Source organism: Rhinopithecus roxellana, chromosome 18, assembly GCF_007565055.1.
Source record: "Rhinopithecus roxellana isolate Shanxi Qingling chromosome 18, ASM756505v1, whole genome shotgun sequence".
Taxonomy (NCBI): Eukaryota; Metazoa; Chordata; class Mammalia; order Primates; family Cercopithecidae; genus Rhinopithecus; species Rhinopithecus roxellana.
This window is the reverse complement of record NC_044566.1, coordinates 17,505,593-17,649,771: the sequence shown is the minus strand read 5'-3', so window position 1 is coordinate 17,649,771 and position 144,179 is coordinate 17,505,593. Positions and strand designations below refer to the sequence as shown.

General features: G+C 35.2%; 1 pseudogene; it reads right to left on the bottom strand.

Annotated features, from left to right (window-relative positions):
• Nucleotides 1–91,127: 91,127 nt before the first annotated feature.
• LOC104653834 lies at nucleotides 91,128–92,901 on the bottom strand (annotated as a pseudogene).
• Between the last annotated feature and the right edge of the window lie 51,278 nt (nucleotides 92,902–144,179).

The following is a 144,179-nucleotide window of genomic DNA, read 5'->3' as shown; positions in this document are numbered from 1 at the left end:
TGAGCCTACCTCTGTCCACGCATCAGGTAAGCTGCCTCAGTCTCTTCTCATCTCTCTCTCTCTCTCTTTCTCTTTTCAAAATTGAGACAAGGAACTTTCCTCTTATCCATGTTTCAGAAATCCAATGTTGGTCACAGACTCTTCTTGGGAAGACAATCTTCCCTCAGTGTTTGGTCAATGCCCGGCATGCCTGCCTTGGCCATTCACCAGCCGCACAACCCAGGACCTCCACTGGGGATGCCCACTGAGGATCCTAGTGGTTGCTCTTTTCCTCATCTCTCTTTGCTCTGTAACTTTCCCTGTTCTATCATGAGCATCCTCCTGCCCTCCATCCCTCCTTCTTCCCCTCTGGCTCGTGTCCTCAGAAACCTCAAACCTCTTCAGCTTTCACCCAATCTAAGCCTAAATGTCTAATTTTTTTTCTGTCACATGTCCTGGCCCCAATATAAATTAGACAATGGCTCTCAGTGGTCAGAAAATGGCACTTTTGATTTCTCTATCTTACAGGACTTAGACAACTTCTATCACAAAATGGGCAAATGGTCGATGTATCCTGTGTCCAGTCGTTTTTTACACTACGATCTCTCCCTGGCCTCTGATCCCAATGTGATCCGTCCGTAGTTTTCCTTATCTCCCTTCCATCTGCCCCTTCTTCTACCAGGAATGTTGACTCCGCCTTCTCTGTTGACTGCTTCGATCTTTCCCCCCTGCCACATATCTGAACCCAATCCTAATCCCCCTCTGAACCTAGTCCCTCTTCTACCCACAGCCCACCTCCTTATGCCCCTCACACCACCACCCCTCCTCACACCCGGTCTGGCTTGCAATTTGGCCCCACGACTGGGCCCCCTGCCCCTGCCCAGCAATTTCCCCTTCAAGAGGTGGTGGTGGTGGGGGGGGGGGGGTCGAAGGAATAGTACAAGTTCATGTCCCTTTCTCTCTGTCTGACCTATCCCAAATTAGTCAACGTCTAGGCTCTTTTCTGTCAGACCCCACCAAATATATACAAGAATTCCAATACTTAACCCAGTTCTATAATCTTACCTGGAATGATTTAAATGGCATCCTCACCTCTACTCTCGCTCCTCAGGAGTGAAAACAAGTTCGGACTCTAGCTCAGTCTTATGCTGATGACTGCTGGCACTTTGAGCCTGGCCTCCAAGAAGGTGCTAAGGCAGTACCCCATGAAGACCACCATTGGAGCTACCAGTCAGGGGCCCAAGGCATAGCAAGGCAGGACTGCATGATCTCCTGACTAGTCCAAGGGCTCCAGAAGGCTGCATATAAAGTTGTCAATTATGACAAACTAAAGGAGACCACTCAGAACAGAGATGAAAATCCAGTCCAGTTTATGGCCCACCTAGCCGCCACCCTCAGGTGATATAGGGCACTAGACCCTGAAGGGCCAGAAGGATGCCTTATTCTTAACATGCATTTTATTAAACAGTCAGCTCCTGACATTATAAAGGAACTTCAAAAAATAGAGTCTGGCCTTCAAACCCCACAACAGAATTAATCAACCTCACCTTCAAGGTGTTCTGTAATAGGAAAGAGGCTGCCTGGTGGCAGCACGTTTAACAATTACAAATGCTCGCCTCCTCCGTAAGGCAAACCCCAGCTGCACCACCTACCTGCAAAATCTTCAAGATGTCCAAACAGCAGCATTTAACCACCCCTCCCAGACCTTGCTTGAAGTGTCAGAAACATGGCCACTGGGCTAAGGAATGCCAGCAGCCCGGGATTCCTTCCAAGCCATGCCCCGTCTGTGTGGGCCCTCACTGGAAGTTGGACTGTCCAACTCTCATCATCATTTCTGGAGCTCCTGGAGCTCCAACCTAAACCTTTCCAACCAACTCCTTCCCAGATCTCCTCGGCTTGGTGGCTGAAGACTGAGGCTGCCCAAGCAACTTGGGGGCCCCTGGACCATCACGGATGCCAAGCTTCGGGTAACTCTTATGGTGGAGGGTAAGTCCGTCCCCTTCTTAATTGATTCGGAGGCTACCCACTCCACATTACCTTCTTTTCAAGGGCCTGTTTCCCTTGCCCCCATAAGTGTTGTGGGTATTGATGGCCAAGTTTCTAAACCCCTTAAAACTCCCCAACTCTGGTGTCAAATCGGGCAACATTCCTTTACGCAGTCCTTCCTAGTTATCCCCACCTGCCCAGTCCCCTTATTAGGCCAAGATATTTTAACTAAAGTATCTGCCTCCCTGACTATTCCTGCACCACACAGCTACCCTTTTACCCTTTTATCCAATTCCAACTCTCCCTCACAACCTCCCCTTTCATCTCCCCACCTCAACCCTAAAGTATGGCATACCTCCGCGCCTTTCCTTGCAACTGATCTTCACCCCTTGTCATCCCATTAATACATAACCACCCTTATCCTGCTCAACGCCAACACCCCATCCCATAACAGGCTTTAAGGGGCCTAAAGCCTGTTATTATTACTCATCTACTACAGCATGGCCTCTTAGTTCCTACCAACTCCCCTTACAACTCTCCCATCCTACCTGTTCAAAAACCAGATAAATCCTACAGGCTAGTCCAAGATCTTCGCCTCATTAATCAGATTGTCCTCCCTGTCCACCCTGTTCCTTCGTTGGCCAGAAATTGTTGGCTATGCATTTCCCTCTCTTCCTTCTACTACACAGCTGTCCTTGCCCTACCAACCAACTGGACAACTTCCCCCATCTCCCTACATCTTCAAACCTCTTTCAATGACCCCCAACTTTACTCTCCAGGACAACTTCTTTACTTTCTAGACAAATTCATTAAGAACTCCCCTGACATGTCTTACCAAGAAGCTGCTGCTCTCCTCCTTACCTACCTAAAAAACCTGTCCCTCTGTATCAATTCCATACCCCCTGTTCTTGGACCCCTCACTACACAAACAACTATCCCCATTGCCGCTCCCTGATGTGTCTCCTGGCAGTTACCTACTGGCATTCCTTTAGGAAATCTCCCATCTTCTTTATGTTCCTCTACTCTTTATCTCCAAGTTCCTAACACTCATATTACTGAAAAAATTGGAACATTCCTGCTCTATATTACAGAAAAGCCTTCCCTTCTCACCACTAACCTTAAAAACATCAATAACAATTTTTGTTGAGGAAAACACTTAGCCTGCCTTTCACTTCATCCCTGGATACCTGCCCCCTGCTCTATGGATTCCCAGCCCCTCCCGCCTCCCAAGGCTTTTTCTTGCCTGTCCATATCTAGTTTTATAAACAATAGCGAATGGCTACTTGTAGATACAAATCGCTTCCTTATATACCATGAAAACAAAACCTCTCCTTCTAAACAATTACCACATCAAACTCCGCTACAGCCCTTAACGGCTGCTGCTCTTGCAGGATCTCTAGGGTTCTGGGTACAAGACCTCACTTCCAAACACTTTCACAGTTTTTTATTCCGCACTTTCAGTTCTGCCTGCCTCAAGGACTCTTTCCTTTGTGGCTCTTCCACCTACATGTGCCTCCTTGCCAGCTGGACAGGCACCTGCACTTCAGTCTTCCTTACTCCCCAAATCCATTTTGCAAATGGGAGTGAACAACTCCGCATTCCCCTTACAACTGCAACACGACCAAAAAGAGTCATCCCATTAATCCCCTTGCTTGTAGGATTAGGAGTCTCCACCACTGCAATCGAAACAGGAAGAGCAGGCCTTACAACTTCCATCACCACATTTCCCAGCCTGTCCAGTGACTTTTCTGCTAGACTTGCTGATAAAACTCAGACACTTTCTGTCCTACAAGCCCAGGTCAATTCCCTAGCCGCACTTGTCCTCCAAAGTCGCGGAAGCCTCAATCTACTTACTGCTGAAAAAAGGAGGTTTCTGCCTATTCCTAAATGAAGAATGCTGTTTTTCCTTAAACCAATCAGGCTGGCATATGACAGCATCAAAAAACGTAAAGACAGGGCTCAAAAACTAGCTAATCAAGCAGTTACACTAGACCAACCTGGTCATTCTCTGGCTTAGCCTCATGGCTTCTCCCACTAACAGGCCCCTTTGTGCTCATCCTTCTTATTCTCCTATTCAGACCTTGTCTTTTCCGGTGTGTCTCTCAGTTCATACAAAATTGCATCCAAACACTTACTAATCAGTCTATACGACAAATACTCCTTCTAACAAAACCCAAAATATCACCCCTTACCCCAAGATCTTCCTTCAATTTAATCTCTCCAACTTTAGGTTCCCATGCCACCCCTAACCCCGCTCAAAGTAACCCTGAGAAACATCGCCCATCACCCCAAAACATCATCCATCACCCCTCCATATGACCCCAACATTTTCACCACAGCATTACACTACTCTTTCTCTTTTTATTTCTTTCTCGTTTTATTTTTCATTATTAAACATAAAAAGACAGGAATGTAAGTTCCTCTGAATGGACTGCACCATGGTCGAGCCATTGTGAGCCCTGTGACCCACAGGTACAGGCCTCATGGAATCACAAAGCCTGGAGCAACAGGAGAACCACTAAAGAAGAAACAGCTAGTTCCTGCCTTAACTGATTAATCTACCTTACAACATTCCACCATTGTGATATGTTCCTACCCTACCCTAACTAATCAATCAACCTCGTGATATAGTGCCTTGTGACCTCCCCCCACCTCATGACTATGCACCTTGTGGCATTCATCCCCTGCCTCAAAAAAACTGCCCCTAACTGTAACTTTCCACTACCTACCCCAAACCTATAAAACCAGCTCCACTCCCACCACCTTCCGCTGACTCCCTTTTTAGACTCAGCGCGCTCGCACCTGAGTGAATAAACAGCCTTGTTGCTCACACTAAGCCTGCTCAAGTGGTCTCTTATGTGGACGCGCATAACAGTAATGACATACTAACATCATATAAAAAGGTTTTATTCTTTACTTAACTTCATGTATAGCTTTTAAAGTTAGATATTTCCATTTATCAACTCATTAATATTTTAAAATCTAATTTTATATTTTATTTTCATTATTTTTAAGTTTTTACTTCACTTTACTTCTAGACCAATTCAATTCTACATTGGAATATTATTACTTACTTTGTCAAAACCATATTTTTCCAGTCAAGTCCCTCTTTATGTATAACCCCCAACTAGTAGACGGAGCTAAGAAATAAGGTGCCTCTTTCCCCACACTCTCAGAAATATATTTAATAATTAAACATAAACTTTACTCCACTTATGAACATGGTTGCCAAATATTTTGGGTTATCAAACCATCCTGGCTTAATTTATCAACACAGAATAATTCTTGTAGTATCCTCTTTTACTCTCAAAATAATCTGTGATTGAGTAACATATTTATAGTCACATTTATGGGACTTCAGATGGCTTGTGAGTTTTTAAGAACTAGAGTATGGTGATCATGGACTGCCTGTGTTTGCCAATTTGGGTTTTTTTTTTTTTTTTTGAGTTGGAGTCTCACTCTGTCACCCAGGATGGAGTGCAATTGTGTGGTCTTGGCTCACTGCAACCTCCGCCCCCCGGGTTCAAGTGATTTCTCCTGCCTCAGCCTTCCGAGTAGCTGAGACTGCAGGCGCGTCTCATCACACTCGGCTAATTTTCATATTTTTAGTGGAGACGGGGTTTCACTATGTTGGTCTGGCTGGTCTCAAACTCCTGACCTCGTGATCTGCCCGCCTCAGCCTCCTAAAGTGGTGGAATTACAGGCGTGAGCCACTGTGCCCGGCCTGCCAATTGGTTTTATAACAAAAAAAAAGTAAACTCTCATCTTCATAAGAGGAAGTAGCTTTACAACTTGGGGCAAGTTAGATGCCTATACTTCCACAGAGACTGCAAGATAGGGCTGCTATTTTAATAATAATGACATTTCAAAGGTATGGCTCCCAAGGCTTTGAGAAAGAGAGTCCTGGGTTGTTAAACTGGGAAGAGACTTTTTTTTTAAAAAATGACATCTCCAGCAAATAAATAATCTGTAATTATACATTTTCTAATGTAAATGCTCTAAGTAAAAGGAAGAGAGAATTCTGTGGTTAGGCTATGAGGGTTTTGTAAGGGTAAAGGTGAAAGGGTGGCAATAGAACTAGAGAAGAGAAGTCTGCTTAAAGTTTAATCAAGCTGAGGGGAACATTAAGGCCATCTTTGTCAGTACATGTATGTCTTCTCAATAAATATTTTACACAGTACAAATGTAACAACAACAGACACAGCTTGTATCTTTTGGATTGCATGTTTAATTGCATTAAGGAGATCCCCGTTTGTGTAAATAAAATTTTTATTAGATTTCTTAGTTTTTTTTGGCCAGGCATGGTGGCTCACGCCTGTAATCCCAGCACTTTGGGAGGCAGAGGCTGGCGGATTGTCTAAACTCCGGAGTTTGCAACCAGCCTAGGCAAAATAGTGAAACCGTGTCTCTACTAAAAAAAAAATAAAATAAAATAACAATAAATTAGCCTGGCATGGTGGCATGCGCCATAGTCTCAGCTACTCAGGAGGCTGAGGCAGGAGAATCGCTTGAACATGGGAGGCAGAAGTTGTGGTGAGCTGAGATTTTGCCACTGCACTCCAGCCTGGGCGATAGAGCAAGACCCTGTCTCAAAATTAAACAAACAAATAAATAAAATAAAAATAAATAAATACATATTTTACACAGTACAAATTTAACAACACAATACTCCTCCGGTGAAAACACTAATTATATTAGCCAGTTTGAATACATTATAGTCAGCTTCTTTGTTTGGGTTTATAAAGCAGTAAAGTCTAGCTATTATTTATGTAAAACAACTTTCCAAGAAATTTACTGTGGATAATTATTGTCAATAACACATCTAAATTTGAATAACAATGCATATAAATAAATTTTTAGACATTTTGTAAACTTCTATATGCAACATTAGCTATCTAAATAAAATGATGGAAACTCCTTAAAATCAAACAGACTCTTTAGAAGTAATTATTTCAGTGATTTGAAAGTTATCTGATTGGATATATACAACTATAGGTTTTCTGGTTTTTTTTTAATGTATATCACATTATAGTCTTACTAATATTTAAAAAGACTTTCAGGGTGCAAATACTGACCGTTTTTTTTTTTTCCAATTAGCTCATTAAAAAGTAAAGTAAATTTCATTAACATTCTAGTGTGATTTCTGAATACATTATACACCGTCAGCATTAAATAAATCAACAAATGGGAATAATATCAAAATATCAGAGCATAAGCACAAAACACAAATAATGATAAATAATTTGTGCTTTTCACAGACTGAAATATAAACATCTATTCACAGCTTCTCTCAGCATGATTGAAATATCTTCTTAGCACTCTCTCTTCCAAAGCCTTTTTCACCTCAGGAGAGCATAAATGCCTTCACAACACTGTGAACTGTTGGAGTTGTGAATCTCCTTGGTCAGTTAATCATAAGGTTGCCTACAGAATGTGATGGGTCAGCTGAAGTTCAGAAGAAAGGTGGCAATAAACTATTGGTAAAATTTCAGATTGTAAAGTTTGAAAGAGGTCAACTCCACAGGATAATCTAGAAGTGTATTATCCCTCTTACCCAATATTTAGTCAGAGTCCAGCATCAAATCTTAAGTCTAAATGTCTCAGTTTCAGTGTTCTTAGGGTTGCAGCATGGCCCTTTTTTGTTGGTTGGATTAAATGCATCATAGCTTAAACATACTCAATGTGATCTTCTATTGCTAAGTGACCTCTTGTGATAACTAATTTTCGGATTAAAAAAAGAAATTTTCAGAATCCTTTGTTATGCAATCATATTTGCAACTCCAAATTAGAATTCTTAGAATTTATGCTTTTTTAAAAATGAGAATGGTACATCCAGGGCTTCAGTGGACAGACATAAACAGCCAAGTGAGTCCTCATGTACGACACAGGATTTTCAAAGTAGAATATTCAACTGTTTGCTTCCCGGGTAACAAGTCATAGACATGGTGGTGTTCACTCCTTTGGAACTACTGCTTGGCTCTTGCTAAGTGACTAAAAAAAAAATCTTGTATTGATCAATGTTAACTAGTAGAGTATAAGTTCATCCTGTGAACAAGCATGGCAGCTAGAACATGAGATAGGTGTTCAGTTGTTGTTGTTGTTGTTTCAGTTATTTTCATTGTTCTTTGTTTTCCCTCCTTTTATTAAAGGCCCTACTCTTTTCTTTTCCCCAGCCACTAAATTCTCTCTCCAAAGTGCATCTTTATGAACTGGAACTTAGTCTTTTTGATCACTTATCTCAAGAGAAATTGGGACTAACTTCTTATAGGATCAATTGATTTTTTTTTCTAGTGAGTTTAATTTAGCAGCACACTAAGCTATTGTGATTAGGTGATAAATAAGAGGTTACTACTGTTTATATAACATACCAATGGAACAGACTATAGTGTCCAAAAGTAGGCCCTCACTTATGTAATTTGTTGAAGTTCAAAAAGTCTTTGAAGTAATTCCATGAAGAAAAGCAACAATAGAAATGTTTTTTATAAATATATGAGTTCCTGCAGTCTAGCCCCTAAGGATTCTCTATATGTAAGTCCAAGTCAGGCTTCTTAAATCAATTTTTCTTTTACTTCCCTGTGGATACTGATAAGAAATATTTGTGTGGGTGCCTATAAACTGAAGCTTAGTTAAAGCAATACTTTTTGGTGGGTAATGTTAGACAGGGGTGGCAAAAAATGGCATGTGGATTCTCAATCCGGTGGTGGCGGACAAAGGGGACTCTCTTATCCAATATCCTAAGGACAGTGTGTGAGATATTTCATGGGTTATACCTACTATTAGCTATCTATCACTCCACTCTACCTCAAATACAACAAAAACATTCACAAACATTCTCCCACCGGATGTGTCCTGGAGAGTTCTACACTTATTAATAGCATGATTGCAGAAACTGAGTTTCAACTTGTTTTCTATTCTACCATTTTATCTTCCTTAGACCACTGCAGTTGCTGCTCTGCCTGTTTTCATGTTTTTCCCATTACACTTTAAATATGAACTTTTTATTGATTAATGAAATGATCACGATATACATCTAAGCAAATACTTATAAAAATGTCAGATCATATTACTCTCCTCAAAAGCTTCCAAAGACTTCTACCTCACTCAGAGTTTAATAGCAAGTCTTTGTATTGAACTAAAAAGTCTTACATGATCTGCCCCTACTCCCTGCTTCTAATATGCTACCACATTACTCTCTCTCCTTCATAAATACTAACCTTCCTATTATGCCTCTAATTTTTACTGGGTGTTTCACTTGTTATTTCCTCTACAGTGTTCTTCCTATAAGTGTTGAGGAAGATATTGCTTTGTGCCTTCCCTGAGTCACAGTGTCTAAAATAGTCTCACCCAGTACTGGCTATATAATTTTTAGGATCCAGCAAAAAATAAAATAAAATAAACATGACCTTTGGCTAAAAAATAGTCAAAAAACAGCAGATGCTGGTGAGATTGTGGAGAAAAAGGAATGCTTATACACTGTTGGTGGAAGTGTAAATCATTTCAATCACTGTCACTGAAGACAATGTGACGATTCCTCAAAGACCTAAAGATGGAAATACTATTCAACCCAGCAATCCCATTACTGGGTGTATACCTACAGGAATATAAATCATTCTTTTAAAAAGACACATGCACACATATGTTCACTGCAGCACTACTCACAATAGCAAAGACATGGAATCAACCTAAATACCCATCAATGATAGGCTGGATAAAGAAAATCTGATACACATACACCATGGAATACTTTGCAGCCATAAAAAGAACAAGATCATGTCCTTTGCAGGGACATGGATGGAGCTGGAGGCCATTATCCTTAAAAAACCAACACAAGAACAGAAAACTGAATACCACATGTTCTCACTTGTAAGTGAAAATTAAATGATGAGAACACGTGGACACACAGAGGGGAACAACACACACTGTAGCCTATCAGAGGGTAGAGGGCTGGGGAGGGAAAGAGTCAGGAAAAGTAACTAATGGGTAGTAGGCTTATTACCTGGATGAAATAATCTGTGCAATAAACCTCCATGACACATGTTTACCTATGTAATAATCCTGCATATGTACCCTTGAACTTCAGATAAAACTTTAAAATAAATAAATTGATAAATAAACATTTATATTCTTACAAAAAACCCAAAACCAACCAACGAACAAACAAATAACAGAACAAGTAATGCTGAATGGTGACTCATGCCTGTAATCTCAGCACTTTAGGAGGCTGAGGTGGGAAGATGGCTTGAGCCCAAGAGATTGAGGCTGCAGTAAGCCATGACTGCACCACTGCACTCCAGCCTGGGTGACAGAGTGAGATCCTATTTCAAAGAAAAAATAAATCCCCCAAAACAAGTACTATTAAGACAGTGTGCAATGGACTGAATATGAATGTTTATTTTCCCACAAAATTTGTTGAAACTTAATCACCAATGTGATGTTATTAGGAGATGGATTTGGGGGAGGGATTAGATCATGAGGTCAGATCCCTCAGGAGTACAATTAGTGTCCGTATAAAAGAGAACCAAAGAGCTCGGCTGTCCCTTTCCACATGTAAGGACACAGCTAGAAGGCACCCTCTGTGAACTAGAGAGCTGTTCCTCACTTGGCACTGAATCTGCTGGCACACTGATCTTGGACTTCCTAGCTTACAGAACTGGGAGAAACAAATTTCTGTTGTTTATGGGCATTTTAGTTTATAAAATTTTGTTGCAGTAGGCCAGAATAACTAGGCGGCTGTGAAGGTAGAACAATAAACCAAGGATGACCTCCTGATTGTGAGGCCTTGTGTGACTGCAAATGGCAAACATCTATGAAGTTAGCCATGGTCTCACCCTCACTCTATCCCTTTTATTTTCCAGCCTTTTAACTTGCATCATTCATATTTATATTACTTAATGATAGATGGCGTATAATTGTGAGTTTTTCCCCAGCAGTTTTCACATCCCAAAGAAATACAATCTTTCCCCAACTAGAGACATCATCACGTCAGTTGGAGTCCTGTCCATATTTAATGAACAATCAGAATATACTTAAGATTGGATAATAGAACTTAACTTTTTTTTTTTTTAGTTCCTCCTAAATTACGTGTTTGCATTTTCAAGACTCCCTACAACGTTATGACTGGAAAAGTTCATGATAGAAAGACATAAGTTTTAAGTAGTAATGGCAATTTAACATTAAATGTAGTGGTGTTGTAGGAGTTATTAAGAAATTATTTTAGGCAGATACAGAGGAAAAGGGGTCCTTGGGAAGTTTTCATTTTTTAAACCATCTCTGGAAAAGTTTCTTGTAAAGCCTCTGCTCTTAGAGTCAGGCCGGGAACCTTCGATATGCAAGTGAAGGCCATTAGAAACTGGGTCCACCCAAAATGGGGATACCTGCAGCCTTCTTGCCCTTCTGGCAACATGATGGCCCTCACATATCCCCATGTGTGTAGAACATCATGGTGGCCTGCATTTGCATATTAAAAGGCCAGAGTGGGAAGGCCAGCTTTTTCCAGGGCTATGTGAATGACATGCCTGGTCAAACCAATCCCCTAAGCCTTATGCAAATCAGACACCGCTTCCTCCAGCCTCTATATATACACGTGGCTGGTTTCCACCCCACTTGGGGTTCCCTCTCTCGACTTTGGAGCGCCCCTCCCTCTATCTCTATGCAGGGGAGCTTCTTCCTTCTCCTTCCCTTCTTGCCCCTTCTTGCCTGTTAAACTCTCTTCTCCTTAAAACCATTCCACATGTGTCTGTGTCATTTTATTTAAACCTGCATGAGGACCAAGAATCCTGGTGTTCCTACACTCATCAGAGCCGTATCAGTGGTTTGTGTTTCTTGGTAACTCTGATGAAAACAACAGCTTAATAATAAATTAGCTGAAAGTTACTGTATTTAAAAGCTTTGACTCTGTACAGAAATCAAAAATTACGTATTGTTTATAAAAGATTTAAAATGTCTTCCACTGACATTCAAATGTAAAGTTTTAGGCTAGGTTTTGTTTTAACTTTAAAAATTCAAAGGATATGTGTACTGCATTAGAGTGTAAAGTGACATATTTCATTCCCATCAGACCCCATGTTACAGATCATAGCTGTAGGGCATTTTTATTAACTTAGCTTGAATATATCTCTTCTGTTGGTTTTAGTCTTTGTGAGAGTTTCTAATTTCATAAGAAATTAAACCTTTTAGTATTAAAGTGACTAGACTATATGATATCTATCAATTCCTTAGGTAATACATTTCTTAATTTTCAGAATAAGTATGACCTTGCAGGAGAGGAGAAAACTAATAAAATCTATGGGGATTTAAAACTTTCAGAGTCTTGTACTTTTTGTCTGATCATGTGTTTCCATGGCGAACTTGCATGTGGTGCTAATGAAGATTAAACATGTCCTACATTACAGAATGATGTCATGACTATTGTCATCCCAGTAACAATGAAATAGTAGAATAATGAACAGTATTTGTGACTGTATTTTCACAGACATTTTAATATAGTAAATTCATAAATAATATAAAATATTAAATTCAGGCTTCTAGACAGTAAAATTATGCATGTAATACAATTTAATATATTAATTAGAATTTCTATTATTATATATCCTTATGTCAGTAATAAACTTTTATAGAGCAGACCGACAGAAAAAAAGATTAACTGGCTAGGTGCTGGGGCTCATGTCTGTAATCCCAGCACTTTGGGAGGCTGAGGTGGGCGGATCACTCAAAGTCAGGAGTTCAAGACCAGCCTGGCCAACATGATGAAACTCCATCTCTGCTAAAAATACAAAAATAGCCAGGTGTGGTAGTGAGAGCATGTAATCTCAGCTAGTCCAGAGGCTAAGGCAGGAAAATCGCTTGAGCCCAGGAGGTGGAGGTTGCAGTGAGCTGAGATTCCACCATTGCACTCCAGCCTGGGCAAAAGAGTAAGATTTTCTTTCAAAAAAAAAAAAGAAAGAAAGAAAGGCCGGGCGCGGTGGCTCAAGCCTGTAATCCCAGCACTTTGGGAGGCCGAGGCGGGCGGATCACGAGGTCAGGAGATCGAGACCATCCTGGCTAACACGGTGAAACCCCGTCTCTACTAAAAAATACAAAAAAAAAAAAAAAAAAACTAGCCGGGCGAGGTGGCGGGCGCCTGTAGTCCCAGCTACTCGGGAGGCTAAGGCAGGAGAATGGCATAAACCCGGGAGGCAGAGCTTGCAGTGAGCCGAGATCCGGCCACCGCACTTCAGTTTAGGCGACAGAGCAAGACTCCGTCTCAAAAAAAAAAAAAAGAAAAGGAAAAAGAAAAAAAGGTTAACTTACACACAACTACATACATACATATCCATAAAGCTAATAAACCTAAAAATAAATTTGTTCCAAAAAATCAACTTGATATCAATATGATTTGGTCTTATTTTTGCAGTAACAGTTATCAATTATGCTGTGTCAAATCACTCTTTTTCTGATTAAAAAAGGTTTTTTTAATTACTTAGTCTGATTCCAATAATTGTTTATATAATTTTGATTAGTAAGAGATTTTAGTTTATGGTAATAAGGGTTAATACTATCTATGTAAATGTAAACCCATTACCTTAACTTTTTTCACTCTTCCTTTATGGGAAGACCAGAATTCTGGTCCCAAAAGCTATGGGTGAAATAAAAGAAACATATTATGCGTTGTCATCACTGTCTTTGTCTTCTGTTCCTCTTTTGCTCTGAAAAGAAAAATGTTTTGCTGGGTTTGTTTTCTTAACACAAGAATACACGGTCATCTGTTGATTTGCTGATTCTATGTTGCTATGGTTTGAGTGTGTCTGCTCTGAAATTCAGGTGTTGCCAAAGTGGTAGATTTAGGAGGTGTGGCCTCTAAGAGGTGATCAGGTCAAGAGAGCTCCTTCCTCTTAAATGGGATTACAGTTGCTAAAGAAAAGGCTTCATGTAACTTGTGTTCTCCTGCTCTTCGGCCTTTCCCACACACAAGTTTTTCCTGTCTGTAGAAGGCAACTGAAACTTCCGGTGCCTTGACCTTCTAAACCTCCAGAAGTAGGATAAATAAATTTCTATCCTTTATGAATTACCCAGCCCCAGATATTTTGTTATAGCAGCATAAATGAAATGAGACATATGTATAACATTTGTCAAGAATTAGTTTTCTCCATATGACAGGCTTACAAAGTCTGGCCCTTTCATAAGGATGCACTTCTAATTTCTGGAGGGCCTGAGGAAGTTCTCTACGCACATGTGCTTGTGTAGGAGGTGTGCCCAGGGCTCGGCTTCTTACTGACATGCGTGGTCATTTTCATTGCCTTTGGCATTGGGATCTCCTTATTCAGTGTGCGTCCTTCTCAATGGCTAGAGACATACATGACTATGATACCTCAGGCAAGACCATTGAAAATCCAATGGCCTACACTAGTGTCCATGACTACGCTCAGGAAAAAAAAAAAAAAAAAAAAAGCCACTCTCACCTATCAAACATTCACAGTGCAGATGACTTCTTGACAACTTTCTTAGTTCAGTTCCTCTGTCCTGCATATTTTTCCAGACTTCAGCATGCTGATCAGTGATTATCACCAAGATCTTGCTTAGTTGTAGGGCTGTTTGGTACACGGCATCATATACAACTGAGAATGTAGGAAACTAAATAAATGAAGCCATTCTTAATAGAAAGAATAAAGGGATAGGATAATTTCTACTGCACAAAATTCATATGACTCTAGGAGAAGATATTTGTATGGCCTGAAATGGTCCTGTGCTCTGGATAGCTTACTAATATTTCTTTACACTCTGTCATGTAGAATTTAATAATTTGTTCTCAACACAGTGTTATCACCATTATAATTCCTTTACCTTTAAATTACCTCAGGCAATGAAAAATTTCAAATGCTATCTGAATTATGTTTCAATAATAAAAGCAAAATTGTCTGTCTGAAAAATAAATGAATTAATAAAAACATGGGAATATTCTACATCAGAATGTTCACCCTATGATTTAGTAAACTCTATGGCTATCAGCCTGTTCATACTGCTTTTTAATAATACATTCCACAAAATGAAATCTTGCTATGTATAAAATATTGGCTTAAATTATGTATAACAACCATATGAAAATACTTACATTATTTTTCTAATACTATTTTAAAATTGAATTAATTTAAATGGCCAAATTCTTGTTAGAACAATGCTTTTCCAGTGTCATGACCATTTAGATAATTAATTGGAATAGACAGGAAATTAAAAAATCAGATGAGATCTGAGAGAAGGTCAAGAAAGCATGGCATGGATGATGCAGTGTAGCTGAGAAAAGCAACAACTAGAGTTTCGTGATTGGTTACAAAACTATTTTAACATTTACCCTAATTTTTCAATATAATTCTTCTTACTATTTTATCTTAGTGTGTTATTGGTTGTTAATATTACAATTGAATGTGAGAGAATATCCAATTAGGGTTATGAAAAACCTCATGAAAAAATAGACATCAAGCAAACATGGACTTATAAATGAGTGCAATAACAGAAGATATTTTGAATTGTCTCCTTCTGAGTATAATCTAAGAATAGCTTTTTTCCCCCCTGAAAGGCTGTTATTAGATGTTAGAATCTAACATTGATGAATTGAATGTATAAATACAAAACGGTGGTGTATATTGATGTTGGATATCCATGGTGTGAGCTGGGCCTAAGTAGAAATCTGATACATTTATGACTTTCTGAAATAACCTGAAACATACTGCTACACTTGGGGGAAATTTATGCACAATTCTAACTTAGAGGTCAGAACTAAGACAGGCAGATACAGTTCCAGCCTTAACACAACCCCCAGATTTAGTCTAGAAATGAAAATACTAAGATAAGGATTCAGCATAGAGGTGCCTTTTTACTGTTTCCAGTGGTGATGGAAGTGTCTCTGTTTCAGTGGTTAAGGAAATAGGAGAAATTTACCAATGGGTGCAATATTGATATCTCATGAGGAAGTCACCTTGGTGCTAGCAGTGGTATGTTAGGGATCTGCCTTTGGTATGCCCAATAATTCTATGTCAAATCTAGTAGGATTAAATAAATGCTTTTTATTAAACCAGTCAGAGTGAACCGTGTAGTTTTTAACTAAGAATCCACCAATTTATTATATTTTCATATGTTTAAATGGGTAAGAAAAAATAATGCAGAGAAATGTATTCTACACCCTCTCTGTACTGTGAAATGATGGAATTGGGAGTGACACAATTGTTACCCCAAGTAAACTACTAGCAGAACGTTTGCTTGCTGTACCCATAAGCTTATGCTTTGCTGGCTCAGAAGTCTTATTTCCAAAGGGAGAAACATTTACAGCAGGAGATACAGCAACAATGCCATTAAACTGGAACTTAAGCCTATTACCTGACAACTTCTGACTCTTCATGACTCTGAATCATAGGCAAAAAAGGTATTATTTTGCTACCTGGGGCTTTCTGATTACCCAAGGGAAATTGGACTACTACTCTATAAGGGAGGCAAGAAAGAGAATGTCTGGAATGTTGGAGATCCCTTAGTGTATCTCTTAGCATTACCATGTCCTATGAATGAAGTTAATGGAGAATTACAAAAGCCCAATTCAGGTCATACTATGAATGGCACAGAACTTCCAGGAATGAAAGACTGGATCACCCCATCAAGTAAAGAACCATGACTAGTTTAGTTGATTGCCAAGGGCAAAGGGAATATGAAGTGACTAGCAGAAGGAGGTAGTTGTAAGTACCAGACGACCAGTTGCAGAAACAAGGACTATAATGGTCATGAGTATTTCTTCTTTATTTTATTATGAATATGTGTATTTGTGTGTGTGTGTGGCAAACATCTTTTGTTTTCTTTCCTCTTTTATGGCCTAATAATGTAACAAAAGATGCACTGAATTTATGTTTCAGGATATATAAGTATTGTTAACTTTACATCATAGTGTTGAACAAACTGTGATGGTTAATTTTATGTCTACTTGAATGGGTTAAGGGATACCCAGATAGCTAATAAAGCGTAATTTTTGAGTTTGTCTGTGAGAGTGTTTCCAAAAGGGATTGGCATTTGAATCAGTGAACTGAGTAATAAAGCTCTACCCTCATCCAATATGAGGGGTCACCATCTAATGAGCTGAGGGTCAAGATAGAGCCAAAAGGCAGAAGATAGGTGAATTATCTTTCTCTCTTTTCTGGAGTTGGAACATCTTCCTTCTCCTGCCCATGGACACTGGAGCTCCAGGTTCTCTAGCCTTCAGATTCCAGAACTTGCACCAGCATCCTGAGCCCCAGGTTCTCAAGTCTTTGGCCTTGGAGGGAGAGTTTCACAATTATCTGCCATGGTTCTCAGGCCTTCAAACGTGGACTGAGTCATGGCTTTTTCTGTTTCTCCAGCTAGCAAACTGTCATGGGAATTTTCAACCTCCATAAATGTATGAGCCAATTCCCCCAATAAATCCCCACTCACATATCAATATGTATTTATAGCTGAAGAACCTTGTTTAATACACATATAAACACAGTATTTACATTGTGGTATTTAGCAATTTTACACCATAGTATTCAATAGCATTTAAGCTATGAACAAAATATTAATGAGAAGACTGAACATCTCCCAAAGACTTTGCATCCTTTTTAGAGGAAATAGTTAGTGTGTTTTTGGTTGGATAATTATATTATTTCAGGCAGAAGTATGATCATGTAATTGTCTTTATTTTGAGATTTAGAATAATTAAAGGAGATGCATACGGGTGTCAAGTTGATAAGGAGTAGTCTTTTGATAGTTAATTTTATTTGTCAACATGATTAGGCCATTAAGACCCAGATATTTAGTCCAACATTATTCTAGATGCTTCTGCAAAGGTACTTGTTAGATGAGATTAACATTTAAATCAGTAGACTTTGAAGAAAACAGATTACCTTCCATAGTGTGGGTAGGTCTCATCTAATTATTTGAAGGCCTTAATACTAAAAGGTGAGCTTCCCTGGAAGAAGAGCAAATTCTGCCAGCAGAAGGTCTTTGGATTCAAACTGTGAAAGAGAAAGAGAGAGAGAGAGAGAGAGAGAGAGAGAAGAGATAATTACTACAAGAAATTGGCTTACCTGATTGATGATCGTGGGAGATGGCCAGGCAAATCTGAAACACATAGAGAAGACCACTAAGACAGGCAGGCTAGAAACTTTTAGGCTGGTGGAATTTCTCCTCTGCTTTTGAAAACTCAGTACTGATCCTGAGGAATTTAAACTGATTGAAATTGGCCCATCTATTCAGATCATCCAGTATAATCTCCCATCCTTTACAGTCAAATGGTGTAGATGTTAAGCACATCTACAAAATACCTTTACAGAACACCTACATTACTGCTTGATGGAATAATTGGGTACTATTGCCTAGTCAAGGTGACACATAAAATTGAACATCACAGTATGTGTGCATTATATGCTAATTAATTTCACCTATATTTGGAGAGCACCTATAACTTGTAAAGGGGTCCTCAAGTTTGCTATAAATAAAAAACTATTCTTTAAAGTATACTATAAAAGGGAGTAGCCTATGGATATTCAGAGAAAGGATAAAAAAGAAACAATTTAAGAGACAATAGTAAAGGATGATTTCTAACGATAAAGCTACAGTAGGTGGAAAAAGAATAGGGCAGATAGACTGAACTCCTTTTTCAGATAGACTGAATTGTGCTTGAGCGATGGGTTCGTAGTGTGCCACTTACAAGGATGAGAAACACTGGGAAAGAAATACATCTGGGGACATGAGGACAAGAAGTCAGTTTTTATGATGCCAATTTTGAAATTTTTATTGGATACGTAATTTAAAATGTTATATGCCTAGTTGGACTCTGAAAATAAGTTAGTTGTGTGGTATATTATAAGTTGTTGTCCTATAAATTAGGTCTACTTGATTCATTATAGCCTCCTCCCATGTTAACTCTGCCATTATAATGTGAATTGTTTTACTCAAGTGGACATTGATAAACATGATGCAAACAGAGATTTGGAAAGCTTCTGAGCAAAGGGGCTTATTATCACTTTCTTCAACGAGTCCGCCATCTGGCCAATTGAAGGCTGTATACTACTGGAGGACAAAGATGTGGAGAGATGAGCATCCCAAACTGAATGCTCATCACACGCCCAATTACAAAACACCAGTAACCTATAACTGCATACATTGTCTCAGGTAAGACCTTCAGGAGAACCACTCAACTTAGACAAGTGAAAATATTTCACTCACAGAATCAGGAACATATTCAATACGTTTTGTTATAAGAGAAAAAATAAAACTTCTATGGTGTGTGATGGTTTGGTATGCAGAAATAGATAACTAATACCATGTTAGATATGGTTTTTGGAAAACAAAATTTATATTCTTTGTGAAACACTAATAATTGGATTAAATATCTCTGTGATAAAAAATACATAATAAAAACAAGAGAATTGTGACAATGCCGAATGGCCAAATGCCGATGAGGATGTGGAACAAAAGGAATTATTATTCATTGTTTTTGGGAATGCAAGGTGGTACAACCACTTTCAAAGACAGTTTGGCAGTTTCTTAGAAAGCTAGAGATACTCTTACCATATAATCCAGCACTGTTTGGTAATTACTCAAATCAGCTGAAAGCTTATGTTCATATGAAAATCTGCACACAGATGTTTATAGCAGCTTTATGGAAAACTTCAAAAACTTGGAAGCAACTAAGATGTCTTTCAATAGATGAATGAATAAACAAACATTATCACATCTAGACAATTGCATATGGATCAGTGCTAAAGAGAAATGATCTATGAAACCATGAAAGGCCATGAAGAAAACTTAAATGCGTGTTGCTTAGTGAAAGATGACAATAAAAAATACTGCATGCTGTATTATTTTAACTATATGATATTCTGGAAAATGCAAAACTACCGAGACAGTAAAGATCAGTGGTTTACAGAGGTTAAGGGGAAGGAAAGGATGAATAGGTGGAGCACAGAAGAATTTTAGAGCAGTGAAACAATTCCATAGTTAATATAATGGTGGATGGTAGCTACTATTATGTTAGGTGCATGTCGTTATACATTTGTTGAAACCCATACATTGTATAGCACCAAGAGTGAGGCCTAATGTAAACTGTAAAATTTGGATAATAATAATTTATTAAACTAGGTTTATCAATTGTAACAAAGGTACCACTCTTCTATGGGATCTCTATGGTGGGGAGATTGCATATTTGCAACAAGGCATATGTATATAACAACTCTATTTTCAATTCAGTTCTGCTGCAAAATAAAATTTCTCTGAAAAATGAAGACTATTTTTTTTCAAAAAAGGATTGAACTTCCCTTTTGGAGATTATGTAATAGACAAACATTTTTCTATTTCTCCAATGAGTATAAGTAAAACACTGAACATTAAATATAAAATACACATGCAAAGGGTGTAAAGACAGAATTCTGATTTTATTCATAAGTGAATTAAGGTAGAAAATAAAAGCAAGGATGCATATCGTTTTTGTTGAGAACATTTGCTGTAAATAAATTTAGAAGGAAGAAACGTGATTGACAGAAGTATAAGGTTAAGGAATATTAGATGGTAGATAGGTAGTATAGATAGATAGATAGATAGATAGATAGATAGATAGATAGATAGATAGATAGATACATAGATAGATACATAGATACATAGATAGATAGATAGATACATAGATAGATTCTTATGTTGAAGGCCTAACCGAAAATGAAAGGTATTTAGAGATGAGCCTATAGAAGGTAGTTTAGGTTTATATTAGGTTATACAGGTGCGGTCCAATGATGGAATTAGTTAATGCTCTTAGAAGAAAAGGAAGAAAGACAATAGCTGTCTCTGTCCCTTCGAGCTGCCATGTGTAGACACAGTGAGAAGAGAGCAGTCTTCAAGCCTTGTAGTGCGCTTTCACCAGAAAACAGAATTGCCTGGCACCTTAATCTGGTACTTCCAAGCCTTCAGATCTGTGAGAACATAAATTTCTTTTGTTTAAGACATCCAGTCTGTGTCATATTGTCTACACATAATTTTAATTTATTTATAGTTAGACAAAATCTATTTTCTTGGAAATTTTCAAGTAAAAATACATTGTTATTAACTATAATCACTATGTTTATACAATCATTCTCTTAAGCTTATTGTTTCCAAATGAAATTTTGTATACTTCGACCATTTCCCACTCTTCTTTCCCAACCCCTTGGTAACTATCATTCTATTCTGTTTCTATGAATTTGCTTTTTTTTTTTTAATATTCCACACATAAATGAGATCATGTAGTATTGTGCCTGGCTTATTTCACTTAGCATAATGTCCTTCAGATTCATCTACCTTATTACAGATGACAGAATTTCCTTTATTTTAAAGGCTGAATATTATGTATTGTGTGTATTTACCACATTTTCTTTATTCATTCATGCTATGAATGAATGAATATTAATGACACTTAAGTCAATTCCAGCGGAGCTTGGCTACTGTGACTAATGATACAATGAACATGGGAGTGTGGTTATCTCTTTGATGTACTAATTTTCTTTCCTTTTGATGTGTACCCAATAGTGAGATTGTTAAATTATGTTGTTCTATTTTTACTTTTTAAAATAACATTCACATTGTTTTCCTTTATGGCTCACATAATTTAAATTTCCACGAATAGTGCGCTATTCTATTCTCCACATCTTTGTCAACACTTGCCATCTTTTGTCTTTTTGAAATTGTCATTCTAACAGGCATGATATCTCATTTTGTTATTAATTTGCATTTCTCTGATGATTAATGATGTTGAGAATTTTTTCATATACTTATTAGCTACTTGTATTTCTTCCTTTAAGAAAAGTTTATTCAAGTTCATTGCCTATTTTTTATTAGGATTATTTGTTTTCTTGCTGTTCCGGTGTTTAATTGTCTTGCATGTTTTAGATATTAACTACTTATCCTATGTATGTTTTGCAAATATATTCTCCCATTCCATAGGTTGTCTCTTGACTCTGTTGATTGTTTCCTTTGTTGTGCAGAAGCATTTCAGTTTGATGGGTTTCCATTTGTCATTTTTGCTCTTGTTGTCTGTGCTTTGTGGGTCATATACATATATATATTTTTTTTTAAAAAAGTACCCAGGTCAATGCTTGAAACTTTTGCCTTATGTGATTTTTCTAATAGTTTCACAGTATGAAAACAAGTTTAAGCAGTTATCACATTTTGTTACTGCAGCCTATAAGTCAGGGTTCTCTAGAAGGACAGAACCAATAAAATAAATATACATAAAGGGGAGTTTATTAAGGGGTATTGACTCACATTATCACAAGGTAAAGTCCCACACTAGGCCCTCTGTAAGCCGAGGAGCAAGAAAGCCAGTCAGACTCCCCAAACCTCAAAAGCAGAAAAGCCAAAAGTGCAGCCTTCAGTCTGTAGCTGAAGGCCAGAGAGTTCCTGGCAAACTGCTGGTGTAAGTCCAAGGGTCCAAAAGCTGAAAAACTTGGAGTCCGGTGTTTGAGGGCAGGAGGCATCCAGCACGAGAAAAAGATGAAGGCCATAAGACTCAGTAAGTCACTCTTCCTTCTTCTCCTGCTTGCTTTATTCTAGCCATGCTGGCAACTGATTAGATAGTGCCCACTCAGATTGGGGGTGGGTCTGCCTCTCCCAGTCCACTGACTCAAATGTTAATCTCCTTTGGCAATACCCTCACAGACACACCCATGATCAATACTTTGCATCCTTCAATCCAATGAAGTTGACACTCAATATTAACCATTACACAACTTGAATTAAGGAAGATAGATAGATAGATAGATAGATAGATAGATAGATAGATAGGCAATAGATCAACAGATAGATGTATACATACATAAACACAGACATACATAAATCTAAATACAGGTGAGTGACACTATAGTATGAAATTATGCTTGTGCTAATCATCCAACACAAAGATGGAAATTGAGCATTCAAGAAAAATCTCTTGTTTTATTGCTTTTTATTTTCTCCTGTGGAAAACTGACAGTTTAAAAAATTTATTTACCTTATCATTTTATTCAGAAATAATCATAGCAAATGTATAAAATATTGGCAATTTTAAAAGAGTAACATATATATTTATATGCCTAAATACATTTTCAAAAAAATCGGCAACAGAGTTTAAGTAGCTAAATAATAAATTACACAATCAATTAACTTAGTGGAAATCTAATCCAACATCAAGATGTCACAAATGAGGAACCTGAACATGATGCAATACCAAAAGACATTTATCTATAATCTTAACTTTGGAGGAAAATTCAACAGACACTTACATCAGCTACACAAAAAGATAAACACATATTCCAAGCAAAATAGCTGAATAGAAGCCTCCAGTGACCATTCCCCCTGCAGAAACAATAATTGAACAACTATGCACACAGTGAAAGCATCTTTATAAGAACCAAAAGTCAGTTAAACAATCACAGTACCTGGTTTTTAACATCATAGTAAGGAAGGAGGCACTGAAATATATAGAAGACAGTCTCAAATTGCCAACACGACCCTGCCCCATTCACCAGCAGTGGTTGCATAGTGCAGAGTGAGAATCTGTGCCCTTGGGTGAGGGACAGAGCAGTAATTGTGAGACTTTTCATTGGAATTCAGGACTGCCTTGTCACAGTGGAAAGCAACATGAGGCAGAAATCAGTTGGTGCCCATAAACGAAGCATCTAGACCAGCCCTAACTAGAGGTAAATCTCTCATTCCAGCAGTCAGAGACCCTGACCACCATGGTAAGCTAAATGGCTCTAGGGTTCTAAATAATCTTGAAATACAGTCTAGGCCACAAGGATTGCAATTTCTGGGCAAGTCCTGGTGCTCTGCTTGACTCAGGGCTAGTGGACTTGCAGTGCCTATGATCTAGTGAGACATCAGCTGGCATGGCCAAAGGAGTGTTTTTGTCACCCCTCTGCCAACCCCGGGAAGCACAACTTGTAGCTGAAAAAGAGACTCCTTCACTCTACTTGAAGAGAGGAGAAGGGAGAGTTACGGGGACTTCGTCTTGCAACTTAGATACCAGCTCAGCCACATTGGAATAAGGCACCAGGCTGAGTGCTAAGGCCACCATTTCAAGACTTAGATTTCACACATTTATAAACACAACCTGGGCCAGAAGGAACCCACTGCCTTGAAAGGAAGAACAAAGTCCTGACAGGATTCATCACCTGCTGACTAAAGAGTATTTGGGCCTTGAGCAATCAGCATTGGAAGCCAGGCAGTACTCTCCGCAGGTCTTGGGAGACACTCAGAGCCATCATGGAATCAAGTGTGACCCAGCACATTCTGTGATGTAGTGGCCATGGGGAGACGTACCTTTTGCTTAAGGAAAGGAGAGGGAAGAGGAAATGGGACTTTGTCTTGCAGCTTGGATGCCAGCTTGGTGTAGAGAACCATAGTGGTGTAGAGAACCAAACAGGTTCCTAGGGTCACCGATCTCAGGCCTTGGTTCCTGAATGGCATTTATGGACCAATCAAACCAAATAAGTCACCAGTGATCAACCCCAGAGTGACAGAGATATGTGAAGTTTCAGACAGAGAATTCAAAATGGCTACTTAAAGAAAGTTCAATGAAATTAAAGATAACACAGAGAAGGAATTCAAAATCCTCAGATAGATTTCACAAAAAGTTTAAAATAATTAAAAAGAATCAAGCAGAAATTCTGGAACTGAAAAAATGCAAATGACATAGTAAAGAATGCATCAGAGTCTCCTAACAGCAAAACTGATCGAGCAGAAGAAAGGATTAGTGAGCTTGAAGACAGCCTACTGGAAAATACACAGTCAGAGGAGACAAAAAGAAAACAATAAAAAAGAATGAAGCATGCCTACAAGACCTAGAAAATAGGGTAGCATGGGGTGGCTCACGCCTCACCCCAGCACTTTGGGAGGCCAAGGCAATTGGATATCTTGAGCCCAGCCTAGGAGTTTGAGAACAACTTGTGCAACATGATGAAACCACATCTCCACAAATAAATACAAAAATTAGCTGGGCATGATGGTGCATGTCTGCAGTCCCAGCTACTCAGGAAGCTAAGGTGGGAGCACTGCTTGAGTCCAATGGGGTGGAGGGTTGTGGTAGTGACAAGGCTGTGGTGAGCCATGATCATGCCACTGTACTCCAGCCTGGGTGGCAAAGTGAAACTCTGTCTGAAAAACAAAACAAAACAAGCCCCAAAACAAGATCTAGAAAATACCCTAAAAAGGGCAAATCTGAGTTATTAGCCATCGAAAGGAGGTAGAGAGAGACATGGGGTAGAATGTTTATTCAAAGGGATAATAACAGAGAACTTCCAAAACTTAAGAAAGATATCAGTATGCAAGTACAAGTAAATTGTAGAGCACCAAAAAGATTTAACCCAAATAAGAGTACCTCAAAACATATAATAATTAAACTCCCAGACATCAAAGATAAAGAAATGATCCTAAAAGCAGTAAGAGAAAAGAAATAAGTAACACATAAAGGAGCTCCAATATGTCTGGAAGAAGACTTCTCAGTGGAAATCTTATGGGCCAGGAGAGAATGACATAATATACTTAAAGTGCTAAAGAATAAAAACTTTTATCCTACAATGGTATACCCAGCAAAAGGTACCCTTCAAACATGAAAGAGAAATAAAATCCTACTCAGACAAAAAAACTGAGGAATCTCATCAACATCAGACCTGTTCTGCTAAAAATGCTAAAGGGAGTTCTTCAATCTGGAAGAAAAGTACATTAAGGAGCAATAAGAAATCACCTGAAGGTATAAAACTCAATGGTAATGGTAAGTTTAGAGAAAAACACAGAATATTATAGTACTCTAATTATAGATCGTAAACTACTTATATCTTGAGTAGAAAAAATAAAAGATGAACCTAATGAGAATAATAACTACAAAAACTTTTCAAGACATAGACAGTATAAACGAGTAAATAAAAACAACAAAAATTTAAAAAGTGGAAAAGGATAAAGTGTAGCAGTTTTATTAGTTTTATTTTTGCTTGTGAGTTTGTTTATGCAATCATTGTTATCATCAGTTTAAAATAACAGGTTGTAAGATATTATCTGCAAGCCTTATGGTAACCTTAAATCAAAATTATACAACAGATATACAAAAAATAAATAACAGGAAATTAAAACATACCACCAGAAAAAATCTTCACTACAAGAAAGACAGGAAGGAAGAAAGGATCACACACACAAAAACAAGAAAACAAAAAACAAATGGCAGCAGTAAGTCCTTACTTATCAAAAATAACCTTGAATATAAACGGATAAACTCTCCAATCAAAAGACACAGAGTGGCTAAATGGATTTTAAAAAAAAGACCTGAAGAACTATTGCTTACAAGAAAAACATTTCATTATAAAGACACACAGATACTGAAAATAAAGAGAGCAAAAGCTACCTCATGAAAAGTGAAAACCAAAAAAAAAAAAAAAAAAAAAAAATAAAAACCAGAAGTTACTGTACTTTTACATCAGACTAAATAGATTTCATAACAAATATTATAAAATCAGATGATGGTCATTATATAATAATAAATGGGGCAATTCAGTAAGAAGATATAACAATCATAAATATATATGCACCCAACACTAGAGCACTCAGATATATAGTGTACATATTATTAGAGTTTAAAAGGAAGATAGATCCCAATACCATAATAGCGAGATACTTTAGCTAGATACACACAACTTTCAGCATTGGAAAAGTCATCCAGAGAGAAAATAAACAAAGAAACTTCAAACTTAACCTGTACCATAGACTAAATGGACTTGATTGATATTGCTAGAACATTTTATTCAACAGCTGCAGAATATACATTATTCTGCTCAACATGTGTATCATTCTCAAAGACAGACTATATGTTAGGCCACAAAACAAGTCTTAAAAAATTCAAAGAAATTGTAACTTTATCAAGTATCTTCTCTGATCATATTGAACAGAACTAGAAATCAACAACAAGAGAAATTTTGGGAACTATAAAGCACATGGAAATTAAACAATATGCTTCTGAATGACCACTGGATCAATGAGGAAATTAAGAAGAAAAAATTTTAAATTTCTTAATACAAATGAAAATGGAAACATAGCACACCAAATCCTATGGGATACAGTGAAAATGATACTAAGAAAAAAATTTATAGCAATAAGTGCTTACATCAAAAAAGTAGACAAACTTCAGATAAACAACCTAATAATTCGTCTTAAAGAATTAGAGAAGTAAAAGAAAACTAAACCCAAAATCAGTAGAAAAAATAAATAATAAAGATTAGAGCAGGGATAAATTGAAAAGTAAAAACAATTCCAAGATCAATTCCAAAGCTGCTTTCTTGAGAAGATAAACTAAATTGATAAACCTTTAACCAGATGAAGAATAAAAGAGAGAAGATCCAAGTAAAGTCAGAGATGAACAAAAAAAAAATTACAACTGATACTTCAGAATTTCAAAGAGTCATTAGAAGCAACTACTATGAGAATTGAATGCCAGTTAATTGGAAAGCTTACAATAAAATTATAAATTCCTAGACACATACAATCTATCAAGTTTGAGTCATGAATCCAAAACTTATACAGACCAATAATATATAATAAAATCAAAGTTATAATAAAAAGTCTTCCAGCAAAGAAAAGCCTGGATTCACTGCTGAATTTTACCAAAACTTTAAAGAATGATGACTACTAATCCTAGTCAAAATATTCCATAAAATAAAGGAGGATGAGATACTTTTAATCTCCTACAAGCCCAGTATTACTTGGATACTAAAACCAGACAAAGACACCTCAGAAAAAGAAAATGCAGACCAGTATTCTTGAGAAACATTGATGCAAAAATCCTCAACAAAATACCAATGAAAAAATTCAACAACTCATTAAGAGATCATTCATCATGACCAAATTGTATTTATCCCAGGAATGCAAAGATGGTTCAAAATATGCAATCAATGTGATACATCATATCAATAACATAAAAGACAAAATATGCAATCACTTCAATAGATGCTGAATATGCATTTGATAAAATTCAGTATCCTTTCATGATAAAAAGAAACCCTCCAAACACTGGTTATAGAAGGAATATGCCTCAACACAATAAACGTCATGTATGATGGACCCACAGCTAGTATCATGCTGAATGGGAAAAAAACTGAAAGACTTTTCTGTAAAATCTGGAATAATACAACTATGCCCACTTTCATCATTGTTATTCAAAACAGTACTAGAAGTCATAGCAGGAGCAATCAGGCAAGAGAAAGATATAAAGGGCAACCAAATTGGAAAGGAAGAAGACAAATTATCCTTGTTTGCATATGATATGATCTTATGTTTGGAAACAATTAAAGGTTCCATCAAAAAAAACTGTTAAAACAGGTCAACGAGTCCTGTAAAGTCCCAGGTCACAAAATCAGCATATAAAAATTAGTAGCATTTCTATATGCCAACAGTTAACAATCTAAAAAAACCAAAAGAACCTAAGAAAGTAATTCCATTAGCAACAGCTACAAATAAAATAAAATATCTAGGAATAAACTTAACCAACAGCTCTGGTTGCTATAATAAAATACAATAGACTGCTTACATGTAAGACATGAAATTGTGTAAGTATTAGAGGAAAATACAGAGGAAAACTTCTGCATTAGGCCGTTCTTATTCTTGTATTGCTATAAAGAAATTCCAGACCCAAGAAGCTGAGGCTGCAGTGAGCCAAGATTGTGCTACTGCACTTTGGCCTGGGTGACAGAGAGACCCCATCTCTAAAAAAGTAAAAAGAAATACTAGAGACTGGGTAATTTATAAAGAAAAGCGGTTTAATTGGTTCTGGGTTGTGCAAACTTTAAAGTGTGGCATCAGCATCTTCTTCTGGTGTGGGCCTCAAAAACTTACAGTCATGGTAGAAGACAAAGAGGGAATAGGTATCTCACATGAGGGTGGGAGTAAGAGAGAGTGGAGGGGAAGATGCTACATACTTTTAAATAGCCAGATCTCATGATAACTTACTATTGCAAAGACAGTACCCAGGGGATAGCACTAAACCTTTTATGAGAAATGCACCCCCATGATCCAATCACCTCCTACTAGGTCCCACTTCCAACACTGTGGATTACAATTCAACATGAGGTTTAGAGGGGACAACATCTGAATTATGTCAGCTTCCATAACACTGGTCTGGGCAATAATTTTTTGGTTGTGACCCCAAAGCACAGGCAACATACCCGTCAATCTCATACAGTTTACCTTATTCATGTGTATATGGAAAGAGTACCTAAAATGTACTCTCTTGGCAAATTACCAGTATACAATACAATAATATTAGTTATTTTATACATTGATTTCTTGACTTTTTTATCCTACATATACTGCAACTTTTTACACTTCAACCTATAGCTTCCCATTTCCTGCCATTCTCTCTTCTCTCTCCTTCTTACCCTGGTAACCACTGTTTTACCCTCTGTTTCTATGCATTGGATTATTTTTTTAATTTTTAGATTTCACATACACGTGAACAAAGCAAAGTGTTTTGTTAATCTGCTTTTAACCATAAATCCAAATTGACTAGAATAACACCATGCTTTGAATTTTGGAAATAAGTATCGGCTTATTTAGGTACCATTTATGTACGGTGAATTCCTTCTTCCTATTGTAGAGTTCTATTAATTTTGAAAAATGAAAATAAATTATGTAACCATCACCAATGTCAAGATAGTCAGTATCAAAATAGAAGAGTTTCATCCTACTTCAAAATTTTCTCTGGACACTTTGTAGACAACCACTTCTCACCCACATACTTTCCTAGTCGCTTTATGCTTTTATATTGTAGGGAAAAATAGTCTGGACATGTGAATTAAGAAGATCCTCAGTCTTTCATGCAATGGAGCCACTTTCCTCCTTCAAGACTGCACCAATGAGAAAAGCTTTCTCTGGTTTTCCTCCTTGTTTCCGACCTTTCTTGTTAGTGCCTCATGGCAGCTCATGTGTCAGTAGATTGCCAGTGGATTCAACTATTTCTTCTCAGTGACTTCCGAGGTTTTCTATGCTAGCTCATATTCTAGTATCAGCAATTTGTTAAAATGTTTAACTGCATTCTTCCTACCTGCTTCTTTGGTTGGTTCCCAGCATCCATTTGTCTCATGCTATGGCACAGGTGATCGAGTGTCCCAGTTCCATGTTTTCTTGGTAGTACTTGATGTTCCATAGAATTCAGACTGCTTGGCTGCAGTGTGATTTCAATTATCTGATGAGTTCAAAAATTGTATCTTTCTCTTGTGGTAAAACAAGACCAATTTTGTTCTCAGCTTCCTACATTCTAGGGGAAAAGAAACTCCCTTCTTGATTTGGATTCTAACATACCAGTGCAATTTTCTGGAATTTTCAAGAATCATGTACTTGTTTCAATGATTTATAAAATTATCTTGCCTTTGGCTTCTAAATATAATGCATAAATATTTTATTTAGATGAAACCTATAAATTTTAATAGCAAACTTAATATTGCACGCTTATCTTCAAATATGCAGTTATCACCAAACACTCCTGGAGAAAAATTAAATATGCAGTTATCACCAAACGCTCTTAGAAAAAAAATACACAATATCCATAAGCATAATGTAATCCATGGTATCACTTTTAATGCAGAAAGCTTGTTGAGCATTCAGCATGAGTGGTTAAGAACATAATCTTTGGTAGAGAGTAATGTTAAAAAAAAAAAAAGCTTTTCTATTTTTCTTGGTATTTGACTTTTGACTAGTTTATTAACCTTATCAATTTTCTAAAATTGGTATAAAAATAAACATAAATTTCAGATTTTTGTACAGATTGGATTAGTTAATCTATATGGATTTTTTTTGCATTTAACTTCTGTGTAAAATTCTTATTACATATTTGTTGTTATTTTAATTATCTTCATATAATTAGTGGCATCATCATGAGATCAGTTCTCTAATGTCAAGTAATTTAAAATAACTGGTAAAATACCACTAGATTTATTTTTGGAGGATAATACGGACCATTTTTATTTGCTATTATTTAAGAAAGATATAATAGATTTTAAGTCTACAGAATTATCTAACAATGATTCTAGTTTTGCAGAATCCTGTACGATGTGCATATCTCAAGTGAATTGTAACCCTTTTTTAAAAACACTTGAATTTAATGTATACATAATACAAACCTAATGAAAAGGAAATTACAAAACTAGAAAATAAAGAATAACCAGGGATAAATTCATTTTTATTTGTCTAGAGCCTAGATTAGTTTTGGTACATGCTATGAACTGAATTGTGCCCCCACCCCATTCATATGCTAAGACTTTAGTCACTAATGTGACTGTATTTGGAAATAGGGCCTGTGAAGAGATATTAAAGGTTAAATGAATTCATATGGGAGAAGATCTAATTTGACAGGGCTTGTGGCCTTATAAAAAGAAGAGATACCAGAGCTTGTCTTTGCTGCCATGTGGGAGCAGAGGGAAAAGGAGGCCATCTATAAGCCAGGAAGAGTTCCCTCACCAGAAACCAACCCAGCTGGCACATTGGTCTTGAACTGCCCAGCCTCTAGGACAGTGAGAAGTAAATTTCTGTTGTTTAAACCACCCACTATATCGTATTTTGTTATGACAGACTACACAGACTAACATGGTACCCAAAAAGGGAAATTTAAGTCAAAGGGGTTAATATTTAATGTCATATATGCAATATGCATTTTCTACTGTGAAGAAAAATTACATATACAATAAAAATTAAAAACATTAAAACCTCTGACAGATGACTATTGCATAATTTGAAGAGAAATCAAACATTTTATAACAAACTTTCTTTCACATAAGAGGTTCTATAGTGACTTTCAGTAACATTCCCAGATACATTGCAATGTAATAGATGCTTTTTGGCATTTTTATGTACAGACATTTAAAATGATTTCAGGAGATCAACAGATATTTTAAAATTAAAATTTAAAGGCTTATCTTTCATTGAGTGCAATTATGTACCTGAAATTATAACAGGCATTAAAACAATTATTTAAAAAGGAGAAAATTCCAATCAAATATTTACCTAAGTGACAATATTAATTAACTAGGCTATTTATTCAAAGACTATTTTAAGGTAAAAAAAAAAAAAAAGAAATAAAACCTCTGCTATTATAATCAAATGGCATTTGTTAATTATTAATAAAATCATTATATGCTTTAGTATTTGCAAAGTTTAAATTCTTTTATTCTACAAAAGTAATGTTCTGAATGATCACAGAAAGAAAATATAACAATCAATTATTATAAATAATTAATAAATTATACTCTTCTTAGTCATTAAAATATTCTCTGTTTTAGACTTTTTCCCCTAGAGCATTGGAACAAAAAGGAATTTCTAATTAGTCTTTAAATAATCAGAATTTTAATGAAATTTTCACATTATTCCCTGAAAGTTCTGATCAATTAGGTCTTGTTCTCTAAGGGATTATTCCTATAATGCAGGAAAAAAGGCAAATAGAAATAAAAGTATGAAACTTTACTAAACACAGGATAATTGAAAAGAATTCAATCACCCATTTCAAATTAAATTGAGAGCCTAATTGAATCAAAGCTTAAATAATACACTATAGTCTACGATCATGGTAAAACTTATTCAGGTTTTCTCTGGAGGCATTTCTGGAAGTGCTTTTCTTATTATAAGGTACAAACACAGGAGATATCTAAATATTAAAACTGGAAGCTATTTATTTTAAAACTTATCATGTATGTAGAAAAAATGTAAAAGTTCAGTGAAATATGCCATTTAAGTATTTGGATAGGTTAATACATGCAGATTGAAAAATGTTATCTATTTAAATTCTGTCATTTTTTCATAAACAAAAAAATCGATGGCCAAAGAATCACATAACTATTGTTATTGTAAAGTGTTTTTCCTTTAGGTTTTTAATTTGATTGTAATGATTATATGTATCTTGATGAACAAGACAAAAAAACATAACAGTTGAAGTCAATGACCTACTGTACGTGAAATAATCAACGAGTCTAATGAAATGAAATACCACTTTAAAATTTAAATGTTTTTATTTTGTTCTCTGAAAATAATGTCACTAGAGAATGAGAGAAAACATGAAATAAAATGATTGTGAACTGGTATGAATACTGTGATTGTATGCATCAAACTGTAAATGGGCTTTTCTATAATTGCAACAATATTAATCACAGATTCAACTTACACACAAATTTATTAATGAATCATGAGGGAGATTAAAAACTAACTGATGATAAATAAACACAAAAACACAACATACAAAAACTTATGAGTGGTAGCAAAATCAGGGCTCAGAGGGAAATTTATAGCCGTAAATGCCATATTTAAAAAAAAAAAAAAGAAAAGGTCTTAAGTCAGTGACCAAGCCTTCTAACTTAGGAAACTGGAGAAAAAAGAGAAAACTAAGCCAATGTAAGCATATGGAAAAAAAATTAACATAAATTAAAATAGAAGTAAATGAAAAACATCATAAACAATAATGAAAATTAATCAAGCCAAAAGTTGGTATTTTGTGATCAACAGAATGTCAATATTTTACCTTGATTGACAAAGAAAAAAGAACAGAGACTCAAATAACCAGAATCAGTAATGAAAGAGGGAGCATTACTTCTCAGCTTACAAATAAAAATAATTCTTATCGCTGTAGTCTCAGCACTTTGGAAGGCTGAGGTTGGTGGATCACCTGAGGTCAGGAGTTCGAGACCAGCCTGGCCAATGTGGTGAAACCTTGTCTCCACTAAAAAAAAAAAAAAAAAAAAAAAAAAAAAAAAAAAAAAAAAAAAAAATTAACTGGACGTGGTTGTGGGCACTTGTAATCTCAGTAACTTGGTAGGCTGAGGTGGGAGAATCACTTGAACCTGGGAGGTGGAGGTTGCAGCGAACTAAGATCATGCCATTGCACTCCAGCCTGGGCGACAAGAGCAAAACTCTGTCTCAAAAAAAATAAAAAATAAATTTTTAAAAAAAGAGAATACCATGGACAACCAGATATCAAAAAAATTAATATCCTAGATGAAATGAAAAAGTTCCAAGTGGCCGGGCGCGGTGGCTCAAGCCTGTAATCCCAGCACTTTGAGAGGCCGAGACGGGCGGATCACGAGGTCAGGAGATCGAGACCATCCTGGCTAACACGGTGAAACTCCGTCTCTACTAAAAATAATACAAAAAACTAGCCGGGCGAGGTGGCGGCGCCTGTAGTCCCAGCTACTCGGGAGGCTGAGGCAGGAGAATGGCGTGAACCCGGGAGGCGGAGCTTGCAGTGAGCTGAGATCCGGCCACTGCACTCCAGCCTGGGCGACAGAGTGAGACTCCGTCTCAAAAAAAAAAAAATAAATAAATAAAAAAAAATAAAAAATAAAAAAAAAAGGAATTGAATTAATGGATGTATTTCTCAATGTTTTAAGATATTTAGTTAAACTCAATATTTAGATAGGACTAAATACTATTTAAAGGCCTTTTAAACTTAATGATGAAATAACGTTTAGGTTTTTAAAAAATAAATAATGTTAGTGAGTTTAATTTTGAAAGAAAACTTCAGTTTTTCAATGCCTTATGATGTCCACAGCTTAGCAAAGGAATGTTTTGTGCCATCTCCTGATTATGATTTCTCCTTTCTTCATTACAGCATTGAAAATCAAAGGTTAATTATTGCACTGTTTACCACAAAATAATTCTAAGAGGTTATTGAGCAACGCAAATATTAATAAATTGCAAAGCTTTGCTCTAAACTGTGTGGTTTCATTTTTTTTTTTTTTTTTTTTTTTTTTGAGATGGAGTCTCGCTCTGTCACCAAGCTGGAGTACAGTGGCGCGATCTTGAACCTCTCTCTCCCGGGTTCAAGCAATTCTCTGTCTCAGCCTCTCAAGAAGCTGGGATCACAGGCGCCCACCACCACGCCTGGCTAATTTTTTTGTGTTTTTAGTAGAGACGGGGTTTCACCATCTTGGCCAGGCTGGTCTTGAACTCCTGGTCTTGTGATTCACCCACCTTGGCCTCCCAGTGTGCGGGTATTACAGGCATGAGCCACCAAGCCCAGCTGTTTATCATCAACATTCAAAATATTTTAAAACTGTTTATTTACCTGGGAAGTAAGGACCCTAGAAGCCTAAAAACATAACTAAATGCTGTGCAAAATAACCTACAAAAATAGAAGAGAGAGAATGGCAAGGTATACCTAAGGACAAGAGAGAAAATATTCAAAAAAGAAATAAAACAAATCAAATGAATGAAAGTACAACAATTTTTTCAGATCCTTTCAAAATGTCATTGATTGTAGGAAGAAGGACCCTGGAAAATTTCACATTTCAAAATCCTTAAAAAGGACCTTTCTGAAAATTTATCAATGATCTTGTAGGAAAGCCCACAGGAATCAAATTTATCTTTAGTTGTGTTTATATCTCCAAATCCAAATGATTCCTTTTGGTCCAGTGCAGGTCACAAAATTCAGCTTTTGATGGTTACTGTGTCAAGTAAATCTATGTTGAATAAGAAGAAAGAAGAGATCTCTGACATTTCTTTCCTCTGTGGTGCAGGCTGGAGTGCAGTAGCATGATTGATTATGGTTCAAATCCCTGGTCTCAAGAGATCCTCCCACTTCAGCCTCGGAGTAGCTAGGACTGTACTGGTGCATGCCACCATGCCAAGCTAATATTTTTAATGTTTACTTTTGTAGAGACAGGGTTTTATCAACAGTTTTTTGAGTCCTTTTTGCCAGTAGATGGCCTTGGTTATGATATTTTGTGGTTTTGGTCTTTACCATCATTTGACGCCAAGTCTGTAACATTTCCCTCCCATTTGAAAGAGTAGCTGATATTTTTTTTAAAAAATGTGAATATCCCTCTTTGTACCAAATCATAGTCTCATTGCTTCATCAAGAAACCTATAAAAATATATAATAGGTCTTCCAGATTGTTATCACTTACACTGTCTTCATCTTTACCAGAGTGCTGGAGTAATAGAAAGAGAAGATGGGTTCTAAAAATCAGTCAACCAAAATATATCATAACAAATCTTAAGTGGCTTAAAGAATTATTTTACTCTATTGATCCTGCGATGGCCTCAAACAGAAATAAACAAACCAATAAATTTCCAGCACACATACAAATTTGTGATGGAAAGCAGCAAGAGATTAGTCTCTTGCAATCTTTCAAGCCAAATCATTAGCAATGCATTTTACTAACAGCAATGTTTCCCACTATTGCAAAACAATACTATCAACAAGGAAATGTGAGTTATGAGTCAAGCCCCTATGAGCCCCTTATGAGTCAAGCCCCTATGAGCTAAGCTCTTATAAATCAGTATGTAAACCATTCTCAGACCCAAACAGCAACCTTTGTCATTAGATATTTGCAGTTGCTTTGTTCAGAGAGACTGTTTTCCAGATCAAGACATTTTTCTTGATATTGTGAGGATCCTACTGGGTTCTCCTGACCATCTACATCACAGCGAAATCCCAAGACCTTAATAACTAAGAAAAGACATCATACTACATAAAGTTCCCTGAACCAAACAATGACTCAAAGGACTAATCAATTTTGTCTGGTCATGAGGCAAACATATAAATGTAAACATGGTAAAAAAAAAAAAAAAAAGAAATAGTGTTTGAGTAGGTCCATCTATTCAAGGGTGAGTTTAAAGATGATCTTCAGTGTTTGTAAATATTTTTGAAGTCTACATTAAAACTCAATAAAGTATATAATAAATTATATCAACATGTAAACCAAGTTTTAACTTAAAACCTTTGTAATAATGTAAGAAGAATGAACAAAAAGAAAGAGATTAGAAATAAAATAATAAACAACCAAATGATAATTTTGTAATTACTTTTTTTTTTTTTTTTTTTTTTGAGACGGAGTCTCACTCTGTCACCAGGCTGGAGTGCAGTGGTGAGATCTCTGCTCACTGCAACCTCCATCTCCCAGGTTCAAGCAATTCTCCTGCCTCAGCCTCCCAAGTAGCTGGGACTATAGGCATGTACCACCATGCCCAGCTAATTTTTTTGTATTTTTAGTAGAGACGGTTTCACCATGTTGGCCAGGATGGTCTCTATCTCTTGATTTCATGATCCACCTGCTTCGGCCTCCCAAAGTGCTGGGATTACAGGCATGAGCCACCAAACCCGGCCAATTTTGTAATTACTTTCTATTTAAGAATGTCTTATAGACACTGAAAACTCCAGAGTAAAACAATTCTTTTTATTAGATGAAATAATAAACACCTAAATCAAATATGCATTTACATACATATTTATACAAATATATATATACATTTATGCATGGATAGAGTACATACATAGTTTTGTGTGTATATATATAGATTACTTGTACATGTGTTTATATTTTCTTCTTGCCCTTTCTTGTTCATTAGCATGTTCTCTCTCAATGTAGAAGTTCCTACACAACTGCTATTGTCCTGATTTCAGTTTCTTTCTCAAATGCTCTATGAGACCTCTGATTTGCCGAGAGTAAGCTTGCCTCATACAAATTTCAAGTATTTCCTTAAAAATGTGTATACATTAGATTTTCAGAATTCATAAAGCCCTGAGTTTTAGCCTCATTCTGCTTTATTCCTTTTCATTTTGATGAAATCATCCAAATGCTATTAAGTAGAATGTGAGAAAGTATATTATAATGAATATTTTTTCAAATTTAAAAAACAATGTTCTGCTCTAGATTATGTTTAACATTACTTATTACACTTAATATTTGAATTTTGTTTTAGATTAAACAACTTACACCTGAAAAAAGTTCAATGTCACCAATAACAAGTAGACAGCTAATACTAAGGTTAAAGTCCTGTACTGGACATGAAACATTACTTCAGGTTTGTGGAAAGACAATCTTGTTGTATTTTACTTTATGCCAATTGGTATATTTGATAGGGCATTATGGTTGAGACAAAAGTCTTTTAGATTCCTTTTCCTACGTATTGACTTATCATAGTAAGAGTTTTCTCATATCTAGCAAGGTGCTTATACTTCAGAAATGCTTTCAATGCAATAACTACACCAGTAATAATTGCATGTTTCCAGGAAAATCAATTTCAGTAAGTATTTACCTAGCAAAACCATTTAATATGCATAAATATTATAATTCCAGATTCACTTTTACATCCTTGTGATAATTACAATAAATGGCTCTGGGACACGGGTTTGACTTGGCTCTGTGGCAAAGCCGTTGGCTGAAACTCCAGAAGGACCTACAATGTAAGATATATCATAGGAAGCACCAGCATGACTCCATATAGAGTAAGTGCTGTATAAAAAGCTTTTGCTCAAATAGAAGGTACTTACTGGCTAAAGACAGTGGAAACATGCGCTTTCCTGTGATTATGAGAATTCTGATAAATTTTTGAGATAGATAAATTCCAAAAAACCTTTCCATCTCATCACAATGGTTTTTGAACAATTTGCAAATTCTGCTGCAATTAACACAGAGACCTTTCAGATGAAATAGAAAGCCTGACTCCATTGCCCACACAGAATTGACATGTGCTGTTCTAGCTGCTCTAAAAGGAATATGTGCTTTGATCAGTTAAAACAGTTGATTCAGTCTTTTAGATCAAGAACAAGCACATTAAAACCGAGAGAGAGAGAAAAAAAGAAAAACCCAGGCAGTTGTAAGACCTTTGAAAGTTGCAACAATCAGCTTCACAGAATGGGATGCCAGGATGACAAATCTTTAATAGAAAAATAATGTCTATTCTTTTGGTTTTATGTCTGTATTTCTCTTTAACAAATGTAAAGTTTTCTTCAATGATCTTATAGCAGAAAGAAATCTATCAAAGCAGAAAATGATATAAAAACATGCACAATATGAATATGATTTTTGTACTTTGTTGATAATACTACTATAATGTTACTTTTAATTATAAAGATAATAAGAATGTGAATCATTCCTGTGAATAGGAGTGATTGTGAATATTATTGTAAATAGCAATTACTATTACTGTAAACATTGTGATTTTTTATATTTATTAAAATATATATGCATATATATACACATATATATATTTTTCCCAAAATTTCTAACCAAACTGATATCAAAAACAAATTAAATACACAATTTTTAATTAATTATTCAACTAATTGCTTTCAACATTTTCATCATGAAATCTTTGCCTGTGCCTATGTTATGAATAGCATTGCTTAGGTTTTCTTCTATAGTTTTTACAGTTTGGGGTTTTACATTTAGTATTGAATTTATCTTGAGTTGATTTTTGTATATGGTGTAAGAAAGGTGTTCAGTTTTAATTTTCCACATACGGGTCTCCAGCTATCCCAGCAACATTTATTAAATAGGAAATCTTTTCCCCATTGCTTGTTTTTGTCAGGTTTGTTGAAGATCAGATAATTGGAGGTGTGCAGTCTTATTTCTGGGTTCTCTATAATGTTCCACTGATCTGTGGGTCTGTCCTTGTGCCAGTACCATGCTGTTTTGTTTACTGTATCCCTGTAGTATAGTTTAAAGCCTGATAGCATGATGCCTCAAGCTTTGTTCTTTTGGCCTAGGATTGCCTTGGCTATTTGGGCTCTTTTTTTGGTTCCATACGAATTTTTAAACAGTTTTTTCTAATTCTTTGAAGAATGTCAATAGTAGTTTATGAAAACAGCATTGAATCTATAAATTGCTTTGGGCTATATGGCCATTTTAATGATATTGATTCTTCCTATTCATAAGCATAGAATTACCCTTTCTTGTTCATTAGCATGTTCTCTCTCAATGTAGAAGTTCCTACACAACTGCTATTGTCCTGATTTATCCACTTGTTTGTGTCATCTCTCTTTTGTTTGAGCAGGGGTTTTTAGTTCTCCTTGTAGAGATCCTGCACTTTTCCTATTAGCTCTGTTTCTAGGTATTCTTTTCATGGCAATCGTGAATGGGAATTCATTCATGATTTTGCTCTCGGCTTGACTATCGTTGGTGTACAGAAACCTTACCAATTTCTGCACATTGACTTTGACAGATTGAATCTAATTAAACTGAAAAGTTCCCACATAGAAAAAGAAACTGTCAACAGAGTTAACAGACAACCTACAGAATGGGAGAAAATTATTGCAACCTATGCATCTGAGAAAGGTCTAATATCCAGCATCTATAAGAAACTTAAATGAAATAAAAAAAAAAAAACCTCCTTTATAAAGTGCACAAAAGACATAAGCAGACACTTCTCAAAAGAAGACTTATATGCAGCCAACAAGCATATGAAAAAAAAAAAAAAACTCGATATAACTGATCATGAGAGAAATGCAAATTAAAGCCACAATGAGGTACCATCTCACACCAGGGAGAATGGTTATTATTAAATGTCAAAAAAAAAAAAAAGAAACAGATACTGGCAAAGTTGTGGAGAAAAAGGAACACTTATACACTGTTGGTGGAAATGTAAATTAGTTCAACCATTATGGAAGACAGTGTGGTAATTCCTCAAAAACCTAAAGACAGAAATACTATTTGACTCAGTAATCCTATTGCCGGGTATATTTCCAAGGAATATAAATCATTCTATTATAAAGACACATGCACCACTATATTCATTGCAGCATGATTCACAAAGCCAAAGACTTGGAATCAACCTAAGTGCCCAACAATGATAGACTGGATCAAGAAAATGTGGTACATATACACCATGGAATACTATGCAGCCATAAAAAAGAATGAGATCATGTCCTTTGCAGGGACATGGATGGAGCTGGAGGCCATTATCCTTAACAAACTAGTACAGGAAGAGAAAAACTAATACAGCATGTTCTCATTTATAAGTGGGAGCTAAACTGTGAGAACACATGAATACATGCAGGGGAACAACACACACGAGCCCACCAGAGAGCAGAAGGTAGAATAAGGGAGAGGATCAGGAACAATAATTAAGAGATAGTAGGCTTAATACCTGGGTAATAACATAACCTGTACAACAAGTCCCCATGACACACATTTATCTATGCATAAAACCCGGCACATCCTGCCCATGTACTCTGAACTTAAAATAAAAGTTAAAAATATTATTCGGCTAAATTAGTTACTATTTGAAATTTAATCAAGTAACATTCTTTGGGTTTCAGAATGATTGTAACCTTCCACTATATTATATGTTATATTTGTTAGTGAGAAACTTGAAGTGCTTTGATTATTAACAGAAGACGGCTTGATTCGAGTTTTAAGTTAATGCCTGGCCTCCTCCTGATCTATTTCTGTAAAGAATGCTGTGCTTGGTTGCAAATTGTTTTGCTAACTTTAAGAATTCAAATGCAGTCTTCCAAATCCTTTAAGGTTAGTTGTTATATTTTTCTCTTAGAGCATCATGTTTCTTCTTTCTAGCACCTACCAGAAGTGCGATATTATATTCTATGTGCATTATGACTGGATTAATGTATTCTCTCACATCTAGTCAACATTAGGATGATAAGTATCATATTTCTAATGCTTACCCTTATAGATAGCACAATGTCTGCAACATAGGAGGGAAACAATAAATATTTGTTGAATGAACAAAATGCAAATGAGAAAATTGGAGAGGCTTGACATATTAGGTAATGCAAGTGTATATATTTTGTTTTATTATTACTGGAGAGGCTTGAACATGATTAATTATTAATTGACTTATTCAGAGTTCTTTTTTTTTTTTTTTTTTTTTTTTTTTTGAGACAGAGTCTTGCTCCGTCGCCCAGGCTGGAGTACAGTGGCCAGATCTCTGCTCACTGCAAGCTCTGCCTCCCGGGTTTACCCCATTCTCCTGCCTCAGCCTCCCGAGTAGCTGGGACTACAGGCGCCCGCCACCTCGCCCGGCTACCTTTTTTGTTTTTTTTTTAATAAGAGATGGGGTTTCACCGTGTTAGCCAGGATGGTCTCGATCTCCTGACCTCGTGATCCGCCCGCCTCGGCCTCCCAAAGTGCTGGGGTTACAGGCTTGAGCCACCGCGCCCGGCCGACTTATTGAGAGTTCTTAATAACAGAATGGAAAACAATTGTAATTTAAGATGATTTCAGTAAATCTCTCTCTCTTTTTCTTTTGTATTTCTAAAAATAGAGGTCTTCAAATATTAATATAGTAAATTATTTTCTTCCTTAAATTACAAGTGTTTTCCATTCTGTTATTAATGTGTTTGAAGACCTCTATTTTTAGAAATACAAAAAACAAGATTTACTGAAACCATCTCTCCCAACTACACTACAAATCTGCAAATGTTAGATAAAATGTTAGTGTAAATGGAGAGCTGCTGTGACTAAGACATGTGGAAAACTTAGGGACCAGATATATAAGTAACAGGACAAAATAATTTCCTTCCTTGAAATAATAAAGCTTTAAATTGATTGTTATCTAATTCTGTATTTAGCTTAAACCTAACAGATTGTTTTAAAAATATTCTAACTCAGGAAAACTTACTAATTTCTCAAATTCTCTCAAATAAAGTATATGCCAAAAATTTTAAACAATATTGTATTGTTATGCTATGAAGTGAAATAACAGAAACATACTCAAGTAATGGTGTTACTCCAAAATAAATATCTACACTTTTCTCCCTGAAAATACAAAAAAACAAAAACAAAAACAAAAACCTCACAATAAACAACCTTGTAAATGCCTTTGTAATGCAAAATGTTTTTAATTCCTTTAAAATATATAAATAAAATATACAAAATAATATTGACTTTCCCAGCATAGAATCCTCAGGAATACACATACCTTTAGCATGTAATCTTTCAGCTATGACAAAATAACAAGAAAAGGACAATACAGGCACCAGCTCTGAAGACTGCTGTAAAGACTCACTGTTAATTCACATAAATACGATTGCTATTTTATATATTTTATCACAAACAACTTTAGTGTGAAAGTCCAATTACTAACAAATCTTTAGGCAAATGCTAGTATTCACATATCACAGGATTCCAATGGTTCAACTTTTCAATAGTCAATGAATTATGCCAATAATTAGAATAAAATGTATGCCTAGCATCTTTATAATAATTTTTTACCAAAATAATTCAAATATAACATGTTCTGAAGGTAAATCTTTTGAAATAATATGATACATTATTTTTCTGTTTTTCTCCTTCTGGAAACCTCAATTTTCTTTGTCATTATAGATAGAACCAATAAAATTAACCAGAGAAGTAAAGTTTGCCAAATTCACATTGTGTCATGTAGCCCAGAAACAACCAGTGACTATATCCCAGAGAAAAGTGTTCCAGTAAAAAATCCGTCTTACATTACCAGGCACAAAATTTTGAAAACACAACAAAAAAAGTTTGCCTGTCTTCTCATACTCTATTATTTCTCCTAAATTTTATACACCTTCCTAAATCTATTTGATTATAAGTTTCTAAAATTTATTTCACTTGTAATTGTTAATTTTATCTTCATGCTTGTTACAACAGGAGTTTGACAGATGCCAATAGATGCAGTTGAAAGAATTCAACTTCTAAATTCAATTTTCTCAGGACTAGTCAGATTTTCATGGTGACAATTTTATATACAGACCTATGGGTTTCTTGGTTTTCTCAAGTTCCTCATAGGTATCTACCAGAGTAACAATTTTGCCAAGTGGAAGCTCCCTTCAAATTTCAGGAACAGTTTTTTTATTCTGCTTGGAATCCCTTCTTTCTGACAGTTTTGGATATACTAACTATGCGTCAGTGTACTCATTAGTAAAAGCTACTTACAAACATTAGCTGAGTGTTTGGTGCAATACTGCCTGGATAAGGCAAAGATCATACCGTAAGCATATTTTTCAAAAGACGCAGATTTCAAACCTGTCTTTTGTTCACTCCTACAACTATGAAAACATTTTCTTGTTTTATTTACAACTGAAGACTACTTTCTTCAGATTTTCCTTTTACTTCATTGATTAAAATGTATTACTCAGTTCTATCTTCAGAAGTTATTACCCCATGGCCTGTGATTAGAATTTACAGAGCAGCTGATTTCTAGATCTGATTACTAAATGTGCTCTTATGTTTAAATTGTTACATTGAAACATCTCATTTTTTGCAACCTTTTCTGTTACCTAGTTTAGCACTTCATCTTTGGACTTGTTTTTCAAGGATGTTCTGTTAGTTTTTATGGCTGTCCATTTATTTGGTTAGGAGTTTACTATCTAAAGAAATTTATTTATTTATTTATTTATTTATTTATTTATTTATTTATTGAGATGGAGTCTCGCTCTGTCACCCAGGCTGGAGTGCAGTGGCGTAATCTCGGCTCGCTGCAACCACTTCCTCTTGGGTTCAGGTCATTCTCCTGCCTCAGTCTTCTAAGTAGCTGGGACTATAGGCATGCACCACCATGCACAGTTAATTTTTGTGTTTTTACTAGAGATGGGGTTTTCACCATGTTGGCCAGGCTGGTCTCAAACTCCTGACCTCAAATGATCCCGCCCACCTTAGCCTCCCAAAGTGCTGGGGTTACAGGCATGAGCCACCGCGCCAGGTCAGAAACATTATTTTTAATATGAAGGTGCCAAGTATTTTCCAGTAGATCCTGTAAGTTTTAAAGTAACTGTAGAAATGAGAAAAAGTATGAGCATATATAGTTATATCCATCAAAACAGAAGATTTTTTAGCAATTATCTATCAAAGGCCAATAATTAAAGTCAGGTCAAAATGGTAAATCTATTCATTTATTTTAGATAAATGTACCAGACTGACAGCATTCTATAACCAACTTTTTTCTTATGTTTTGCTTACCAAGAAATCTTATGATCATAATATAATTTACCCAGTTATTTGCCTCAGAGAAACCATGGTTGGTTGGTAGATATGCATATATGATCTCCATTGAAGTTATATTACTTATTTTTAAAATATTGAGAAGTCACATATTGCTATTGACTTCATATAAATGGAAGCAAACCTGGGCCTTTGAGAAAATAAATGACTAACCTAAGCTTATGCAAATACTAGTTCTAGAACTTGAACTAAAGTCTTTGGGGCAGCTGGGCACAGAAGCTCATGCCTGTGAGTCTAGCACTTTGGGAGGCTGGGCGGGCAGCTCACATGATGCCAGGAGTTAGAGACCAGCATGGCCAACCTGAGACACGGCATAACCCTGTCTCTACTAAAAATACAAAAATATAAAATAAAAAAAAGTTTTACTTCCAATAATGAGAATTTAATACTTCAAAAACCATTATTTTCATTACATACAGAAAAAAGTATTTTCATTCCAGAGGTATTCTCATTACTTTAAAAGAATCTAGGATTTCAGTACTTGCTCTTGCTTTATTAGCTAGGTAACATTGGACAAGTTCATTATCATCCCCTTATTTGGTTATAGCACACATGATTTCTCAATCCCCTTATTTGGTTATAGCACACATTATTTATCTCATCTATAAGGTGGAATTATGAGCATACAAATAAATTAACTGAAAATCTTTAAATATACAAATTTTAAAAATAATTCCTAATGGCTAAGAAGACCAATTCTGATACAAACTAAGCACATTTATGTAAAAGACAAAATGTAAGGTAATTTGAAAGAGTAATAGTCAGAAAATTCTGTAAGATGTGGAAAAATTTAGAATTTAGTCATATATTATGATGTAGAAATCTTTCAGTTTTTCACCTCCTATAATGAGACAGAGTTATGCCATGTCTCAGGTTGGCCAGGCTGGTCTCTCACTCCTGGCCTCATGTGATCTGCCCACCTCAACCTCCCAAAGTACTAGAATTACAGGCATAAGCTGCTGTGCCCAGCTGCCCCATAATGTGCTAATTAGTGGAAATTCCAAAAAATAAGTGTGAAATACCAGGGCATAATCATGACACATACATTACTTTCCACACTTAAATTCCATTAATGTAATCATCCTTCCATGCAGTACTTAGGTCCTATTTTCTCTGTGACATTTTTGTGACTATAATAAATCTTCCTCTGATATCCTATAGTCTTTATTATGCTAACAAATCATTTGCCATTTACTTTATTTACACTGATTGATGAAAGCTCCTCAACCCTGTCTGCCGGGATTTACTACCCATTCTTACTGACCTCCATTGCTCCTTTCTCTCTTTCAATAATCCTGTCCTTTGGACTAAAATGTCTTCCCTTATCTGCTTAGCTGGTCAGGTTTTTTTTGTTTTGTTTTGTTTTGTTTTGAAACGAAGTCTCACTCTGTTGCTCACTGCAATCTTCACCTCCTGGTGGAGATTCAAGCAATTCTGCCTCAGCCTCCTGAGTAGCTGGGACTACAGGCGAACACCACCACGCCCAGTTAATTTTTGATAATTTAGTAGAGACAGGGTTTCACTGTGTTGCCCAGGCTAGTCTCAAACTCTTGAACTCAGGCAATCTGCCCACCTGGGTCTCCCAAAGTGCTGGGATTACAGGCCTGAGCCACCGCTCCTGGCCTCTGGTTAGTTTCTTAAAAAGCTAGATACTTGCTGACACTTTTTGTACAGTTTCTTCCTGTCTACTTCTTATTTTTATCTTTAATTTTCTAATGAAAGGGAATATGTCAGAAATTTTATGGGTAAAAGACTGAAGAATAGCAAGAGAGGCCTGCAGTCCAAATTATGTCCTGTAGTTCTTCCTAACAGGTCAGCCTCCTCTGTGAATATGCTTTAATAACAATATTTTAAATTAGCTACTAGGGGCAAAAGAGGAATCCAAGCAAGATAAAAAGTGTCTTGTTATCTTAGATACTTAAATGCACATATTTCACTATATAAAATGCATTTTTTCGATGGAGCCAGGGAAAGATTTTGAATGAACATTCAGAATGAGAATGAAGGAAGGATAATACAGAAAACATCATATAATAAAAAACAACTGTATAAATTGAATTGTATTTTTGAACCAGTAAGAGGATATAGATGGCAACATATTTCATGCCGGACATTGAACAAATATCCATCTGACTTTTTATTTTCATGTGTTCTGTTTGTTTGTTTTGGTTAGGGTTTTTTTAATTACTATTATATCCAAGGACCCTCATTTCAATCCCATTCCTTGATCACAAAATAGGATTTTGTTTTAGCTATTTATTTATTTATTTAGGATTTTGTTTTATTCTGAGACAGCTCTGTCGCCCAGGCTGGAGTGCAGTGGCGCAACCTCAGCTCACTGCAAGCTCCGCCTCCTGGGTTTGCGCCATTCTCCTGCCTCAGCCTCCTGAGTAGCTGGGACGACAGGCATCCACCACCAAGCCCGGCTAATTTTTTGTATTTTAAGTAGAGACGGGTTTTCACCATGTTAGCCAGAATGGTCTCAGTCTCTGACCTCGTGATCCGCCTGTCTCGGCCTCCCAAAGTGCTGGGATTACAGGCATGAGCCACTGGGCAAAATAGAATGTTTAACTTGACAATGTCCCAACTTTGATACAAGTTGAAGACTTGTCTTCTTTAAGGACAGCCTCGTATTGTTTCTAATTATTTGGTGAGTTACTTCTAATACAAATGGTCATGAGTTTCACTGGAACTCATGTACTGCTCTTGCTACTTTTTTTTGTCTCCTTAAAATCTTCTGTCCTCCCTTCCTTGAGCTCAGCTAAGTCCTCAGAGGCTATTTACTTCAACCACGTTTATGCACACATTTTATTTTTCTTTGCAAAATTATTATTTTTGTCATATCTGCCTGGAAATATCTGATGCTATGCTGAAACCTAAGCTGCTAGGTACCGTTACCACTAGGGAAAGTCTCCAAGGCATGCAGCACCAAAGTGTTTTAGCAATAGCAAATCTGTGTGGGTCTGCAGCAACCTCAATTTTTGCCTCCTCAATAGAAAGAATTTGACTGAGGGGCATAACATAGAGAGACTGAGGTAAGGTTTACAGCAGCAGTGAAAATTTATTAAAAAGTTTTAGATTAGGAACACAAGGAAGTGAAGTACATTTGGAAGAGTGCCAGGCAGGCGACGAGAGATTCAAGTGCACGGTTTGAGCTTTGACTTAGGGTTTTAGATGTTGGCATGATCCAGGCTCTTGCATTACTTCTCCCAGTTGTTCCCTTGGAGTGGATTTTCCACTGTGCGGGTAACCTGCCAGCACTTTGCAGGGGCTGTATGTGCAGTGTGTACACTGAAGTTGTACACATACTCATTTGCGTTTTTCCCTTACTAGTCGAATTTTTCTAGAAGGTCATATACCAGTTAAACTCCTGCATATACTGCAGCCCACTTGCCCACCTCCTGAGACCCTATCAGGAACCTATTGATGACTAGTTTCAGGTGTTTTCTGTCTACTGGAGTCTGCCTTTCCCTGGAGCTTGCTGTGACAAATTATTATTTTAGAGAGACAGTTTAGTCACTGCCTCATCATCACCTGGTGGTGGCCTGACATTCCTGCGGGTAGGTTGGTTCTCCTGCCCTGCTCACCTGCCCCCTGTCTGACTAAGTACCTAGTGTAACAGTACCACTGAAGAAAGCCTAGTAACATGTGCTACCATAAAGTCTGGGTTATTCCATATCTGATCCTTGATATTATCTGATAGCTCTTTTGTAATATGTGTGTTTGTTTGCAATCTTACATCCCAAAACGAGTATTTCAAGCAGCTTCCACTCCTAAAAGTCCTTGAATTTTACTTTTCTTGATCATCTCACTGAGAGCAAGTTTGGTCATATTATAGTCAAAGCTTGCATATACAAATACAACAATCTTTAACCGGTGTAGCAATATTAGCTCCATTATGTGGCTACTCTTCAAAGAACTTAAATATCCACTCCAAAGTTCATAAATTGCCCTGGAGATAAAATACTTTTTAAAATCAAATGATTTAAATAACCATTCAAGATCTGAAGTTTTCCTGCATCTGAACATGTATGCCATGTATATTATCTTCATTTCTATTACCCAAGTTGAAATATAATTCTCAAAAACATGTCGGCTGGGCATGGTGGCTCACGCCTGTAATCCCAGGACTTTGGGAGGCCAAGGCAGGTGGATCACCTGAGGTCAGGAGTTCGAGACTAATATGACCAACATGGTGAAACCCCATCTCTACTAAAAATACAAAGTCAGCTGGGCACGGTGGTGCATGCCTGTAATCCCATCTATTTGGGAGGCTGAGGCAGGAGAATCGCTTGAACCCTGGAGGTGGAGGTTGCAGTGAGCTGAGATGGCGCCATTGCACTCCAGCCTGGGCAACAAGAGTGAAACTCCATCTTAAAAAAAAAAAAAAAAAGATATGTCTTCCTTGCTTTATCTCTGTTTGTATTTTGTTATTCTCTTTTAGTTGTAAACACATTTTCAATATTTTTCTTTTCCTCTGGCCTTCAAATTCTGAAACAACACGGTTGACATCACTTTAACTTTTGATTACATACCATGCATCTTTTATAGTAGATGTGGTAAACAATATAATGCTTCTCCAAACATATCCACATCCTAATCTTCAAAATCTGTCAATATTATCTTACATGGCCAAGGAATTACACAGAATTCTGAATGTAGTTATTATCCTGGATTATGTAGATGGACCCAACGTAATCAGAAGGGTACTTTTCTTTTCTTTTTTTTTTTTTTTTTTGAGACGGAGTCTCGCTCTGTCGCCCAGGCTGGAGTGCAGTGCCGCGATCTCGGCTCACTGCAAGCTCCGCCTCCCGGGTTCACGCCATTCTCCTGCCTCAGCCTCCCGAGTAGCTGGGACTACAGGCACCCGCCACCTCGCCCTGCTAATTTTTTGTAATTTTAGTAGAGACGGGGTTTCACTGTATTAGCCAGGATGGTCTCGATCTCCTGACCTCGTGATCCGCCCGCCTCGGCCTCCCAAAGTGCTGGGATTACAAGCGTGAGCCACCGCGCCCGGCCCAGAAGGGTACTTTTCAAAACGACAAAGTTATTAAATCAGAGTCAGAGAAGAAAATTTGAAAATGGAAACAGTGGTCATTTGCTAATGCAGTAAGGGAACCACTCTCTACTGGAAGAGGCAACGACTGGATTCCCTCTAACAGACTCCAGAAAGAAACACAGCCCTCTCCACTCCTTGATTTTAGCCTTTATACTAAAACCCATTCTGAGCATTTCATGTCCAAGATTTTGTTTTAATACCATATAACTGTGCTGCTTTCAGCCATTAATTTTCTAGTTATTTTTAATAACAACTATAGAAAACGAATACAATAGGTGGTCAATTAATAGCTGTTAAATGAAAGATTGACTCTGTACATCTAGTTTAGCATATCTGAAGACAAACAGCTATTAATCACAAGGCTAAGAAATTCCAAAGAGGAAAAACCATTGATTATACAAAGTAATTTCAATTCAAATTTTTTTAGTATTTCAATCTGTTTTAAGAATATTTTTCTGGCCGAGAGCAGTGGCTCACGCCTATGACGCCAGCACTTTGGGAGGCTAAGGCGGGTAGATCACTTGAGGTCAGGAGTTCGAGACCAGCCAGGCCAACAAGGCAAAACCTTGTCTCTACTAAAAATACAAAACTTAGCTGGGCATAGTGGTGCATACCTGCAATCCCAGCCACAGGGGAGGCTGAGGCAGGAGAATCACTTAAAACCCGGAAGGCAGAAGTTGCAGTGAGCTGAGATTGTGATACTGCACTTCAGCCTGGGTGAAAGAGCGAGATTCCATCTCAAAATATATATGTGTGTGTGTGTGTGTATATATAGATAGATATGTATATGTGTATATATATACACACACACACACATATATATTTTTTCATTTCACACAATTGTTTTTGACAGTGCACATAAACCAATATTTCAGAGCAGTTGTTATTTAATACACATACTTGAAGCATTTGGACATTTTTTATAAAAACTGATAAAACATTAAATCATCATTTTTCTTAATAATTTATTAGATCCTAAGTTTACTCCAATTTTTCTTATAATAAACACAATACCTATAACAGCATTAATTTACTTTAAAATTTAGAAATGTATTATATAGTTACTATAATTACAAATACCTAAAATTATTGAGTTTTGATTCTTTTACCATGAAAAGCTGACAACATTGCTAAAACTTAAACATTAGAATCATAAAAAGAAGCATAATTCAGGAAAGAAGAAATATAAATTAATATATATGGTTTATAAACATGGACTAATTTAATTTGCTGGGTTGGGAAATGCATATTTAGTCTACTCTAAACAAGTATTTTCTAAAGTAAAACATTATAACATTAGTTGTAAATCCTGCATCACTGAAAAATATGTTTTCCTTTGACTTCATTTTTTTAGCTCATGTAATAAATGTTGCTCCTAAGAAAATGCCTCCATTTTGGAGAAAAACCCACATTATCATTATTGATTTTAATTCAATAAAATTATGTAATGAATTTTAAGCTTTCATACTAAAAAAGCTGCTTTTCTTCATGTTGAATGAATTTTGAGCTCTCCCTTTAATATCTTGCAGTTCTTTCCTAGTTTAATGTAAGTTTTCAAGGGAGAGAGATAGCATGATGTATTTTCATTTAATTAGTCATATGCCTATCTTGAGAATAGTTATGTTCAATCTGTTTCAGAATATATTTAGGTTATATGTCTGTAAGAAGAACTATGTAGCAGATGTCATCATAGTTCAGATCTTGGATTTAAACTGTATGCTTTCTGGTTGTCACTGGTGTCTAAAAAGCGTGAATGTGTCACAAGATAGACCTAAAAGAATAAGACTATATGGTTTTGCAAGTCTAATCTATAGGCAGCACATTTGCAATAATGAATGGTGTCTAATTGTGTCTTCTATTACCATAAGTTGAAAGCAGTAAGGACAATTTGTTTACTCGGCAATCAATCAATACAGTAACCTGCCCAAATTAGGCTCACCAATATTCACTGTTGTCACATGAATTCAAATATTAATAGGAATTATAAAAATGAAATGATAAATATGCAATCACGCTAAGTTGAGTTATATCTATTCAATCTTCATTTTTCATACTGAAATGGAACTGTTAAAATGTCCTAGTGATAAACAAATAATAGTGCTCTAATATTATAAAAGTGCTCCTAATCTAAGTGTGAAAAATACATGTGATTTCTTTAAATAGCTGTTGAGAACAATGACAGGTTTTAAAGAATATTGTTAACAGAACTTCAAGATCCTTGCATATATTCTTCGATATAAATAAAAATGGTGATGACAAGTTATCTGGGAAGGGCAAAATAAAATATGTACGCATTATGCTCTCTGATGTAAACCCACAGGAATCTTGAAAAACAGAAATGAAATCAAAACATTTCATTCAAATGATCATTGTTATTTTAGAGATTACATTTTTTTAGCCTCCATAATATCTCATTTTCAAATGGGGCTAAAATATTCTTATAAACCTGTCTAAACTCTGTATAATCAGGAATCGTGAAAAAGATTAAGAGAGATATAGCTTATGATTAATCCTGGTTCCTCTCTTTTGTCAAACAAAGCATTTTAGTATAAAGACATTATTATGAAGGAAACCATTTTCATCTTTTTGTAAGTTATGAAAACTGCTATTTGTGGAGAATGAATAGTAAAGCATGTAATTGCCTATTACCTGATAATTGTGGTAATAAATATAGAAAGAAAATATCTTAAGTTTCTTATTTAAGAAGGTTAAAAGTAGAGTAATGAATCATGTTGAGATCCATGAGAATTTTCTGAATCATTCAATCACAAGGGAGATACAGAAACACTTGGCAGATAACTCAAAATGAAAAATTGTGAGAAGTTACTATGAATTTCAAAAGGACAAATCAATGAACAAAGAGTAAATCTCCCCCACTCCAGCCATATTATCTCTATGCTTTAAGAATAGTGCCATAAATTAGTAAAAGTTTTATTGATTTGTATTATTTACCTGAATAATTAGAAATTTCACGAATAAAACCTTTTATGTTTGCCACAGAAATAATGTAGTATAAATTTATAGCTATATTTTATTTACAGTCTCTTCAGTGTAGAATAGAAATGAAACCAAGTAGCCCCTTAAGCCAGTTAGCTTCCAGTATAACAAAGTGAATAGAAGACTAGTAGTGTGTGTGCCTGTGTGTGTGTAACTGAGATATCTCAACTTTCAGAGTATAAACAAGACATCTACTATAAAAATAAATAAATATATGTATAATATGTGTATATATTCAATTGAGATATCTCAAGTTTGAAACTATAAACAAGAAACAAATCTTTATTCATTTTTCAAAAATTGCCTATCAATCACATTATGATGCATATATTTAGTTTGGCCCTGAATAGAGAGTCTGTTAACTACCTTTTTTCTAGATTCCACATTTTTTCTATTGTTTTATGCAATTCACATACTGTTATTTGGGTTTTTAAATTTCAAGGTTTATATCTGATTCAACTCTTGTTCCACTTCTTAGTGAAGAGTAGAGGTACAAATAGGAGTCTAAGAAAAAGATGCAGCTATGGTCTGGCTCTCAAAAAAAAAAAAAAAATTGGACTTTTATAAAGTGATAGGGTTAGGGGAGGAGATGGGAAAATATAAAAGTCCTCTTTACAAGGCTAGAAGAGGTTTGCAGTCTGAGTTGAGACTGTATCTCTGACTAGTGATATGGTAGTACAATGACCTGACTTATAGGAAACCCAAAGACTGCCTCTCTGTGGGGTGCATAGAACACACATTTTAACACTCTGTTGGACCATCACATTGCTCATTTCTATAATGCGCTCTTACTCTACCTTGCCCAGGTCCAGTCCTCTTCTGCTACAGGTACTCTATATCTTTTACAGAACATGAAGACTTCTGGGAAACAGGAGTTCAATTACTGCATTCCAATACATCTGTTTTTCTATGCATGACGCGTCATCTGGTAAGAAAACAGGCTTCAATCCCTTGGTTGTCTTTTTATTTATTTATTTGTTACATTCCAGCAGCATTAAAGCTTCTGAGGGGTGACAGATTTCCCAAATTTCTCTAATGAAATGCCACTGGTTTCTATGTAAAGGACAGACAGTATATGGTTCTCAAAGGCCTTTTTCCTTCATAAACATAACTTTACAAATACCTGCTGTGGCATCTAAGCAATATTACGCTATGGTAGTCAGATATCTATCCCTTAGATTATCTATTTCATATAAATGGCAGGGGACCAATAGGGTCGCTGGAGAGATGTTATAAAATGGCCGCCTTTAAATAAACCCGACAGGTATTAGACAGACATTAAAGTTGGTATTTGTATGAATTTAGAAGGTAGTATATTTATTTAGGGATTTTCATAATCTGATTTATTGGACTGTTCACAACAGTTTCAACTCAAAAGAGAAAGTGTTGCTTAATAACTTATATTTGACAAAGAATGTTAACGGATGGAATAAGATAAATTTGGTAAGTTAATGTATTAATTTTGGCACGGAAGATTTCTTTGCCATAGCTCAGAAATGTTAATATTGCAATTAGAGTTGTAACTTTGGAAAATCATGAGGTATGCCCTTTATAAAAGGAGATTTATTTTTGCTATATCAGCTTTACACATTATCTTTACTCTAAGAAGCTTAAATGCGTATCTTCTGTCTTATTTCAAAATTCAGTTCTAGATCTGTTATGGGAAATTTTGAAATATTTAACAATGTGAACATTGACATCTTAAGAATTTCAGTTTATAGATAACGAGATCCTTTCTCTTCCATTTCTGCCTAGAGTGTTATCTCAGGATACATTTCTAGAGACTTTTATTTAGAACATTTCATCTTTCTTTTTTTTTTTTTTTTTTTTTTTTTTTTACTTTTACCCCAATACGAAAATATAATAAACATTAGGATTCCTTTTGGCCACCAGTTGTATTCCTGATGAGCTAAAAGTAGTATATCTGCAGCCATATATACCTGCTGCAACAGACTATAATTAAGAGCCTTTCTTCCCTCAAGTTTACCATTTCTGCTCCACTCACTCACAATTCAGGTTCAGGTGTGAAAAAAAAAAAAAAGATGTTAGGATGTGATGATTCATTGTTATCAATTTATATCATAACTATATCAGTGTAAAACTGCCCTTTTTGCTGTAGGCTATTTGTTAATTTCATATCTAAGAGATAAATTTGTCTAAGAAGTAAAGGCAATAAAGAGCTGTAGTTAGTCTCACAAGATTAATATATCTGTCACAGCATATTTCAAGTTCAACTGGGTAGGGAAGCAATTAAAAGCATTAATTTGTATATGATCAGATTTCATAGTGATAAATCAAAAGATGGCAGATTTAGAGCATCTTTCATTTTGGTTCTATGTATGATTTCATTTAGAGACCTACTACTATAAATAATACTTATGGAAATATTCAGTATTTTCTTTAAGCTAGAGATTTATTTTCTAGATTCACATAAATGCACTGCAATATTTGCTTTCAAGTAATACATTTTAGTCTTCTAATACACACTAAATTGGTATCACCTTCCCTTTTTTTTCTTTTGTGGTTGTACTTTTTCAAAATATACAAAATAGATTTATTTTATGCAGTTTATTTTTACATAAACATAAATTCAAATTATTTCTGCCTATCAATGTGAATTAATTTCTGATGGAAGAATTAATGGGAAGTCAATTTAAAAAATCTATACAGTTCACTCCATATCTGTCAGTCAATTTTAGCATTAATATTTCTTTATATTTCAATGTATAATTGGTATCTTTTACTTTTTGTTGTACTTGGTTTGTTTATCTTCATTTCTCATTCAATGTCACTTCATAATTCTTTTATAATCTCTCCAATCTCACCACATTATTTTACCCCCTGTTTAAATTAACTATACATTTATATTTATTTGTTTATTTATTTTTAAGAATTAATTTTTTTTCTTGCTCTGTCACCAAGGCTGGAGTGCAATGGTGCGATCTTGGCTCACTGCAAGCTCCACCTCCCGGGTTCATGCCATTCTCCTGCCTCAGCCTCCCGAGTAACTGGGACTACAGGTGCCTGCCACCACACTCAGCTAATATATTTTTTTTTGTATTTTTAGTAGAGATGGGGTTTCACCATGTTAGCCAGGATGGCCTCGATCTCCTGACCTCGTGATCCTCCCACCTTGGCCTCCCAAAGTGCTGGGATTACCAGTGTGAGCCACCGCGCCCGGCCTACATTTATATTTATAATTTCACTACATTAATGAAATATCAGTATGATTTATTACATATTTATTGCACTTAACAAAATATAGTTATCTAATGGTTCTTAAAATGTTATATATTAATAAAATGAATTACATTTCAGTCTAATGGCCATTACCTCCTTTCAAAATAGTAATAACTTCATAGCTTGAGCCCTTCATTTGTTCACACCCATTTGAAGCAGAATTCAAGAAGGAGGAAATGGGCTCAGGGCCTAGGCTGAAATTGATTTATTTTAGCCTTGACCTATGATCTTCGTAACCCTTTACTGAAGAGTTAACTATAAAAATTAAGCTAAAAGCACTCTAAACTCAAGTAAGAAATTAATACATTTTATAAAATATTTGCTATCTACAGCTTGTTTTTTTCTTTTCTTTTCTTTCTTTTTTTTTTTCCAGACAGCGTTATCACTCTGTCACCCAGGCTTGAGTGCAATGGCTCCACCTTGGCCCACTGCAACCTTCACCTCCCGGGTTCAAGCCATTCTCCTGCCTCAGCCTCCCGAGTAGCTGGGATCACAGTCATGCACCACCACAGCTGGCTAATTTTGTATTTTTAATAGAGATGAGGTTTCACCATATTGGCCAGGCTGGTCTTAAACTCCTGACCTCAGGTGATCCACCCACCTCTGTCTCCCAAAATGCTGGGATTACAGATGTGAGCCACCAAACCCAGCCACATTTTTTTTTAAGGCAAACAAAAACAAAAACAAAACAAAACAAACAAACAAACAAACAAAAAAAAACCAAGAGGCAGGCAAACCAACTAGGAACTATAAAATGGGGGCACCACTGGAAATTTCAGTTTACGTAATTTGTTACAGATTTTGAATCTATATGAAAATTGGCCATTGCATGTTAAATTATGTAAGGGTACATAATTTGAAAATGGTGTGTTTTCTTCATAAGAAGTAGGTCTGTGAAAGATTGTCATTTATTTATTTTATAAATGTACTCTATATTACTCAGGATTATTCAGAGAATCATTGCTGTTAAGGAACTGGTCCACAAAATGAAGGTGGCTGGCAAATCCAAAATCTTTATGGCAAGTTGGCAGACTGGTAATTCAGGTAAGGGTTGATGTCACAGTCCTGATCCATAATCTACAGCAGAGGGCAGGCCAGCTGTAAATTCAAGTATGGATTTCATGGTTCAGTCTTGAGACCAAAGTCGTTCTTCGGAAAATCTGTCTTTGCTCTTCAGGACTTCAGTTGATTGGATGAGGCCCACCCACATTATGAAGGGTAATCTGCTTTATGCAAAGTCTGCTGAGTTCAGTATTAACTGCATTTAAAAATATCTTCATAGTAACATAGAGACTACTGTTTGACCAACTGGGTACTATGGATTGCCAAATTAACACATAAAATGAACAACCACAAGTCCTTGTCATTATTTTTGGTGATTCCTCTATGCATCTGTTGAGCAGTTTAGTTTTGATCATGTCATATATTTCTTAAAATTATCATTACAACTCTGGATCTTGTTTTAAATGTGTCTACGCTCTCATAGTATCAATTTCAGAAGAAAAGCAAGGTCCTCCCACCAAAGTCTCTAAGATCCCATTCAGGCACTCCTGCATTGCTTTCCTGTTTGACATTCTTATATCCCTAGCAGGGCTTTTTGGTAGGCCTTTTCCAAATTCGAGAATCTAAAGTCTCATCCATAGATTGGACTCCTTTATCATGTTGTTGGACATTTTGATTTTATAGTCTCTTACACTGACCCACTAAAATACACACATTTATTAACACCCAAGCCATTGATTGAACATTTTATCAGAGGCTCTCTAGATGTAAGAATTTCTGCTTCAGTAATATTAATTTTATGTTACAGTTCTCTTGCCATGGAAGCCAGCAGAATTCATCTACGTGGAAAAAACTGATGAATTCTTTAAATTATATTTTTTAATATGCAAATCAAAACCACAATGAGATACCATCTCATGCCAGTTAGAATGACGATTATTTAAAAAGTCAGGAAACAACAGATGCTGGCGAGGCTGTGGAGAAATAGGAACACTTTTACACTTTTGGTGGGAGTGTAAATTAGTTCAACCATTGTGGAAGACAGTGTGGACATTCCTCAAGGACCTAGAATCAGAAATACCATGTGACCCAGCAATCCCATTACTGGGTATATACCCAAAAGGCTTATAAATCATTCTACTGTAAAGACACATGCACACGTATGTTTATTGCAGCGCTATTTACAATAGCAGAGACTTGGAACCAACCCAAAAGCCCATCAATGATAGACTGCATAAAGAAAATGTGACACATATACACCATGGAATACTATGCAGCCATAAAAAAGATTGAGTTCATGTCCTTTGCAGGTACATGGATGAAGCTGGAAGCCATCATTTTCAACAAACTAACACAGGAACAGAAAACTAAACACTGTGTTCTCACTCGTAAGTGGGAGTTGAACAATGAGAACACATGGACACAGGGAGGGAAAAAACATATACCAGGGCCTGTCAGGGGTGGGGGACAAGGGGAAGGAGAGCATTAGGACAAATACCTAATGCATGTGGGGCTTAACACCTAGATGACAGGTTGATGGGTGCCGCAAACCACTGTGACACATGTATACCTATGTAACATACCTTCGCGTTCTGCACATGTATCCCAAAACTTAAAGTAAAATAAAAAACAAAAATAAAACAAAAAATAAAAAATAATATTTTATATTAATCATAATTTCAAGTAAATAACTACATTTTAATCGGTAATGTAATTTAAGAGGTATAATATTAGGTTAATCACACACCTGACTTGGGGCCCAAGGGAATAAATTCAAATATAGAACATTATGTGGTGTACACTGGTTGTTATTGACTATGCTTCACAAGATATAATGAAAAAGGCATGTTCTCAAAAAATAACAAACCGGTTTGGGAAAAAGAAGAGAATGGTAATAGAAAAGTTCCAGAAATTCATGTTCTTGCTATATTTAAAAAGCTGACAGCTTTTAAAGTTGAAAAAAATCTTAAAGTGCAAATTTTAATTTCAATTTAGTCTGCAACAGTTATCAGATTAAGAACATGTCTTTGACAACTATTGTTAACACCTCTCTATTAACCAGAGGGCCACATATCAAATAACAGATAAAAAGTGAGTATCTCCCAACAAGGCATTTCAGTCCCCAAATACACACCCTTTTACTTGAAAAAGGCAAAGATGCAAAAATGTAGCTGACCTGGGAAATGTCTCAAGGCAAAATATGGTTGTGATTACTGTCCTGAAGAGTTGACAGCAATCAAATTAAATAAAAAATCCTACTAAAGTTTTGAGATTAAAAAAAAAAGGAAGCCTGAACTGAAAAAGCCTGGGCAGTCACATGATTCTTGTACTCCTAGCTTTCTCTGGATTCGAAAGGAAAAGACAAAATCCACATTACACAGTAGAACACCAATTCACCAGGATTATATGGATTTCTAAACATGCTCAAATATACCTGTGTGGCTACATTTCTGTAAATCTACTCCTGTATTTTTTCCCTTTAATTCTTTCTCTCTAGCAACACAACCACTACTTTTTTTTGAAGCCTAACTATTATGTTTCCTTTCCTATGAATTTGTCTATGATCTTTCAAACAGACTTAATTCCTCTCTCCACATTACTATTTCAGACCGTTTTTTTGTTTGTTTGTTTTTTGTTTTTTTGAGAGAGGATTTTGCTTTGTCACCCAGGCTGGAGTGCAGTGCTGCCATCATAGCTCACTACAACCTTGACCTCACCAGGTTCAAGCGATTCTCCCACCTCAGCCTCCCAAGTAGCTGGGACTACAAATGTGTGCCAACACACCAGGCTAACTTTTTTTTTTTTTGGTAGAGACAGGGTTTTGCCATGTTGACCAGGATGGTTTCCAACTTGTGTGCTCAAGCAATCTGCCCACTTCAGCCCCCCAAAGTGCTGAAATTACAGGCATGAGCTACCTCTCCTGGCACAGAACTCTTCTTAAACCTCTATCAAAATGCTTAGCACATTGCCTCATCATTTTTCTTTTAATAATTTTCTGCCTGATTATGATGTGAACACTTTTGCATCCTTAGTACCTGGTAACTAATAAGTGTCTTTCCAATAAATAAATGAAAGAAATAACTATGCATCGAAAATCAACAACTAGTATTTTTTTTTTTTTTATTTCTCTAAACTCAGAACTACTCTTTCTATACAATTAATGTTTTACAGATTTTGGAAGCATAATGAAGTGAACTAATTAAACAAATTCTTTGTATTGAATGTAATCTGTGTACATTAAATATTAATTCTATTTTAGAAAATGAATGTTTTTCTTAGAAAAATCAGAAGATAAGAAAACAACTGTCTAGTATAAAAGTATTAGTGTTGGTAAATGGCATGCTGATCTAGTCATGAAGAATTTGATAAGTCAAAGTAAAGACAATATGATTAGTGATAAGTTAAATATAACAATTCTTTCTTAACTTTACCAAAACTTAAAATAATACAACATCTACAGATAGAAAGTGTGCTAAAATTAATTAGCAAGTAGTGACATAAACTCATGCACACTTTTTTTTTTGAGCCCAATGATTGAGCTATCTCACCCTATTACATTTTGTATGAAAAGATCTTTCAGAGTAAATGCATCATTATATCAGGGATATAACCCAGTTAAACTTAGACTGGATCAGATAGTGAGTACTGTAAATTTATTTCGAGCTACCAAAGCCTTTAATATCTGAGTAAGGAGTCACTTTTAAGGAAAGAGAAAACTGAGTTGAATGGATTCTTTCACCTGTTTTCTAAGGGCAGAGAATGTCTCTAAAATATGTTACTCAATAAATATACCTAAAATTGTGGGCACATTGTCTCATGCTGGAATTCCAGGCCAACTACAGGCATCATGAGCCAATGCCTGTAATTTCAGCATGAGACAATGTACTCCATAATTTTAGGTATATTTATTGGGACGCCAAGATGAGAGGATTCCTTGAGGTCATGAGTTCCAGACTAGCCTGGGCAACACAGCAAGACTTCATCTCTACGAAAATAAAAAATACAAAAAATTTTTACCTGGGTGTAATGGTGCAATATTGTAGTCCCAGCTAAGATTGCTTGCACCTAGGAATTTGAGGTTACAGTGAGCTGTGATTGCACCACTGCACTCCAGCCTGGGCAACAGACTGAGACTCTGTCTCAAATAAATTAATATAATATAATATAATATATAAAATCTACCTAACATGCCACTAACTTTTTCAATAAAAAGGTGCTTCTACAATCCATAATTCCAATCAACAGCCACTAACTTTACAAACAAGATTATTCTGACAATTCTAACATTCAATGAGGAAAATAAAGGATTTTTAGTATCCACATTTGGAGATCTGTATTGCAGATTAGAATGCAATTTAACCACCTATGGGGTATAGATTCTAGAGTATGGTAATTAATAAAATCTTAGTATAAATTAAACTGGAAAATACACATCTCACATTGCCAATACTCACCTCATAAAATTAGTGTCCTCCATGCTTGTTGTTAATGGATGGGAGCTTGTTACATTATATAGAAATAAAGAAAGGCTCCTTCACAGTAAAGCCTCATCAAATAACAGACTGTCTTCGTAATAATGACACAACGACAGTTATATATTTCATTCTGAGAGAATGCTGTTATACCAATATTGTTTATATGAAACTGAAAAATTATACACTGAGTTTGTGACTTCTTTTTGAGGAATACAATCTTCAGCATTATTCTGATATAAAAGTTTCCACACTATTTTGTAAAGAAAATATCAATGTAGTCATGTGTAATCTATTAGAATAATATATTTAGTATAATACAGAAACAGAGTGGTGTTCTTACTTACATATTGAAATGTGTATGTTATGTAGGATGCATATATTATTAATAATTTCCTAGTAAATATATATTACAAGGTATACTAAATAATGTATTACGTTAAAACAATAGTCTGTCATTTTCAAAATAAATGTCCTTTAGGATTTTAAAAATTTCTTGGCAAACCTACATTATTTTATTAATTACTGTCCTAGATATTATTAGAAGAGACTTAAAAATTAATGTACTCTGTTGCAAAATCAAGGCTTTAATCAGATTTATAATATTGATAGCAGTCGTGATAAGCGGAATTCAAAGATGTGTTGCCAAGATTCCTGGGCCATGATATTTACACATTTTTTCTTAATTTTTTAAAAGCTAATCTTGGTATAGTTTGGATGGAACTGTGCAAATGTAATTAAAGTATCAGATCTGATTTTAAAATATAAAATTATTTGAGTGATCCTAAGCGAACAACTCTGAATTTTTAAATTGGCTGTAGAGGTCAGAGTCAGAAGTCAGAATTTCAAAGAGGGAAAAAAATTCAATGAGAAGAAAATTCTCTTTCTAGCTTTTAAAATGGAAGGGGTGGCATAAAAAGGAATGCTGGAGTTATTTGGGGTTGACAGCAGCTCCTATCTAATAGCTCGCAAAGAAACGAGGACCTCAGTGCTACAACTGCAAGTAACAGAGTATGACTAACCAACTGAAGGAGCTTGGAATCTGATTCTTCACCAGAGCCTCCAGGTAGAAATGTAATCCAGCTAACAGCCTTGATTTCAGCCTTATGAGAAACAGAGCAGGGAACAAGGCCATGCTATGCTAGAATGCTTATACGTGGAAATTGTTACCTAATATAGTGTTGTATTAATCTGTCAAATCTGTCATAATAATGCCGCACAGCAATAGAAAATAAATACAGATTTTGCCACCTGAAAGTGGAGTGCTTTTGAAAGAAATAGCTAAAATATAGGAGAGGTTTTTGAATGGGGCAGTGGTAGAGGGTAAACAATTTTTGATAAAAATGTAGAATATGGTTATTAAAATCTTCGTTGTCTTTAACAAACTGTTCAACAAATTATGGGAGTGAATACTTATGAAATCCAGGAAAGACATGCAAGTTTCTTGAGAAAATTGTATCAGCAGAAACACTGGTTAGCTTTGAATAAATAGTTACAATACAAAATAGAAGGGGGTTGTTGGAACTCCAAATATTACTGGCATCAAGCAGTCTGATAAAAACTACTCTGCAAATGCATAGAGTACATTTTTATGAAAAAGGACGGGTGACTAAAAACAAGGAACCAGAGCCTAGAGAACTTAAAATAGGAATTAAGATTGACATGATGAATTAACTACAACATACTAAATATATTAATACGGATATGAAATTTGACTCCGTTCTATCATCTTTGGGTGTGACCCTTAGTAAACATTAAAACCCTTATGAGACGTGCTATCCTTACTTGCACATAAAGAAAAATTGTATGCTTGTAAAAATTAAATAAAATAGAATACACACGCACACCCACACACACACACACAAACACACACACACATATATATTAATAGGTCCTAGTCAGAGATGGAATCACATTGGGCATTTAATAACCCCTTATTGATATCATAGTCCTATAGTTATTTTACAGGGACATCATGGAGACTTAATAATTTCCAAATTAAGAAATTAAAACTAAAAAAAGCAATTAAATAACATATGCCATAGAGCACTTATTAACACATCTAATGTGTAACTTTTATCAATATTCCACAAATCTCTAATATTATATTTAGCTTATGTAAGAATTCACATTGTACATTTTAAAAATATCTAGAGCAGCTACATTACTGGTAAAATTCTTAGGGACATATTTAATATATAAGAAATACATTTTTAAATTTAAAAAAATAAAAATAAAGTTTAATCGCATATTTTCATGAAAACTTTAGATTCAATGTAATTTTTTTCCCTTTAACTTGTTTTTAATTCAATAGAATGCTTATTCTTAAAATTTCTCTAAGCCATACGTATTGATACAGAAATATTAACAGTGAAAAGTACAAAAAATAGATAAATAAAAGGAAACAATTCTTTGCTCCATTTGAGACATTCCTTGAACTATATATTTTAGTACTAAAATGTACTCTTATTTTATCTTGTTTTATATGCAGCTTATCAAATATCTAACTTATACCATTAGTTATCCTTTTCGCTATATTCATAAATAAAAACATGTTATATAGCTTCCAAAAAACTATTACTGCCCATAAATCTTTATTTGATTCTGAGTCTAAAATCATTCTATTTATAAAATGTAATTTACAGAGTTTGAATTTATGAATTATATATTTTCAACCTATATTATATAGATAAAATCTTCAAATTGTTATCTTAGTCATTCTTTCAAATGCAAGTTCCCTTATGATGCTAAATTATTTTGTCCAGTTGGAAATATATATATATATGTGTGTGTGTGTATATGTGTGTGTGTATATATATATATAATAAGCAATCAGGAAGTCGATACATATATATATATAATTATGTGATGATTAAGACACAGCTAAGATAGAAATTTGCTGACATTATTGATATCCAACATGTAGAAGATTAAAATTATTAATCCATGTACTCATTCAAATTATATTTACCTAAAACTAAAATATATCATGTGTTAGACATGCATGCACATAGTAATAAACTTGAAACTCCTTGAAAGGAAAAGGATATGCTTTCTATCTTTGTTATTATAACACTATCCTTAAAATTTGTCTTTTCTTTTTTTTTTTTTTTTTTTTTTTTTTTTGAGACGGGGTCTCGCTCTGTCACCCAGGCTGGAGTGCAGTGACCGGATCTCGGCTCACTGCAAGCTCCATCTCCCGGGTTTACGCCATTCTCCTGCCTCAGCCTCCCGAGTAGCTGGGACTACAGACGCCCGCCACCTCGCCCGGCTAATTTTTTATATTTTTTAGTAGAGACGGGATTTCACTGTGTTAGCCGGGATGGTCTCGATCTCCTGACCTCGTGATCCGCCCGCCTCGGCCTCCCAAAGTGCTAGGATTACAGGCTTGAGCCACCGCGCCCGGCCAAAATTTGTCTTTTCAAATTGCTATATATGAAGGGATTATGAGATCATATATAAATAGGTAAATTACATAAATTGAGTTTAGTAGGATAGACATGGAAATATATAATTACAAATATATTGCAAAACAGATCCACTGCTATATATATGTATACCCTAGAATTGTACTCGAGAGGTAAGAGGGTTTAATTCAGAGAAGTACTCACAATAAAGAAAATAGGGGAAGAATTTAAACATGAGTCAAGGTTTATAAAGGGTAGATGGTTCTTTCCACAAAATTGACAGCCTTTGCAAATTTAGGGAGTTCTAAAACACTAAGGTACAATAACAAGTGCATCTGTTTGGATGAGAAGTGAGATGTGAGTGAGAGAGATGGAAGATGAAACAGAAAAATCATTGATGGCCACTTAAATGTTGAACTTAAGTTTTAGGTTTCGGAGAATGAATGTGTTGATGAAAAATTTAAAACAGAATTGTAATATAATTTGCTGTTTTAAAAAGCAACATTTATTGGTAGAGTGTCTATAGCAAAGCTGTAGTCGTAGGAAAATGTAAGAAACATGTTACAAACATTAGGCTACTAGGGATCTGGAGTAGTAAAATGAGGAGAAGGCTGTGGATTCATAACAAAGAAAATTCTTAAAAGATCAGAAAAAGATAAATAGATTGGAAATTGATTACTATTTCAAATGTGCTTACAGTGGTACAAAAATATGAATGTATTTAATAAAGTTGAACTTTGCATATAAAACTGGTTACAATGATAAATTTTATGTTGTGTCTATTGTATCACAATTAAAAAAACATACTTGCGTGAGGTAACTTCTAAACAAGTCTTTTTATAAAAAAAAGTGTGAGTCAGTAAAATGAAAATGATTTTAAAAACACATAGTAAGTTAAACATACTAAAGTGTCTGTATTTGTTTTTTTGGTTTTATTAGCAAAGTATAAAAAAATAATAACCTTCAGGGCTTGCTTGGGCAAACTTACAAGGTTTTGCAATAGGTTTACATAATTTATAATTTTATTTTAAGCAAGTAAGATTAAGAAGAAATATCTTGTATAACTGAATCATTTTCATTTTAACTGCTAGGAGACACTCAGTGTGACGTAGGAAAAGGAAATTAACTAGCAGACTTCAGGATTTAAATGCTAACTAGCATGAGCAAACCTGGATCAAAAAGTATAAATTCTCCAAGTAGCTGTAAAAATACCAAGAAGCGTATGAGGCCAGAGTTTTTCAACCTGGACTGGAGAATATAATAGTTTTGGAAAAACTGAAAGGATCAGTAATCACCATAAAGTATTTATCTTACAAACACTTCTTTTATTTTGAAAGAAATTGATAGACTTTTAATCTTTCTCAATATGTTCTGGGAGGTGATGCTTTGTTTATCTGATTTTTTTTTTTTTTAATAAGTCAACGGTGTTCTAAAATTTCTGAGAGAAAGGCTGCCCTAGCTGAAAATAGCACTATAAAGAGCAGCCAGCCAGGTTGTGTCATCATGAGTTACAGCCACACATCTATATTACTGCTGTTTCCCTACAATCACTGCAATGAATTATAGTAATACATTCAATCCTGATAAATGATCTACTCAGCTTCTGCTTAAATTAAACTGACTGCAATCCAGATGACTGCAGCCACATATTAACGCTGGGTCCACCATTTCTTGTCTCTATCTGGGTGAATTATGGAATGGTAGTGCTAGCTTTATGCATTGATTAACACTGCTGCTACAGCTTTTTCACAGATCAATGTTCAAGTGGAATGAAAAGTAGGCTCAAACATTCTGCTGCCACATTTAATGCTGTCATCATAAAAATAAATGTGTAGTGTTTAAAATCAAATCTTATAAATAACACTAGATGTAGCCATGCCACAAAATATTCATCTCTAACTTCTTCTACAATTAGTATACGAAGATAATATTCACAAATACCAGTACAGATACCTAAGGAGTAATGACTATCTTTTTTAAATAACATTTTACCTGTTTCTTGAGGGTCCAAGGAATACTCTCAAGTTGAATGATTTCATATATTCATAACATACCTTTTGAAGACTCAGTCCATTGTATTTAATTTAATATTTCGTTGGAATGCACGAAACATGCACACATACACATACACACATATACATTTCTCAGTTGAAGAGTATTAGCTCTTGATTAAATAATGTTATATTTTTCATAAAATGAGGCATATTTACTGTATCATATTTTCATTTTGTCATTGGCTTGCAGGGAGCTTAGAATTGAATGAAGTGCTTAAACATTTAACAACAAAAGCATAGACTAATTGTAAAAATTATTCTCCACTGCTCTCTATTTTGATAATACAACTTTAAATATCCACCTCAAAGTCACTTCAAATTCTCTACAGAATATGTGGATATAACAGCATTAAAATTACATGACATATTAAGACAAATAGTAGTTGTAAATATGCACGATTTCTACACAGAAAAAAAGATATTTATAATTAAAGCGATATTAATATAGTGGCAAAATAATAGCATCTTTATGTGGGAAATTGTTATCCTAAAACATGTATTCTTCAACATGTTGCATTTATCCCCAATTATTTTTCTGGGTACTTTCAAAATGTTTGTAGACTAGTGTTAAGTACTAAGAAAAACAAAGTGTAAAGTTTAAAATTACAGGGTTCTGCTCTAAATAGGGTTCAGAACATTTTTCAAAGCTACTTTCTACTTCACTTCTGTTAAGGTAAGTGAAGCAATGCCCAGTTGTTACTGTGGGCCAATTACTTATTTGTATCTATCAGATAAACATCCTGCTCTATACCCAGGATGTAACACTAGCAAGGAGTAGTGTGAGTTCATCCCTGGTGGAGAAAGGGGTTTAAAGTTTCCATCGCCCTGTACAAAGGTTTTTGTAATTTTTATAACAAGGAGGTAATGTTTGCGGGACCTGTGAAAACCTTAAATGTTTTCCTTTTGCCTGACTTAAAGAAACAGAAAATTTGTAGCAGGGAGTGGTTATCATTGCTATTCCTCAAGTGCTCAAATGCATGGAGGTGCTTTTATTAAATCATGAAAAGTAAGAATAATGTTATGATGATGAAAATGTACATTACATTTTATTAGAGCAACAATTAAAATTTATAGTTAAAGGAACTTCATGAAATTTCAACTTGCCTCTCTGGGTTACTGGCTATCTTGGTTTTTTTGTTTGTTTGTTTTTAATTTGTGTTTATTGCCACTAATGATGTTGTGATGAAACGTCTCATTTATTTGTAGAAAACCTAGGCTGGAATTTAGGTTTTTAAACTATTTTCTATAGAAACCTTGAAGTATTCGAAGTTTCAGTATTCTTACTGTATCTCTTCATAGAAACAAATTTATTAAAGAACAATATTTTAAACCTTTTCCTGTTTTAGCTTTTGTTATACTTCCATTTTGTCTATGTGATTTGGCAAACAAAATAACTTTTATGCAATTTGAAAATTATATGCAATTTGTGGAGATTTGGAGAGAAAATATAACCTAAAGCAATTTAATAAAGATCATATATGACTTAGCCAGTTTCACTGTGTATATTTATTACTCAGAATAATATCTTGATTCTGAAATGGCACCAAGACAAAAATAACTCAATTGGATGAGAGTTCCTTATTTGCCACCAGAAAGTAATTTTTCTTCCTTGTAATATTTTTCCATCTTATGAATTTGTGTATATCTTTATCAACTTGCAAGTGATTTGATGCTCATTTCCTTTTTTCTGTGTTTGGTATCTCTTCTAAAATAGAATACATTTTGACTGCATGATAAAGATTTTCCAACAAATCATTGCTTAAATATTACAATAATTTTGGAGCTAGACAGCTGTTGCATTGGTTGCATAGTCTGACAAAGTATCTTGTAATTTACCTCATGCTTCCTACCTCACTTTCATAAAATGGCTGAGCCAGTGCAGCCATCTGTCAGTATTTCACATGGAAAAAGGGAAAAGAGACATGCATGCTTTCTCCAGTGAAAATTTTTCTCCTTACTTGTGAAGAGAAACTTTCCACGAAAATTCAACCTGCATGTCACTGACTGTAACCCTACTACAACTGCCTCTTCAGGTTTTAGATTCCCGGAAGTAAAAAGCAAGGAAAAATTTAGTTGGGAAAGAATTTGACTGGGTGTGTCTTTACACTATCTACCCAAGGACCTACCCAAAACAATTTTTTTTTTTCCTAAATACTAGACCCCTTGTCACCTCTTGAGATTATTCACTCTTCTCCTTAGCTTAGAAATATGAGAGAAAATTTTGAGTTATCCCTTTCCTATATATAAACATATAATTGTAGAAAACATTGGCTTGGTTTTATTTATTTGATTACTCTCAAATGGATTTGGTTTTCTGCATTTCAACTATCCCTATTAGTTCAGATCCATAAATTCATTCAGTATTTTATCAGTCTTTTACATATTTTCCTGCTTTAGTCTTTAAAATACAATTCTAATTATTGATCACAAGGTTTGGAATTACAGTGTTCTTGATTTGCTTCAGCACAATATAGAAATTCCTCAGTGTGGCAAGAAGTACCTTCCTGAATTTTCCTATATTTTATTCTTAATCTCTCAAACCAGAATATTAAATTATTTCTGGTTAAACTGCATTATTTTTAGTTTGTCAAGGATGCCATCATCTCTCCGTTTGTTTTTCTTTTACATTAGAGATTGTACTTCAAAGGAAAAAAATATTTTCATACTTTAAAAACCACTACTAGATACAATGTCTTAAAATACTAGAAAACCAAACAAAATATTGCTCACTCATACTTCTATCCCTGTCCCAAATAAAATGTTGCTTTTGTCACCTACTCCTACTCTGAACCTGCCCTTCTCTGTTTACAAAGATGTTGTAAGCTTTTCAGTTTCATGCTGTTAACATTATTGTAACTTCTTCAAGCTTCCTGAGTTATAACTTTGGAGTTTGGGTTTTAAATTTTTGTGCATATTCCTTATCAAGTTCAGCCTCATTCATCTTTGTCTCTTGAATTCCTTTCTTTCCAACATCCAACACCTTTTTCATAGCTTTTATGGATACCCCTCTACAAGGTTACAAAGCCTTTTTAAAAAACAAACTCATATTGTTGTGGTTCAATAAAGACACATGACTATCCGGAGGCTGAGGCAGGAGAATGGCATAAACCCGGGAGGCGGAGCTTGCAGTGAGCTGAGATCCGGCCACTGCACTCCAGCCCGGGCGACAGAGCAAGACTCCGTCTCAAAAAAAAAAAAAAAAAAAAAAAAAAAAAGACACATGACTATTAATGAAATTCTAAATTTTATTCAGATTTCTTAAGTTTTTCCGGTAATTCCATTCGTCCATGTCAGGATCTAATCTAGTATACCATATTGTGTTTAATCACAGTGCCTCGTGAGTCGGCTGTGGCCTGTGACCATTTATCATTGCCTTTCATGACCTTGAAGATTTTTGGAGAATACCTGCCAGATATTTTGCTGGATGTCTCTATGTATGAATTTGGCTGATATATTCCTAATGATTATAGATGTATGAGATTTTCAAATGAATGTCACAGAGATTAAATAATTTTTTCTTTATATCAGGTCGGGTGATACAGCTATTAAACTTAATTACTTCACTGAGGTAGTATCTGCTAAAGTTCTCTTTTGTCCAGAAACATTTCCCTTTTTATCCACTTCTCTTTGAAACCTAGTCAGTTAGATCAGTGTACACTCAAAAGAGTGGACTCCTAGCAAGGGAGTCGCTGGGTGAATTATAAATTAGTTGCCATTTCCTTGAAAGATTTCTCCCTTCTTCAGCATTTATTTACTGTGCAATATTTTATTTATATCAGTATGGCTAATGGATGTTTATTTTATTATTTGGGTTATAGACTAATATTAAGATATTAATTTTGTTTTTTAAAATGTTCCCGTTTTTCCCATTGGGAACTCTTTCAGTTTGCCTCCTTTTGTTGGTGGTGGTGTTATTTGTTTGTTTTATATGACCCTAACATTTATTTTTGGAGCACTTCCTTACTTTCTGGCACTCTAAGATGTTCCAAGCTTAATTTGTATTTTTCCTTACATTTTTCTAGAGCTGTAGCTCTACAATAAACTGGTTCTCTAGGTATCCCTGAAGATCAGAAAATGGTATTTTTTATCAGAAAGTGGCATGTAGAACATGATATTTGAGCACAGGATGTGATTGTTGTTAGTGCTGTCACTGGGCCTGTATGTATGTATGTGTGTGTTGCCATATGTGTATACACACACACATACATAGAGCCTATATATCTAAACATGAGTTTATAGTAATGTCTCCAACTTTAATCTAGTGCCATATGGTTTATTTTCAATTATTTTTTATTGTTCTACTTTTTTCTCTTCAAGTCTTTTTTTTTTTTTTTTTTTTTTTTGCTGTAAGTTTTTATTGGATAGATTTATAGTTCCTAATACATAAATGAAACATGGCTTTTCTTCCATAGTACTTTTATTTTCACTATTTATTTTCCCAAAGATCTATCAATCCTTCCCTCTGAACAATTTATGCCTATTAAATTATCTAGTGTACGGTTTTAAATGTAAGAACACCCTGAAGCATTATTTTTTTTAGAAGTCTCACAATCATACATCGCCGTAAGTATTATAAACACACAATAAGGGTATGTTATAATGCCACTCCTAGGATCATGTAATGTTACAGGTAAATCGTGAATATGTTTTAGAGTTTGGATTAATAATACCTGAAATAGGAAAGAGCCATATGCTATGGTATTCCATCCATAAGAGCATACTGCTTCCTAGCAGTGTCTGGGATACTGATTTTTCAAAATGTCTGTATCTGCTAATATGCCAAACAATGTATGATATGATATTTAATCTCAGATATATTTTTGAAAGGTTAGACAGGAAAATAAATGTATATATTCAACAAAAGTTCACATGGTGTTTATGACAAGTAAATGTACATTAGTGTTCTTGTTGTTTACAACTTGAAACAGTAGATAGCTAAATGTTTCTTCATTTGAAGACATTTACACAAGTTTTTTTTTTAAAGTGGTCCATCAGCACTAATACCAGAATGAATAAGTTTTGAAAAGTAGGTTACATTCCTTTATACGTAAAATGCAGTCCTAGTTGTTAATTCCTCTGACAGCTCTGGAGATATAGTCAAAGCTTAATAGAGACCTTGGGGCAACTAATTAGTATACAGGAACATATCTGCCCAGGGATGCAGTTAGTTCTGGACAGAGAGAAAAGAACAGAATTAACCCTTTTGAAAAAATAAAATAAAACGTACTTGAATGTGTCAATGTGTCAATTAGTGGTAATTCATCTTACAATTATTACTTCCATATAATGTTAGTTATATATTTTATGTTTTAGTGCAAAACCTTTTACAACTTGAAGAATTTTTAAAACAAAAATGATTACATTCTGGTTAGTGCCTTATTATGGTACAAATCAGAGTTTAAAACTGGGTTTAATTCAATTATTACAAGTATTGAGTTGTTTACATTTCATTTAAGATACACTGTTTAAAATTACCAAGATCTTTTTTATACTTTAGATTTCAAGTAAAATGGAAATGCAGAGAATGACTAGTGATTTAATTCATTATCACCACACTTAAAACACTTAGTGGCATATATTAAAAATTACTTTTGTAGGCCCGGCATGGTGGCTCATGCCTGTAATCCCAGCACTTCGGAAGGCCAAAGTGGGTGGATCACTTGAAGTTAGGAGTTCAAGACCAGTCTGGTCAACATGGTGAAACCCTGTCTCTACTAAAAATACAAAAATTAGCTGGGCATGGTGGTGGGTGCCTGTAATCCAAGGCACTTGGGAGGCTGAGGCAGGAGAATCGCTTACACCCAGGAGGCGGAAGTTGCAGTGAGCAGAGACTGCTCCACTGCACTACAGCCTGGGCAACAAGAGGGAAATTCATTTGAGAAAAAAGAAGAAAAAGACAAATTTCTCTTGTCACTTAAAAAAGTGTTTATATAATAAAGACATTATAAGTGAATTATAAATAAGGAAAACTTGTCATATATTATGGCGTTATAAATTTTACTTATTACAATATATTAAAAATAATTTTAATTAAGCAAGGACATAATCTTGTTGTATGAACGCCAATACTTTTTACATATATTGCTTCCAAATGAATTTAGGTTGCGTAATGTAAGTGTGAATCTACTAAAGATTATTATTGAGACTGGAAAATTAACTCTTGTTCAGAATCAGTAAACAGAGGGAAAGAAATAGAAAAAGGGATCAAATAGTAGCCTAAAAATATAGAGGTTTAAGAGGCTAATTTAAGAATTATTTTTAATTTTCCAGTAGACCATGTATGTGTTTGCCTCTATTTATTATTTGTTTACAGTGCAGTACAGTTAAGTTACAAGTTACAAACTTAATTTGTTGCAAGTTAAAATTCTTACAAGAAAAAGATTACCCAAAATTCAATTACTAGGATTTTTTTTTAAATTGCCTTTTAGGAGATTAACAAGATTTGTATCTAACCTGGAAATCTTACTCAAATATTACTGTATATTAAAAAAGTGTATACAAATATACCTGAATATTTTTCTGGTAAACATTATAGTAACTTTCTTCAATGTTCTTGGAACCAATTTACCATATCAAAATTCCATTCTTAATTTACAAATTAAATAAAATCTTTTATAAGTGTACATTAGATTTTCTTTTTTTGAAAGCAAGAAAACACTTTAGGTATGGAAATGCCAAGATCATAAAAATCTGCATTACTCTAAAAGTGGTGAAAATATTGGCAAAAATTATTGGAATCAACTTTTTCACATTTCTGGAAATTAGTGAAGTTTTGCAAAAATCCAGGGGTGTTTAACCAAGAAAAAAGTCTTAATCTCTGCAAGAGCAGTGATATTTTGACATTTACACTTTTCAGATTACCAATTATTCTTCTCAAATCCAAAATAGTCTTGAAAACCAACAACTTTACCTAACCTAAACAGTTGCTGATAAATAAGCAGCTTTTAAACCACTGAAATGGGAAGAATGAGTTTGAATCTCTCCCAAAGCTTTCTGGCCATAAAAGTGTCACCAATCTACTGTCTGGAAGCTCTAAAACCTTCATTATTGGCGTTTGTCTTTATTTGAACTCATTCAGAGCTTCTAGGGGGCATACAAACAAGCAGAGTAAGTTAGTTGACAAATTCTGGTCTGATAATTTTATAGACCTTAACTATGACAATGATAAATTACTGTGTAATATATGTGTATTAGTCTGTTCTCATGCTGCTATAAAGAAATACTTGAGATGGGGTAGTTTATAAAGAAAAGAGGTTTAATTGGCTTATGGTTCTACAAGCAGTACAGGAAGCACCGTGGCTTCTGCTTGGCTTCTGGGGAAACCTCAGGAAACTTACAATCATGGCATGAGATGGAAAGGGAAGCGGGAACTTTTTACATGGCTGGAGCAGGAATAAGAGGGTGGAGAAGATGCTACACACTTTTAAGATCTCATGAGAACTCATTCACTATCATGAGAACAACACCAAGGAGGAAATCCACCCCCATGATCCAATCACCTTCCACCAGGCCCACTTCCAACACTGGGGATTGCAATTGACACGAGATTTGGGTGGGAACACAAATCCATACTATATCAAGATGGTATGTTAGCATTTAATATACATTAATCAGGTGTTGCAATAGAATAATATAATGATCTAATTAAACAGGGTTTTCAAGCAAGAACCTTTGAGGATAAAACATTTAAAATATAGCCCATTACTAGAACAACCACCAAATCAATAGTGAAAGGAGGAGTGCTTACAGAAAAGGACACAGTTTATGCAAAGTTCTAAGGTGGGAAAGAGCAGAATGTTTGTTTTATGGAAGGTTTGGGTGCCTGAACAGCAGTAAATCAATAATGAAGTATCGCCCAGCAATCCCACTACGGGGTATCTACCCAAAGGAAATAAATTGTTATATCAAAAGACACTACATTGGTATGTTTATTGCAGCACTATTCAAGATAGAAAAGCCATGGAATCAACCTAAGTGTTCATCAACAGATGACTGAATAAAGAAAATATGATGTATATACACCATGGAACACTATGCAGCCATAAAAATGAATTAAATCACGTCCTTTGCCAAAACAAGGATGGAGCTGGAAGCGATTATCGTAAGTGTAATAACTTAGAACCAGGAAATCGAATAATTTATGTTCTCACTTATAAGTGGGAGCTAAATAATGGGCAGACATGGACATACAGAGTGGAGTGATTGACACTGGGAACTTTAAAAAAGGAGAGGATGAGAGAGAGGTGAGGGTTGAAGCGTTATCTATTTGGTGCAATGTTCACTATTCAGATGACAGGTATACTAAAAGCTCAGACCTCACCACTGTGCAATATAGCCACGTAACAAACCTGCTCATATACCCCATGAATCTATACAAATAAAAATTAAAAATAAGCAACATTAAAAAATAATAAAGTATCATAATATATGTCAGGAATTACAAGTAGAGTAACTGGGCAATCAATGTATCAAGTTCTTCAGTAAGTTAGGACACCTGCATTTGCACTAGCATTCTTTTTGATATCATAGTTATATCATCAATCTGGATAAATTCCACCAACAATTTGTGTAGTCCTTTTAATGGAACTGCTTCAAACATCGGTATGCTTCTTGTTGATTAGGTGTTTAACCCTGACAACATCCTATACTGATTAGTCAGTGCCCAGGTGTTCCTGAACTCTTTCCTGCATTTCAGTATCATCATAACCTGCCTCCTCAATACTTCTTTAGTATTATTCATGAGATAACCAATACAAACTTTCAAAGTGCAACTAAATTGCAGAGTGAGTTTAAGTTTTCACCTGCGAACAGGATTATTTCATCACACTAAGCAGTTATCAGTAGTTATTCTTCCTAATAAAGTTTCCAAATGTTGTCTTCTTTTTTGTTTACCTCTGGAAAGTAAAAAATATATATATATACACACACGCACATACACATATATATACACACACACATATATATACACACATATGGGACACCTATGTTTGCACTAGCATTCTTTATTGATATCATAGTTATATCATCAAATATATATATATATTTTATATATATAATACATGTATATATATTTTTAGATGTTTTTAGATGAAGTCTCGCTCTGTAGCCCAGGCTGGAGTGCAGTGGTACGATCTCAGCTTACTGCAATCTCCACCTTTCAGGTTCAAGTGATTCTTCTGCCTCAACCTCCCGAGTAGGTGAGATTATAGGTGTGCGCCACCACGCCCAGCTAATTTTTGTATTTTTAGTAGAGATAGGGTTTCACCACGTTGGCCAGGCTGGTCTCAAACTCCTGACCTCTAATGATCTGCCCGCCTCAGCCTCCCAAAGTGCTGGGATTACAGTTGTGAGCCCCCGTGACCAGCCAGAAGAAAATATTTGAATAGTACTTAAGTAACACTTGTTTTGAAGGCTCCAATTATTGTAAGCATTCATTGAATATGTAGCCTATGTTTTCACTCTTTGGTTTACTTTTCCAGACCAAGTTTCCAAAGTGTGTTTGCTTCCCTTAAGTGTTTTGCAGCATGAGTGTAATGTGGCTATCACGAGGTGAAAGGGATAGTATTTCAGTATCCTTAATATAATCAAACAGCTTTCATGGATATTGCTTACTAAAGACAATAAAAAATCTCACAGAAAACAGTTAAAATTAAATTACTTATAGCTATCGGGAAAGAGCCTTATTTGTTAACTTTTATAGGTAACATTAAATTAATTAATTTTAAGACTTTCATTTAGAAATGTATGCACAGTATTTTTTTTCCAGAAATATGAAAATTTCTGATTATATTTTTCTCAATTTTTTATTTGTTTGCTTCTAGGTGAAGAGATTCAAGTATCCAAAACAGGTGCCATTCACTTATTCATAATGCAAATGAATATTGAGCTCCTACTTTCATCAGGGGACTTTGCCAAATGCTTACTATACTCAAGTTTCCTAAATCTAGGGTGAAGAAGAATAGGGGTTTAAAAATAGGCTTTATCTCTAGCTGCTAAAAATCTACTGAATTTCAATAAGCAATTGATTCGTGACATTCTTCTAGGAAATTCTCTGTCTTGTTATTTAAGCCAAGTGTGAATGCAATTTCCTAAAACATTTTAAGAGAAAAAATATATATATTAAATTCAGCCTCTTCAACTTTACAAACTATACAGACTAAATTTATGTAGTCTGTACTATATCCCAACCACTTTAAATACTTTTGATTATATTGAACTCTTCCCAGATAGAGATGGTGGTTTAATCATTTTTATAGCCCAGTTCACTTAGCAGAATGCTATTTATTGAGTAGGTGAGTAATAAATATAGCAGGTCTTCAAACAACATTTTGTTCATCACCTTTTGTTATAAACTTGACGAGGAAAAAAAAAAGGGTTCCTGGTAGGGGCCCCTGTCGGTGTGAAGTTTGCATGTCCTCCCCATGTCTGTGGGTTTTTTTCTGGGTACTGCAGTTTCCTTCCATATTCCAAAGATTTGCATATTAGGTCCATTGCCATTTCTACCTTGTCCCAGTCTGAGTGTGTGTGTGTGTGTGTGTGTGTATGTGTGTGTGTGCACGCACACCCTGCAATGAGATGGCATCCTGTCCACCGCTGGTTCCCGCCTGTGCCCTGAACTCCCAGTATACCCTCTGGTCGCCCATGATCCTTACTGAAATAACTGAGTTAATAATTGTCTTACTTGTTTTTATTAATCTTTCTCAAGTGCATGCATGAATCACATGTATTTTAATTTTTAATATTAGAATTATTTTGGTCTTCATTTAGACAATTGTTGATGTTTTTGTGACCAGAAACGTGCCATAGGAACTTACCATTTGTTTAAATCAATTAGCTCATGGTAAAACTGATTTCATTACACGTTGTTTGCTTAAAGTCACAGTTTCCAAGAACCTATCAAAGACATGCATGAGAACTTGCCGTATGTGTTTTGTTAAAAATGAATGTACTTGTCTATCTTTCAGATGTTGTATTGAAAATCAGATAAGGCCGGGTGCAGTGGCCCACAGCTGTAATCCCAGTACTTTGGGAGGCCTAGGTGGGTGGATCGCTTGAGGTCAGGAGTTCAAGACCAGCCTGACCAACATGGTGAAACCGCGTCTCTACTAAAAATACAAAAATTAGTTGGGCATGTTGTCGGGTGCCTGTAATCCCAGCTACTCTGGAGGCAGAGGCAGGATAATTGCTTAACCCTGGGAGGTGGAGGTTGCAGTGAGCCGAGATCGCACCACTGTACTCCAGCCTGAGTGACTAAGGCTCCGACTACAAAAAAAAAAAAAAAAAAAATTCAGATAAAATAAATTTTAAATGTAATATATTCTCTTACATAAATTTTCACATGAAAATTCCGTTTTCTCTAAATAAACCAATAGTATAAAAATATCATCAGTATTATCTACGAAGAAGAATTTTTCAAGCAATGTGATTCTTTCATAAAATCAGAGCCAATTAGAGCTCCCGAGTAAATCATTGAATTGGGTTTCAGTAGCATCTAATGGACTCTTAGTAATGATGTTTTACCAAATTGTTAAATATTCTCTGTTTAAAATATTTAGGGAAAAAGTACAAGCAATAAATCTACTTAAATGTCAAGTATATGGACATCACAACTATTAAAAATGACAATAATGCATGGATAGTCTCATATGCAGTTTTCTTCTAGGCTCAGAATATATTAAAATCTTGAAATCAAACTAGCCGGGCGAGGGAGCGGGCGCCTGTAGTCGCAGCTACTCGGGAGGCTGAGGCAGGAGAATGGCGTAAACTCGGGGGGCGGAGCTTGCAGTGAGCTGAGATCCGGCCACTGCACTCCAGCCTGGGCGACAGAGCGAGACTCCGTCTCAAAAAAAAAAAAAAAAAAAAATCTTGAAATCTGACAACATTCAGAATAGACTCTATTATTTTATATATCTATTTTAATAATACTTATGAAAGGATTGTATTTATTTGATTTATTTGCTCTGTGAATATGTGAGTAAGAGTTCCTGAAGAATTATGATCTGAATACTATGAGAGTATATATGTAATTTTAACAACACATCTACATTGTATATGTGTGTAAATTGGTTTGTAAGTTTATGTATATGTGTACAACTCCTTTCTCTTCATGAACATATATCTTTGGAAAATTTAAACATCCATTTCAAAACCTTCTGTATGTATTATATGATTAAAATTTGTAATAACGTATATAGTACACAAAGAGATAGATTGCATTGAAACTATTCTATTACAAAATCTCTACAGTTAAAGTTGGCTGACTTAGTAGGTATGAAATTGTGAGTCATTCAAATAAATATCTTCAAATAAATTGGTGGAAGGGACAATGATGGACATGTTAAAGGATAGAGTCAAGAAACAAACGAACTTTTGAACCATCCTGACCTTCAAATCCCATCAAAACAATAACATAATATGATTTTCTATGTCATCCATTTTTCATGGTCCTGATAAAGAGGCTGCTTCTACTTATATCCTCAAAGATATTTCTCCATGGAATGACATCTCAGAAATCCATGCTATAATAATTAAATCTTTTATTCTGGCAATGGTAATATTTTGTACTTGTTTCTGAATACGTGTTATGATCCTTGTAGATCAGATCTTTTGTGAAATACAAAAGCCATCCTATTATCTCTAAATCTTTAATCAAGGATTTATGCAGAGTATGCTTTAAACAAATGCTATTTGTGATAATATGGGCCCTTAATGAAATAATCCAGCAATAAATAAATACTTTAACTACTTAGAAAATTCAAATAAATGATGTCAAGCTATACCTAGGCTAAATTATATCATGACCATTGCTTGACTATATTATGTCACTTATATTCTGCTACCATTTACTTGTATGCTATTGTCTCAGATTCATATTTTCTACGTTTTAATAGCTCAGGAAGGTGCATACATGTAAGCAGAACATCTAATTAAAAGAATATTATTTCCAAACATGCTTTTGAATTTATATGTGGAATCATGTTAACTGTTCACAAATAGGAAAGACAGAAGTTCATTTCGGGAATAATATCTGATTTCTTTGAAAAATATCTTATGGACCTATTAGAACAGATCAGGTCAAAGTGGTATGTGATAGGTGAATAATATTAGAAACTCAGAGAGTCAAATGTTGAATCAAAGGCAATCCAAACTTGGTTCAGAATAAACCACTGTCAGCAAATCACCATGAAGTGTGATGATAATGAAAGAAAAAATTGGAACACCCAGATTGAATGATAAAATAATTAATCCCTAAAGTGGCTGGCAGAGGAAGGAAATTCAAGCTAAATCAATGTAGTATCTTTCCTCAGCTAATGTATTAACTTATGAGGAGGCTAGCTATTGATTTTTCAGTCCAGATCTTTCACTGTTTTTTCTAGAGAGAAGAATATTGGACAGTTTTCTACTTACATATGACATTTTTATGAAATAGTGGAAGATATATAATGCTGATGCAAATATAATTTTGTTTTTTTTCAAACGTGTATTAAAATTTCCTAAATTAATGTGTAGGATGCTGGCATTTGGCGTACAGGATTCAGCTTTGCAGAATAAGGACAAATGATCTCTCCAATAGTGATAACAAATATTGATATAAAACCACTGTGGAGTGATCATTTAAAAATACGTAGAAAAATTACCTAAAAGTTCTGGGAGAATTTGCAATCATAAATTGCTTAATCAGTGTGCAAATAAGTGAAGTGCTTTTTCTACATTTTAAAATTTAACATTACAATATATGAGTGATTACAAAGTCAAAATAAAATCATACCACATTAATGCCAAGTAACATTGTAAATACAAATGTTAATGCAGCAATAAAAATACTGAATGCTTAAAGTTAATTACAGATTCATTATAGACTAAACATAATTGATACAATGATATTTATTGAACCACACTGTTCCCAACAAGACATAATACCTACGTGTATCTAAATTTCATTTGATAATTGAAAACTTAAAAACAAACAAAATCCACACAATATAACCTCTTTTACGTAGAAGCAATGAGGTTTGACAAGGTTTTCTGAAATTCAATTTTTACCTAGTACAGTCAGCCCTCCTAATCTGCAGTTTTCATATCTGTGGATAAACTAACCATTGATGAAAAATATTTGGAAAGAAGAAATTAAAAAAATAAAAAAATTAAGAATACAGTATAACAACTCTTTACATAGTATTTACATTGTATTAAGTATTATAAGTAATCTAGAAGTTATTTAAGTACAGAGGAAGATGTGCATAGGTTATACGCAAGTATTACATCATTCTACATCAGAGACTTAAGCATGTGAAGATTTTGGTGTCTGCAGCATCCTGAAGTCAATCCCTTTGAGATACCAGGGGCCACCATAGTGTTCAATTTCACTTACTATTAGTGTTTAGTGAGTAGGATGTATTTGTGACTTGTAAGAATATTAGAATGTGATAGTCATCATTTCAAATTGCCCTGGCATACATTAGCATACTATTTTAGTAGTAACAAGTTATTTAATTGTTGTATTGGGTAAAAGAAAGTGTGACTTGAATTATACTACAACATTTCATAGCAATGTAAGATAAAATATTGATTTTATTGATAACAAAATAATGCCTAAACATAGATTTGAAATTCAAAAGATACTAAAAGTCTTGTAATGAAGACTTCCTCACAATTCTATGACTTCAGTAGTTCTCATTTGTAATATTTAAATATTTGCCTAAATAATTTATCCCATATTGCATATATACATAATTGGCAAAAACATTAATAAAAACTTTCCTTGACTGCTTTTAACTTTATGTGTTACTATCATATTCTTTTCATGATATATAAGGCTTATGTCCCTCATAGATATACCATTTTATCCTCTTCCTCTCCATTACCCTTGTATTTCAGTGTAACCAATAATCAGTGTCTATATTATATGGCTTATGAAAATATTGTTCAAGTAGTAGTTACATCCCATTTTATCATTCCTTTCCTTTTTTTTTTTTTTAACTCCAGAGCCCACATAGTTAGAAATAAAAAATGTAATAAGAGTGGAGGAAATGTAACTGAGTGAAAGTGCCAAACAGCAGACAGGAGATGAGGACACTCATACACACTTACACAGAAAGTGAGAGATTGGGGGAAAAAGCACAATAAAGAATAGCAGATGACAAAGAATGTTATATTGAGAGATGAATGGAAAGGAAGCATCACATGAACAAGAAGAATACACATCAATTTATAAATATTTCCTATTTATTGAGGAGACATATTTTAAACTACCAAACACATCTAATTATTATGATTTACACACTCAAAACCTCTTAATTTCACTTTCAAATACACTTTTGCTGCATGTACATCCTTTTTGACAAGTGAAGCTTGTCCTTTGTTTTTATATACAGCTGGATAATGACGGCCCGAGAGACTGCAATGTCAATTACAATATTTCACAAAACATCAGCAACCTGGGGAAACCCTCCACTTGGGTAGCAGATAACACATCCACTGCAGAATCCTCTTGTACTCCAGAAAAAAGACCTTCCAAACTATTTCGGTTTTATGTTCTGCCATAGTGCAGTTTGCTTCTGCCTTCTCAGTATTTGGTAATCAATGGGTGTTTCAGAGTTGGCCATTCCCATAGATTTTCCTTACTTGAAATAGGTAGTAGAATTGCCAAGGAACAAGCATAGCATTGCTTCATGCATTGACCTAGAAACATTGCAAATTATATTTATCTCCTAAACTCAATTACTACTTTTAGAGATGTATAAATAAATATTAATACACAGTAAAGAACAAGGTAACAAAGTTTAACATCTTTACATCATAATAGCAATAGGTAAAATATGTAAATTCTATGGGTATATCTAATCTCATTTGTTCACACAGATTGTGTAACTTGACACCATGATTTACTCTATTAAGAGAAATTTCAGAAGGTGACTCACATGGCCCAATACCTAAAAATTAAGATAATTTATAACTTGCAGTATTGTATAAGTATTTATTGTATACAAACACCTTCAGATTATATGTTGTTTAACTGTCAGGGAGTTGCACTTTTGAAGAAACCAGTTTTATTCTCTCTCTCAGTCTGTCTCTATTTCTCTGTCTCTCCAGTTTTGTTTTGTTTTGTTTTTTGTTTTTGAGACAGAGTCTCACCCTTCTGCCCAGGTTGGAGTATAGTGGCACAATCTCGGCTTACTGCAACCTCCAACTCCCTGGTTCAAGTGATTCTCCTGCCTCAGCCTCCCAAGTAGCTGGGATTACAAGCACGCACCACCACACCTGGATCATTTTCATTGTTTGTAGGAGAGACAGGGTTTCACCATGTTGGCCAGGATAGTCTCGATCTCTTGACCTCGTGATCTGCCCACCTCAGCATCCCAAAGTGCTGGGATTACAAGCCTGAGCCACCTCACCCAGCTATGATAGTGAGTTTTTGTTTGGTTTCTTCTAACTACTATTGGAGGGGGTTAAAATAATAATAATGAACAGTTTGTTGTATATTTTAAGGCAGAGGGCCATTTGTAAAGTTTAATGCCACAGAGTTCTAATTTATAATACCTGACTTCTAAATCAGATACTGACATTTTCTTTAACAAAAATGTTGTCATAACCAATGTGTATAATGTTTAAAGCTTTTAAAACACAAATTGGTTAAAAGATATTATATATATGTACATTTTCATGTACTATATATGTATACACAATTCGTAAAAATCTTGGCTGAAAAAGGCACTTATGTTTGCAAAAAGTTTACTGCAAAGTAGGCATTCCGGCAAATTTTTAGCTGTGTGTATTTTCTTTTCTTTTTTTTTTTTAGAGGGAGGTTTGCTCTTGTTGCCCAGGCTGGAGTGCAGTCGCAGGATCTCGGCTCCGCCTCTAGGATTCAAGCGATTCTCTTGCCTCAGCCTCCGTAGTAGCTGGGACTACAGGTGCCCGCCATCATTCCCAGCTAATTTTTTTTTTTTTTTTTTTTTTTTTTTTTTTTTTTTTTTTTTAACAGAGATGGGGTTTCTCCATGTGGATCAGGCTGGTCTAAAACTCCTGACCTCAGGTGATCCGCCCTCCTCGGCCTCCCAAAATGCTGGGATTACAGGCGTGAGCCACCACACCTGGCCGTATATTTTACTTTTTTAGCATAACCGTCAAGAAGAGATTTGAAATGAATAGATATATTTTATTGTTGATGTATTATATAAATTTTTAATAGCTAGATGATGATTTCTGGAATTATGTGAATGCATCTTGACAAAAAGAAAAGCTTTCTAAAGCTTACTCATAAACGAATGATTGGTCAAAATAACAAAATGAATAAAAAGGAAATTCATTATACTTTCATAACAATTTTTCTTAGTCATGCCTAAAGTATTACTGAAAGAATCAATATATGTCTTGTTTTTTCCAAATGTAATTATTCATGGCTTTAAATCACTATGGCTACATCACAGTATTGTAATTGACTGTAGTAAATTCCTTTTTAGAGGAAATAATCTATTTAAAAGTGGTTTGTTATTAACATTTAAAATAATAAACAGAAAATTGTATTATCCAATTAGTTGTATATTCCCACTGAAATAAATCTTGCTCTCAATTTCCAATACAGCAGATAATTTCAAGGTTGTATTAAATACGTAGCAGCTGGAGGTTGCCAAATGAATGTGTTGAATGAGTACATTTTAGTGAGGTATGTACTATCTTTTTTGACATGCATGTAATCACAACACATTTTCTGGCAGCTGGGTTCCCTAGGGCAAAATGAAGCTGCAATAGAAGATAAAACACCTGCTTATGTAATGACCATAAAATAGTACGTATATATTTCTGAAAAGTGTCTCAATTGGAGGACCGACTCTAGCTGAGGTCTTCTTTCACAATTCGCATCACTGAAACATTTTCAAAATCCTGGGTATCTAGCTCTTGTAAACTAAATCCGAAATTTTATTTAACACATTAACAATCTTTCTTAAAATATTTTCTAAATAAAAAGATAAAATGATTCTAGTAATTTTAACTTTTCCTGCCACAAGCATGTGGAACCAAAGTCATACAAGGTTTGGCGATTTTTTGTTTTGATTTTACATTTAAATTCAGTCTTTGAATTTGAATGAATACATGGGGAAAGTATTTTTGTGTGAAATACTCATTAGAAATAGGTTTGAATAGTATGAATAGTAGTTTTGTTTTGTTTTGTTTTTTTAATTTCCTGGAGTCAAACTTTACCAGTAAAACAAAAAGTACATAAGTGAATCAAACCTCGTGAGATCTGGGACATGCTGCCTGACTCCCCATGTCCTTTCTCACCACATCAAAGTCATGCTCCCTGGACCAGAATAATAGATAAGTCCTGTAAGTGGGCATTTATGGTTTATTTCCTATCACTCCGTTGAGAGCATTTAAGTTATGAAACATATCTTTTTTGTATCTTAGAGAATTATTTAGTTTACACGATATTCCCCAGGGATGACTATAGTGATTTTTATTCATAGGGACTACCACGTGTTTTATTTAACAAATTTAAAAAGGTTACCTACATTTATACCTATTTGCATCATGCTTTCTATTCTTATTCATCACATTTCTTCTTGACCTACATTAGTGTAATGTGCATTTAATATTTGAGAATGTGTAATTATACTGTAGAAAGAGAAAAATATACAAGATAGTTGAAATTTATAAGATATCCTGGTATAGAAAATGCATATTCCAGCAGATTTCAAAATATAAGTTAACATAAAATGCTTTTAGTATGTATACTAATGTGGGACATTATAGAAATAGGCAAAATGCATTGAATAGATGATAATATATTCAGGAAACATATCCATAATTTTAAGATGAGTAATGACAAAAAAGAAGAAGCCTAGCATTTATATAGGTTATAATATTAAATGACAGAAAGAGAAAGAGTAAAAAAACCAAAGGCAAATAAAAATTCTTATAGAAATATTAGCTCTCACACATAGAACTTGGTATTTGGGAGAAAATAACAGAAATGAATGTGACATTTTGAGAGATTTGAGTGTCTTGAAACTGTCTTGAACACATTGAGTTATTCATATTTTTGGGAGGCACATACCTATATTTCTATTTTTCTAAAATATGTTTAATTATAAAGATGCTATAAGTATTAGCATACTGATACTGACAATATTTTCTAAATGTTTAAATGCACTCTATATTTCTGACTGTAGTAATTTTTCCTTTCTAATGTCAATTCTTATCCTTTCTTAGTTTTCTTTGATCATTCTTGTTGAAATTTTTCTCATTAAAATCTTTTAAAATATTATTTCCCTAGATTTAAAAATCTGTTTTTCTCTTTTGAGTTTTTAATTTGTCCCTTTTTATTTGTATTATCTCCTTCTTTCTGTAGAACTAGTATTTATTTATTATGCTTTAGCTTTACTATTTCAGTGCTTATTGTTTTTAACTTTTTATTAAAAAAATATAAATTTCCTCTAAGTACTGCTTTGCTATCTTTCTGTTTGCTTTTTGGATATATAAGCCCTTGATTAATGCAGTAATTATTTTGGATATTGCCTTTATCATTACATGATTGCATTTTTTTAAGGAGATGATGTTAACATTTTATTATTAATAAACAGTCATATTTCAATATGAACAGATAATGCAGTCATAATAGTGGTACTTGAACTAAATACAAAACAATTTTTACATGCCTAATGACATATGTATATATGTATACAGTTCATGTGTAAATATATAACTAGATATGTACATAAAACCAATGTTTTAAATTATATTAGTTAAATTTTAACATGTTCTCTATTATTCAATAGACCTAATGAAGACAGAGTCTGTTGTTATATTTGTTTATTCCAAGAATTTATAATATGTTTGTTGAAAAATTTTTGGTTCTTCTGTTCAAATTTATAAAAAATCAGAACTCATAAATCATTGCAAATTATGCCCTTTTCTGTAAGCCTCATTATTCCATTTAAATTCCCTTCCCTAATATATCTTTCTGTTCAAAATAACATTGATATTGTTTTGTGTTGTTGATTTTTTTTTTTTTTTTTAATATTCTGGCCTTACTGAATCAGGTTCATACTAAGATTGAAATTACTGGTTTATTTATTTTTTCACCAATAGAAATACAGTATTTTATGTTTTCACTCTAAAAAATACCTGTGCCATTTATTGTCGGTTTATTATGTAATGTTATTTATATATATATATTTTTGGAGTTCCAGTGGGCTTTTATGGAGATAAATTAACAAAAATCAAGATTTTACCATATTTTTTGCACCTTATAAACTCAGCAGACTCTGTTCCATATATGTGTACATACAACATAACACATCCTAACAAAAACCAAGACCCACTGGAACATCTGCCAATGAACAAAAAGCTAATTTTCTCTTCCCCAATATTTCTGAAATTTTGAGTTCCCCCTGTTCACTTCTTAGTAGAACTGGTCCCATGTGGCTAGAGACATTGGAATTCTCTACCACTTTTACTGAACAAAAAATAATGTTTTTCTTTTGTTTCAAAAAAAGGGAACAGTGACTTTTGTTTTCTCCAGGCACCCCGTCCCTCACAACCAATGGTTAAAGTACAGCAGCTTTTATCTTAATAACCCAGCCCTACTACTCCCTCCCTTGCCCAGCATTGTCTACCAGATAATTTTTTTTTTTTTTTTTTTTTTTTTTTTTTTTTGGGAAGGAGTCTCGCTCTGTCACCCAGGCTGTAGTGCAGTGGCAAGATCTTGGCTCACTGCAAGCTCCGCCTCCCTGGTTCGCACCTTCTCCTGCCTCAGCCTCCCCAGTAGCTGGGACTTTAAATGCACTTCTCTTGTGATTTATTAGCTGTGGAGGGGCAGAGTCCAGGTGCCAGGCTAGCTCCCTCCGACCTTATAAATTGTGACAACCATTGGACACTTAACTCTTTACCTGAAAGATGAGTTTTTAGATCAGAAAGTCGAGCAAATTTTCTTTGGGAGTTTTAAAAAACTATCTTTAGAGATATAAAGTACAACCGCAATCTCACAGAAGTCCACTAAAGTTCACCAAAAAGCTGACTTACTTCAGCTCTCATGAGGCCAATAATTTTGATAAAGGTATTTGGCAAGAAAATGATTCCACAATAACAAATTTACAGATACCTCGAAAGTTGAAAAAATAGCAAATTAAAATAACATGGTTTAATTCCCAAGAACTTATTTCATTTTTTGTTACTCATCTAGAAGGTCAGGAGTGTGGCTAACGGCAGTTTCTGATGAGGTTATGAGCTTCCAAAGTGTTTCTAAATTCTTAGTGCAGACACCCTCCCTTTTGGAGCAAAACACCCTCTCTCCCACATCTATTAAAGAAAACCCAAAAAACCAAAAAATTAACAAATTAAACCAAGTCCCCAAATTGAAAGTATTACTGAAGTATAACCTCTAATGAGGAGTGGTACCTAAACTATCTGGGATACCACTACTGCACACGGTCTTGTAGAGGCAGTGGTTCAGTTTTGGTGCTTGACCCTTTAACAGGAATTGTTAAATGGAAAGATGTTCTAAGGACTAGGTCAAAGCCTGGACTTTTCTTTTTTTTCTTTTTTAGTCCCTCATAATAAGGAACACCCTTACTGTTACCTCTTTCCCGATGCCTCCTGATTAACCTAGTACACTAGGTTATAATGGAATTAAAACATTAAAAAAAGGCCTGGCGCGGTGGCTCACACCTGTAATCCCAGCACTTTGGGAGGCCGAGGCGGGAGGTTCATGAGGTCAGGAGATCAAGACCATCCTGGCTAACACTGTGAAACCCCATCTCTACTAAAAATACAAACAATTAGCCTGGCATGGTGGCGGGCGCCTGTAGTCCCAGCTACTCCGGAGCCTGAGGCAGGAGAATGGCATGAACCTGGGAGGCTCAGCTTGCAGTGAGTTGAGATGGCACCACTGCACTCCAGCCTGGGCAACAGAGCAATACTCCATCTCAAAAAAAAAAAAAAAAAAAAAAAAAAAATTAAAAAGAAAAACTTTACTGGTTTCGATTCATCTCACTCATTTTGCCTGGAGATCAGGCCAAATATCAAGCATGTTGGGAGGGGCATAATTTAAAGCAACACTATTGATTGTAAAGCATTTACCAGCAATTTATGGTACAAAATAACAGACAACAATTCTTGTTAAAATGCAAGAGAATGGCAAGCAGCTTTCTGTAGCATGAAAGTTAACAGCTCTCAGGTTGCCCATTCCTGCAAAAGTTTATGTATCAAGGTGGGCAGAGGGCAACCCATTTACACACTAGAGGAAATGATCCACAGAAAATTAAGCTCCAGAACTGCTAACGTTACCAAAGCTGGTACTAGCTCATATTCTGAAATGCAAATCTGTGCTTTATATATATACTGCACAACCACACTGCCATTCAACAGCATTCCTGCACTGCAAGGTAGATTAATCTTTGCCCCCATTTGCAGAGCTTCAAATATTCCTCAAACTTTTAGAAAGGGAGAAGAAGCAAAATCAGAGTTTCTCAAAGAAAAAAAAAAAAAAAAAAATATATATATATATATATATGTATATAGGTTTATCAGTGTTTTGAAGCTTCCTTGCCCTCTCTGGTAAATCTACTCTAAAGGTACTAGATGACACAGTGTGCCACAAACACTACATCCCAGATTGCTGGGGCCCTTTACTAACACAGGGTACCATAGATATCTGCTCTCTACAGCAAGAGGCCAAAGTACTTTCTAGAATTTATATTGGGTAACACTGAGCCCGCTCTCATCTTTAGCTGTTCCTGTAATCACTCTAATCCCCTTAATCCCAGCAACCTTCATCCAAAATATCTATCTGTCTGTCTATCTATCTAAATCCAGAAAAAGAACGTATTTACAAAGTTTATACAAATATACACACTCATTTTTCTACGGGACACGTTTTGCCACAGAGGAAAGAGGGTCAAGGCTCTAACATGTCTACCATCAAGTGCCATACTGCTATGGGAGGCGTGTGTAAACCAGTCTTTAGTGTCTGCTGCAGAGCACAAAGGCTTGTCATACGGCTCCTGCAATGATAGACTGCTCTTTCCTTTGGGAGTGATGATGTTTTATCTGCTCAGCCCAGAATAAATTTTTACTTGGGATTGTTTATTTTTTTTTATTTTTTATTTATTTATTTATTTATTTTGAGACAGAATCTCGGTCGGTTGCCCAGGCTGGAGTGCAGTGGTGCAATCTTGGCTCTCTGCAACCCGTGCCTCCTGGGTTCAAGCAATTCTCCTGCCTCAGCCTCCCAAGTAGCTGGGGCTATAGGCGCATGCTGCCATGCCTGGCTCATTTTTTGTATTTTAGTAGAGACAGGATTTTACCATGTTGCCCAGGCTGGCTGCGAACTCCTGAAGTCAGGCAATCCACCTGCCTCGGCCTCCCAAAGTGTTGGGATTACAGGCGTGAGCCACTGTGCCCAGTCAGGATTGATTTTTAAAACACATGTATTTACAGTGTGGATGAACTGCAGTGTATATCAACTCCTCCAAAAGAAAAAGAAAATGGTGTCTAAAATTACTAATGAGTTTTATCTTCCAGCCCTGGGCTCATTGAGTATTGGGTAGAAAGGGAAGAGGCTTCAACTTGAAACTAAAATGAAAAGACAAAATATTTTAAAAGAAAAAGAAAAAAGGAAAGAGTTACTATTGTTGATTCCTTGGGCTGTGTCTAAAAGACGATATTCTGAATGGTCTCATAGCATAAGGCACTTCACACAAATAAGTAATAAGCTCTTCAGGTTTAAAAAATCGGATGAGTAATATTCCATGGTGTATATGTGTAACAAACCTGCACGTTTTGCTCATGTATCCTAGAACTTAAAGTATAATTTAAAAAAAAAAGTGAATGAGTACTCGGAGAAGTTGAAATGCACTCAAGTCAGCTACTGGAGATTTTTGAAATCATAGATAAGCTTGTGTGTTCATTAAGATTCTTCTCTTTTTAGAGTTTCTCCCCTTCTCTTCTTTCTTTTACTTCCTTGTCCCTTTTCCCCAGAAAACAGTTTTTTAAAAAACCAGTAGTTAGCGCAAGTAATGGTCAGTCAGCACATAGTGCAAACAAATGGAACCAAAAAGGTGTATTCCTTCTTTTCAGCCTGTTTCCCATCACCAGTTAAAAAAGAAAAAATGCCTGAGCTCTTTTAAGTCTTCATAGTTCCAAAATAAAACATGAAAAACCCACAAAGAGAAGAGCATTCCCCTCAAAACGATGCGTCACAGATCCAAACCAGCCTTCTGTAGTTTGTCAAAGCATGCTTGTTAAGGTTTCTCATCTTCTACAGGCTCGCTGTGGTATTCTGCCACACACAGGCTCTTGTCAATGTTGCTTGGAATAGGTTTAATTTCCGTTCCCAGCTGCTCCTCAATATTTTTCAGGTTGAAGCGATCATCATATGTGATCAAGTTGGCTAAGCCAGGATGACCCAAGCGACCTGATCTTCCAATATGATGGAGATAGGTCTCTGCCAGCTTTGGGAAATCTAAGTTTATTAACACATTCACAGCTTGTATATCAACACCTCCGGTAAACAGATCAGTGCAAACAAGATTGTGGCATAAGCCATTTCAGAAATCATGAAATACACAATTTTGATGTTCCTACCTCGTTTTAGCATGAATATAGACCTAAGAATAACCTAGTTGAGAAATCTTGGTTAGCAATTGAACTTGCTGAGAGGAGTTACAGAAAATGATCGACTGGTTTATCTGAAACCTGGAGAAAAGTGCATTGAGGCAGTGTACTTTTTGGAGCTCAGTTACACATGCATGGTACTGGGTTACTCCCTTTAGAGTTAATTCCTCCATTAGGTTAATCTCATAGTGTTTCTGCAAATGGGAATTCATGAACTTCTGTACACTAAGAGGGAGAGTAGCAGAATATAGTAAAATCTTCCTGTTTTTAGGTAGCATGAGAATAATATCCTCCATTTATCTGCACAAAATTCTGTGACAGCAACTTATCTGCCTGCTCATCCAATACTATCATCTGGATATGATCAACTTTTGCTACTCTTTTTATTTCTTCTTCTTTTGAGACGGTGTCTCCCTCTGCTGCTCAAGTTGGAGTGCAGTGGCACAATCTCAGCTCACTGCGACTTCTGCCTCCCCGGGTTCAAGCAATTCTCCTGCCTCAGCCAGCTGAGCTGCTGGGACTACAGTCGCATGCCACCAGCCTAGCTAATTTTTGTATTTTTAGTAGAGACAGGGTTTCGCCACATTGGCCAAGATGGTCTCGATCTCTTGACCTCGTGATCTGCCCACCTCAGGCTCCCAAAGTGCTAGGATTACAGCCGTGAGCCACCGTGCCCAGACTCTTTTCTGAATAAGATCCAGGATTCTCCTAGGGCTAGCAATCACCACGTGCATTGTATCATCAAGCCTTATTATGTCGTCTCGTAAATTGGTTCCTCCTGTGGTTGCCATCATTTTAGCCCCTCCCATGTGTTTCCTGACCTGTATGCAAATGCGACTGACCTGTAGAGCAAGTTCTCTAGTTGGAACACGCAGCATTGCTTGTATATTGTGCTTCTTCAGATCTCGCGGTTCAAATAAGGGAATGAGACAGGCTCCGCTCTTGCCTGTTCCATTTTTTGCTCTAGCTAAGATCCCTACCAGATAAAGCAATGGGATTGCTCTCCTCCTGAATAGGAAGTGGCTTTTCCCAGCCCATTTCAAAAATTCCCATCAATAACTCCCGTTTCAAACAATAATCTTCAAACTCATTTTCTTTTGTGGAGGTCACATCAGAAGGTTTGATTCTTAGATCTTTCGGAGGGAGTTTTAAAGTCTTTTTTCCAGTCATCGCCACGTTTAATAGTGGTGGTCATACACTGTGCTTGCTGCTGGGTGCCATTATTGATTGTCCTGGTGTTTTTCAGCATAAGGCACTTCACACAAATAAGTAATCTGTTGCTGTGTCTGTGTGCCACCTCCCAGGGTCACCACTGGATTTCAAAGGGCCCCTCCACTGACCATTTTGACTGGACAGACCCATTATAACAAGGTTCTCTCTTCTGGCTGTGCTTATGCTGTTTTAGTTGCAAAGATGTCTTTCAAACTTCAAAATTTTGAAAGTCAGAAGAGAAATTGTAATAACAGTTTATTAGGATCTCTCAAACGAAGAGATAATTATAAGTCTTGCTCAATAAATGAGTCCCTGTTGCAATGCTGACAAGCACCTGTAAGTCTCTGAACAGTAAGCAGCAGCAACTTTGCTCTCTCGCACGGAATCCGTTTTTTATTTTTCAAAAGCCCTCTAACAAGCTGGAGTTATATCTCAATTCAGTCACGTCAATCAACGAGGCCACTCACATTCGGCACCCTCGGTCCTTTATTGTTGAAGATTCTTAAATCCATATTTACTCTTAACTATCACATTTGATCTTAGTTCTTTCAGTTACTTCTCACTTAGTGCTGCATTCTTTAGTACAGTAAATTACATATAAATTTATTAAATAAAATATGTAATAATTTTAAAATATGTTGTATGTGTTGTCTACTAATTTTACTATTGTTTTAAATAATTGATAGTTTTAATCAACGTTTTAATTTTAAAAATAAAATAATCAACAGAATTTTTTATTTTGTATTGATGCCACTAATTTAAAGATATTGTTCTTTCAACATCAGTGAACTAACATATTCTATAAAAGGTAGAAGAGGGGTTCATTTTCATGTTTGCTGCATGTTCTGTTTTCTGATCTGACAGATTTACAGACATCTTGAGCATCGATTTCCTTTGCATAGGCCATCTCTTTTCCTTTCTTGACTTTAGCATTAATTTGTATATTAGTTTTTACTTCAGTTAGGGAGAATCTGTTTGTCTGTTTAGCTATCATCATGAAGTTTTTGTGTAACTCATAATGGTTTTGTTATCGGACAATGTTAACATTGATACATTCTTAAATATCATTTTTAAAAGATTTTATGACAAAAATGATGGAATAAACCTAACATTTTGGAAGCCTATTTGGGAAATACTGAAAACTAAATATATAATAGAACAAGAACTACACATATAATATAAATGAATATATATATATATATATTTGTTTTCTGAACAAGGGTATTTAATTTCATGAGGAAATCAAAGATATGCTGCCTAACATGGTGCTTGCTCTGCAGTAATAAAACATTTTTAAACTGTGAATACAATTTTTGAATAATATGAGTATTCGAAATAATAAATTATATTTTAAACTTGACCTTTGTTTATTGGGTATATTTATCATTGGCTTAATTTTAGCACATAGATGGCATATAGATATTATATTTCTGTTAACATGAAACATTAGAGAACAAAATTGTGATACAAAGATGATTGTGACAGACTAGAAAAATAGACCACATCTGACAAGTGACCTCTAATAGCTGCAAGTGAAAGCCATGAAATTAATTTCAAAGAACCAAATGGCCATAACAGCAGATTATATTAAAACAAAAATTCTTAGGGACTTCAGTTGACACAAACATCAGTGACTTAATATTTTGACGTAAATGCCGAAGTAGTTCATGTGACTTTAGTCTAGATTAGTAGAAGGGCAGTGGTCAGCATAAAATGTGTGGCAGACCTGCCAGTTTTCTTCTTTAGACTGATTGTATTACTTATTTGCTTTTTGTTGGACCATGTGTATTGGCATTGACAAGGCTGGACCTGCTACAAAGTAACTGGATTTAATTTGAGAGACTCCAAACATTCTGGTAGGCAAAGGACAAAGAGAATGGCAAGATTAGCTTACCTGTTGTAAGGAAGAAAAAAAAAAAAGACATAAATAGAGACATAACAATCAGAATTTGGTGAAATTGTGTGGAGAATGCAATCATAGTCACAGTAATAGCATCTCTCTGCACCATCACGTGGTAAGTGTCTGCAAAATTTTAAACCATCTTTCCTGAATATGGTTTTGCGTTTTATTAAAACTTTACAAACAGAAATGTCATTGCTTAACAAATAAATATTTTTAATTCTTGTCCAAAATACTTAAAATTACAATAATATAGAATATGAATTCCAAACATGTTTTAATATTTAATAGTTTATAAAGTCATGAACAGCATGAGTCCTAGAAGAGAACAAAGATATTTAACTTCTATAAAATTTTTTGTGCATTTTACCTTATAAAAAATATATTTCAAAGTCATGTTTTACCATCATAAATACAATTCTAATGAGCAGAAATTGAATCTGTCAGGCCAATGTATTGAATAAACCTACATTCGTAGTTTATTGTTTTTTGTCTTTACCATTGATCCATGTAAGCTTTTGATTCCTGACACTTTGGATCCCCCTTCACAACTTTTGCTCTGCTCTCAGAAATGTGTAGGATAAATGTGGCAGAAAAAAATTAACCTGCATGTCTCCTTCCCACTGCAGGGCCTAAAATAAACACTTTACACTTTGAAGTCCCTGAAAATAAATGATAAAAAATAATAAAATGCAGATCAAAATGCAAAGACATAGACATGGATGTAGCAACTTAATAAAAATAATTGCAGGTCTGTGAAGCACAAGTAGGTCTTAAAACGCTGGCAGTGGAGAAGGTTGAACCTGGAATTCCAGTCAGATTCCGCTCTCTTAAGTCAGGCATGTTTCTGAATCATTCATGGTTTCAGCTGTGAAATGGGAGTGTTTTAAATAAGTGATTCATGTCATAAGCATACTAAAATTGCTGGTATATGTTAAATTATGAATTAATATTAGGTTTTATCATTATTATTATGTCAATATAGTCACAAATGATAATATACTTTATTTCCTGGGTTGTTATGAGAATGAAGATAATATTCAAGGAGTACACAATTTATATATTGTGAATCCATTAAAAGATAAAAGACTTAATAATTAATCTTTGTTTTTGTTAAAACTTTTTTATTTTTTTTCAAATATATATGCATCTCTAAATAAGTTTCCAAAAGTTTTGGAACTTCTAGAATTAGTTGCTGCTAATATATGAAATAACAGAGTTGATATTTAAAGTTCCAATTTCTAAAATAGTGTTTGCAACACATGTAAATGTTATACACTATAGTTAGAACTTAGATAAATATAAAAAATTGAAAATGGCAATATTGATCTTTGAAAATGCAGATCACTTGAAACACTAAGCCTCTGGCATTTACAAAAAATAAAATTGGATAAGGTTATGTTTAAATATTTTTAACTATTTTATTGGATTAGTCTATAGGTTGTAAGTACGTTTATATTACCATTCTTTTAAGTCACTGTGTTCAAACCATATTCAAATGAATTTGAATATAAATGATTTGAATATAAATTATAAATACATTTATATCAGCATTATTTTAAGTTACTCTGTGTTTTTCATACTTTCTGTTTATTTTTCACAGTAAAACTATATTCTACAGTAATAATATGCTGTAGTTTCAGGACTTACTTGATATTTTGCTTTTTATAGGTTACAAAGTTATCAAAATGTGTATATAAAATTTAAGAAATGAATAATATGTCTTGTGTCCCCCCCAAATAAAACAATTACTTGAGAGTTGTATAAATTAGCACTTGCTTTAAAATCTTCAAGATTTTTTAAAATTTAATGAATCTGTATAAGTTGATCAAACTGACATTTACAATTACTCCTTACCAACAGTAAAGGCTAATAAAATAATTTTAAAAGAATTTAAATTTATCTACTCTTAAATTGTAACTTATCAGACTTGGGCAGGTAATAAGAAGTACACATATAGTTATTATGTAGGTTAGCTTATTATTAGTTGCATAAAACTATGATCTGAAGAAAACATTTTAAGGTCAGATTCACACAGACTAGATGGACAAACACTGTTTGAAAATATAAGTGATTGTGATAATTTTTAGTAGATAGTGGTAAATGAAGAAATTTTATGGGCGGAGATAAGAAATTTCAGAAAAGTAATAGTCTGAAAATTCCAGTGTCAGTGGCAAAAATCATCAGTGATACAAAGTATGTGTAAAATAGCAATAAATGAGCATTGGAACCACATAAGCTAGTCGATGGAGTTCCTCAAATGCCTAAGCACCTTTCATTTAAGAATGGGAAACTTTTAAGAAGCCAAAGTAAATAAAAACACAACATGTGTGTTGCTTTTGAGAAAAGAGACTGAACATAAGGATACTATTTAAGACACTATTGCAACAATCCTGGTGAGATAAAACTAAGGATATGAATTAGCGTTGTAATTGTAGGACTAGAAATGAGAGAAGAGTGTACCTGCATATGGAAATTCCACAGGTCTTGGCTGTTTGTATTCCCATGAAAAGTGAAGATTGAGAAATATGAGGCAGAGACACCAAGCAAATAGTGAGGAGAAATCCCACCATTTCCAGCATTCTCAGCAATGATTGTTTTTCTTTCTTCAGTTAGAAAACAAGACATCTGTTAAATTTTGTCTCTCCTCTTTCCTTTTCCTTTCCCCATTCTTTCTCTCTTCCTATCTGCACACAACTACACAGACATAAGCATACACACATACTTACACACATGCAAGCAATTACAATCAATATAATCATCATCATCCTCATTGCCACCATCACCACCACCATCTTTAAACCCTGTCATCCTGTTTCAGATTAATAATGTTAAAAGAAAAAAACCTTCATACAATTAAATTTTACAGCGTTTAATTGAGCAAAGGACAATTCACAAACCGGGCAGCCTTCAAACAAGATTAGATTCAGAGATACTCCAGCACTGTCCCATGATCATAGAGGATCTATGAAAAGGAAAAGGAAAGTGACATGCAGAAAACAGAAGTGAGATACAGAAACTGCTGGATTGGTTCAGGCTTGGAGTTTGCCTTATTTGAACATGGTTTGAACAGTTGGCCACCTTTAATTGGCTGAAACTTGGTGACTGGTACAAGAGTAGGTTGCAATCTGTTTACACATCCAGTTAAGATACTGTTCATTATGCACAGAGAAACCTTTACTGGACTTAAAATATGTAAGGACACAGCTTTAGGCTAAACTTAATTAAATAATTCATATAATTTTACACCATTTCAACTTTCCTTATCTATTCTCATTATAACTACAATATCCTTGCTCCTCATTACAGTTCTCATGTATTTAGAATGTATCTCTTTGTGCTGCTTTCTTCCTTTTATTTCATGTCTCACCTTTAAATTCACACAGAATTTTAGGTGCTTACTGTTTTCTTTATGTCCTATTGAAACTTCATCTGCTGTAATCTGGTTCATATCCACCCAACCTATAGAATTCTGAACTATGAATTTCTAAATGTCAAGTTCCATAGACTCTTCTCAGACATCATCACACAAAGAAATGTTCTGCCTTTGAAACTGAAAATCAGATTTAACTTAAAGTTATATTAGTCTACCTTTAAAATCACTATAGTATCCCTACTACCTGTTCAATTTCTATACCTCCATCTTATTCAAGACATCCACAATTTTTTACTGTGATTTTCATTAAAATTGTGTAATGTGTGCAATATTTTTTCTAAACAGTTTCCAAGGATATTTATTTTCAACTCAAAAGTGTAATCATTATGTTCCTTCCCAATGCAAATACATGCAAACATATATAAACAGACACTCAATGAATAAACCAGCTAATTCACTCTACTTTAGCCATAGTAGCTATTCTATATTCTTCTCTTAGAGCTCCTTTAATGTCTTTTTGCTTTCTATAGCACACCTCCATCTGCCTAATAGTCTTTTAATAATCACAGAGAACTCTCTCATGACATTTATTTCTAAAAGCCTCTCAAATAGGACTTTTAGGCTTTGTATTCAAACTTTCATAAATTTGTAAATTTTACCTTCTCTGCCATTCTTGATAATTAAAAATTTATACATTTTTGGGTAATAGCTAATGGTGTCTTTTCACTCTAAACTGAACTCCAAGCTATATTATAGAGCTTAGTTTTACACAATGCATCTATGTGTATCTTTTCATTTCCTCTCCTCTTTGCCTGCAAAATTATAGCTGTCCAATTGCAATTTTTTTGAAGAAAGAATGAGAGAACACAAAGAAAGAAGAAATCAAAAAGTTAAACAAGACGAAATACAGCAAGAAAGTAAAATTTTTATTCACTTAAAAAATAATCCTATTACCACTTAATACACTGATATATCAAGTTTCATAAATATAGCACTTTAAAGTTAAAATAGCAAATAAATAATTTTACAATTGCTTTCTCTAAGAAAACAGGATATATAATTACTCATTCAAAGGCTAAAATATTGTCATGCTTAGGATTAGCTTCCAGTCCATACTGCGGTCCAAGGGGAGTGAGTGGATATGCGAATAGCTGAAAGAACACTCAGGGGACCGTAGGCAGGTGAAATGTAGTTTTATTCAGCAGCTCTCTCATCAGCAGCTTACTCATGCTAGCTGTCTCATGCTGTCCGCTTGTATCTCAGCTTTCTCCTCCAGCTCTGTGTCTCATCTCAGTAGCCGGCTCCGTGGCTCCTGCCACCCCCATGCCTGAAGCTGCACTCCCTGGCCTGGAAGGCCAGCTCTGTCAGAGTCAGCAGCTTAGCTCTTTCCCTCTGAGCACGAGCTGGTTTCTGGCTCCCCCCTGCTCACCTTCAAGGTGACTGGCTCTCCTTTACAGGGGTCAGTAGCATTACTGGCTCTCTGGGTGTGCGTGAGATGAGCTGTGCCATGCCCTGGCTTCCCCCTGTCTGTCTACAAGATGGAGGGCTTTAGCACTCTCTCTTTCTCTGGGTACAAGAGTGCCTTTTCAGTGTCAGCGGGGCAGTTATACCTTTTTCAAACAATAGTGGCTCCAAGCCATATATGAGCTTATGCAAACAGGTTATATAACAAGTGGAGTTATACGCCTGCACTCCAAACTCACTGAGACACTCTGGCCCAGATGTCTGCCTCAGCCTATTGTTGACCAAAGTACACGCATGTACCTTACACATACCTTAGCCTCAAATTATCCATTTTTTATTTTTATTTTTAACTATTTATTAGTGTATTTTTTCTCATATTTGTCTACTAGTCTCCTCTAAATACGTCAAAATTTTCTTAATTTACTATTTTTCTGTTTTTCCACCTCTAGAAGTGTATTCTATGCATGTCAAAATACACCTTACATTTTGTATTTTTCCCAAATATAATATTTTTTGAAATTGTTCTCATCTTTTCCAATATGCTCTAATCCAATCTTCAAGCAGATCTGCTGGATTGCTTGCACAGCAGCTTGGACTGGTTGCAGAGCCTTCTCTTTCTCTGGGCCTCATGCAAAAATAGTAGTTTTGTAGTCCCTCGGTAAGTGGGCTGGAGTAACAGAGCCAAATGAGGAATATATTGTCTTAAAAATCCAAATAGGCTCACTAGGCCTTGTGTGTGTGTGTGTGTGTGTGTGTGTGTGTGTGTGTGTGTGTGTGTTTTGGTTGTTGGACGTGCCAGATGCAACAACTTATCAGTCACCTTAGAAGGGATATTTCAACATGCCCCACATCACTGAACACCTAGAATTTCCACTGAAGTAGAATCCCCCTGAAGCCCCCTGAATTTTTATCAGAAGTATTTTCTACCCTCTGATACACAAAACTTTTACTAATAAGTAATAAATAGTGGCTGCTTCTTGCACCCAAGATTCAATCAGAATAATTTAATCAGTGTAATGGGCCAATGTAATTCATCTGTGAAAGAAACAAGACGTAAAGATCTCTGTAAACTAAATGTTGACATCAAGCTGAAAAGTTGATGAACCTGTGAAGCGAGACAGTAAAAGTGTATTGCTGGCCTTCTCAGATGAAAGCAAACCGTACCGGATATTTCTTATGAATAAAGATAGGAAAAAGGCATTTGCCAGATCAATAGCTGCATACAGGTACCAGGATGTGTTTTACTTTTATCAAATGAAATCACATCTGCTACAGCAGCTGCAACTTGAGTTACCACTTAGTTAGGTTTACAATAATCCACTACTGTTTCAGAGGTTCATCTGTCTTCTGCACAACACTGGGTTTAAATAGGCAATTTGAATGAGAATGTGGTGGTAATCAACATACTTACATCTTTAAAGTTTTTGATGGTGATGTTAATCTCTGCCAGCACTCTAAGTTTGTTTGTTGTTTGCTATTTTCTTACGTAGAGGCAACTCTAATGGCTTTATGCCTGTAATCCCAGCACTTTGGGAAGCTGAGGCAAGCAGATCACCTGACATCAAGAGTTCAAGACCAGCCTGGACAAACTGGTGAACTCAAAATACAAAATTAAAAATACAAAAATTAGCCAGGCATCATGGCATGCACCTGTAATCCCAGATACTTGGGAGGCTGAGGCAAGATAGTCGCTTGAACCCAGGAGGCGGAGGTTGTGGTGAACCAAGATCACACCATTGCACTGCTGTCTAAGCATGAGTGCAGCCTAAGCATGACTGAGACTCCGTCTCAAAAAAAAAAAAAAAGAAGGCTGAGACTATTGCTGGGCCTTCAATGCAGGCTGATTTCTTCCTCTTTCCACTCCTGTTTCCTTCCCTTTTCTCCCAGAAGTGTTTATTCAAAAAAAAAAAAAAAAAAAAAAAAATCTGCACAATAAAGAATAGAAACCTGCACACAAAAATTCACCTAGGAATTGGCTTTCTAGAGAAACCAATATGTGACACTCTTAAAAAGAAAGCTGTAATATGGAATACCTCACCATCAGCCTAACAATGACAGCCCCATCTATGGCAGCACGTCTTACAAGAGGGGCAGTACAACTACTAGCACTTACACTCAGGGTATATATAATGACATATACTGATGGAAATAATTCATTAACTTGGGATAAACCAAGCATTTTAGATATATGGGGGACAGAGTGTGTATAAAATAATGTACTTGATGGCTATTGATAAAAGTAACAGAGCTCTGGAAGAATATAATGTAAATCTGAGCCAGATGAATTGCTAACTGAATGCTAAATATGTAACTAGATGTCTTCTGGGTAGTTTACACTGTTTTCATTTCCTGAAACAAAAGAGAGAAAAAAAATCTGAGGATCAGACCTGAGATTTAATCAAAAGAATAGCCAAGCTCCAAAGAGTATTAAATTCCCAACCAGGGCAGATCTGTTTAGCCAAGTTCATAAACCAGTTACAAAAGTATAAAACGCTGACACATAATATGAGGCAAACAGCATCTGGGTTGATAATAATCAAACTGTGAATCATCATATTTTCTTGAACCCGATGAGCCTGGAAAAGTGGCCTAAGTAAGTGGCCTTGTCCTTTTTTTTTTTTTTTTTTTTTTTTTTTTTTTTTTTTTTTTTTGAGAGCTAGTGTTTTCTCCTTGCTTGGAGCTGATGCAGAAGAAGTTTCTTCTCTCCTAAAAGATACCATGTTTCCCTACCCTGATTCTGCTCTTAGGCCTTTATCTTGGAAGGATGTCTATGGCTAAAATTAAGCAACAGTATAACCTCATCAATGATGTGCTGGCTCTGATAAGAAAAAAGGACTGAATCTCTAAGGCAGTCGTAAGGTTTAGCTGGTATGTACCAGCAGGAGTCATAATTCATTTGAGTTTGATCCGGTGGACTGGGCACCATAAGGAATAGCTGATCAAATTAGGAGAACATTTCTGGATACATGAGTCAAAATTCTGTAAAGGGTCCTATAAGGCTGTGCAAAGTTGACACTAAGTTGGCTCCTAAATGTATTGTAAAAGTTATATCTAATACTAAATATAGTTAGTACATCAGAATCATTGTGACAGACCATGAAAGAAGTATTTGAAATGCCCAGAGAAATAAACAAGATAGAATAGATATGTTATCTATTATGACATACACATATACAACAAACGATTATCTAAGCTAACATATACAACAAACAATTATGCTCCATTAAAAGAAACAGGGGATATGTGTCTTACTAAGACAAAAAGGAATGCATTGGAAAGAAAACACGGTATCTGTCTTCCATAGATAAGGAATGATAATATAGGAAATTATTAAGGACATAAGCTTAATGATGGCTATGAACATATTGATTTTACCCTTAATAGAAGGTAATACATTGGTCTGCCAAAATTTCATGGATGTTAGCAAAGGACAAGATTCTCTTGGATCAGAGACAAATTTGTACTTACAGCAAAAACCATAGTCAGAGTAATATTAAAGTTACTGGCAAGCAGAAGCAAGGTGGCTTTTTGTCTGGAAGAAAATATGACCTGATTTCTCAGAACTCCTAGCTGCATAAACAATTCTGAGAAAGGTCCAGAACAAATGAGTAGTTACAGTCTTGCAATTTTGACAAATCCAACAGTATGTGTAGGAGTGCAAGAGACCCATTCTGGACTCTATCCAAATAATCAGTGTGCGTGGCAGGGAGCCAGAATAATAGAGTCCAGGTGTATGCAATTACTATAATAAGTGGCAAGTAGCAAGGTCGGACCATCACGGGGAGACTTGATCCTCAGAGATTTATAAAGACAATTAAGAACTGGCCAAGATGGATAGCCTCATTCCTCCTAGGGCCTTCCTCTTGCTACTAAAATATACTGAGTCAAAACAACAAACAAGCATAGGAGAAACTGTAAAAGTTAGAAAGAAGTTGGCAGACTACTAAAAGACCTTGTGCTTTGAGGAATGACTCAGCAATAGGCCCTTGGTTTCCTTAGTGACTTTCATATATCAGACAGGACACTGCAGAAGTCTACAAGCCAGAAACTCCAACAGGCAATGACAAAACACACACACACACACACAAAACCTGACTCTGTAGCCAAAGGACTGAGAAAAAAAATTGGCCTAGTAAAACAGGAAACATTTTTCATAATACAAGCTATACTTCAGTCAAACAATCTCAGAAAACCATTCTCTTCATGCCCCCATATTTTCAACAGTGATGAATGGGGAGGTGAGCATTCACTCCACCTTTCCCACATCCAGTAAATGATTCAGAGGTTAGAATTATCTAACTAAGATTTGGAATCAGTCATCACAAAATGCTTTAGCAATTTATGAATCTTGTTGAATCAAATACAAAAAGAAAAAAATGTGATAATGACATAAAAGTTATAGAAAATAATTATATGCAAATTATAGAACTAAACAATGCAATGATAACTAAAAACCCAAAACATCTGGATGGACTCAATAGTAGAGTAAAGGTAACAGAGAATAGATTCTGTGAAGTGGAGGTCAGATCAATTTAATTTATCAAATCTGAATAATACAGAAGTAAATAGACTTAAAAAAAAAAAGTACAGAATCTGGGAGAAAGAATGTGGGTCTCAGAAAATATTCAAAGGAAATGTGGCTGAAAACTCCCCAAATCTAGTGAAAGACATACATCTACAGATTTAAGAATATGAATCTCAAATAAGATAAACCTTAACAGAAAGCTAAGACATGATAATTAACTCTAAAAAACTAATTACAAAGAATAATCTTGGAAGCATTCATAGAGAAATGGCAACTTATTTATAGAGAAAAAAAAAACATTTCTAAAACAGTAGATTTCTCCTCTGAAACCATGTAGGTCAAAAAAAAAAAAATAATAACATTGCATGTTTCAAGCACTAAAAGAATAATCAAGTGCAAGTTCTATGTGTGGCAAAACTATCCTTCAGAAATAAAGACAAAATAAAACATCACTGGATGACAGAAAACTAAGACAAATTTTCACTAACCTTAAAAAAAATAGCTAAATGAAGTTCTTGGAACTTCAGAAAAGAAAGAACATTGAAATTAATAGAAATAAAGGTAAATATAATATACTGTTCTTATAAATTTATTGAATTACATCAGTTTGTTGAAGTAAAAATTAAAAATATATTGTGTACAGTACATGCCAGAGAAATTCTTAAAATAATTATAACACAAATTGGGCAGGGTAAAGGGATATAATTAGAAGATTTTTACATTTATTCTACTTGGAAGAAAACAGCAGTATCAGTAGACTGTGTTAAAATACTTATGTGTATCTTAATACTTAAAACAACTATTAAGAAAACCATTCAAAGCAAGAACTTAAAAATGCATTATACATAAATCAAGGAGAAATCCTAAATCATGTTCAAACAATCCAAAGTAAGGCAAGGAAAGAGAAAGGAATGAGAAACAGAGGAAATAAACATAAAAAAGTATATATATATAAATATATAGTTTATATATATCTATATAATATATAGATATATAATTTACAAATTTGTACTTACAGCAAAAGCCATAGCCTGCTTCCTGTTTTGTTAGGACAATTTTTTTCTCAATCCTTTGGCTACAGAGTCAGGTTTTTTTTGAGCTTTTATTTGTCATTGACTATTGGAGTTTCTGACGTGTAGACTTCTGTAATGTCCTGTCTGAGATAAATGAGAGCCAGTAAGGAAATCAAGGACCCATTGCTGAGTCATTCCTCAAAGCACAAGGTCTTTCAGTAGTCTGCCAACTTCTTTCCAACTTTTACAGTTCTTCCTATGCCTGTTTGTTGTTTTGACTCAGTATATTTTAGTAGCAAGAGGAAGGACCTGGGAGGAATGAGGCTATCCATTATACAATTATATACTTATATATTATAATCATATAATTATATACTTATATATTTAACTATATATTATATGTAAGTTATACGTTATATATAATTATATATAATTTATATATAACTATTTTATATATTATATATATTTAGTTAAACAGATAGTATATATGGGCAGTCAACAAAGTTGTTAATTGATTTGCATACTATCAAAATTTTGAACCTGAGCCAGTTTTTGGGCTCAGAAAATACTGACTGAATTAAAATCCAGGTCTCCCAGATTAAGGACCTTGTAATGTGATAGTAAATGTAAATGTATTTTTTAAGCTTCGTTTGGTATCAGTTTAAGGAGCACAAAGGAAGTTGTTTTACATGAACATATTACATAATGCTTAAGATGGGGCTTTCAGTATATTTATCACCAGAATATTGTACATTGTACCCATTAAGTATTTTTTTAATCCCTCACCTCCCTTCCACTCTCCAACCCCTCCAAGTCTCCAATGTCTGTTATTTAACTTTCTATGTCCATATGTACAAATTGTTTAGCTCCCACTTACAAGTGAGAATATGCTGTGTTTAACTTTCTGTTTCTGAGTTATTTCACTTAAAATAATGCCCTTCAGTTCCATCCATGTTGCTGCAAAATATATTATTTCATCCTTTTTTATTGCTAAATAGTATTCCATTCTATACATACCATTTTCTTTATTGAGTAATTCATTGATGGGCACGCAGGTTGACTCCATATCTTGGGTATTGTATTGTATTACATAGTGCTGTGATAAACTCAAGAGAGCAGATTTTTAAAAAATGATTTCTGTTCCATTGGGTAGATACCCAGTAGTGGCATGGCTAGATCATATGGTGGTAGCTCTATTTTCAGTTCTTTGGGAAATCTCTGTACTGTTTTCCATAGAGATTGTACTAATTTACATTCCTACTAATAAGTGTTCCCTTTTCTCCGTATTTTCACCATCTACTTTTTGTCTTTTTAATAATAGTCATTCTGACTGGTGTAAGATGAAACCTCATTATGGTTTTAATTTGCATTTATTTTTTGATTAGTGACTTTGAGCATTTTCCCACATGCTATTTATTTGTACGTTTTCTTTTGAAAAATGTCTATTCATGTCCTTTGCTCACTTTTTAAAGGGGTTGTTTTTATTTTTGTTGCTGTTGTTACTGAATTGTTTGAGTTTCTTGTAAATTCTGGGTATTAGTCCTCTATTGGATGCATAATTTGCAGATATTTTCTCCCATTCTGCAGATTGTCTGTTCACTCTGTTGATTTTTTTTTTTTTTTTTTTTTTTTTTTTGCTATGCAAAATCTAAGTGCCATTTCTTCTTTTGTTTGTTTGTTTGTTTGTGCTTTTGAAGTCTTACTCACAAATTCTTTGCCTATACCAATGTCCAGAAGAGTTTCCCCTAGGTATTATTTTAGCATTTGTATAGTTTCACGTCTTATATTTAAGTCTTTAATTTATCTTGAGTTGATTTTTTGTGTATTATAGAGATATGGCTCCAGTTTCATTCTTCTGCACATGGAAATCCAATTTTCTTGGCACCATTTATTGAAAAGGATATCATTTCCCTGGTGTATGCTTTTGTCAAGTTTGTCAAAGATCTGTTGGCTATAGATGTGTGACCTTATTTCTGTGTTCTCTCTTCTGTCAATTTAATCATACTGATTCCCCTAGTCGGTCCCCAGAGGGACCCATAGATATTTTTCAGGGACCTTTTGACTAGGAAAATATATTTGAACACTGTGAGAAAAATTGAACCAAAGTTTCAAATCTACATTGATCTCCAGGAACCCAGGCCATTATCAGGGTCTTATGCTAAATTGGAGCTCAGACGTCTTGGGTAATAGATGCAGATCTGACCAAAATCCAACTCACAGAGTGTCCTCTACATCTGAAGATTCACTCTGTGGTTATTTTTTACTGGTTATATTGTAATAAACATACATAGTTGTTGATATAAGCCCTTTTCTGATAGGCCTAGTGCACAAGGCCAAGTGGACTACTCTGAAACTGTCCTCATACTTTGGCTGAGATAGCATATCAAAAACAATATATTTTACATTATATTTATATTTACATTATATTTACAATATATTCATATTGTTTAAAAACAAGATATTTTAGGGAGTTTAGCAGAAATTGGTGCCACTTTTAAAACTGAAGGATTCGGCTGGGCACAGTGGCTCAGCCTGTAATCCCAGCACTTTGTGATGCTGAGGTGGGCAGACGACAAGGTTAGGAGTTCGAGTCCAGCTTGGCCAACATAGGGAAACCCTGTCTTTACTAAAAATAAAAAAAATTACCTGGATTTGATAGCGGGCACCTGTAATTCTAGCTACTGGGAGACTGAGGCAGGAGAATCGCTTGAACCGGGGAGGCAGAGGTTGCAGTGAACCAAGATCGCACCATTGCACTCCAGCCTGGGTGACAAGAGTGAAACTCCGTCAAAAAAAAAAAAAAAAAAAAAGAAAGAAAAGAAAAGAACCTGAAGGATTCAGGCGTAGTGTGGCCCAAAATAGCACCATCTAATTCATAAGTCTGGGACTTGCCAAAACCAGATGCATCCTCAAAAATCTTTGTAGACTACTGCAAATCAAAAAAATCAAAAAACAAAAAGCAAAAAAAAACCTAGTAGACCCACTTGCAATCATTTTTCCATATGTGTTATCATTGCTAGAGCTGAAAAAGAGAACATATGATGACTGTAGTGTTTATAGAAAGCCCCAATGGGAGAATTACAAGCTAGCACCCCACCCTGGTATTTGGAGCAAGGTCATAGTATCCGTCATGGAAGATTACATACCTTTTGAGAAAAAACAAACAAACAATCAAAAAATAGCAGAAAAGTCTACTGGACTGCTGGAAAGCTACTTGGTCCTGATAGAAAATACCTGTTTATAAGCTGCCTAGAGATGACCCCATCACAATTGTCCATCATGGGTTGGGTATTTTAGAAGCCACCCTGTCTACATGATCATGTGGGCTCAACAAAAATCTTGTAGAAGGCAGCACTGGTATATCCAGGATATTGCAGAAGTGGGAACATAGGTCACAAGCAAGTTGCATGAGAAGTAATCCCAGAAGTTCATGTCATCATGAACTACTGCTGTACCAGTGCCTCATTCATCATTATACCTATGACTGTAAGGGGGCTTTTTACAAGCAGCTGATGAATGAGGGGGAAAACCTGAAGTTAGTTTAGAGTGGCCTCGAAAGAGACTCATTATGTAAAATTTTTCTGATGTACAGTGCTTTGCTTGAGCAATTAGCCACCTATAATTTGTAGAAAGATAAATCATTCATCATTAGAAAATAAAGTGACACATGGGCAGTGACAGATGTCTTGGATGAGTCAGGGGTCTGGAAGGAAAAAGATTGAAAGATTTAGAACTAGAAATTCTATGCTAGAGACATATAGATTGATCTATGGAAATGGATATGAAGGGTGAAGATTACTATCAAATATGAACATCTATTACATAGTATACAACAATGAAGAAGACCTAAACAAAAAAATTATGCATAATTGCTCAGCTAATTGACATCAGTCAGCCTCTGTCCTCAGTCAATCCCATGCTAATATGATAGGCACATGAGCAAAGAGGTCATGATGGCAGAGGTGAAAATCCCAAGACTGATTTAGCTACAACCACTGCTGAATGACTAACTAGCCAGCAATGGAGACCAATACTAAGTCCCTGAGATGGCATCATTCTTTAAATAAATAATAACTGATTATATTAGACGCCATTGAATTGAGCCAGTGTGTCATCTTGACAAAGGTAAACACATAATATGGATGTATTAATTTGTTCTCACACTGCTTTGAACAAATACCCAAGACTGGATAATTTATAAAGGAAAAAATTTAATTGACTCACCATTCCACATTGCTGGAGATGCCTCAGGAAACTTACAATCATGGTGGAAGACAAAGGAAAAGCAGGCACCTTCTTCACAGGACAGCAGGACCGAGTGAGTGCCAAGCAAAAGTGGACGCCTCTTATAAAACTGTCAAATCTCGTCAAATATTACCAACAGCAGGTACAAAGAGAAAGCACAGCTAAACCAGCTTGGCAAAATGTCTTCAAAATGAGAAAGTGTTATACTAAAACTCACATTAAATTTAGAATATTTCTTTTTGTAAGATTTCTAACATGGAAAAAATAGGTAAGTAATATAGCCAGGACTATCAGCTAAAACACCCACTGTTGCTTTGGATGTAGTATGAGACACTTTCTTATTATTTCAGGAGTAAATGATTTATCAATAAACATTAGAATATTCAATGAGTATTCTTTATAAGAAGGAAATAAGTATAAAATGTCTAATTGATAATATTTTAAACTTGTCCATGACTTCTCAGTAGCTTATTGCATTTATTAAATTTTCTTTAATTTATTATATGAGATATTATATAACTACTAATTTAATAAGTTAAGATTATAAAGTACAGTACAACTGAGATCTTTATATAAGTGTATATTAATTTTAAATAATCATAATGTGGGAATCCATGCTTTGATTAAAAACTAATCAATATGTCAGAAAATATTTTAAAACAATGTATTTGAGCAGTAAAAGTATACACCCTTTGCATGACTACATTTGTAATCTCAACATTTTTGTAATAACAGAAAACTATCTTAAAGTTTCACTAGACTGTATTCTTAATCAATTATTAAATATTGCCTTTAACAAAGTTGTAATATACAGTAAGTACACAGCAGTTTGTTCAAATTTTGGATCAGTTAAAATACGGTATCATTCTTAAGGTTTTAATACGAAGGTTTTTTTTAAATAAAATGCAACAAATTTTTCAAAGTGATTTAAATTTTTAAGGTAATTTGGTTGCGATACCTAGATGAAAACATCTATATCTTGAGTGTATATGACTAATGATCCTATATTTATGTCATAAATCTGCAGATGAAAAACTCTGATTTACAGCACATATGAATTCTTCTTTGAAGCTAGGAAGTCAAAATTACATTGGGGAGAACCACTGCAAATAAAATATGCTGACCATTGTATGTGAAGATGTGAAGATGATATTCCTGACATACCTTGAATTAAAGCATTGAGTTTTTTCTGCAAAACAGACAGTTGTGTTTTACATTATCTATTTTTTTTCTGTACTCTGGGCTAGCTATGTTTTTTTTTTTTTTACTCAATTTATCTCTTGGCTACTCTCATTAATATTTAAAATTCTAGCTATTATTTTTGTATATTTCAAAACATTTCATGGATGTAATACACAAAATATTGAGATAATACAAAATAGTAATAGGCTTGAGTAAACACAAATGCAACCAAATGCAACTGGTTGCATTTGATTCCAGGTCAAATGCATCTGGAAAATGATGCATTACAAATTGTAAATAGGTTTCAAATATAATATTTAACGTATTATTTTATAATAATTTTAAATATTTAAAAATTGAGGTACTATTTAATTTTCTCCAGAGTATTTGGATATGGATGGAATACTTATTTTCAGAGAGCATCTCTGCTCCATGTTTTCACATTTTGGGATACTATATGTAAATCTAATTGGCTGATAAAATTCAAACTTTAAATTTTGACCATACTTTCCATGAAACTTTAGGAGTCTGAGAGAAATATTTTACTTCATTTAAAGTTATCAGAATTCTACACAAGATGTCTCTGTTTTTAATCACTGGCAAACACACATCAGGCACAGAAAATATCATTTAATACCATTTATTTTGTAAATAAATGAAGATTAAAATTTGCCAGTGCTAGGAAGCATTTTTCTTATCACAATTGTGTCTCATGCCACAAATGCTTTAAAGTGTTTTTTTTTGGTTTTTTTTTTTTTTTTTTTTTTTTTTTGGCAAAATACAAAATACTTTTATTGTCTCCTCTGTAATTGATAATCGTTAGGCAATAAGTACTATTAGACACCACCAAGTATATACAATTTTCAAATGCGACCCTGTTGCAACAACAATAAAAAATTGGTATAATAATAATTTTTGTTAAAACACCAAATTATTGATGCTAGTTTCTTTGGGTGGTGGATATGTTTCAAATAGGTATCAAGCATACAATGTTGCTTGCAATGTTAATTTGTCATAATCCTCAGCTCCACAAGGATTATTAGTAGCAAGCAGTGAAAGGGATCTACCACTCTTTTTTTCTTACAAGCTTTACTTTCTTTTCCAATTCGTATTGCCCTCCCTTATAGGGACTTTGTATTTTTTATAGACTCATGACTATGTTTTACATAAATGATATTTTGTTATATATATTTTTTCCAGTCAACCATTTGTTTAGAAGAACTTTGTATGTACCTGTAACCACATCTAATGTGTTGCTTCTGGCAGTTGCATTGTTTGTCCACAGTATATACAAACTACATTTTCCACCTGCAATCATCTAATGATAGGTACGTAGAGGGCATTAACTATTGAGTACCAAAAGTGACTATGTACTAATGAAATGTGTTAGAATTACACTAAGAAGTGAATCCAAGAGCAGAACTCTTGAGTTGTAAAATTTATGCATTTCTAAATGACAAAATAATATCAGACAATGATTCATTTTACATTCCTTGCAATGGTAAAAAAGTTTTTGTATATCCCGATATTCTTGCCAATACTTGTTATTATACAGATTTCTAATATTTGCCAGTCTGTTGAATATAAATGGGTCTCTTTACTATTTACAGTCTTTTTTATTCTATTTATACTGTAAGTAATTATTAGATTATCCTACAATTTCAGTTTAAATATATTTTTTATACCTGTCAGGGACTAGCCTATTTTGTCTATAATCTACTTATTCTTATTCTTAGATAATTTTTCCAACAGGCTTCTGTATATTCATTCTTAGTGCCAGTAATTTGCTGAATATTTTAAATATTAACTCCCAGTATAAGATTATCTAGATACAATCTTTAAACTATCCTAAATTGCTTAATTTTGTCTATAGTGTTTTTTGGTTAATCAGAATAGTTTAATTTCATAATAACTAACTCATTATTTTTATTATTTATGCTTTTTGGATATTGTCTACAAATTCACTTTTCCATCTTATATTATTTTCTCTGTAGATATTTCATAGAAAACCACTCAATTTGTCTGATATTTTATCATAACTAAAATCAGGCTATTCAAGTTGGCAGATTTACTGCAGAAATATGTGGTCTTCTCAGGCAAAAGTTGTTGATTTTTTCCATCATGTTTGATTATGTGGATAATATGATGACCCACTGGGTTTCCTCATTGTACAGTAATTATATTATTATTTTGAATTAATGATTACATGGTGGGGAGATATTCTAAGACTGTATAAATAGACTATTATTTCTTATGCTATAGAAAGCAATGAATCATCAAAATTAATTATTTAACACAAGAAAGTTGGAAAAAATATACACTCAAAAAATGAAAAAATAAAGAAAGCTAAGCAAATTCAGAGATGAGATGAAAACTTTAAAAACTTAATTCAGTCTATGATTAATATCCACAAATATTGGGCATGTGCAAAAAAATAGAATTTTATACAAATACTGTAAGAAAAATAAGTCCTTAGACATTTAATATATCATACATGTGCTTAAAAAATCAGAAAGAAATTTGAAGATAATTTGAGAAAGGAAGTAAAAAGAGAAAGAGAGAAAGAGAAATAAATGAGAGGATTAAAAAAGTATACTCATCCTTACAGATATTAATGTAACTAAAGCAGAAGTAATAAAAAAAAATCTGTGGTTCATGACCAAAGGATTTTATAAGAAAGGATAGCTTAGACACATTTTAGTCTGTGTATATATAAATGCTATTTATTTAGATGTGTATATTAAATTGACATATGATAAAGGAGAAAGAACAATGTGTAAAGTTTTAGAATGTATTAATTATTTTAGATGCAATAATTTGTATAACTATTCTTTGAGACTTTTTTTCTAATCCCACATTACTTCTACATGGATTTAGATAGCTTTTCTATCATAAGAGAGTGCTATTCCCGTTACAACCTTTATTTCAGTATTTATCTATCTAGGTATGTATTTCTTTTTATATCAGTGTGTTTAATAGTTTCTTATTAAACATAGTTTCTTATTAAAGTATTCTTATTTCATTCACTAGGTTATAACCTTTTATATTGTTGGTAGTCCCTTTAAGGTGGCCCATTGTCATTTATACATGTCTACATTGTTCCTTGAGTACATCTCCACTGTCTACCACCACAAGATGTTTCAGGTTCATTTTGTACAAATATTTCCCAGCAATGGAAGCAATTATTTCTCCAAGGACACTAGTTTCTCTTTCTAAAGAATGATATTTAGGCCGGGTGTGGTGGCTCTCGCCTGTAATCCCAGCACTTTGGGAGGTCGAGGTGGGCAGACCACGAGGTCAGGAGTTCGAGACCAGCCTGGCCAATATGGTGACACCCCGCCTCTACTAAAAATACAAAAATTAGCCAGATATGGTGGCAGACGCCTGTAATCTCAGCTACTCAGGAGGCTGAGGCAGAAGAATTGCTTGAACCCAGGAGGCAGAGGTTGGAGTGAACCAAGATCACGCCACTGCACTCCAGCCTGGGTGACAGAGTAAGACACTGTCTTGGGAAAAAATAAAAAATAAATAATAATAATAATATTTAAACCCAAAGCTGAGTGCTAATTGTACTCATTGCTTTTGAGGTGGCACTTCTTCTTGGGCATCTTAATGGACAGAGATAGGAAACAGAGGCATGCATTCACAGTCATTCATACCTATGTGCATATGTATGTATATGTGTGTACTCACACTCATACACACATGCACACATGCAAACACACAGAGATAGAGATGTCTACTTTTAAAATCACGATTTCACTATGATCTCTTCTATTTCAAACAAAATGGCAGAATTCATCCTCTCTTCTTTTCCATATTTCTTCCCTCTGTTAATGAAAAAATATTATCCAGTATATATTTGCTTATTTGTCTGTCCTTGAATATACACATCATAGTTTTACATTTTCTAAACGATGAGTCTGTGAAAAATAAACAAAAGCATATCAATTAGAGTGTTTATATCCTCAGGAATATTATATATATATATAATATTATATATATATAATGTGTATATATATATATTATAGTGAATGATTTGATATTATGCTTTACCTCATCTATCTGTAATTGATTTATGTGACTCACTTACAATATGATTTTAAGGATTGTCCCCCCATTCCCCATTCTTGTTTATTATAACTGTTTTCTTTATTTGAGTATTTGAAATGTTACTATCTTAGTTCAGGCTGCCATACAATGTACCATGGATTGGGTGGCTTATAAGCAGCATTAATTTATTTACCAAAGTTCTGGAAGCTGGAAGTCTGAGATCAAGGTGGCAGCACTGTAAGGTTCTGATGAGGACCCTTTTCTGAACTGCAGAATGCTGATTTCCATTTGTGTCTTATAATGGTAAAAAGAGAGCTATCTAGTTCTGTGACCTTTTATCTATTTTCCTTTTTCTTAGAGAAGGGTCTTGCTATGTTGTCTAGCCAACTCCTGGACTCAAGAATTCTCCCATCTCAGCCTCCTGAGTAGCTAGGACTCTATATAGCTTCTTCTTATAAAGGTACTAATCCCATTGCTAAGGGCTCCACCCTCATGGCCTAATTACACTAAAAACCCCACCACCAAATACCATCATATTGAAATTACCGAATCAACATATAAATTTTGCAGAGGGACACAAATATCCAATTGCTTATACTTGACAGGTAACCAAGTCAAGGTTAGGTCAGAACTATATAAAAAGAACCAGTCAGAAAAGTGATGTTTCTTCCCATTACTTTTATCATTTTCACCCCATTTCCTTCCATCTTCTCTAGGTAACCAAGCTTGTTAGGGTATATTTTATCCTTTGTGATTTATGTTTGCAATAATATGCAAATATCAGTATTTTTACTGTCCACTCTTATTTTACCCGAAATGCCATAGTAAATGTCATTAATTTGAATATTAAAAGTAGAGCGTGACTGGTTTAAGAATGACTATGTCATATAGACAGATCAGGAAATATTTTATGTCAAAGCAATATTTATACTGAGATACAGGAAGAAGACAGTTCTATGAGGTACCAGTTTCTATAGCTTTTGAATGTTGATGTTTGTTTTTATAATTTGGATATTTAATTTTTTATGTCTTTAATTGTTTTGACTTCATGATATAGTCCCTTAAATCACAGATTATAATTTATCCTTTGTGTATGATTTATTATTTACACAGTGAATAGAAATGCATAAAACTATAATTTCATAAAAGTTAGTTTTTGAAAACTTGTGTGTGTTATGATCAGATCAGTATTTCTTCATGTGAGTCATAGTACAAAATTTAAAGCTGAGATCTACTTCATATTTGCTATCTTGTTATATATTATCAAGATTGCTTATGTTTTACAGTGAGTAGAAATGATAAATTGAGTTATATAACAAAGAGACTTGTGGCAGAATAGTCATCAAACATGTTATTGCTATGTGATTTTATGTTATAAAAATTACAGCTGAATTTTAAGAGGAATAGGATGGATACAGGTCATGAAAAATAAAATGTAATTGAAAACATAAGACTAATAGTTAAAATAATCTATTACTTAATTCTAATATCCTCTTAATACACATTTATACATTTAAATCTATTTTGCTTGTCTTAAAAAGATTGTATAATGATACCTCCAATATATTTAATATTTACTTAGCCATGGTATATTTAATTATTCATTCAATCCTAGAATATACAAATAGTTTCAAAATTATTAGATAACACACTCCAAGTAACAAATGTACTAATTGATCTACATTTGTTTATATTCCTTTTGGCATTAGCCTGAGTTTGGATGGTCAGAATGCTATATTTCAAAATTTTGAATTAATTCCTTTTCCCTAGTTCTGGGTGGTGTAGTTAAGTTATTTATTTAAAATATGGTAATTTGTTTCTATTTATATTCCATTTAGAGTTTTCTTTTGCTTTTACGATTTATAGTAGTATGTAAAACATTAATATAACTCCAAAAGATGTATATAAAAATTTATATACAGAAAATTACTGTTGTTCATTTTTGTTTCCTTTTATTATTGAACAATTTTTATACCATAAAATGTGCCCTTTTAAAAGTTTGCAATCCAGCATTTTTTAGTACATTTATTATATTTCCTTTCTCAACCATTTTAATCCATTCTGATATTAAATAAACTTAATAAATTATTCAACTTTTATTCTACACTCAGTATTGTGTCTTACACTTTACTGTGATTACCTCATGTTTAGATACATAGACCTCACTTATGGATGAAGTTACTTAGCCTAAGAGAGATTGTATACATTTTTCAATATCATGTCACTGTGCTCATGAATCAGATTTAGAAGTCAGGTCATCTGAGGCCATATTCCATGTATGTAGTTAAGTCCCAAACTGCTTCACTACTGCTGTAATGCTGGTCCAAATACTGCAGCATCTCACCTAGATTTTTGTCAATGTGCCTAACTAGCGTATTTGCTGCTGTCCTTCCTTACCTATGGTCTTTCCCTCACGATGCAGCCAAATGATCCACTGAAAATCTCAGGTCAGATCATGTCTCCTCTCTGTTTGAATTCCTACAATATTTCCCCTTTGAATGGAAGTAATACTTAAAAGGGCTAATGTTTCTCCACGATCCTTACCCTCATTTTTATGGATTCATCTACTAACACTCTATCTTGATAGTTAATACGTCAATCACACTAGCCTCTTTGCTGGATACCAATCAGGTTCTCTCTTTTAAAGTTGTGATTATTATTCTAATTCTCACTCTTTCCACATATCCTCATGCTTTTTGCACTCTTTATTCTACATATCTTAGCTTATCATGAGTCATTTCCTGACCACAATTCACTTTTTCCCTGCCCCAGCATTTTGAATCCCCTTACCCTGTTTGGTTTCCTCTGTGGTGTTTATTGAGATGACTGGTGTAGGTTAAAATTCATGTACATGATTCTCTTGTGTTCACCAGAATCACCGCAAGAAATATGATGGTTTTGTCACTGCTGTATTTCCAGGACCCATAGCATATAGTTGTCCAACAAAACAAAAGATTAGGCTTTAAAGACCCAGAGCTGATGATGAGCTATAAAAGGTTGAGTAGAATTAGTTTACGAATTCTCTACCCTAGAAATACACAGAAAAGAAATAAACTAAATAAGGAAGGAAGGCACTAACATCTGCTATTGAATTGATTCTAATTATAATAATGAAACTTGATATTACCATTTCCTACGACATGAATAATTATATAATAGCTTATTTGCATGTGAACATATATGGGTGTAAATTAATGCAAATCAGAATCTAATGAAGAGTCACCTGTATGTAAATTATTCAGACCAATTAATTGTATAAAACTGTAGAAGAATAATTGCAAAACTGTTCTTAAAATTAATTTCTTGCAGCAAAAAAATGGAGGAAGTTCATGCAGCATTTTGTTGCTGGGTGTCTAGCTCTAAATTGCAGACATTCATTGCGTGAACAGCTTTAGCTAAATATGGAATAATGAGGATCTTTTGGAAAACAGAAGCTGCTAAATATTCAAAAGATATTTGTTCACATCTAGTTGAAAGGTAAAGCTGAAAGGAATGATGTTTAATAGACTGACAAGTATTTAGAATAAAAGCATGTCGCAAATTATATTACAACCATGGAAACGCTAACCACTGATAAATTGAACTTAAAATTCTCCTTATCCCAATTGACTGACAAAGGGAACACTAAACACATTTCATATAAAATCTATCTTGACTCATTGATTGGAAACCTTTCTTATATGCTGAAATTTGATCTTTGCTAATGCATGGCAACAGATCTAAGCTTGATGTATTTTTTTCGTTTTTTTCTTTTTCCTTTTTCTTTCCTTTTTTCTTTCCTTTTTTTTTTTTTTTTTTTTTTTTTGAGACAAGAGTCTCGCTCCGCAGCCCAGGCTGGAGTGCAGTGGCAGATCTCAGCTCACTGCAACCTCTGCCTCCCGGGTTCAAGTGATTCTCCTCCCTCAGCCTCCCAAGTAGCTGGGACTACAGGGGTGTTCCACCATGCCCAGCTAATTTTTTGTATTATTAGTAGAGATGGGGTTTCACTGTGTTAGCCAGGAAGGTCTTGACCTCCTGTACTCATGATTTGCCCACCTCAGCCTCCCAAAGTGCTAGGATTACAGGCATGAGCCACCACACCCGGCCTTGTTCTTCCTTTTTAAAATTTATATTTTCTCAATGGAACATTTCAGAATATATGGAAAAAGTCAAAGGATTGGTAGAAGAAGAATGAGGAATAAGAAAATATTTAATCCCTACTTTCAAAGCACTTTTAGATTCTGTTTTACGTTAACTTGTGATATCTGCTATGGAGCGTTTTCAAAAGACTATAGCTTATTAATTTACTCATATGACAAAATGAATGATTTTTTCATTTAGACCAGTAACAGCAAAGGAGATGAAACAGCAAAGGAGATGGAAACTTTAAGACATGATGTGAGTTTGCTGTACCTTTTGGAAATACTCAATTTTGTTATAAAGACTAAGAAAAAATAGGAAAGATAGAATTCAAAAAACAAGTTAAATACAGATAATAAATAACCCATTTGTTCATGGACTATTGATACATTAATAGGATACATTAGGTATACATAAAGGATGAGTAAATAACACGAAAGATGTAGATACCCTAAGATAGGCTAAATGTAAAGTAAGTTAGATGTAGGAAACAATATAGTAACAATATATAGATAATTTGATGAAACAAACAAGAGTACTACTTTTAGAGAGAAATACATGAAATCGTTATGATTATGGCGCTTCTGGGCTGACAGCTATGTTTCTCCTAAATTGGCCACCCATTGATGACGCTCGGTATGGTCCCACTCTGCCCATATGTGCTCAGCCCAAAAAAATACAGATGAAACTTGTAGCTGTTCAGCAGGATAATTGGCAAGCTACAGCTATTGGCAAAGCATATTTTAATGTATCATTCTAATATAAGATGTGTGTGTATCATTGGCCCACACATTTTCCATCTGTTGGGGTTCCTGTGCTCAAACCTTGATTCCAGTCCTTATAACCAAACCATCTGTGGAAAATGATACACTGAGGGTAAAGGGGAGGGGAGAAACAAATAGATAGATAGGAAATAGAGAGATTACACATGAATGTTGCATAACTCAGGATTTAAGTGGTGTGATCCTTCCACCAATATATTTCCCTCTATAGCACCTTGCTCCTGCTTCTCTTAATGCATTTCCATTTAATTTGTTAAACTGTGTGTTTCAAACACCTTAAATTGGTTTGTGAGTGATTCTGTTCCATGACATCTGAGATATAGTTCATCTGGTATTCTACTTGGAGGTTACCACTTCATTAAGGTAACTCCCCACATGCTCAGGCACTGATGCCCTTAAAACCTGGCAAAAGGGTCAAATATATTGGGCCACTTTTTTTTCTAAGCTTTACTGGATCCCATTTTCATATATACCTCTCCCCATGGGCCAAGAAAATCCTCCCACTTAGAGTTCATGCCTACACTTTGTAGAGCATGCAGTGGATGCCTGAGAATGAAATTCTGAGTCACAATTGTTCTGAGACCAATATCAGTGTCTTCATGGGTTCTTACTCTAGTTCTGTCTCTGTAGATAGAGGCCAAGATGACTTGTTTACAATATAGATAAACAAAACTTGATCATGTGGGCAACTGTATCCACCTGCATGCTCTCAAGGTCTCTCATAGTGCAGAGTTGGGGAGGGAGGCAATTGTCAGCTGGAGGCCAGGACTGGCACTGTCCATGGTGCTATATTTCACCCTGGCAATAAAGGGAGTTCAATATTTTCAAATTCAAACCCGGCTTTTCAAGACTTTATAAAGGTACATTCGACAAAGTAGAAGCATAGATTATACTTTATTTCACAATCTGGTAACTTTTAAGTCTCTAGACATATGGTATGTGGGCTGCCATTTGTACCCAACCTTCTTGCAAGTATTATGACTGAGTCTGTCTTAAGGCCTTTATTTATCTATATAAAGAAGGAAAATGTAATAGTATGCAAAAGTAAAGTGATTTTTTGAAGAAATACCAGAACTTTGACTCAAATATTACATAATTTTAAAATAATTTTGCTTCTCTAAAAATTATGTAGCATTTTGATTTTTTTATTTTTGGAAAACATTGCAAACAAAATAGCTAGTGCTTAAGGAAAGGCAGACTGGAACAGATAAATGAGGCAATGGAAACTTTGGGCATTTTAATTGTTACTAATAAGATTTGGTGGCAAAATCAAATGCTTTAGTGAAGGCTACAGTGGGGTCAATGTTGGAGCAGTGCATGTATATCCTTTGTTATGGATACCATATTTCAGTCAGTTCTTCTGAAATCAAACTATTTTTAAACAGATCAAAAAAATCCAAGGCAAAGTTCTCTTATTTATCCACTTAGACTGCCGCTTTTTTTGAATTTTATTAGCTACCTGCCTTTTCTTGTCAAATTCTCCTGATAATTTTATTTAGTGTATATAAGAGCAATGATTTTATACATACTTTTGAGTATTTAATTATGCAATATATAAAATACTTGCAAACCCACTAATTTTCATGATGTCTCCTAAAAATATTGGCAAATGTGTTGATGTTTATGAGAACCGCCTTGCCTATTGATCAATCTTTACTAAAAACTTAAGAATTTTATTCAACTATATCTATAATATAATGTATAATTTATCATCAGTGGTAAATAAAAGTAAGTTTTAAAAGAGAAAAAAGGTCTAATTCAATTAACAAATAAAATTTGAGATACAGAAAGAGAACTTCAGAAATTATGAACCTCCAAAATTGTTCAGAGTAATTTTGCATGATCAAACACAAAAGTCGCTTCTGTAAAGGAAAAGCTAAAAAAAGTATTACTAAACATTTTTAAAAAGATATTTTATACTTAAAAATTGCTGAAGAACAGAAATAAGTAAAAGATAAATTGATTTTTATACTTGATAAAAAATATAAAGTACAAAAATGTGAGAACCTATATATGTCTACATTAATTTTACTGATTTCCAGAAAAACAAAAACATAAATTAAGAATGAGGTGAGAGCAGGAATAAACAAGAAAGAAAATGTTAAAATGATGAAACTGTCAAATAGAGACAATTTCATATCTTTCTTTTCTATTTGAATTCCTTGTATTACTTTTTCTTGTCTGATTTCTCTTGCTAATACTTCTATACAATAGAAGTGGGGAGAGTGGATGTCCTTGCCTTAAACCACATTTTAGAGGAAAAGTTTTCAGTTTCCTTCCATTGATTATGATGTAGTGATGCATGAATTTTCAATAAATGACTTTCATCATTATGAGATATTTTTCTTCTACGTCTACAGTGTTGAGGGTTTTTATTAAGAAAGGATGAACTTTGTAGAATACTTTTCAGTGTCAATTTAGATGATCATGTAATTTTTTTTGTTTTTCAGTCTGTCAACGTATACATCATATTGATTAATTGACATATGTTAAAGCAGCCTTGAATTCCAGAGACAAATTCCACTTGATGATGATGTATAATCATTTTGTTGTGCTGTTAAATTTTATTTGATGATATTTTATTAAGAATTTTTGTATCAAGTTTTACTAGAGATACTAGCCTGTAGTTTTCTTTTCTTGTGAGATGTTTTTCTGGCTTAGGTAGAAAGCTGAGGATAGCCTCATAAAATATGTCAGAAAGCAATCCTTCCCCCTCTGTTTTTTGAAGAGTTTAAGAAGTATTGACATTTGTCTTTCAAAATTTGCTAGAATTTAGCCATGAAGCCATCTGGTCTTGGACTTCTCTTTGTTGGAAGGTTTCTTTGTTTTTTTGCTTGTTTGTTTTTCACTTTTTACTTTTTTTGTGAGTACATGGTAAATGTACATATTTATATATGAGATATTTTGAAACAGACATACAATGTGTAATAATCACATCAAGGTAAATGGGATATCTATGACCTCAATAATTTAGCCTTTGTGTGATAAACAATTCAGTTATACCTTTTAAGTTATTTTGAGATGTACAATTAAATTATTATTGACTATAGTCACCCTGTTGTGTGATCAAATGCTAGATCTTATTCATTCTATTTTTTTGTACACATTAAACATTCCCATTTCCCCAGATCTCCACTACCTTTGCCAGCCTCTGGTAACCATCCTTCTGCTCTCTATCTTCATGAGTTCAATTGTTTTAATCTTTGTCTCCCACAAATAATTGACACATGTGAAGTTTACCTTTCTGTGCCTGGTTTGTTTTTCTTAACATAATGACCTACAATTTCATTCATGTTGTTGCAAATGACAGAATTTCATTGTTTACACTGGCTGACTAGTACTCCATTAGGTATAGGTAATGTTTTCTATCCATTTGTCTGTTGATGGACACTCAAATTATTTCCAAATGTTGGCTTTTGTGAATGTTGCTGCAAAAAACATGAGTGCAGATATCTCTTCAATATACTGATTTCCTTTATTTGGGGTATATGCATAGCAGTAGGACTGCTGGGTCATATGGTAGTTCCGTTCTTAGCTTTTTGGGGAATAGCCAAATTGTTCTCCATAGTGGTTGTGCTAATTTACATTGCCACCAACAGTGTAAGAGGGTTTGCTTTTCTTTACATCCTTGCCAGCATTTGCTATTGCCTGTTTTTTGGATAAAAGCCATTTTAACTAGGCTGAGATAATATTGCGTTGTAATTTTGACTTGCATTTCTCTGATGATCAATGATGTTGAGCACCTTTTCAAATGCCTGTTTGCCATTTCTATGTCTTGTTTTGAGGTATGTCTTGTTTTGAGAAATGTCTGTTCAGCTGTTTGCCCATTTTTAAATAAGATTATTAGGTTCTTTCCTATATAGTTGTTTGAGCTCTTTAAATATTCTGGTTATTAATCTCTGGTTAGATAGGCAGTTTGCAAATATTTTCTCCCATTCTGTGGGTTGTTTCTTCACTATGTTAATTGTTGCCTTTGCTGTGCAGAAGCTTTTCACCTTGATATGATTCCATTTGTTTATTTTTACTTTGGTTGCCTGTGCTTGTAGGGTATCACTCAAGGGAGAGAGAGGGGTAGAAAGTTTATTCAAAGGAGTAATAACAAATAACTTTCTAAAGTTAGAGAAAAATATCAGTATTCAAGTACAAGGTTATAGGACACCAAGCAGATTTAACTCTAATGAGACTACCTCGAGACATTTAAAAATAATTAACATACAATAAAGCTCCAATATTTCTTGCTACAGGCTTTTCAGTGGAAATCGTACAGGGTAGGGGAGACTGGCATGACATATTTAAAGTGCTTGAATGATTATTTTTTACCCTGGAATAGTGTATCCAGTGAAAAGATCCTTCAAACAAGAAAGAGAAATAAAAACCTTCCCAGACAAACAAAAGCTGAGGAAGTTCATCAGCGTCAGACCTCTCCTACAAGAAAAGCTAAAGGAAGTTTTTCAAGCAGAAAGAAAAGGATGTTAATGAGCAAAAAGAAATTATCTGAAGGGACAAAACTCACTAGTAATTGTAAGTACACAGATAAACACAAAAATATTAAAATATTATAATACTGTGATAGTCACATGTAAACTACTCACAATTTTTTTTTTTTTTTTTTTTTTTGGATCCAGGCGGTGCAGTGACCCAATCCCTGCTCACTACAACTTCCACCTCCCAGGTGCAAGCAATTTTCCTGTCTCAGCCTCCCGAGTATCTGAGACTACAGGCAACCACCACCACACTAGCTAATTTTTTTTTTTTTTTTTTGTATTTTAGTAGAAACTACTATGTTGGCTAGCCTGGTCTCCAACTCCTGAGCTCAGGCAATCTGCCCACCTTAGCCTCCCAAAGTGCTAGGATTAAAGGCATAAGCCACTGAACCCAGCCAACTACTCAGATCTTAAGTAGAAAGACAAAAAGATGAACAGATAAAAAATAATAGCTACAAAACTTTTCAAAAAATAGTACAATAAGATACAATAGAAACAACAAAAAGTTAAAAAGCAGGCCAGGTGTGGTGACTCATGCCTGTAATCCCAGCATTTCGGGAGACTGAGGCAGGCTGATCACCTGAGGTCAGGAGTTCATGACCAGCCTGAACAATACGGCGAAATCCCGTCTCTACTAAAAATACAAAAAATCGCTGTCATTTTGTTCTTTGTTTTGTGACTGTTTCATGGTTTTCTCTTTCTTCATTCCTTGCTTTGGGGCTCTGACTCACCCCCCTACCCTGGCAGTGTCTTGGGGTGAGTGTTTACAGCTGGCGGCTTGTGTTAACCAGCTCAATAGCTCAATGAGACCACTTTCCTTTTCAGGAGAGAGAGATTTCTGTATCCTGGGGTTTCTTGTCTTGGTGTACCAGATGAATTAGATCACACGTGGCTTGGAGAATGAGTGCAAGGTTTTTTTGAGTGGAAATAGCTCTTAGCAGATGGGGGAGCCAGAAGGGAGATGGTTTTCCTTTGGAGTTGGGCTGCTCGGTGGCCCGACTCTACTTCGACCACTCCAGCCACCACATCCTTCTGCCAATTGACGGCCTGATAGCCTGCCTGTGCTTTTTTACATGCTCTTCCAGCAGCATGTTCTCGACGACCAGCTCCTTGTGTCTTCTTCTGCCAATGTATTTCTCATAATGTCCAGCAGGTATTGCGTGTACCCGCTAGGGTCTCAGGTTTTTATAGGCCCAGGATGGGGATATGACGGACCAGGGTGGTCTTGGAAAATGCAGCATTTGGGCTGGGAAGCAGGAGTGTCTGTCCTCACCTAGGTCTGTGGGGGTGGGGCCCTAGCCAGGGACCACGCCCTCCTCTCCCCAGCACTTCCCTTCCCTCTTTTCCATATCATTTAAAGGGACCATGGTCTTCCCTTCCCAGCACTCCTGTATCATTTCCCCTCTCTGAAGTGGTACATCTAACTGACGTTAGAATATGTAGGATGACCAGTCTTAGCTGCTTCCTGCTAACAAGGGCATTGTTTTAGGGAAAATAGCAGCCAGATTCCTTTCAGAATCTGTCTAAGGGTTCCTAGCAAAGGGAAGCCATCGTCCAACGATTTGGTCGCCTGATCATTTGGAGTCTGATGGCTTCTAGGTGCGAGAGAAAAAAGCAAGGTTTATAAGTTTAAGTATGCATGTATTAAACATATGTTTATACAAGGAAATAATTTAATGCCAAAGATTACAGAGACAAGAAGTACAATATACTAAAAACAGCGTTGTACCCCTAGCTGTTTCACCCTGGTAAAAGAAATGAAACCTCGTATGGGAGTGGTTAAACTTTAGAAGAGAGAGAACTATTCTTGCCCTATCTTTTAGCAGTTAATAGGTGCACCATGGGAATTCCGGAGCTTGTGGGCTTGCCTGGTGGCCATTAAAACTTCCATCTCTTTCCTGTATTTGCTCTCTTTCCTGGGCCTCCCTGTCTCTATTATAAAAGATTGACATAGCCACTTTCAGGAGGTCCTCTAATGTACTATTTGGTCCCAGGGTCCGTGTTTGTAACTTCCTCCTGATATCAGGGGCTGCCTGAGTAATAAATGTATCCTTAGGATTGGTTGTTGCTCGACTGAATCACGAGACAAAGAGGTGTGCTTTTCCAAGGCCCCTCTTAGCCTTTTCAGGAAGGCAGTGGGATTTTCATCAACTTCCTCGTCAATCATGGACAACTTATTGTAACTGAGAGACTTGGTCCTAGTTCTACGTAAGTCTTCCATTATGCACGCCTGAAAGTGACTTCTATTCTAATCTTCCACCTCATCATTGGGATCCTATTTAGGGTCATTCACTGGTACTGCTTCTCTTCCAGTTGGATAATATTTGCCCCTTCCCTGACATTACGTGTGATGCAACGGTCATCCCCAATTCTCTCGCTGCTTGCAGAGCAGCCTGTTTCTCAGTGTCCATCAGGTCTGATTCAAAAGTAACATAATGTCTCTCCAGGAGTGTTCAGATATTTCAAATTATATATATCTGGGTCATCTGAAAACTTGCCAAGATCCCCCTTAATTTGCTTGAAGTATTGTAGGGAGAAGGGGACCTGGACCTTACTGGACCAAAATTCACTGGGCATCTGTTGGAGGGGCAGGAGTGAGACCTGGGCTTGTTTAGAGCGAGGATTTAAAGGAGGGGGCAAGTGAGAGGCTCAAGCTGGATAGGGAGGTCTGGGTGTACCTGGAAGAGCAGGGCTGGAGGGAGCTGGCTCCTCTGCTGGGAGTGCCTTTGGGACTCGCGTCTTTACTTCCCTGTGCTTGCGCCTTACAGCCTTCCTGAGACAACAACAGGATGGCTGAATCAATCCTACATTGCCAGTAAAGGTCTGGATTGCCTTGCAAGGTATAGAAAGCCTGCACATATGCGGCCTCAGACCATCTGTCCTCACGTCTACAGAAAAGTTTCAGCTGCCAGATTGTATCAAAATGGTTGATACAATCTGGTATCGGATTGGTTCCTTCCTGAGGTCAAGCCAGTCCTTCCTGTAAATTATAATTTGGCCAAACCTTGATGCAGAGGGCTATGAGGCACTTTTCCTCCAGATTCTGAGGGTCAAAGCAGTCCCAGTGGTTCAGGATACACTCCAGAGGAGTATAAACTGGCAATGGTGAGGAGAACTGGTTGCTCATTCTGAAAGACAGGGAATAAAGACGTCCCTCATTCCCTTCCTTCATTCAGCAAAAACTCAGGGTGTGATGGAGAAAGAAAGTGAGTGTCCTTCTTTCACTCTCCACCCCTTACCACTGAACCCTGGTGACCTCGGCAGGTGCCAGTCGTAGGTACCAATGTGCTATGTACCCATGAAGAAGGGAAAACCTGGAAAATAGGAATTAACCGCCCTCACCTATGGCTCCATTTCTCCCTGTTGTCAGCAAACTTTGAGTTTCCTGGGGCTGTTTATGCCATGAGGCATGGCCTCCTTCCATACGGTGGGGGTTCAGTTGGCGAGAATTGATCCAGCCCATTACATTGTACCTGTTGCCTGGCTTTGGATTCCTCAGACCTGTTTTGTTGTTGTTGTTTTCTTTTTTCTTCTTCTTCTTCTTCTTCTTTTTTTTTTTTTTTTCTAGGGCCCCAGCCTGTAGCTTGGAATTAAGTTTGGGACAGAAAAGGTATTTTCAAGGCTGTTTGTATCAGTGGAGAGTATCTCAAATGCACCCTGCTGAATTTGCAGGTCTCAGCCAACAGAGGCCATTCCTCTGTTAACTTCCCTATCAGAAACAGAGCAGTGGGGAGGCCTCTCACAGAGAAAAGGAAAAAGAAGAAAACAGTTTAAGGGGCAAAAAGGAGGAAATTCTTGGGGGGAAAAAAAAAAAAACCCTTGCTTAGTGAAACTGGACCCCCTAATCCTTACATCTTTCTGCCAGTTCAAACCAGGTTGAATTCCTTGGCTAGGGGAGGAAAAGTTCCACTGACCTGGCAGGCAAGAAGTGCTCATCTGTTGGCCCCGTGGGGTCGTGACTACTACCACAGCTTTCTCCTGGCCCCTCCTCATGGCTGTTGGACTTGGCGTTTGTCCTGAGGGCCCACCCAGGCACCCAAGCTAGGAGGGGAAAGGGGAGCAGGAGATGTCCTGAGCCCTGCGTGCCTGTGGCTGTCAAGATGGAGACATACATGGCACCTCTATGAACAACTGGTCTGATCTGCACCTTTGGTGGCTGAACCTCATGCTGTCTTTATTTAGTAACATTGCCGCAGCCTGTAGCAAAAGTTAACATTATAAGAAAGAGATAACAGCCATTTTAAACCCTGTGAAAGAGAAAAACAGACAAAGGCTAGGGGCTCTGACTGGCAGGTTAGGGCGGTTTAGAACTCTGTGAAGGGAAACAGAGCCTCTTGCTCTCAGAAAAGAGAGAGAGATGGCAGGGTTTTAGAAGAGAGGCAGACCCAACACTTTCAGATTCTCTCACACTCATCTTCTGCAATCCCAGATGAGCCCCCATTTGAAACAGGACAGGTTCCCTTTTGCCCCTCGCAGGAGTGTGGCTGGCTTCTTCAGTGCTCTGCTGCTCACACCTCTAAGGGAGCATTCAGATGGGCAGGCTGTGGGGCTTTGACCCCATGGCAGTGTCTAGGGGTGAGTGTTTCAGCTGAAGCCCCATTGGGCATTTGTTACAGGGTCTATAGGCAGCTTGTGTCAACCAACTCAATTAGACCTGCCTCCTTATCACAGGGATAGGATCCTAGATCAATGGATGTATCCTGGAGTCTCTTGCCTTGGTGTACCAAAAGAATCGGATCACACGTGGGCTTGGAGAATGAGTGCAAGGTTTTCTTGAGTAGGATTAGGTCTCAGTAGGATTAGGTCTCAGTAGGATTGGGGGAGCCAGAAGGGAGATGGTTTTCCCCTGGAGTCGTGCCTCTCAGTTAAACTCTGCGTTGTTTTGCCAGTTGATGGCCTGCTAGCCTGTCAGTGCCTATCAGCTTGCTCTTCCACTAGTGTGTTCTCAATGACCAGCTCCTTGGGTCCTCTTCTGCCAATGTATTCCTCATGACGTCCAGCTGCTTCTATATGTCTGCCTGTTAAGGTCTCAGGTTTTTATAGACCCAGGTTGGAGGTATGGCGAGCCAAGGTAGTCTTGGAAAATGCAACATTTGGGTTTAAAGGCAGGAGTGCCTGTCTTCACCCAGGTCTGTGGGGGTGGAGCCCTAGCCAGAGACCACGCCCTTCTCTCTCCAACACTTCCCTTCTCCCCTTCTGTATCATTTAAAGGGACCAAGCTCTTCCCTTCCTAGCACACCCATATCAGTAGTATGTTTTAGTCTCTTTTTTATTTTTTGTGTGTATTTATTGTATGACTTTAGACTTTGAGGTTACCATGAGGCATGAAAATATTTAATACTGTCGTTATTTTAAACTGATGACAACTTCCCACTGATTGCATAAGCAAACAAGCTCAGAAACAAGAACAATAAAACTAAAAAAAACTAATTTTAACCTCATCCCTCTGCCTTATAACTTTTTATTGTTTCTGACGTTGATGAACTCTGTCAGCTTTTATTTGTCTGGAAAAGATTTTATTTATCCTTCATGTTTGAAGGATCTTTTCACTGAATATATTATTCTAGGGCTTTTTTTTTGTTTGTTTGTTTTTTCCTACAGTACTTTAAATGTGTTATGTCAGTCTCTCCTGGCCTGTAAGGTTTCCACTGAAAATTTTTTAGCCAGAGAGTGTAGCTTCATTGTATGTTATTTGTTTCTTTTCTCTTGCTGCTTGTAGAATCATTTATTTATCCTTGACTTTTGGAAGTTTATTAAATGTTTTGAGGTAGTCTTATTTGAGTTAAACTCAATTTTATAGATGTGCTTTATTCTTACATATTTTATCTTTGTGGCTATGTATTTTCAAATAACCTGTCTTCAAGCTCCCAAATTCTTTCTTCTGTTTGATCAATTCTGCTATTAACAGACTCTCAAGCACTCTCCAGCATGTCAATTGCGCTTTTCAACTTTAGAATTTCTTTTTAGTTATTTAAATCTCTTTATTAAATTTATCAGATAGAACTCTGAATTCTTTCTCTTTGTTATCTTTAATTTCTTTGAGTTTCCTCAAAGAAATTTTGAATTATCTGTCAGAAAGTTCGTATAACTCTGTCTCTCTGTGATTGGTCCTTGGTGTCTTTAGTTCATTTGGTAAGGTCAAGTTTTCCTGGATAACCTTGATCTTTGTGGATGTTCTCAGTGTTTGGGCATTGAAGCATGAGGTATTTATTGGAATCTTCACAGCCTAGGCTTGTTCGTACCTATTTTCTTGGGAAGGCTTTCCAAGTATTCAAAGAGACTAGGGTGTTGTGATATAAATTTGTGGTCATTGCAGCTTTATCTGCGTTAGTGGACACCCCAAGCCAATGCTGCTGTGGTTCTTGGCGACTCATAGAACTACCATTTTGATTGTCTTGGATAAGCTCTGCAAGAATTCTATGGATGAACAGGAAGAAACTTGTCCTTTTCCCGTACTATCTCCCAAACATACAGTTTCTCTGTCTGTGCTGAGCTGCCTGCAGCTGGGTGTGATGTGGCAAAAGAACCACTGTGGCCACCACCACCGAGATCGTGCTTGCTCAGATCTGAAGCCAATACAACACTGGGTCTCACTCTAGGCCCATTGTAACCACTGCTGTGCTACCACCAATGTTCACTCAAGGACCTTGGGCTCTATAATCAACCAGTGGCAAAACCAACCAGACTTGTGTCCTGCGTTTACTGTGACAAGTGCCCCTAACTCCTGAGTAAGTCCAGAGATGCTGTCTGAGAGCCAGGGCCTAGAGTCAGAAAACTTAAAATCGACCTCGTGCTCTATTCTACTGCAGCTGAGCTGGCACCCAAACCATAAGACAAAGTCCTTGCCACTCTTCTCTCCTCTTGCCCCAGGCAGACGAGTCTCTCCCCACTTCCACAGACCCACAGATAATACTGTCAGGCTATAATCGATGTTCACCTAAGGCCTGAGGATTCTTCAGTCAGATTCTGGTGAATGCTGCCAGTCCTAAGACTCACCCTGCAGGGCAGGGGACTCCCCTTTGGCTCCTGTTAGGTCCAGAAATGTTGTCGAAGAACCAAGGCCTGGAAATGGGGACCCCAAGAGCCTGCTTGGTGCTCTCTACCCCACTGTGGCCAAGGTGGTACCTAAGCTATAATTCAAAGTCCCCTTCACTTTTCCTCTACTTTTTTCAAGTGGAAGAAGTCTCTTCTATAGCCATCAGTTGTGAAAGTGCTAAGTCACGCTTGAAGCCAGCATATCTCAGAGTCTCACTCAAGGCCCATGGAGTTTACTACCTGGTTACCACTGCTGATTATTCAGGTTCAAAAGGCCCTTTACTCAGCAGGTGATGATCCCTGCCAGGTGATGGTCCTTTCCTTCTAGGCAGCAGGTTGCCTTCTGGCCTAGGATGTGTCAGAAGTATCATCCAAAAGCTAGGGCCTGGAATGGGGACCTCACAATTATCACTCATGCCTTATCTTACTGAGTATCTGAGCTGGTATCTAAGTTGCAAGACAAAGTCCTTTTTGCTCTTCCCTCTCCTCTATTGAGCTGAAGGAAGGAGTCTCTTTTGGAGCTGCAAGCTGTGCTGCCTGGGGTTAGAGGAGGGGTAGAACAAACACTCCCTTAGCTGCCCTGGCTGCTGTTTCACTCGATTGCATATTCCTGAAGTCCACTAGCTCTGAACCCAGCATAGAACTAGGACTTGCCAAAAGTTGCAGTTCTTGTGTCTTGGACTGTTTTTTAAGTTTATTTAGGACCCCAGAGCACTTTAGCTCACAGTACTAAGACTTGTGGAAACTCAAATTCTGACTACCGGGATGGGTGATTCCCCTCTGGCTAGGGGTCACGTAAATGCTCATTTTGTGAGCCTTAGCTGGGTTCTACCCAGTGTTTGCAACACTGAGTTCAATGCAAAGTCTCACAATTGCTGCAGTTTTTCTCCTCCAATAAGCAGACTCTCCATGTCATTTGGAAGGTTCAAGGGAGAGAAGTGACATAGGCAACTCAAGTCTGTCTTTCCTCCCTATTCAGTGCCTCTTTCAGCAATATAAAGTTAAAACCAGATGCTGTGGTCATCTACCTGATTTTTGGTTCTTATGAAAGTGCTTTTGATGTGTAAATAGTTAAGTTTGGTGTTCCTGTGGGGAAGGATGGTCTGTGGAGGCTTCTATTTAGGCATCGTGCCCTGCCCTCTCCTAGAAGGTTTCCAATTATTACTTCAATGTCTTTGTTAGTTTTTGGTCTGTTCAGACTTTTTATTTCTTTTTTATTCAACCTCAGTAGGTTGTAGTATTCTAGGAATTTATCCATTCCCTCTAAGTTAATCCAATTTTTGGCATGTAATTGTTTATAATGGTCCATTACAATCCCCTGTTTTAATTACTGAAGCATTGGTGGTAATGTCTCCATTCTCATTTTTGATTTTATATATTTAAGTCTTCTCTCTTTTTTTCTTAGTCTAGCTGAGGGTTTGTAACTTCTTTGTAATTTCTTTATTCTTTTCAAAAAACTACCTTAGTTCCATTTATTTTATTTCCGTGTTTTCTATTCTCTATTTGATTTATTTCTGCTTTGGTTTTTATTGTTCTTTTTTCCCTGCTAAATTTAGATCGAGTTTTTTTAACTCCTTGAAATATAATGTCAGGCTATTTGTTTGAGATCTTTCTTCTTTTTATTTTATTTGTTTTTTTTTTAAATTATATTTTAAGTTCTAGGGTACATCTTTCTTCTTTTGAAAGAAAAGGTACTGAAAGTTGCTTATGTTTGGATAAAGAAATACTATCAAAGTGTCAAAAAATGTGAAGTATTTATGGCACTAATAATAATCCATACTGGAGAAAAATCAAATTTAAAAAAGGAAAAAATAATATTCTAAAATGTTCACAGAAAACAAAACAAAACAAAACAAATACACAAACTAGATAAATGCTTTCTAAAAAAGTATTTTGAACCTACAACTCTACACACAACCAAACCATGGATTAATTCTATGTAAATAACAAAACAGTTTCAAAATGTGCAGGGACTCAGGACTTCCATGTAATACACATGGAAGTTATATTTGTATATTTTTTGAGCATCACCAACCTATCACAAGTAAAGAGGTCTCTGATTTAAAAAAAAAAAAAAGGCAATGATGAATGTTGTAAATAACAGCTCTATAACAAATCTAGAAAATATTTGACCCTGTTAGCATTATTGTGTCTAAGGTTGGCTCCATTTGTAAAGCTTTCATTTGATAATGTAGCATTAATTGGTGATACATAGAAATTTAAACTTGTACTGGCTGCAAGAAGCATGTGAGTTAATTTGGATCTTTAGGAGGGAAGAGGGAAGAAAAAGCCTGCACAATGAAGACATTTTTCCAATATGAAAAATGGCAAAAGGACATACTGTGTTTTGTACCGTAAAAAATTACAGTATTTTATGGTATATGATTTTATACATATAATATATAGGTATTCCCTAGAACTCCCTAGACTTTATATATATGTTTTAGGACATATAATATATATGTACACACACACACATATGTATACATACATATATATACACACACACGCATATATTCTTGAGCACCTAAATATACATTTCCTTAGAATGTAGTGATTTGGCATACTTGCCTATTTATAAGAAGGAAAAAGGTAATTATACACACACACAGAGAAACACACACACACACACACACACATAGAGCCCTGCATTGCTTAATGTTTGGAATACCTTCTGAGAAATGCATCACTAAGCGATTCTGTTATCATTCAAATGTGTACAATTCTATATTTTTATTTTTTACTTTTTAAACCTTTTGCTTAAAAACTTCAGGCATGAGCACACATGTTAACTTAGTCCTACACGGTGTCAGGATCATCAATATCACCCTCTTCCCCCTCCACATCTTACTCTACTGGGAGGTATTCAGGAGCCATCACACACATGCGGGTGACATCTCCTATGATAACAATACCTGCTTCTGAAATACAGTTTGAAACACCTGCCTGGGGAAGTTTTACAGTAATTTATATATATATAAAGAAGAGTACATTCTGAAATAACAACGAACAGTATACCATAAAAAGTACATAAACCAGTAATATAGTCACTTATTAACATTACCAAGTAATATGTACTGTACATAATTGTAAGTGCTCTACTTTCATGTGACTGGCATTGCAGGATAACATATTGTGAAGATGTTACCATTTTTCGAAGTATATTCTTTGGTTTATAAATGCCTTTAGCTGCAAGATCCCTGAGTGACCACTGGTCTGATTTATCTCACTTTAATATAAATGAACTTACATTTATTTAGTTTCATTATTTAATAAGAATTGAATTTAAAACTATGCACTAGTTTTACCAATTTCTTTTTACTCAGTGCAATTATTCTGAAATTTATTTGTTAAATGTAACAACATTTTGTTCTTTTTGGTAATGAGTAGTACTCCATGACAGTACAAAGTCACCTATGGATGAATGCTTCAGTTGTTTCCAGTTTATGGCTATAAAAATATAGCTCTATGAACATTTATGTTTATGTCTTTGTGTAAAAATGTGTTTTGATTTTTCTATTACACAACTAGTACTGCAATGAATGGGTTACATGGCAGGTATATTTTTAACATTTCAAGAAGCTGCCAGATTCTTATGCAAAATGTTTGTGCCTATTTAAATTTCCAGCAGCAGTGCATAAAAGTCCCAGTTAACTCACTTCCTTACTGACACTAGGTACGTTCAATCTTTGAGTTACCCTATCAAATACATAGTCATATTCTATTGTTAATTTTCATTTCTCTGATACTAACATAGAGCATATATCTCTTTGGTTGAGCTATTTAAATCATTTGCTTTAATTTTAATTGTGTAGTTTGTCTCCTATTTGTGTGCTGTAAGTGTTCTTTATATATTTTCCTTGCAATTTCTTGGCAAGGTAGCCACTTTAAAATTTTGTCTATGCACTCATGATATCCCTTTTCATTTTCTTAGCAATGAATATTGAATATCAAACATTTTTGTATTTTATAAAGTCCGAGGCTTTTTTCCTTACATTGTTCATGTCTATCATTCTATTAGGATACCATTGCCTCACACAGGGTAACCAAGATTGTGTCTTATAATCTTATTTCCTAGAAGTTTAATAGCTAGCTTCTTTCGTCTAGGCCAGAGGTTCTCAATCTCAGCGCAATTGATATTTTGGGCTGGGTAATTCTTTGTAATGGAAATCTTTCCTATTCATTGTATGCTTCATAGCTCTAACTTTAACCACTAAATGGTAGTAGCAACCACTCTGATATAGTTTGGATGTGTGCCCCCATCTAAATATCATGTTGAAATGTAACCCTCAGTGTTGGAGGTGGGGCCTGGTGGGAGGTGATTGGATCATGGAGGCAGATTTCTCATGAATGGTTTAACACAGTCTCTTTGGTGCTGTCCTTGCCTTAGTGAGTTCTCCTGAGATCTGGGCCTTTAAAAGTATGTGGTACCTCTTGCTCCTTCTCTGGCCATGTGACGTGCCTGCTCCTATTTGCCTTCTGCAGTGATTGTAAGTTATTTGTGACCTCTCCAGAAACTTAGCAGGTGCCAACATCATGCTTCCTGTGCAGCCTGTAGAACCATGAGTCAATTAGACCTCTTTATAAATTACTCAGTCTCAGGTATATGTTTATGGCAATGCAAAAATGGACTAATACACCCTCCCAATTTTGACAACCAAAATATGTTTCCAGATATGGTCAAATGTCCCCTGGGAATAGGGAGAGGGGTGGAAAAATCTACCTCAGGTGAGAATAGTAACTACTGATGAAAGTCTCTGATTCATTGTAAGCTAATTTTAAGGTGTGGAGTGAAGAGGTAAAGGTACTTGTTTTCGCATATGGTTATGCCATTGGCCCAACACCATTTCTTGAAAAGAGTATCCTTTTTCCGTGGAATTACCTTGTAATCTTCATTTAATAATAGTTAATTATATATGGAGCCTATTTATGAAATCTATTTTGTTTTGGTACTTACTGCAACTTTATTATAAACCTTAATATTAGATAATGAAATCAATGGAATATTTTTTCTTTATTTTCAAGCTTGTGTTGACTATTCTAGGTGATAGAAATTTCTATAATCATTTTGCAATCACCTTGAAAAGTTTTATAGAACTGCCTGCTGAGAATTTGATTAGAAGTGCTTTTCATTAGGGGAAATTAATATTTTACCAATTTTTAGTCTTCTCATTAAATGCACAAAGTTTATATCTTATTTATTCAGGTCTTCTTTAATTTTTCTCACTGATATTTTTAGTTTTCAAAGTACAATTCTTGAGCATATTTTGTTGTTTATTTTGTATAGTATTCTACTGTAATTTTCACTGTTTTCTAAATTTTAATTTATGATAGTTTTTGTGGCATGAACAAAAGAATCTAGTGGCCCTCCATATCCACAGCTTCCACATATGCAGTTACAACCAACCACAGATAAAAAGTACAGTTAAAAAATCCAATAAAAGTAACAACAGTGAAAATAATACAAATAAATATTATAAAATGTATAAAAACTATTTCCATAGCGTTTACATTTTTTAGGTGGTATAAGTAATCTAGAGATAATCTAAAGTATATAGGAAGAGATGTGTAGGTTATATGCAAATATTATATGATTTTATGTAAGGGACTTAAGCATTCATAAATTTTGGTGCCTGTGGGGGATCCTGAAAAAATTTATTCACAGATACTAAAGGAAGACTGAGGATTTATTTACCTTTTATTCTCTAACCTTGCCAATCTTATATATTTGGCTGAATTTTTATTTATATTTACACCTATTTTTTTCTACATAGATGATGATGCAATTTGTAAATAATGTGTCTTTTACTTTTCTCGTTCTAACTTGAATATCTTTTTATTTAACTTTTGTCATATGATATGGTTGCAGGAACTCAAGTACAGTATTGAAAAGCCATGTCTACAATACATTTTCTCTAACCTAGGGAAAAACATTCAATTTTTCACAAGTAACTATATTATATAACTATATTAAAACGTTATTACGTGAAGGAACTTCATCGAATCTCTTTATCAGGGTGAGAAAGTTCCTTTCTATTCTTTTCTTGCTGAGAATTTTTATCAGAAATGGATGTTGAAGTTTTGAAAGGTTTTCCCTACATTAGATATATGTCATTGTAATTGTTATTCTTAGTTTATACGATGAGATTCATTAAATTTCTTTCCTAAGCTAAAATTTATATAACATAAAAATAATTGTTTTAAAGCTAATTCAGTGTTGGTTAATTTTGAATATTAAGCAAACATTTCATTATTGGGATAAAGCACACTTTTTAAAATATATTATTTGTTTAATATAATGTAGTACTTTATGTGCTAAAATGTTGTTTATAAGTTTTGCAAGAACAGTAAAGAGAGGTATTTGTCTATATTTTTTCTTTTTTTTTAATTTGTTTTTTCCAACCACCTGAAGCTTATTGATATTTTTATTTTCTTGTGTCATTGTTAAGTTTTACTAGCAGTGACTTCTGGCCTCAGGAAATGCATTTGAAAGAATTTATTTTAATTCTGTTTTCTGGAATAATATTTATAGACTTGATTTTTTTTTTTTTTTCTTTGTTGAGATAGAGTCTTGCTCTATCACTCAGGCTGGAGTGCAGTGGTGCAATATCTGCTCACTGTAGCCTCCTCCTCCTGGGTTCAAGTGATTCTCCTGCCTCAGCCTCCTGAGTAGCTGGGACTACAGGTGTACATCACCATACCCTGATAATTTTTGTACTTTTAGTAGAGATGGGGTTTCATCATGTTGGCCAGGATGGTCTCGATCTCCTGACCTCATGATCCACCCACCTTGGCCTCCTAAAGTGCTGGGATTACAGGTGTGAGCCACCGTGCCCAGCCTAGACTTGATTTTTTTAATCCTGATGTGTTTTATAAAATTTGTTATTGAAACCATCTGTGTCTGTAGTTTTCTTCTTGAAAGGTTTTTAATTACAAGTCAATCTTTTGATGAGATATAAGACTATTTAGATTGCCTAATTTTCCTCTCCTTAGTAATTTGTGCCTTTTAAGTAATTGATTACATTTAATTTCACTGAATTTATGTACTTATTTATTTATTTATTTGGACATTATTATATCATAAACATTATTATTTATGTTGCCCTGTTTGTCTTGAACTCTTGGGCTCAGGCAATCCTCCCATCTCAGCATTCCAAATGGCTGAAACTACAGGCATGTGCCACTACACCTGGATTTATTTTATTGAATTCAAATTCATTGACATAAAGTTTCATGGTATTTTCTTATAATTCATTCAAAATGCCTAAGATTGGGTAATATATAATGAATAGAAATTTATTAGCTAGTGGTTTTGTAGGCTAAGTCCAATATTAAGGTACCAACATCTAATGAGGGCATTCTTTCCACTTCATAACATGGTAGAAGGGCAGAGAGAGAGCAAGAGACTAGGAAACTACTTCTGCAATAAAAACTAACTTACATGACAATGACATAATTCATTCATGAAGGCACTGCCCTCATGGCCTAATCAGCTCTTAATAGCCCTAGTCTCTTCATAATGCTACAATAGCAATTACATTTCGTAGGAGTTAAGGAAAGGACAAATATTCAAGCCATAGCATCACACCCTTGTCTCACCAAATGCATTTCCTTCTCACACACAAAATACATTAATAAAATAAAGTCTTAACTCACTTACAAAATAGTCTTAAGTCATTCCTGCCCCAACTCCAAAATCCAAAGTCCAGAATCTCATCTAAATCAGATACAAGTAAGACTCAAGGCATGATTTATTCTGGGGCAAATTCCTCTCCAGCTGTGAGCCTATAAGATGAAACAAGTTACCAGCTTCCAAAATACAATGATGAGACAGGCATAGGACAGACATTCTCATTCCAAAAGGGAGAAATAAGCAAGAGAGAAAAAATGAAGTAACTGGTCCCATGTAAGTCCAAAGCCCAACAGAGTGAACAACATTAAATTTTTGGTCTCCAGAGTAATAATCTTCATTGATGCCATGTGTTACTTTCTACACATACAGGGTTAGATTTGACACCCCCAAGGCCTCTCATAGATCAGTCCCCATGGCTTGGCTGGATTCAGCCCATGCAGTAGCTCTCATGGGTTGGAGTCTTCTTCCTGCAGCTTTCACACAGTTTAGCTGCATGCTGGTGGCTCTACAGTTCTAGGGTCCTGGCAGTAGCCTCACCCCTAGGGCTCCATTTGTTATTCCCCTAGTGGGAACTTTCTGTGGTGGCTCCACTCCCATCACAGATTTTTGCCTGGACCACCAGGCTGTATGATACGTCTTCTGAAAACTAACTGGAGGGGATGGTGGTTCCACAGCCTGTACACTACACCTGCAGAAATAACACCATGTGTACACCACCAAGATTTACCAGTTGTACCCTCTGAAGGGTTGAAATAGTATCTCTTTGGTGCTCTGTTCACTACGTGGGTCCAATATACCCACAAAACAATCTTGCACATGTACCCCTTGTATCTGAAGTAAAAGCTAACTTTTTAAAAAAAATTGCCATTCTTTGTCACTAGTAATAGCTATTAATGTAAAACTTTCCTTATCAAGTATTGCACTGTCACTTGCTAATTTTAACGTTTGCAGGAAATATATTTTTCTTCATTTTTTTAACTTTTAAAGCTAATTTGTATTTTTATATATTAGTGTTAATTTTAATGATAGGTGGCAATTAGGTGATTTTTAATTATTTTTAATTTTTAATTTTTTTACATAGAAGTTGTATGTATTTATGGGATGTATGAGATATTTTGATACAAGCATACACTGTGTAATGATCACATCAGGAAAAATGGGATATCCATCTGCTCAAGCATTTATCCTTTGTGTTACAGACAATCTGCTTATACTATTTTAGATATTTTACACTGTACAATTAAATTACTGACTATGGTCACCCTGTTGTATCAAATATTATATCTTATTTATTCTAACTACTTTTTATACTCATTAACCATCCCCACTTCATTCTACCACCTCCCCACTACCCTTCCTCACCTTTTTTTCCTGCCCTTTTTTAACCCAACTTAACAACCTATACTTCCTAACTTAAGTCATTTAGAGTACTTACAGTTAATATGACTATTAACTTCATAGAATTTCATTCTATGATGTAGTTCATTGTTATTTGTGTTTCATTAGTCTAACATGTTATTTAATGTTTTTCCTCATTAATTGTTTTTCTTTATACTTAGTCTGTTTTTATTTTATTCTGTCTCCTGTTTCTACTTATTACTAGCAACTGTTTTTCTTTTCTTTTTTTGTTTTCTTTTGTCCTTTGGGTGTTTTTTTGTTATTATTTGCTCCCCAGTTCATAGTATACATCCTGACCTAAACTCAGTCTACCTTTAAGTGGTATCATACCACTTCACATAGATTATAAGAACATTAAAACACAATATTTCCACTTTTTTCCTTGAAGGTTTTGTGTTATATTTTTCGTTATTTTACTTGGAAATATAAATTACACAATACATTGTTATTATTTTTTCTTTAGATAGTTATATCAACAGGTTTTAAAATTGGAAATATGCTATTTTATGTATACTCACATACTTACCATTTTAAGTGCATTTTACTATTCTTGTAAATCTAAACTGGCATCTGATATCATTTTCTTCCTTTTATATTTTTATATTTTTGAGACAGAGTCTCGCTCTGAGGCCCAGACTGGAGTGCAGTGGCACAACCATGGCTCACTGCAGCCTCAACTTCCCAGGCTCATGTGATTCTACCACCTCAGTTTGCCAAGTAGCTGGGACTACAGGTGAGTGCCACCACATCCAGCTTATTTTTAATTTTTTTTTAAATAGAGACAGGGTCCCACTGTGTTGCCCAGTTGCATTGACATATTGTCTGTCCAATTATTAGCTGTGTGAGTTTGAATAATCACTTAAGTTTCTCTGTTTCAATTTTCCTTTCTATAAAATAACCCTATTGATATTACTTATCACAACAGTTAAGATGTAATGGATGAAGTAATGAAATAAAGTGTTCAGGAAAGTTCCAGGTCTGTTTTATGCTATATATTACTGCTATTGTGGAAATAAAATAGGAATTATTATGCAAATGAAAGACACTGGAATATTTCAATTGTATCTTGATAGCTACAGCTCCTAAATCTCCCTTATCTCTCTGTTACATTTCTATCCCCAGTGAAAATTATTTCTCTTACACTGCCTCCTAACACAACTGCTAAACTTACTGATCATTTTGATTTCCTTAAATTCCCGCCCCCCCCCCCACCCACCACACACACACACAACAATGGGAGTAAGACTAGTGTCCAACTTTTATTAATTCATTGGTCTGTCATTTTACTGCACCTGCTCTTTCAAGACATTGGGCGCATATGAACCACTACAAGCTCCACAGCTTGGCTAACTCTATAAATTATCTTCCAAACTGAGACACTTGCAAGAGTTAAAGTGGGCACAATTAGAAATTGTTTTGCAATATGACATTGAAATGGAGAGCATCCTAGGCAATGTAGTAAATTAAGGGCATTCCACCGAAAGCCTTTCTAACTCCAGAAGAGTCAGAATCAAAGCCCATTTCATTGATATCCAAAGAGAACCTGAAATCTATGACCTATAGGATCCATTACTTTGTCCTAAATAAAATTCTTGGCGTATTACTTGGCACTACATCCCTAGACACTGGTGCTGCCTCTTTATCATTTGGCTGTGACATTTACCAAAAAGCACTGTAAGGACAGATAGTATTTATGGAATGAAGTTGTTTTTCATTTTCTCTCCTGCTTTCCTCTTTTTTCAATTTGTTATATATTTTCCACTTCAAATGTCCTTTGCATTGTAGTGAAGTGAAAAATGTACAGCTCTTGACACTTTAATCATTATCAAAATATGCAGAAGGTTTAAGTGCCTTATTCTATGTTATCCTCCAATTCACTATTTATTCGATGATCCTCAGCAGCAGCCCAGTAAAGAGCTCCATAGTCTGCCTAGAGAATTATCTTGTTGATGCATCTTGATTTAAGAAAAGTGACTTCTTGGTGTTTGCTGCCTCACTCAGGAGCAAAACAGCATCTCTCACCACTGGTTATCCTATGGTCAGTTTCATGAATGTCAACATGTTCACATATTTAAGAGGTTTGTATTCTCCTTCTTGCAGAATCTTCCGCCACACTGTAGCCTCTGGGTGTTTGTACATTTTAGCATTTCCTCGTGTAATGTTAGTTGCCTATCAATAACATTTTCTGTGGCTTTCCCTTTGATATAGCTGCATGAAGCTTTTTTAATCTTCACACCTACTTCTTATTACTAACTTGAATTAGCCATATATATCTGTTAATGTACACACCATGTCATACACCAGTATGTCCTGAAATGAGAGTCAGAGTATGTAACTTTGTGGTGATTTCTCTCTCAACTGGAGATTATTATGAATGTCAGATTACTTAAAAACCTGCTAACATGATGTGAATGGACATTAATCTTTATTAAAGCAACATTTTTATAATAATTTCTCAAATTACTGAGTCGTTGAGTGTTATGCATGCACATTTTTTCCCAGATAGGTAAAACAGATTTTAGATTGTGTCTTAACCAATATTTATCTCTTCCAGTATAGACAAATTCTTGTGTTACAGATTTGATTCATACTATGCAATTGTATAAAATTGTGGGTTGTTTTCACTTTTATATTATTATATGTCTTGTTCCAAATTATCTTCCATTAGTAATGTAACAGATTTTAGGGAATGTTGATTTCATTTTAAATAATATCATCACTACCATAATGACAACTAGACAAAGATATGCAAAAATATCTGGAATCACATTTTTAAAAATTTTACAGTGTATAAATGTCTTTTAGAAGGTAGTTATTGAATGCATACTATGTGTTTAACAGTGTGCTGTGCTTTATCTAGCATATATACTTGAAAATACTCAATATTCATAACTGTGATAAGTAGAGAACTAATCTTCACTCGTAGTTTTATTCCTTCAAAATTATGAATGCAACCTGTGAGGTCACATTTATGTTACTTCTGATTGCTAATGTTTAAACTGTGCTAAGGCTAGGTTCTATTTTTGTTTGACATCAATATATAAAGTGAAAAGTTTTTTCAATGATTTTGATAAATGATAATGGTTCCACGGATGTGCAGACGTCCTACTATGCTTCAATTTTATGGTGTATTACATCATGTAGCTGTAAGGATTAGGGTTAGAGTTAGGGTAGATTGTGTATGTGTATGTGAATAATGAAAACAAATGAAGGACAACTATTTCAATGGTATACAAGTCCTTTCTTATATTAATATCAGCAAGGATTGTGCAAGGGGGTGATAAGAACTGCTATGTGGAATTATTTAAGAATAGATATTACTGCTATATGCTAAAAAATATCTTGATTTGTTTTTTCTTCACTGTCTTTTACAACATTTTTTCCTGGTCCAGCATACTGCTGGAGCTTAACAGAAAGAATTATAAACTATTTTGCCTTTGTATATACTCATTTAACATCCTGCCATTTTCATAAATTTTTCAAATTACTTAAACACAAAGACTGCATGCTTTTCAAGAATAGATCTATAATATATATGAGATAATGGACATACTTAAAATGCAATCTCAAATTACATGAAAGTTCTGTCACCATGTGGCTTTTGGTATGAACTTAATCATTTGACATATTGTCCATTTCCAGGAAATATGCTGGAATTTAGGCCGAGATGACCGGGGACCATACAAAAGCAGTTGGGCAAGAGCTGAAGCTTGTGTTCAAGGCAACAACATTTGACGTGAATTGAATTAAATATTTTATTTGTTTTGTTTTTGTAGTTTCGATAACTTACAGACTAATTTCCAAAGTACCTCAACTTTTCCCACTCAAAAGTACCATATCATCTCTTTTCTGGAATCGGTTGTAAAAACAAGAGCAAAATCACCAACTAAACATATTGTATTAATTTAGCCATGCACTTAATGTGATATTAAATTTTCCCCTGGAAATTTTATAGCAACTATAAATAGTTTTCAATAATTTGATTTTTTAAATTCTGAAACTATAATGAGAGAGAGAGAGAAAAATAAACTTTAGCTCATTAATGGAGGCACTATCATGATGATAAGACTGATTGAATGAAAAAGTGAGAGTATGAAGCATTTATAGTGATTGGAAGAAAGAATGCTTGAATACAATGACTTAGCTACAAAATTAATGTTCAGTAGGACAGGAAAACTTTGGATTTGGGGATTTCCTTAGAGACAAAGCTTAAGTGCAATTCTAACTTACATAGTTCATTTGCATC